This window comes from Atractosteus spatula (genome assembly GCF_055471065.1).
Source record: "Atractosteus spatula isolate fAtrSpa1 chromosome 17 unlocalized genomic scaffold, fAtrSpa1.hap1 SUPER_17_unloc_6, whole genome shotgun sequence".
NCBI lineage: Eukaryota > Metazoa > Chordata > Actinopteri > Semionotiformes > Lepisosteidae > Atractosteus > Atractosteus spatula.
This window is the reverse complement of record NW_028296638.1, coordinates 7,322-142,224: the sequence shown is the minus strand read 5'-3', so window position 1 is coordinate 142,224 and position 134,903 is coordinate 7,322. Positions and strand designations below refer to the sequence as shown.

Genomic DNA, 134,903 nt, shown 5'->3' with positions numbered 1-134,903 from the left:
ACTGTGGTCTGGCCCGGCGGGTTTGGGCTCCGGTCTGGCCCGGTGGGTGTGGGCTGTGGTCTGGCCCGGCGGGTGTGGGCTGTGGTCTGACCCGGCGGGTCTTGGCTTGGTCTGGCCCGACGGGTGTGGGCTCTGGTCTGGCGCTGTGCAGGGGGCTGGCACCTCTGTCTTTGCCTCAGTGCTGCAATGATGTGGTTGGATTCTCTCTTCCTGATCGATCGTGAAGAAATTCCTTTACCAGATTCTGAGCAGCGCCGGGGCCTACTGGGCTCCAGTTCCACAGCAGTCAAGCCCGGGCCGGGTCTTACCAGAATGGGGTGTGTGCGGATGGGGCTGTGGGGGTGTGTGGTGGGTGTGTGGGCGTTGGGCGGTGTGTGGGGGCTCTGGGGGCTGTGGGCGTTGGGCAGTGTGTGGGGGTTCTGGGGGATTGTGGGCATTGGGCGGTGTGTCAGGGTTTTGGGGGCTGTGGGGTTTGTGGGTGTTGGGCGTTGTGTGGGGGTTCTCGGGGGTGTGTGGGCGTTTGGGCGGTGTGTGGGGGTTCTGGGGGCTGTGGGCGTTGGGCGGTGTGTGGGGGTTCTGGGGGCTGTGGCCGTTGGGCGGTGTGTGGGGGTTCTGGGGGCTGTGGGGTGTGTGGGGGTTCTTGGGGGTGTGTGGGCGTTGGGCGGTGTGTGGGGGTTCTGGGGGGTGTGTGGGCGTTGGGCGGTGTGTGGGGGTTCTCGGGGTTGTGTGGGCGTCGGGCGGTGTGTGGGGGATCTCGGGGGTGTGTGGGCGTTGGGCGGTATGTGGGGGTTCTGGGGGTGTGTGGGCGTTGGGCGGTATGTGGGGGTTCTGGGGGTTTGTGGGCATTGGGGGGTGTGTGGGGGTTCTGGGGGGTGTGTGGGCATTGGGCGGTTTTGGGGACTGTGGGGTTTGTGGGCGTTGGGCGGTGTGTGGGGGTCTTGGGGACTGTGGGGTTTGTGGGCGTTGGGCGGTGTGTGGGGGTTCTCGGGGGTCTGTGGGCGCTTGGCGGTGTGTGGGGGTTCTGGGGGGTGTGTGGGCGTTGGGCGGTGTGTGGGGGTTTTGGGGGCTGTGGGGTTTGTGGGTGTTGGGCGTTGTGTGGGGGTTCTCGGGGATGTGTGGGATTTGGGCGGTGTGTGGGGGTTCTGGGGGCTGTGGGGTTTGTGGGCGTTGGGCGGTGTATGAGGGTTCTCGGGGGTGTGTGTGCGTTGGGCGGTGTGTGGGGGTTTTGGGGGCTGTGGGGTTTGTGGGCGTTGGGCGGTGTGTGGGGGTTCTCGGGGGTGTGTGGGCGCTGGGCGGTGTGTGGGGGTTCTGGGGGGTGTGTGGGCGTTGGGCGGTTTTGGGGACTGTGGGGTTTGTGGGCGTTGGGCGGTGTGTGGGGGTTCTCGGGGGTGTGTGGGCGTTGGGTGGTGTGTGGGGGTTCTGGGGGGTGTGTGGGCGTTGGGCGGTGTGTGGGGGTTTTGGGGGCTGTGGGGTTTGTGGGCGCTTGGCGGTGTGTGGGGGTTCTCGGGGGTGTGTGGGCGTTGGGCGGTGTGTGGGGGTTCTGGGGGGTGTGTGGGCGTTGGGCGGTGTGTGGGGGTTTTGAGGGCTGTTGGGTTTGTGGGCGTTGGGCGGTGTGTGGGGGTTCTCGGGGGTGTGTGGGCGTTGGGCGGTGTGTGGGGGTTTTGGGGGGTGTGTGGGCGTTGGGCGGTGTGTGGGGGTTTTGGGGGCTGTGGGGTTTGTGGGAGCTTGGCGGTGTGTGGGGGTTCTCGGGGATGTGTGGGGGTTGGGTGGTGTGTGGGGGTTTTGGGGGCTGTGGGGTTTGTGGGCGTTGGGTGGTTTGTGGGGGTTTTTGGGGCTGTGGGGTGTGTGGGCGTTGGGCGGTGTGTGGGGGTTCTTGGGGGTGTGTGGGCGTTGGGCGGTGTGTGGGTGTTTTGGGGGCAGTGGGGTGTGGGCGTTGGGCGGTGTGTGGGGGTTTTGTGGGGTGTGTGGGGGTTTTGGGGGCTGTGGGGTGTGTGGGCGTTGGGCGGTGTGTTGGGGTTTTGGGGGCTGTGGGGTTGTATGCGTTGGGCGGTGTGTGGGGGTTTTGGGGGCTGTGGGGTTTGTGGGTGTTGGGCGGTGTGTGGGGTTCTCGGGGTTGTGGGGGTTTTGGGGGGTGTGTGTGGGTTTTGGTTGCTGTGGGGTTTTTGGTCGTTGGGCGGTGTGTGGGGGTTCTGGGGGGTGTGTGGGCATTGGGCGGTGTGTGGGGGTTCTCGGGGGCTGTGGTGTTTGTGGGCGTTGGGCGGTGTGTGGGGGTTTTGGGGGCTGTGGGGTGTGGGCGTTGGGCGGTGTGTGGGGGTTTTGGGGGCTGTGGGGTTTGTGGGCGTTGGGCGGTGTGTGGGGGTTCTCGGGGGTGTGTGGGCGCCGAGCGGTGTGTGGGGGTTCTGGGGGGTGTGTGGGCGTTGGGCGGTATGTGGGGGTTCTGGGGGGTGTGTGGGCGCTGGGCGGTGTATGGGGGTTCTGGGGGTTGTGTGGGCGTTGGGCGGTGTGTGGGGGTTCTGGGGGGTGTGTGGGCGTTGGGCGATGTGTGGGGGTTTTGGGGGCTGTGGGGTTTGTGGGCGTTGGGCGGTGTGTGGGGGTTTTGGGGGCTGTGGGGTTTGTGGGCGTTGGGCGGTGTGTGGGGGTTCTCGGGGGTGTGTGGGCGTTGGGCGGTGTGTGCGGGTTTTGGGGGCTGTGGGGTTTGTGGGCGTTGGGCGGTGTGTGGGGGTTCTCGGGGGTGTGTGGGCGTTGGACGGTGTGTGGGGGTTCTCGGGGGTGTGTGGGCGTTGGGCGGTGTGTGGGGGTTCAGGGGGGTGTGTGGGCGTTGGGCGGTGTGTGGGGGTTCTTGGGGGTGTGTGGGCGTTGGGTGGTGTGTGGGGGTTCTGGGGGGTGTGTGGGCGTTGGGCGGTGTGTGTGGGTTCGGGGGGGTGTGTGGGCGTTGGGCGGTGTGTGGGGGTTTTGGGGGCTGTGGGGTTTGTGGGCGCTGGGCGGTGTGTGGGGGTTCTCGGGGGTGTGTGGGCGCCGGGCGGTGTGTGGGGGTTCTCGGGGGTGTGTGGGCGCCGGGCGGTGTGTGGGGGTTCTGGGGGGTGTGTGGGCGTTGGGCGGTGTGTGGGGGTTCTGGGGGGTGTGTGGGCGCTGGGCGGTGTATGGGGGTTCTGGGGGTTGTGTGGGTGTTTTGCGGTGTGTGGGGGTTCTGGGGGGTGTGTGGGCGTTGGGCAGTGTGTGGGGGTTTTGGGGGCTGTGGGGTTTGTGGGCGTTGGGCGGTGTGTGGGGGTTCTCGGGGGTGTGTGGGCGTTGGGCGGTGTGTGGGGGTTCAGGGGGGTGTGTGGGCGTTGGGCGGTGTGTGGGGGTTCTTGGGGGTGTGTGGGCGTTGGGTGGTGTGTGGGGGTTCTGGGGGGTGTGCGGGCGTTGGGCGGTGTGTGTGGGTTGGGGGGTTGTGTGGGCGTTGGGCGGTGTGTGGGGATTTTGGGGGCTGTGGGGTGTGGGCGTTGGGCGGTGTATTGGGGTTTTGGGGGGGGTGTGGGCGTTGGGTGGTGTGTGGGGGTTTTGGGGGTGTGGGGTTTGTATGCGTTGGGCGGTGTGTTGGGGTTTTGGGGGCTGTGGGGTTTGTGGGCGTTGGGCGGTGTGTGGGGGTTTAGGGGGCTGCTTAATGTGGGCGTTGGGCGGTGTGTGGGGGTTCGCGGGGGTGTGTGGAAGCTGGGCGGTGTGTGGGGGTTCTGGGGGGTGTGTGGGCGTTGGGCGGTGTGTGGGGGTTCTCGGGGGTGTGTGGGCGTTGGGCGGTGTGTGGGGGTTTAGGGGGCTGCGGGATGTGGGCGTTGGGCGGTGTGTGGGGGTTCGCGGGGGTGTGTGGAAGCTGGGCGGTGTGTGGGGGTTCTGGGGGGTGTGTGGGCGTTGGGCGGTGTGTGGGGGTTCTCGGGGGTGTGTGGGCGTTGGGCGGTGTGTGGGGGTTCTCGGGGGTGTGTGGGCTCTGGGCGGTGTGTGGGGGTTCTGGGGGGTGTGTGGGCGTTGGGCGGTGTGTGGGGGTTCTCGGGGGTGTGTGGGCGTTGGGCGGTGTGTGGGGGTTTTGGGGGCTGTGGGGTTTGTTGGCGCTGGGCGGTGTGTGGGGGTTCTCGGGGGTGTGTGGGCGCCGGGGGGTGTGTGGGGGTTCTCGGGGGTGTGTGGGCGCCGGGCGGTGTGTGGGGGTTCTGGGGGGTGTGTGGGCGTTGGGCGGTGTGTGGGGGTTCTCGGGGGTGTGTGGGCGTTGGGCGGTGTGTGGGGGTTTAGGGGGCTGTGGGGTGTGGGCATTGGGCGGTGTGTGGGGTTTCTCGGGGGTGTGTGGGCGCTGGGCGGTGTGTGGGGGTTCTGGGGGGTTTGTGGGCGTTGGGCGGTGTGTGGGGGTTCTCGGGGGTGTGTGGGCGTTGGGAGGTGTGTGGGGGTTCTCGGGGGCTGTGGGGTTTGTGGGCGTTGGGCGGTGTGTGGGGGTTCTGGGGGGTGTGTGGGCATTGGGCGGTCTGTGGGGGTTCTGGGGGCTGTGGGCGTTGGGCGGTGTATGGGGGTTTTGGGGGCTGTGGGGTGTGGGCGTTGGGCGGTGTGTGGGGGTTTTGGGGGCTGTGGGGTTTGTGGGCGTTGGGCGGTGTGTGGGGGTTCTCGGGGGTGTGTGGGCGTTGGGCGGTGTGTGGGGGTTCAGGGGGGTGTGTGGGCGTTGGGCGGTGTGTGGGGGTTCTTGGGGGTGTGTGGGCGTTGGGTGGTGTGTGGGGGTTCTGGGGGGTGTGCGGGCGTTGGGCGGTGTGTGTGGGTTGGGGGGTTGTGTGGGCGTTGGGCGGTGTGTGGGGATTTTGGGGGCTGTGGGGTGTGGGCGTTGGGCGGTGTATTGGGGTTTTGGGGGGGGTGTGGGCGTTGGGTGGTGTGTGGGGGTTTTGGGGGTGTGGGGTTTGTATGCGTTGGGCGGTGTGTTGGGGTTTTGGGGGCTGTGGGGTTTGTGGGCGTTGGGCGGTGTGTGGGGGTTTAGGGGGCTGCGGGATGTGGGCGTTGGGCGGTGTGTGGGGGTTCTCGGGGGTGTGTGGAATCTGGGCGGTGTGTGGGGGTTCTGGGGGGTGTGTGGGCGTTGGGCGGTGTGTGGGGGTTCTCGGGGGTGTGTGGGCGTTGGGCGGTGTGTGGGGGTTTTGGGGGCTGTGGGGTTTGTGGGCGTTGGGCGGTGTGTGGGGGTTCTCGGGGGTGTGTGGGCTCTGGGCGGTGTGTGGGGGTTCTGGGGGGTGTGTGGGCGTTGGGCGGTGTGTGGGGGTTCTCGGGGGTGTGTGGGCGTTGGGCGGTGTGTGGGGGTTTTGGGGGCTGTGGGGTTTGTTTGTGCTGGGCGGTGTGTGGGGGTTCTCGGGGGTGTGTGGGCGCCGGGGGGTGTGTGGGGGTTCTCGGGGGTGTGTGGGCGCCGGGCGGTGTGTGGGGGTTCTGGGGGGTGTGTGGGCGTTGGGCGGTGTGTGGGGGTTTAGGGGGCTGTGGGGTGTGGGCGCTGGGCGGTGTGTGGGGGTTCTGGGGGGTGTGTGGGCGCTGGGCGGTGTGTGGGGGTTCTCGGGGGTGTGTGGGCGCCGGGCGGTGTGTGGGGGTTCTCGGGGGTGTGTGGGCGTTGGGCGGTGTGTGGGGGTTTAGGGGGCTGTGGGGTGTGGGCATTGGGCGGTGTGTGGGGTTTCTCGGGGGTGTGTGGGCGCTGGGCGGTGTGTGGGGGTTCTGGGGGGTGTGTGGGCGCTGGGCGGTGTGTGGGGGTTCTTGGGGGTTTGTGGGCGTTGGGCGGTGTGTGGGGGTTCTCGGGGGTGTGTGGGCGTTGGGAGGTGTGTGGGGGTTCTCGGGGGTGTGTGGGCGTTGGGTGGTGTGTGGGGGTTTTGGGGGCTGTGGGGTTTGTTGGCGCTGGGCGGTGTGTGGGGGTTCTCGGGGGTGTGTGGGCGCCGGGGGGTGTGTGGGGGTTCTCGGGGGTGTGTGGGCGCCGGGCGGTGTGTGGGGGTTCTGGGGGGTGTGTGGGCGTTGGGCGGTGTGTGGGGGTTCTCGGGGGTGTGTGGGCGTTGGGCGGTGTGTGGGGGTTTAGGGGGCTGTGGGGTGTGGGCATTGGGCGGTGTGTGGGGTTTCTCGGGGGTGTGTGGGCGCTGGGCGGTGTGTGGGGGTTCTGGGGGGTTTGTGGGCGTTGGGCGGTGTGTGGGGGTTCTCGGGGGTGTGTGGGCGTTGGGAGGTGTGTGGGGGTTCTCGGGGGCTGTGGGGTTTGTGGGCGTTGGGTGGTGTGTGGGGGTTTTGGGGGCTGTGGGGTTTGTGGGCGTTGGGCGGTGTGTGGGGGTTCTGGGGGGTGTGTGGGCATTGGGCGGTCTGTGGGGGTTCTGGGGGCTGTGGGCGTTGGGCGGTGTGTGGGGGTTTTGGGGGCTGTGGGGTGTGGGCGTTGGGCGGTGTGTGGGGGTTTTGGGGGTTGTGGGGTTTGTGGGCGTTGGGCGGTGTGTGGGCGTTCTCGGGGGTGTGTGGGCGCCGGGCGGTGTGTGGGGGTTCTCGGGGGTGTGTGGGCGCCGGGCGGTGTGTGGGGGTTCTGGGGGGTGTGTGGGCGTTGGGCGGTGTGTGGGGGTTCTGGGGGGTGTGTGGGCGCTGGGCGGTGTATGGGGGTTCTGGGGGTTGTGTGGGCGTTGGGCGGTGTGTGGGGGTTCTGGGGGGTGTGTGGGCGTTGGGCGGTGTGTGGGGGTTTTGGGGGCTGTGGGGTTTGTGGGCGTTGGGCAGTGTGTGGGGGTTTTGGGGGCTGTGGGGTTTGTGGGCGTTGGGCGGTGTGTGGGGGTTCTCGGGGGTGTGTGGAAGCTGGGCGGTGTGTGGGGGTTCTGGGGGGTGTGTGGGCGTTGGGCGGTGTGTGGGGGTTCTCGGGGGTGTGTGGGCGTTGGGCGGTGTGTGGGGGTTTTGGGGGCTGTGGGGTTTGTGGGCGTTGGGCGGTGTGTGGGGGTTCTCGGGGGTGTGTGGGCTCTGGGCGGTGTGTGGGGGTTCTGGGGGGTGTGTGTGGGCGTTGGGCGGTGTGTGGGGGTTCTCGGGGGTGTGTGGGCGTTGGGCGGTGTGTGGGGGTTTTGGGGGCTGTGGGGTTTGTGGGCGCTGGGCGGTGTGTGGGGGTTCTCGGGGGTGTGTGGGCGCCGGGCGGTGTGTGGGGGTTCTCGGGGGTGTATGGGCGTTGGGCGGTGTGTGGGGGTTTAGGGGGCTGTGGGGTGTGGGCATTGGGCGGTGTGTGGGGTTTCTCGGGGGTGTGTGGGCGCTGGGCGGTGTGTGGGGGTTCTGGGGGGTGTGTGGGCGCTGGGCGGTGTGTGGGGGTTCTTGGGGGTTTGTGGGCGTTGGGCGGTGTGTGGGGGTTCTCGGGGGTGTGTGGGCGTTGGGAGGTGTGTGGGGGTTCTCGGGGGCTGTGGGGTTTGTGGGCGTTGGGCGGTGTGTGGGGGTTTTGGGGGTGTGGGGTTTGTATGCGTTGGGCGGTGTGTTGGGGTTTTGGGGGCTGTGTGGTTTGTGGGCGTTGGGAGGTGTGTGGGGGTTTTGGGGGCTGTGGGGTTTGTGGGCGTTGGGCGGTGTGTGGGGGTTTAGGGGGCTGCGGGGTGTGGACGTTGGGCGGTGTGTGGGGATTCTCGGGGGTGTGTGGGCGTTGGGCGGTGTGTGGGGGTTCTCGGGGGTGTGTGAGCGTTGGGCGGTGTGTGGGGGTGTAGGGGGCTGTGGGGTGTGGGCATTGGGCGGTGTGTGGGGTTTCTCGGGGGTGTGTGGTCGCTGGGCGGTGTGTGGGGGTTCTTGGGGGTTTGTGGGCGTTGGGCGGTGTGTGGGGGTTCTCGGGGGTGTGTGGGCGTTGGGAGGTGTGTGGGGGTTCTCGGGGGCTGTGGGGTTTGTGGGCGTTGGGCGGTGTGTGGGGGTTTTGGGGGCTGTGGGGTTTGTGGGCATTGGGCGGTGTGTGGGGGTTCTGGGGGGTGTGTGGGCATTGGGCGGTCTGTGGGGGTTCTGGGAGCTGTGGGCGTTGGGCGGTGTGTGGGGGTTTTGGGGGCTGTGGGGTGTGGGCGTTGGGCGGTGTGTGGGGGTTTTGGGGGCTGTGGGGTTTGTGGGCGTTGGGCGGTGTGTGGGGGTTCTCGGGGGTGTGTGGGCGCCGGGCGGTGTGTGGGGGTTCTCGGGGGTGTGTGGGCGCCGGGCGGTGTGTGGGGGTTCTGGGGGGTGTGTGGGCGTTGGGCGGTGTGTGGGGGTTCTGGGGGGTGTGTGGGCGCTGGGCGGTGTATGGGGGTTCTGGGGGTTGTGTGGGCGTTGGGCGGTGTGTGGGGGTTCTGGGGGGTGTGTGGGCGTTGGGCGGTGTGTGGGGGTTTTGGGGGCTGTGGGGTTTGTGGGCGTTGGGCGGTGTGTGGGGGTTCTCGGGGGTGTGTTGGCGTTGGGCGGTGTGTGGGGGTTCTCGGGGGTGTGTGGGCGTTGGGCGGTGTGTGGGGGTTCAGGGGGGTGTGTGGGCGTTGGGCGGTGTGTGGGGGTTCTTGGGGGTGTGTGGGCGTTGGGTGGTGTGTGGGGGTTCTGGGGGGTGTGTGGGCGTTGGGCGGTGTGTGTGGGTTCGGGGGGGTGTGTGGGCATTGGGCGGTGTGTGGGGATTTTGGGGGCTGTGGGGTGTGGGCGTTGGGCGGTGTATTGGGGTTTTGGGGGGGGTGTGGGCGTTGGGCGGTGTGTGGGGGTTTTGGGGGTGTGGGGTTTGTATGCGTTGGGCGGTGTGTTGGGGTTTTGGGGGCTGTGGGGTTTGTGGGCGTTGGGCGGTGTGTGGGGGTTTTGGGGGCTGTGGGGTTTGTGGGCGTTGGGCGGTGTGTGGGGGTTTAGGGGGCTGCGGGGTGTGGGCGTTGGGCGGTGTGTGGGGGTTCTCGGGGGTGTGTGGGCGCTGGGCGGTGTGTGGGGATTCTGGGGGGTGTGTGGGCGTTGGGCGGTGTGTGGGGGTTCTCGGGGGTGTGTGGGCGTTGGGCGGTGTGTGGGGGTTTTGGGGGGTGTGTGGGCGTTGGGGGGTGTGTGGGGGTTCTCGGGGGTGTGTGGGCGTTGGGCGGTGTGTGGGGGTTTTGGGGGCTGTGGGGATTGTGGGCGCTGGGCGGTGTGTGGGGGTTTTCGGGGGTGTGTGGGCGCCGGGGGGTGTGTGGGGGTTCTCGGGGGTGTGTGGGGGTTCTGGGGGGTGTGTGGGCGTTGGGCGGTGTGTGGGGTTTCTCGGGGGTGTGTGGGCGTTGGGCGGTGTGTGGGGGTTTAGGGGTCTGTGGGGTGTGGGCGTTGGGCGGTGTGTGGGGTTTCTCGGGGGTGTGTGGGCGCTGGGCGGTGTGTGGGGTTTCTGGGGGGTGTGTGGGCGCTGGGCGGTGTGTGGGGGTTCTTGGGGGTTTGTGGGCGGTGGGCGGTGTGTGGGGGTTCTCGGGGGTGTGTGGGCGTTGGGAGGTCTGTGGGGGTTCTCGGGGGCTGTGGGGTTTGTGGGCGTTGGGCGGTGTGTGGGGGTTTTGGGGGCTGTGGGGTTTCTGGGCGTTGGGCGGTGTGTGGGGGTTCTGGGGGGTGTGTGGGCATTGGGCGGTCTGTGGGGGTTCTGGGGGCTGTGGGCGTTGGGCGGTGTGTGGGGGTTTTGGGGGCTGTGGGGTGTGGGCGTTGGGCGGTGTGTGGGGGTTCTCGGGGGTGTGTGGGCGCTGGGCGGTGTGTGGGGGTTTTGGGGGCTGTGGGGTGTGGGCGTTGGGCGGTGTGTGGGGGTTTTGGGGGGTGTGTGGGCGCTGGGCGGTGTGTGGGGGTTCTTGGGGGTGTGTGGGTGTTGGGCGGTGTGTGGGGGTTCTCGGGGGTGTGTGGGCGTTGGGCGGTGTGTGGGGGTTCTTGGGGGTTTGTGGGCGTTGGGTGGTGTGTGGGGGTTCTGGGGGGTGTGTGGGCGTTGGGGGTGTGTGGGGGTTTTGGGGGTGTGGGGTTTGTATGCATTGGGCGGTGTGTTGGGGTTTTGGGGGCTGTGGGGTTTGTGGGCATTGGGCGGTGTGTGGGGGTTTTAGGGGCTGTGGGGTTTGTGGGCGTTGGGCGGTGTGTAGGGGTTCTCGGGGATGTGTGGGTGTTGGGTGGTGTGTGGGGGTTCTCGGGGGTTTGTGGGCGCTGGGCGGTGTGTGGGGATTCTGGGGGGTGTGTGGGCGTTGGGCGGTGTGTGGGGGTTTTGGGGGCTGTGGGGTTTGTGGGCGTTGGGCGGTGTGTGGGGGTTCTCGGGGGTGTGTGGGCGTTGGGTGGTGTGTGGGGGTTCAGGGGGGTGTGTGGGCGTTGGGCGGTGTGTGGGGGTTCTTGGGGGTGTGTGGGCGTTGGGTGGTGTGTGGGGGTTCTGGGGGGTGTGTGGGCGTTGGGCGGTGCTTGGGGGTTTTGGGGGCTGTGGGGTTTGTGGGTGTTGGGCGGTGTGTGGGGGTTTTGGGGGCTGTGGGGTTTGTGGGCGTTGGGCGGTGTGTGGGGGTTCTCGGGGTTGTGTGGGCGTTGGGTGGTGTGTGGGGGTTCTGGGGGGTGTATAGGCGTTGGGCGGTGTGTGGGGGTTCTTGGGGGTGTGTGGGCGTTGGGCGGTGTGTGGGGGTTTTGGGGGGTGTGTGGGGGTTTTTGGGGCTGTGGAGTTTGTGGGCGTTGGGCGGTGTGTGGGGGTTCTGGGGCGTGTGTGGGCGTTGGGCGGTGTGTGGGGTTTTTGGGGGCTGTGGGGTTTGTGGGCGTTGGGCGGTGTGTGGGGGTTTTGGGGGCTGTGGGGTTTGTGGACATTGGGCGGTGTGTGGGGGTTCTCGGGGGTGTGTTGGCGCTGGGCGGTGTGTGAGGTTTAGGGGGGGTGTATGGGCGTTGGGCGGTGTGTGGGGGTTCTGGGAGTGTGTGGGCGTTGGGCGGTGTGTGGGGGTTCTGGGTGCTGTGGGCGTTGGGCGGTGTGTGGGGGTGCTTTGGGGTGTGTGGGCGTTGGGCGGTGTGTGGTTGCTGTGGGGTGTGTGGTCGTTGGGAGGTGTTTGGGGGTTTTGGGGGGTGTGTGGGCGTTGGGCGGTGTGTGGGGGTTCTGCGGCGTTTGTGGGCGTTGGGCGGTGTGTGGGGGCTGTGGGGTTTGTGGGCGTTGGGCGGTGTGTGGGGGTTTTGGGGGCTCTGGGGTTTGTGGGCGTTGGGCGGTGTGTGGGGGTTCTCAGGGCGTGTGTGGGGGTTCTGGGGGGTGTGTGGGCGTTGGGCGGTGTGTGGGGGTTCTTGGGGGTGTGTGGGCGTTGGGCGGTGTGTGGGAGTTCTGGGGGGTGTGTGGGGGTTTTGGGGGCTGTGGGGTGTGGGCGTTGGGCGGTGTGTGGGGGTTCTCAGGGCGTGTGTGGGGGTTCTGGGGGGTGTGTGGGAGTTGGGCGGTGTGTGGGGGTTTTGGGGGGTGTGTGGGGATTTTGGGGGCTGTGGAGTTTGTGGGTGTTGGGCGGTGTGTGGGGGTTCTCGGGGGTGTTTGGGCGTTGGGCGGTGTGTGTTGTGTGGGGGCTGTGGGGTGTGGGCGTTGGGCGGTGTGTGGGGGTTCTCGGGGGTGTGTGGGCGTTGGGTGGTGTGTCAGGGTTCTGGGGGGTGTGTGGGCGTTTGAGCGGTGTGTGGGGGTTTTGGGGGGTGTGTGGGCGTTGGGCGGTGTGTGGGGGTTCTGGGGGGTGTGTGGGCGTTGGGCGGTGTGTGGGGGTTCTGGGTGCTGTGGGCGTTGGGCGGTGTGTGGGGGTTCTGGGGGCTGTGGTATGTGTGTGCATTGGGCGGTGTGTGGGGGTTCTGGGGGCTGTGGTATGTGTGGGCATTGGGCGGTGTGTGGGGGTTCTGGGGAGTGTGGGCGTTGGGCGGTGTGTGGGGGTTCTGGGGGCTGTGGGCGTTGGTTGTTGTGTGGGGGTTCTGGGGGCTGTGGGCGTTGGGCGGTGTGTGGTGGTTCTGGGGGCTGTGGGGGTGTTGGGCCTTGTTTGGGGGTTCTGTGGTGTGTGGGCTTTTGCGGTGTGTGGGGTATTCTGTGGGGTGTGTTAGCGTTGGCAGTGTCTGGGGGTTCTGGGGGCTGTGGGGTTATGACGCAGTGGTGGCCGGGCCTAGCGAGATGTGACGCAGTTGTGGCCGGGCACGGTGAGGTGCACCGGCAGCTGCAGGGTGTGACGCAGTGGTGGCTGGGCCTGGCGAGATGTGACGCAGTTGTGGCCGGGCACGGTGAGGTGCGCTGGCAGCTGCAGGGTGTGACGCAGTTGTGGCCGGGCACGGTGAGGTGCGCCGGCAGCTGCAGGGTGTGACGCAGTGGTGGCCGGGCTTGGCCAGGTGTGACGCAGTTGTGGCCGGGCACGGTGAGGTGCGCTGGCAGCTGCAGGGTGTGACGCAGTGGTGGCCGGGCGCAGTGTGGTGCGCCGGCAGCTGTAGGGTGTGACGCAGTGGTGGCCGGGCGCAGTGTGGTGCGCCGGCAGCTGTAGGGTGTGACGCAGTGGTGGCCGGGCCTGGTGAGGTGTGACGCAGTTGTGGCCGGGCACGGTGAGGTGCGCCGGCAGCTGCAGGGTGTGACGCAGTGGTGGCCGGGCCTAGCGAGATGTGACGCAGTTGTGGCCGGGCACGGTGAGGTGCGCCGGCAGCTGCAGGGTGTGACGCAGTGGTGGCCGGGCGCAGTGTGGTGCGCTGGCAGCTGCAGGGTGTGACACAGTGGTGGCCGGGCAGGGCGAGGTGTGCCGGCAGCTGTGTGACGCAGTGGTGGCTGGGCGTGGGAGGTGCGTTGGCTGTGTGGCAGTGAGGGTGTGTGCGGATGGGTTTGAGGGGGTTTGTGGGCTTTGGGGGTGTGTGATGGGTTTGTGGGGGCTGTGGGGTGCGCGGGAGTTCTGGCTGCTGTGGGCGTTGGGTAGTGTGTGGGGGTTCTGGGGGCTGTTGGGTGTGTGGGCATTGGGCGGTGTGTTGGGGCTGTGGGGTTTGTGGGGGTTCTGGGGGGTGTGTGGGCATTGGGCGGTGTTTGGGGGTTCTGGGGGGTGTGTGGGCGTTGGGCGGTACATGGGGGTTCTGAGGGGTGTGTGTGCGTTGGTCGGTGTGTCGGGGTTCTGGGGGGTGTGTGGGCGTTGGGCGGTACGTGGGGGTTCTGGGGCCTGTGGGCGTTGGGTGGTGTGTGGGGGTTCTGGGGGCTGTGGGCGTTGGGCGGTGTGTGGGGGTTCTGGGGGCTGTGGGCGTTGGGCGGTGTGTGGGGGTTCGGGGGTGTGTAGGCGTTGGGTGGTGTGTGGGGTTTCTGGGGGGTGTGTGGGCGTTTGGGCGGTGTGCGGGGGTTCTGGTGGGTGTGTGGGCGTTGGGCGATGTGTGTGGGTTCGGGGGGGTGTGTGGGCGTTGGGCGGTGTGTGGGGGCTGTGGGGTGTGTGGGCGTTGGGCGGTGTGTGGGGGTTCTGGGGGGTGTGTGGGCGTTGAGCGATGTGTGTGGGTTCGGGGGGGTGTGTCGGCGTTGGGCGGTGTGTGGTGTTGTGTGTGTGGGAGTTGGGGTGTGCGGATGGGGCTCTGGTCTGGCCCGGCCCGGCGGGTCCTGTCTGTGGTCTGGCCTGGTGGGACGGTTTCAGGCTGTGGTTTTTCACGGCTGGTTCAGACTGTGGTCTGGCCCGGCGGGTCTGGGCTCTGGTCTGCCCGGCGGGTCTGGGCTGTGGTCTGCCCCGGTGGGTTCGGACTGTGGTCTGGCCCGGCGGGTTTGGGCTCCGGTCTGGCCCGGCGGGTTTGGGCTCCGGTCTGGCCCGGCGGGTGTGGGCTGTGGTGTGACCCGGCGGGTCTTGGCTCGGTCTGGCCCGGCGGGTGTGGGCTCTGGTCTGGCGCTGTGCAGGGGGCTGGCACCTCTGTCTTTGCCTCAGTGCTGCAATGATGTGGTTGGATTCTCTCTTCCTGATCGATCGTGAAGAAATTCCTTCACCAGATTCTGAGCAGCGCCGAGGCCTACTGGGCTTCAGTTCCACAGCAGTCAAGTCCGGGCCGGGTCTTACCAGAATGGGGTGTGTGCGGATGGGGCTGTGGGGGTGTGTGGTGGGTGTGTGGGCGTTGGGCGGTGTGTGGGGGTTCTGGGGAGTGTGTGGGCGTTGGGCGGTTTGTGGGGTTTCAGGGGGGTGTGTGGGCGTTTGGGCGGTGTGTGGGGGTTCTGGGGGCTGTGGGCGTTGGGCGGTGTGTGGGGGTTCGGGGGGTGTGTGGGCGTTGGGCGGTGTGTGGGGGTTCTGGGGGCTGTGGGCGTTGGATGGTGTGTGTGGGTTCTGGGGGCTGTGGGCGTTGGGCGGTGTGTGGGGGTTCGGGGGGTGTGTGGGCGTTGGGCGGTGTGTGGGGTTTCAGGGGGGTGTGTGGGCATTTGGGCGGTGTGTGGGGGTTCTCGGGGGTGTGTGGGCGTTGGGCGGTGTGTGGGGGTTCTGGGGGCTGTGGGGTTTGTGGGCGTTGGGCGGCGTGTGGGGGTTTTGGGGGTTGTGGGGTTTCTGGGCGTTGGGCGGTGTGTGGGGGTTCTCGGGGGTGTGTGGGCGTTGGCGGTGTGTGGGGTTCCAGGGGGGTGTGTGGGCGTTTGGGCGGTGTGCGGGGGTTCTGGGGGCTGTGGGCGTTGGGCGGTGTGTGGGGGTTCTGGGGGCTGTGGGCGTTGGGCGGTGTGTGGGGTTTCTGGGGGGTGTGTGGGCGTTGGGCGGTGTGTGGGGGTTCTGGGGGCTGTGGGCGTTGGGCGGTGTGTGGGGGTTCGGGGGGTGTGTGGGCGTTGGGTGGTGTGTGGGGTTTCTGGGGGGTGTGTGGGCGTTGGGCGGTGTGCGGGGGTTCTGGTGGGTGTGTGGGCGTTGGGCGATGTGTGTGGGTTCGGGGGGGTGTGTGGGCGTTGGGCGGTGTGTGGGGGCTGTGGGGTGTGTGGGCGTTGGGCGGTGTGTGGGGGTTCTGGGGGGTGTGTGGGCGTTGAGCGATGTGTGTGGGTTCGGGGGGGTGTGTCGGCGTTGGGCGGTGTGTGGTGTTGTGTGTGTGGGAGTTGGGGTGTGCGGATGGGGCTCTGGTCTGGCCAGGGCCGGCGGGTCCTGTCTGTGGTCTGGCCTGGTGGGACGGTTTCAGGCTGTGGTTTTTCACGGCTGGTTCGGACTGTGGTCTGGCCCGGCGGGTCTGGGCTCTGGTCTGCCCGGCGGGTCTGGGCTGTGGTCTGCCCCGGTGGGTTCGGACTGTGGTCTGGCCCGGCGGGTTTGGGCTCCGGTCTGGCCCGGCGGGTTTGGGCTCCGGTCTGGCCCGGCGGGTGTGGGCTGTGGTCTGACCCGGCGGGTCTTGGCTCGGTCTGGCCCGGCGGGTGTGGGCTCTGGTCTGGCGCTGTGCAGGGGGCTGGCACCTCTGTCTTTGCCTCAGTGCTGCAATGATGTGGTTGGATTCTCTCTTCCTGATCGATCGTGAAGAAATTCCTTCACCAGATTCTGAGCAGCGCCGAGGCCTACTGGGCTTCAGTTCCACAGCAGTCAAGTCCGGGCCGGGTCTTACCAGAATGGGGTGTGTGCGGATGGGGCTGTGGGGGTGTGTGGTGGGTGTGTGGGCGTTGGGCGGTGTGTGGGGGTTCTTGGGGGTGTGTGGGCGTTGGGCGGTGTGTGGGGGTTCTGGGGAGTGTGTGGGCGTTGGGCGGTGTGTGGGGGCTCTGGGGACTGTGGGCGTTTGGCGGTGTGTGGGGGCTCTGGGGACTGTGGGCGTTGGGCGGTGTGTGGGGGTTCTAGGGGGTATGTGGGCGTTGGGCGGTGTGTCAGGGTTTTGGGGGCTGTGGGGTTTGTGGGCGTTGGGTGGTGTGTGGGGGTTCTGGGGAGTGTGTGGGGGTTTTGGGGGCTGTGGGGTGTGTGGGTGTTGGGCGGTGTGTGGGGGTTCTGCGGGGTGTGTGGGGGTTTTGGGGTCTGTGGGGTTTGTGGGCGTTGGGCGGTGTGTGGGGGTTCTCGGGGGGGTGTCGGCGTTGGGTGTTGTAAGACATTTCTTCAAACTACGCACAGAACCCTGGCAGGATGGAATTTTCTCACCAATGGTCACAGGAACGGACTAACAGACAGGTGACACTGTAAAAAACAAATGTGACTGAAGTTGAATTCCCAGGTGGATCAGCAGAATCTGTGGGATCTCTGGTTAAAGCTATTACACCTGTTCAAAAAAAGTCAAATTAAGCTCATTTATATACTTAAGATGGATAAATTCTGGAAGGTATTTAAGCCTGATGTATGGAGACACAAATCAAATACATTTGTGCTCTACTGAGTTCTATGCAGAGAGTAAGCAAATACAAGTTGTAGCTGCATACCCTCAGTGTGTCTCTCTGCTAGGACTGACAGGGACAACAGGTTGGAGCATGTCCCAAGATGAAAGACTGGGTGAGATATGTTAGTCTGTGTTTTCAGGTGTCCTTTCTAGGGGAGCTGTCCCCTCTGCTCGGTCTGCTGGGAGACGGGCCAGAGCAGAGCCACCTGTGAGCCGGTCGTTTTTTCACTTGGGTGGTGCTTTTGTGTCCCAGTAGGGGCGACAGCTGCGAGGGGACAGTGGCAGGTAACCCTCTCGCACACTCGCACCCCTCCCCAGCCTTCGTCCTGAGATCCTCAAAGGAACCTGTCTGACTCCCCCATGTGTGGCACACTAGACCACAGGCTGAGGAAGCCATATCAAAGGACGAGGTCACTGAGAGAACGCGGGAGCTGAAATTCACATCCCTCTACCAAATTCATTTGCAACTCTTCTTGTCTTAGAGCAGTGCTGGCATTGTGATTTGCTGTGACTAAATTCAATTCGATTTTAGGCTATAATTATAGGAATAAGAATGAATTGAAAGTCACAATGTTGTGGGATTTTGTGCTGTAGTCACATACATAGAGTTCCTTTGAAATGATCCAGATTTATTTCGACTTATTGTTCAGATAAGCTCTTATCCCATCAGGGGATCGGATAACACTGTATCACCAAATAACAGAAAGATTTACAGATTGGATCATGCTTCTTGCATTAAAAATTCCTCAAGAGTTACACGGTAATTGTAACAGCATTGCACACAGCACGTTCATATTTGCTATTAATAATTTAAGTTTCAAAAGACAAAGGTTACATTTCTTCACCCCCTTGTTGTTAGTATTCATCTGGCAGGAATTCTAGTGATGAGACCTCCTACAGTGAGCTCTGAGGTCCTGGCACTTCACAGGACCACCGTATGACCAGTCCTTCATGCAGACTTGCTCACACCCCTTCAGACCCTTTGGTTTCCCTCACTGAGCTGCCATCCTGAATCGGAATCACAGAGCTTCAGCTGGATTGAGCTCTGGGGATCGGGATGGGCAGGCGAGAGTGTCTGTTCTGTGTGTGATTAACCTTTCTTTTTCAATCTGGATGTGAGCTCTGGATCGCTGTCATGCTGGAATCTCCAGTTTTGGCCACACAAGAGTACTCCTGGCAGAAGAGCCAGGTGTCAGGCCAGTATGTCCAGGTCTGTGTTGGAGTCCATTTCCCCTGTCTTGTCTAGGGCTCCAGGACTCCCAGAACATAAGAGTGGTCAAGAGTGTTTTCTCTTACACCAGCTTCGTCTAGTTTTACACCAGACATAACGCAGATGAGCCAAAAAGCTCAAGTTTCATTTCATCTGACCACGAGACATTTGTTTCAATCGTCATTCAAATGGTCTTTTTGTCATTCACTTCTTTCTTCCAGCCCAGCTGTGAATACTACATTCATGCTGGCAGCTTCACACGGTAGTTTTCGACACTATGTATCCTGAAGAAGCCAGTGTGCATTGGGTATCCAGGTGTTACCTTTGTCCCAAACCTCTTCACAGCCCATGGTGGCAAGATACACTTGTGTCCTCTTCCACACAGGGTGACCACTATACCAGTAGCCTTAAATGTCTAATACTGGACACCACAGTGGAAAGGGGTTAATGCAGCTGTTTGTGGATTCTGTTATAGCCATCCCCCAACATCTGGAAGCCCATGATCATCTGTCTGCAGTGAAGAGCTCTCTGGCTTTAACCATCATGAGGCTGCAGCTGCTGAATGTTTTTGCGTCTTACCTCCTTTTGTACCCCAGGGAAGCAGGAAGCCTTCAGAGGCGTCTATACAGTCTCGTGGGCTTCCACTGCGGTTCCAAAGAACAGAGTGTTCCTGGAGATGTGTCTTTGCTGAATTTGATTTAAAGCAATACTTAGAGATGTGAATAAATGTGGCCATGCTGTTCTCTGGAATTCAGTTATTTAGGACAGACTTGACTTTGTGTTTTTTTATTACAGTACAACATCAATAAGTGAGGCACATTATCCAATCTATAACCCATTATGCTCTACATTATGCTCATCTCACTGTCTCTTTTAGTTATTCTTACAAGTTAACCGCATGCTAAACCAGCCCACCTCTCTGCTGATTCTTTAATTCATATAGGATTGGTAGGATTGGTCCAGGTACAGCTAACTTGAACCTGCAAAATGTCCATATATACATCTTGTTCCAGGGTCAACTTTCATGTTTATGGTTGATTTAAGAGCAGTATGAATTTTTTGCCCTTTTTTAAAACACAACACAGCCTAAAGTGTCACTGCTCAAAGTTAGCTTGCTTCTGTCACCACGTACTGTGGAAAAGTGACAGTAGTGTTTCATATATATCAACAGACAGAGAGATAGATAGACATAATCATAATGACATATGTGTTACATGGGATTAACAATGACACACATAAAACACCATCCGCCCATTTTCTGTTCCACTTCAATTCCAATTCAGGGTCACAGGGGAGCCGGAGTCGATCCCAGCAAGCAAAGGGTGCAGGACAGGGTACACCCTGGACAGGATAACAGTCCATTGTAGGACAGACACACACACATACGCACACCAGGGACAATTTTCCCAGAAGCCAGTTAACCTACCTGCTTGTTTTTGGACTGTAGGAGGACGAAAATATCTAAGTGTCTAAGAAACAGCCATTGATAGTCACACTTTATCTGAGTAAAGGAGATCAGGAGATCTATAGATGGCAAAAAAATAGTGTTCACTTGTATTCTGTCTTGTGCAGCTCCATGTAGAGATTGCCTAAAGCTCTGAATACGTCTCCAATGCCAAAACAAAAGCCCAAAAATGTTCCTAATTCTGACTGTCACTTTCTACAGTGAGGAGAGTATTGCAATAACATTTTATGGAGCCCAAGAAGAGTTAGATAAGGAAGGAAAAGACACATTTCTACACATCTTTCACTTTTGATCCTCACTTCAAAATGCAATAAAATTCAGATTTTTTCTGAATTAAGGTTAAAGACTGCAGGTTTCAAAATCAAACACTTCCAGTCTAGATTTATTTCTGTTAATAGGAGTGATCACAATATTTCTTATTTGAAGAAAATGTTTTAAATTCTGTTTTAGCTATAAGGAACCTCAGTAAAGGATTTAAATCTTACACCTTCATGAAACAAATTTCTATTTTTAAGCCCTTAGCTTCCTACAGGAATTCATGCCAAGATTATTATTAAAATTATTAAACTATGTAATACTTGACTACAAATAATTTAATAATTTGAATATGTGGATTAAAAGAAAGAGGTGAGCCACAAAAAGTTCATCTTGAACCCCACACCCCACACATCAGTGGACTTGAGTTTATCAGCCACCTCAACACTCAGCACAAACATTGGCCTGTTTTCAGAGCTGATTGGCAACAATTGTCAAAGGATTACAAATGAGACTGTGTCCAACTGAGCTCATTAAAGGAAAACCACGGACTGAATAATAGTTCATTATTCAGTGTTGAGTTTAGTTTCTTGAGGTTTTATTGAGCGTTCCTTTTCAATAAAACCTCACGGAAGGAAAAAACAGCAGTATGGAAGTGAAACAAGTTTTCAAAAAAACTGAATCGTCACTTACTGCTGCCAGACATTATTACTGGATTATCCAGACAGAATTAGGACAAAGCCAGAAGGAAGGTTAACACCAAATTGAAGAACGGATGCTCTTCAATTACACAGCATGAACAATTACACGGTAAGATTTTTACTACCAATTGATCAGCACTTTGCAGGAAGAAATTAAATGAATAGTTCAGGTGAAAATAGGGGGAAATAATTAAGATCTTCAGACCTGCTTGTGTTTTCAGCCACATGTCGCTAATATTTCTCCAAGGCCTAAATGCTTTTAATTCAGGTTGTAATTTTACTTGATTGCCTGACTCAATAAGCTGGCTGCCAGAGGAATCGATTCACAACTTCCTGAATCAACCATTTTTAAACATCTTATAAAGCACACATTCTGATAACCAAATAATCACCTGTGCAGTTCAACTGTTAGTAAGATGTTAGTCATCTTTCATCATCTGTATTCATCTGGTAATATTCTACAGGTCTTACAACAAGTGCTCACAGTCAAATGCCATACATAATGACGGCTGAGGGAAACACATACCTTAATCCTCTAGCAAGCTCAACAGATTGTTTTAGTGGTTACTTGGGAATGCAAATGACAAATCATCAGTTTTCTTGTCTCCGAACACTCTGGTTGGCCTGCAAGTTACTTCATTCATACAGAATGAAGGGGCTTAACTCAGCACTCGTTTTGTCCTGATGTCATGTAGAACGTGTTGTGGTTTGTATGTCCTGTGAGATTTCATGTGTGGTTTACCACTGGCTGACAGTTCTTAAATGTAATACAGTGGCCTTAAAGTTCAAAAGAAATTCACTGCACACCTGCTAGGACATGAATCTTGTAACTTAAGATCTGACAGCACTTGTCAGGCTTTTTTGTGTCTGTAAAGCCAGAATTTCTGGTGACTCCAAGGCAGCATATCCCTAACAATAGAGGTCGTTTCTATCATGTTCTTCAACTTAGACATGGTCCTTACTACTGCAGGTAAAAGCCCCATGGATTCTTCTGGAATGTAGCAATTAACACACTTAATTTAAGATTCTTTCTTGTATGCACATTCTGAAGTTTGCTATCGGATTGCTGACATGAAATTATGTTTGTCTTAGGAGAACACACCTCAATACATCACTCACTCAGGGTGCATTTTCAAATGTACAAACTTTTTTTTGTGGAACGCAAGCTTAATATTGTTAAAATACACAAGTGCATATAATCCTAATAGAACTGCAAGTCTTGTTAAGTATTAATAGTAATGGTCAGGATTAAAGACACATGAATGAAAGCTTACATACAGTACGTTGTAGTGGACTGCTTCATTTTTTTAAGGGCACCAAGTTACATAAAGTCAATGGAGCAGAGAGCTTTTGTACACAATTCTACAGTAACAACATTTCATATCACCCAGCATAATTATCATCCAGGTGGGGCTGCACACTGGTGGTGGTGAGGGGGAGTCCCCATTACCTGTAAAGCGCTTTGAGTGGAGTGTCCAGAAAAAAGCGCTATATAAATGTAAGCAATTATTAATTATTATTATTATTAATTACAGAAGTCTGTTGTATAATATATGATTGTTTAATTTGTGTTAAATTGTTGCAGTGTTTATGAACTAATATACTTTGTAAGGTTGGGATGAAAACTCTTATTGCATAGAAATGCTGTGAAAAGACTTTTTTACCTCTGACTGTAGTATGAATCAATTAACTCAATAGTAAGACCAGTCTTTCTCAGCGCTTGTGTAGTACATCATTTTCTGAATTTGTGCTTCCCTGTAGCATCCTAATAAGGCACAAGAATGATGTATTCATGCTATATGTGAATGGTGGTTAGTTCCTGGGAGTTTTCTTGTTTGAGTAGATGCACATGAAGTGATGTAATATCTATTAAAGGGTCCTATAACTTTCCACTCTAACAGTAATGTGAACTCTGCCCCATTTTTCCAGTATTAAGTGAACTATTTTACCTTAAGATTCAAGCCCACCTGTCACTTTATTCATATTCTGGCAAAAAACAACACAAAAAATACATCGTGTCTGGGGAATTATTGACATCTGCTTGACCACATTGCTGCAGGCAGATGTTTAAAAGTTAGAGACCAGACTCTGCTTCTTTTTCTAATTCCTTTATAGTGCATTTTCAACATGCCTGGCGGGCTTGCTGAGACACCCTTGCTTTAACTCAGCCAAGAAAAAGAATTTCCTGGAAAAGCTCAATATCCCAAAAGAACTGCAGTCATTATTTTCCCTGTGCTTTTTTTTAAAGCAGCAGGCTGCTCGGTTCCTCTCGTCTTCAAAAACTGAAACAACTGCACAAATGAGCAAGTGTGGGAAGAGACACAGCAGCACTAAAGGCAGGGTGACATTCACACGGCCAGCAGGGATTGAAGAAAGTTAAGAGGAATATTTTAAAAACACTTTTTATTTACAAATAGGAAATGCTAAAAAGCATCCAGATACAGTAGTTAGTTATAGGCAAAAACATACAATCCATAATACAAATCCTTAATTTCTGAGACATTCACAGCAAAAGCCACTTACAGATGATAAGTCACCCCAGCTCCAAAGTCATGTAACAACAGTGCATTCAAGTCAATTCGTAGCCATCATCTCCTAGACCTCTGCTCCCCCTCCCAGAAAAACATTTGGCAACAGCCATCTGCCTGCCCGACCACCTCTGTCGTCCGACATGTTAATTCAACTGCAACACCTTCCTTCTAATCACACTCACCAGCCCCTGGCCCCTTTCCTTCATTAGCACAGATTAGCAAAAGTGGAGACTGGGCTGCACAATCTTTCTTCTTTAAAACAAGTGCTAAGGAAACAGTACGACAGCAACAGAGCACAAAAAAACCTGGAAAACACTCGGTACATTTTTCTTTCCCAGTGTGACCAGGCTGAAACTTCACTGCCAACAACTTATGACCTCCCTCTCATCTCACTCCTCCTGTCCAGAATTCAGCCCTGGTTGAATTCTTTACGGCAATTTACAGCATGTACTCTTTTAAAAAAAAAGGCAAGCCAGAAAAAAATAAGTCTTTGAAACACATTTACCTCTTTCAAAAATGTGTACAACGCAAGCGGCTGGAGGCACAGCCAGCTGGCCCCAGCGTTGTTTGTTGGGGGAACCCCTCATAGCCCAGGTATAAGCGCGTGGGCTTACCCCAATAACAGAACAAGTCCACACATTGGGTTTTCCAAGTGTTACAGCCCAGCGAACAGACCGGGTTTTCAGTTTTTCAAAGTCCCTTTCTCCCACAATGGGGGGAAGGTGATCTCAGTCCGGGAACCGCGTGCTTTTTTCTGCGCGCCGGCTCCGTGCACACAGTCTGTCGCCCCCAGGAGCGGGGCTCCCTACACCTTGGTGGCCAGCGACTGCACCTCGGACTTCTGGGTCTGCGTGCTGAGGGTGGACGACAGCGAGCTCATCTGGCCGTGCATGGCCTTCTTCAGGTTGAGCAGGCACAGGCACTGCGAGCGGAAGCGCAGGTCGAAGAAGGCGTAGAGGAAGGGGTTGAGGCAGCTGTTGACGTAGGCCAGGCAGGTGGTGTACGGGTGGGCGTGCAGCAGGACGCTCAGCAGGGCGCAGGTCTGGGGAAGCACCTTCAGGTAGATGAAGGCATCCAGGCTCTTCAGCACGTGGAAGGGGGTCCAGCAGAGGGCAAAGACCGCCACCAGGGTGGTGATGATCTTGAGCAGCCGCTGCTTCTTCTGGTCCTCCTTGCGGAGGTTGTTGAAGTGGCGGGTGACGGTGCTGCCGATGAAGCAGTAGAACGGTGACCTCTGAGTTTTTGGACAATGTGAGTCATTCAGCACATTCAGTGATGTCTGTGGTTGGCGCTTTGAGGTCTTGCTCTCCTTAATTCCTTCTAAGAGCAGCGGGTGGCTGAATTCCTGTCCTAAAGCTGTCGGGGGTTGGTGCATACACTCACACGTTTTATGCGTTTTTGGCAAAACCTGAAATTTGCTGTGGATCCAGTCAGGCTGAATGGCTTCCTGTTTGGCTGACTTGGGACTGGAACACACTGCACTTCTCGACTCTAGTGTCTCGAGTTTGATTCTGTCTTGACGTGCTCTCCGTGTAGCATTTACAGTTTTTTTCTCTTGGCCATGTGGAAGCTCCAGGTGATAGATAGATACTTTATTGATCCCGTGAGGGAAATTGCAGTGGAACAGCAGCTTCATGCAGTCAACACAGCATAGTGTAACGAATGATACAATAATAATACAATACATACAATACAGTCAGTACAGTCAGTGAGTGAGGTGCTCCAGTTACCTTCCGTAGTGGAATGTAGGAATGTTGTCTGAGGCTACCGGGTAACTCTAAATGGTCCGTCCTCTGCCTGAGTGAATGTGTATCCCATCCATTATCTACACATTATCTATACCACTACAGGACCACACTGCATTGTGGTCCTGTATTGGTATAAACGGTCCCGAAAATGACCATGTGGTTGTCTGGACTATCAAGATGTCTCCTGCACAGCCCCCAGTGTCAGTGCAGTTACAGTGGACCTTGGCTGCCCCCTGTTCGGCTAATGCAGTTTGCTGTTCCACCAAGACTTGCCGTTCTTGCCGCCAAGTCTTGGTGGAACATTCATTCTTGCCGTCTGCCATAAGACTGTACAACGCATCCACCTTGCGTCTTGGCAGAGGCAACATCGACAGTGACCTGTTTCTGGACTAAACGCATCTACACATCTACTGCTACATCTGTTCTCTTTCTTTTTCTTTTTCTTTTTCCCGTTTACAACCACTTTTTGTGCAATATATGCCAGGGACCTGTGCAATACATTTATATTTATATCTATAGTTACATCTATATTTATATTCATATGTGTGATACGATTTTCTGTGTACTGTTCTGTTCTAGTTTGTTCTTGTGCGTCCGGACTGTGAGTAACTCTTGTACTGTATTGTATGTATTGTACTATTATTATATATTTCGTTACACTGTGGCTGTGTTGTGTGTGTTAAGCTGCTGTTGCACTGCAATTTCCCTCACGGGATCAATAAAGTATCTATCTATCTAAGACAAGTTATTATTTTAAAAAACTCAGTATCGTTGTCGCATAATTTGAGTCAGTCATTTCTTTTCACTCTTTCAGGACCACTCACGAGTTCCTGTTTGGAGCCCTAGCTGAGCTTGTGAACAACGCAAGGTACAAATCCTCTTTCTAGCCTGCTTTCTTCCTTTCATCCTGGCTCGCTGTTTGTGTAGATGTTCAGCTTAGCGCAAGGTTCTCAAAGGGAAGGTTGGTATGTTAAGCTTAGTTAAGTTTAGTTCCGTTCATAAATCAGTTGAGGTAGTGCAGAAACTGTCATTTGTAACCACAGAATATCTATCTGCTGCCTCTTCCACTTCCCACAGAGCATATCTAATGTTGTTTTGTCTTTGCAGGGATGCGGATGCTAAAAGAATAGACATCTACACAGGTAGTTTTCACATACTGCGCTCAACCATCTGTTTCTGGTACTGTGTCTTCAAACAGTATGGTCTGTTTGTCTGACAGCTGAGTATGGCGGTTACTCTGACTTGTGATCTGAACCGAGAGGAAGGTGTTTTGGTGTTTTTATGTTTCCTCAGGCGCTGGCTGTGCTGTAGTTATTATGAGGACCGCCGCTGCTTGCAGAAAGAGCAGAGTAATGTGATGTGTTCATGAAAGAGCTCTCAGCAAAGGGAACAGCTGCAGAAGTACAGGAGCCCTGAGAGCGAAAACCGTATTTGCAGATTTTTTGTCGAAAATATTTCGAAAAAAAGTTTCTTCTATGCCTCTTTTAAGTTTGTGGCCACTTATCTTAGCAAGCAGTAGGAAGGGTTCTGACTAATAAATGGAAAGTATGTTGTCAGGACATAAGCCTCCATCTGTTTGTAATGTGGAATCGCCTGTTGCTGTCACCATCTTCTTCATGCCTCATTTCATCAGGTTAATTTAGAAATATAAAGCTCAGCGGCTCACAGTCTTGAACCTTAGCAATTTGGTAGGTTTATGTTTTTGCTGTGCATACCTTAGCAAATTAAAACTCTCACTCTCACTCTCAATGGATTTTAAATCCAATTTTGCTCTTGCCAATCGTTTTATTGTTCTGGCCAGATTGTGGGGTGCTTCTATGTTTTATTTTAAACTGACTTTGAAGTCACCTGTTGACTTTTGTTCTGTATATATTGCTCCAGTTAATCACGTTTGGAGAGATTCATCCCCGTTTCCAAATGAGGCAGAGGGTTCATAGCTCTAATTTTATGAAAATATTTAATTTGCAAGTCTTAATGCATCTATCTTACGAGTTTTCGAAAGTGGGTAACGTATTTTAAATTGCTAGGTGCTCACCTTCTGAGTAGCTGAACTGGCTAAAACAAGCAAGTTCACATAAAAGGCCAGAATCGTAGGTCATTTTCGGTACGTGTATGTCAAAAGTGGGTAAGCCTCATCCGTAAGCTCCTCATGCTGTCAGGAGTAAGTGTCTGTCTCTGTAGAGCAGGGCGGTGTTATCTCTCTGGCCCACTTTCTGTCCTCTCCTCTCCAGAGAAGAAGCCGGAGCTGCGTGGTGGGTTCATGCTGTGTTTCCTTGACGATGGGACTGGAATGGACCCCAGTGAGTACAAGCCTTGCTGTGGATTTAATCCTCTGTTTGTGTGTAAAACAGTTACCTGTCAGCATTCATAATGGATGTTAATTGTATGAAAATCTGCACATATACAAATATGTTCAAGTAAGTAGCTGCGTCAGCAAATAAACCTTTACTTGTTCCATATTCAAATATGTCATGGATATCCCAGTGACGCAGTTTTTAGTATTGATGCCTCATAGCACGTGGGTTTCCTCTGGGTGCTCCATTTTCCTCCCACAGTCCAAAGACATGCTGGTGGATTCATTGGATTCTGGGAGAATTGTCGCTTGGCATGAGTGTGTGTGAGTGTCCTGTGATGGACTGGCGACCTGTCCAGGGTGTGCCTTGTCTTGCACCCGCTGCTTGCTGGGATAGACTCCGGCTCCTCTCTGACCCTGTACTGGATAGATCGGTTAGAAAAGGGGGGGATAGGTGGAAACATGCCACATGCTCATTTCTCTTGTGAGGTTTGCCGCATTCGTTTTCGGTTGCAATGTTGTGTTTTGTCAGTTCATTGAAAGACTGAGTTGTCTTTATACATGTGACCCAGCGGTGAGTTACCGTTAAAAGAACCCGAAATTACTAGGGAGTTGTAACGGTATATACGGTGTTGTTGCCCTATTTACACCCTAAATACCCGCTATATAAATGCAATTATTGCTACTATCCATGCAGTCCTTCTCTCTGTTTGTAAATGTACCCAATTTCCCCAGCCTTTGTGATGCACAGGGTTTATTTTAGTTCAAAGGAATCCTGGGTCGTGGTTGTTTGCCTGTTGGCCACAGGGGGGCGCGTGTCTGCGGAGCAAGGGGGTGTGAGCAGAGTCGGGGAAGAGCGCAGTACACTCCCTCCACCACCACGCTGCCCTCCGCTGTCTGCGCCCTGAGCTCCGTCACTCTCCCACTCTTCTGCTTCACCGCAGGCGCCGAGCCGGTCACCTTCGTCTTCTTGGGCTGCGGCTCCTCCTCCTCGCTGTTCTCTGCCTGGGGGGGGGGGCTCTCTTGCGCTGGCTCCCTGCGGGCGTTGCCTGCTTTGCTGTGCTCTGTGCGGCGGAGGGAGAAGAGGGGAGAAGGGCTCATACAAGGCTCATACCTCTTTGCTCGGGAGCCGACAGCAGCTGGCCGTCAGCGGGAACGCTCCCCCTCTGCATGAGCAGGCTCGTACTCAGCTTGTACGCCGCAGTGTGTCAGAGCCGTCACAATCACCTACAACACATACTTCTTACACACCCAAGGAGCACTCAGTAAATCTGATGTGCTTTTGCGGTTTCGATTATCCAGAGCTGTTTTTGACATATTCGGTATTTTGTGTGTGACCCAGGGTGAATAGCGGCCTGTTATGCCAAATCCACTAGATGGCGCTACCTCTTAGCTGGCGGCTCCTGTCAGGTGAGTTCAGCGTTCTGCGCATGGGCAGTAGGGACTCAGAAGCAGTGAGTTACCGTTAAAAGACCCCGAAATTACTAGGGAGTTGTAACGGTAAATACGGTGTTGTTGCCCTATTTACCCCCTAAATGAGTATAAAGGGGCACTTCATAGGATTGAGACAAGAGTAGCGAGATGGATATTAGATTTTAACGGAGTACACTGAGGCGGTAGCCAGTTTTTAGACAACTACTCGGGCTGGGGATATCTGTTTATTGATTTGTAAGTAATGGGTTTCACATGCTCCTTGTATTTTCTGTTCCTTCGTTCTTTACAGAGATTTATGTTTAGCACCGTTTGTTAAGTGTACGCAATTGTAAGTATGATACTAATTATGGTCGTAATGTAGTTCTCAGGGAGGGCTGAGAGGTGACCCGCGCAGCCTGGGAGCGGCTTATTTCTGCCCGCGCTGCGTGGTGAGTTGTTTGAACTTCAACTGTGATGTAATTTATTTATTTTTTTGTTGTTCAGTGTAGATGCGTTTCTGTAATGGTCAGATGGAATGTAAAAAACTGTAAAACTAAACATGTTTTCTTTGTTTTCCCCTCTGCGTGAAAGAACCACTGCCGTATTGTGTGTATATAAAAATATTGTTATATGTCATTTCTTTTGTTATTTTATTTTTGTTTTTTAAACTAAGAACAGATCAGACCACATACTCACCTAGAAATAAAGAACCCCAAAATTATATTGGTGTCCTGTGCTGATTATTCTTTGCCAGGCTACACAATTTTGGTACCAGGAGTGGGGTTTCTGATAGTCTGGGGGTTCTGACTCTCACAGTAAAGCGGTGGTGCATAAAATACGGTAGTGGTGAAGACAGCTGTCCAAGGAGGCTGATAACGGACGGAGAAGGCCAGGTCCAGAGGTCCAGTGGCCAGTGTGCTGGGAACCAGACGACACCAACGGCCAGTGGAGGACGTCTTCTTGTCTCTTCAGACTCATCTGCTGAACTGTGGTATTCCAAGATTGATGTTTGCACAGAGACTGTGTTTGTGAACAGTTCCCAAAATGTCAGGTGATGACAGGGATGATGGTGCAGCAGTTGATGGTCGTGTAGTTACGGAGAATGGTAATGGTGACAACCTCCATGACTTGAGGTCTCAAGTAGAAGACCTAGTTAGAAAATATGACCAAGCCATGGCCACTATTGCTGCACTGGGTCCTGAACCAAAACGTTCATATGTGTATGTACCTAGAGAACGTAATGTACAGCCTTTTAGTGGTGATATAACTAAAGATGGTTGCTCCGTTGACGAGTTTATCGAAGAAGTTGAACGAGTAATCAGAGCCAGGGAACAGACTCCTGCTGAGCAGTATGACCTTGTGTTATCATTGTTGAAGGGTCCGGCCCTAGAAGAAGTACGTTTACGTATGGGTGGTGAATCTAGACAGGTCAGTGATATATTCAGTTACCTCAGACATGCTTTCAGGGAGAAGCGCAGTGTTTCCCAACTGTTGCAAGCCTTTTATGGCTGTAAGCAAAGGGAGGGGGAAGATCTTTGCAATTACTCTCATTCTCTCTCTCGCATGCTCGGCGCTGTGTTAAAGGTATCGCCTGATGTAGTGTCGGATGAGAAGCGAGCTATCCGAGATCAGTTCATAGAGGGGGTTAGGGATTTATCTCTATCGCCCAGGACGCTGCAACACTGCTGCTGATGCCCTCTCTAGGCAGCCATTTGCAGGGGAGCCTGAACCTGACCCTGATGATGTCGAATATGATGATTGTGTGGCTATCTGTAATGTTGTCAGCAGAGGCACACCCCTGGAGCCAGATTTGGTGGCAGCCGGTATGAAATGCTGCAAAATAAGACAGATCCGTGTTTTGGAAGCGGGAGTGGATTGTGATAACTTGAACAAGTCACAGAGTAACACCCAAACTTTCCCAGGGTATACAAAGAAGGAGCTCCGTCGGTTTCAAGATGCTGATCCCTCTCTCAGTGCTTTCCGGATGTTCTGGAATAAGTAGAGAAAACCAGGGAATAAGGAGAGATCAAAGTTGCCTAAATCTACCTTGTCTTTGTTGAAACAGTGGCACCGGGTGCGAGAGCTTGATGGGCTATTGTACAGGGTGATCGAAGATCCTCATGTTGGTGAATGTTTCCAACTCCTCCTGCCTGATTGTATGAAAGATCAAATATTGGAAAGTGTACATGACCAGATGGGTCATCAAGGAATTGAACGCACTCAGAATCTGTTGAGACAGAGATGCTTTTGGGTGGGCATGTATAATGATGTGGAACAGTGGGTCAAGAAGTGTCAATGGTGTATCCTGACCAAAATGCCACAGCCAAAAATCCAGGCACCCATCAAACCATTTATAGCTACTAGGCCTTTAGAGGTTGTCGCTGTCGACTACACGGTCCTCGAGCCAGCCTCTGATGGGCGGGAGAACGTGTTGGTAGTTACTGACGTGTTTACCAAGTTTACACAGGCTTTCCCGACTCGTGATCAGAAGGCAGACACTACAGCAAAAGTCCTCCTGAAAGAATGGTTTATGAAATTTGTATGCCCTGAAAGGTTGCATCGTGACCAGGGAAAAACCTTTGAGAGTCAGGTAGTTGCAGAGCTGTGTAAACTTTACGGAGTGAAGAAAACACGCACCAGTCCTTTCCATCCTCAAGGAAACCCACACTGTGAACGGTTCAACAGGACCCTACATGACCTTTTACGCACGTTGCCTCCTGAGAAGAAGCGCCGTTGGCCAGAACATCTGCCGGAGTTAGTCTATGCCTACAATGTGACACCTCACGCTAGTACGGGATATTCGCCTTACTTCCTTCTGTACGGAGTGCATCCTCACTTACCTGTTGATGCGTTACTGGGCCAGGAGGAGGTGCTGGATAAAAGACATGATTGGCTGGTGGTCCACCAGGAACGGTTGAACGAAGCACATGCCCGAGCTAAAGAGTACGCAGAACAAAAAGCTGCGGAAAGAGTTGCACTGCAAGAAGACAAAGTGTTCTTTCCCCCAGTCAGTGTAGGTCAGCTGGTTTATCTGAGACACAGACCGTTGGGCAGAAATAAGATACAGGATGCTTGGGGACCTACTGTGTATAGGGTGGTAGAGGTGCAGGGTACGACACACGCAGTGGAACCATTGGAAGGTGGTCCTATAAAGCGGGTACACAGGGTTAATTTAAGGCCATGTGTGGGCCCTGTCCCAGCCCCCAGGTGTGTTAGAAACCAGTCCCCCACAGGAACGTCTGTTAGTACCCTTTCAGAGTCTCCGCCAGAGTTTGTAGTGTTGGAGGAGGTTTCGCTTCCAAGATTAACTCGGGAGGTGTTCCCTGAGTCATTAGATGTTGCTAGTGATGAGGATCTCTGTGGTAGTGAATCAGAAGTGTTCTCTGAGCCTCTTAGGTTTGAACCTGCTCCTGAATCTACAGGTGCTGTGCAGGTTAGGACTGAGGCTGACACCGAGCCTTCTAGGGCTGAGCCTACTACCAGCTTCTCTCCTTGTGACCGTGTAGTAAATGTACCTACTCCTGTTCCACGCAGAAGTCGTAGGGCCAATGCTGGGGTGCACACTAATCCTTTTCATGAACCCAAGTCTGTCTGTAATGCGATCTCCTTAACTCCAGAAGTCTTTTCCCAGATGATGGCAAACTTAAGTGCTGTCCTTTTTAGGGAGGCAGTCAAGGGGGTGAAGGGTTGATAGGCACCGGGACGTTGACTATGCAGCAGGGAAGCCTGGCAAAGAATAATCAGCACAGGACACCAATATAATTTTGGGGTTCTTTATTTCTAGGTGAGTATGTGGTCTGATCTGTGCTCCTTGGGTGTGTAAGAAGTATGTGTTGTAGGTGATTGTGACGGCTCTGACACACTGCGGCGTACAAGCTGAGTACGAGCCTGCTCATGCAGAGGGGGAGCGTTCCCGCTGACGGCCAGCTGCTGTCGGCTCCCGAGCAAAGAGGTATGAGCCTTGAATGAGCCCTTCTCCCCTCTTCTCCCTCCGCCGCACAGAGCACAGCAAAGCAGGCAACGCCCGCAGGGAGCCAGCGCAAGAGAGGCCCCCCCCAGGCAGAGAACAGCGAGGAGGAGGAGGAGCCGCAGCCCAAGAAGACGAAGGTGACCGGCTCGGCACCTGCGGTGAATCAGAAGAGTGGGAGAGTGACGGAGCTCAGGGCGCAGACAGCGGAGGGCAGCGTGGTGGTGGAGGGAGTGTACTGCGCTCTTCCCCGACTCTGCTCACACCCCCTTGCTCCGCAGACACGCGCCCCCCTGTGGCCAACAGGCAAACAACCACGACCCAGGATTCCTTTGAACTAAAATAAACCCTGTGCATCACAAAGGCTGGGGAAATTGGGTACATTTACAAACAGAGAGAAGGACTGCATGGATAGTAGCAATAATTGCATTTATATAGCGATTTACATGTTTCCAGGAAACCCACTTTATCACCCACTGAAGTGCTGCACCTTCTTGGGTGATGCCTCTCGCCCTTTTTCAACACTATGCGGCAGATCAGGTAGAGATATGAGAACTCCCTTCTGTGGCATTAAGGGGGTGTTTTAAGACTAAAGACTAAATTAAGAACACAAGATGACAGACTTTGGGCAAAGGAGCCCAGTCGTTGTTTGGTTTTAACTGGACTTTTGCTTAGTTTTCACCTGTGTCTTTTGAGGTGTGTTTCACTGTTCATTCTGATGGATTTATGGAAATGGTTGAAAGCCAGAGTGAAATTTAGCTAGGACATCACGGGTAGCATCCCTGCTTTTAAGCACAGTGCCTCTGCATCTTTAATGACCAGCTCGTCGGGATGTCTGCTTAATATCTCATCTGAACGATGGACTTTCCTGCAGCGCGGTGTGCTTAACCAATGGAAATGTTAAAGGCGTCGCAGTTGGACCTTGAATAATGATAATATTATATCAACGTGGGGAAGGTGAGGGCCTGAGGTTTCTGCACATCCCTAAGCTCCCCTGTCTGTTCTGGTGGCGGGTGTTGTACTGGACTGCCCCTTCTCCGGAGTCACGTGCGATGTGCTGTCCTTGAATCTGCAGAGCGCTGGGAAGCAGATGCCTGGCTCCAGACGGAGGACACTCCCTCCTGCTGAGAGCACGGAGGAGGAGGAGGAGGAGGAAGAAGAGAAAAGGCCAAGCTCTGGCAAAAACAGGCTGGCGGCTGCAATTGCGCCCCAGGTGTTCAGAGCAGCGGCCGAGCCAAGCGCTCGGAGAGCCCAGAGCAGTGTGGTGGTGGAGGTACGCTGATCCCCCGACGGGGCGCGGTTCCGAAAAGCCCTCTAGGCGGTAGCCTCCTTCCCCCAGCACAGACAGGCGGCGGTGTCTGGTCTCAGTCGCTGCAGCAGAGCCTGGCGTGTGGCTCGTCCTGCAGCCCTCTCTCTGGCAGGCAAGGCCCGCAATTCTGCAGTTCTGTGGGTCTCAAGCTGACGTCATGCGATACTGGAAACGTGGACGCGCTATCGCAGTTTTTTAGCCAAGATTGGCAATGATGTCGGTAGCTAAAACATTTCTGTTACAGCTTGGTGCACCTGACACTTTCCGTGTCTAGAGGTGATGACATTTTATAGCTTTGCTTCGCAAATTTTCCTTTGTGATGATGACTCCTTATGATGAACCACTGCCTTTTGCCAAAATGATGTACTATACAGCAGTAAAAAAAACATAAAGCCAGAAAGAAAAGATCTAGTTGGCTGTGGCAATTGTTTTGGGGAGCAAAACATCCCAAATACTACACATCCGGCACTACACATGCATCCGGCGCCCTGATAAATTATCTAGATATGATAAAGGTTCTTGGTATTCATACATCTGAGTATCCAGATTGTGGTGTATTTAGATAAAGAATTTGATGAATTCTTTGTGCTGGTGAGAGAACGCCAGCTTTCGCTTTCTCTAGCACGCGGTGTCCTATCCGAGCTCTGAGCTCTTGGTTATTTAATTGAACCTGAAGTTTAAACTAATTGAAGCTTTTGATGCATTTCTGTTCTTGAACGTCGGAAGATGGTAAGAACAAAAACAAAAGTAACTTGAAACCTGTACCCATTTGGAGTGCATTTAAAGGCATTTTTTAGCCCTCCTCTCCTCGTAGTCGACAGGATCTGATGAACCAAATTATTACCTTCACTTAGGGTTCAGTTAAGCAGCTGGAGAGCTCATCTGGAGTGGAAACCTGGAGGCTCTGGGGCTACGGTGGGGAAAGATTTGCTCTGGCGTTTGAGACATCAGCTAGTGGTTTCATTTCCAGAGCCAGACCCTGCTGTGCTTAATGCCAGGCTTGTCTCTTGTGTTGGCAGATCACGGACAGCAATGAAGAGGAAGAAGAAGCAGGAGTGGATCTCAAGGCAGCAAAGAAAGGTGAGCAGCTCTAGAGAGCTGTAGGAATCCACAGGAGGAATGTTAAGACACTGCAGCCCAGCCAGTGGGAGAGCCTGGCCAGAGTGACTCAGACCAGTAAACCTTTGCTTTAACTGAACATTAGATAGTGTAACATGTTCTTGTACAGCATACTTTTAAATAGATTTAAAAGCCATGAATGGCAATGGAGCAGGTAAAGGGTGGGCAAATTGCTCATGGTGGGTCTTGTTTGTGTTTCAGATGCTTTAACAATTTTTTTTAATACTCGTACGTTTTAAAAAGTAAATTCTAAAATAATGCTAACCATGTAAAAAAATAATCTGTAAGATGCATACATAATAAAACAAGGTAAAAATAAATACTACATAGATTTAAAATTCAGGAATACCAATGGAGCCCTAATGACAATAATAAACTTTATTTTATATCACTCCCTTACAATTGGCTTGTCAAAGCGCTTTACAGAAAAACAATGAGAGGAAAAGCAGAATTACACAAGCTACAATGAGGGATTAGAATACAGCAAAGGGGCACACAGAGCCTAGTTAAATAAAAGCCCTTCTACATCAGTTGCTTACACGGGTGTTAGTTGCGTGTTGTATATGTATTTTTTGTCATAGCATATTTTGAGAAAAAAATGAAAAAAAAACATTCATGATTAAGCAGACATTTGGCAATAACAGACACCTCTTCTCATTTATTAGCCCACTGAGCTGAGGGTGTACTGTAATATAAGAATTCTGCCTCCACTGCGGCATCCTCGTTTGGACCGTGCGTGATTGTGCTCGCAGAGGTGAAGGGCGCGAGTCATTGCAGGGTCGCTCTTTCAGGCCGCCTACAGTGTCCCCTTTGTCTGCTGATAGAGGCTTACTAGTGGAAGTGAAGGTGAACAAGGAGTGGTTCACCGGCCGCGTCTCGTCTGTGCAAGCTGGCAAGCAGGGCGTTCTCTGGAAAGTGAAGTTTGACTACGTGCCCACTGCCATCACCCCTCGTAGCAGGTGGTAAGTATCCTTTTCCCTTCGGGAAGGCTTTCCCGAGTTCCTTACAATATGGTTGGAGTAAACCAGCAGGTAGACGGATAACGGTGTCGGATTGCCATCTCCGATTTCAGGGATTTCTTCAAGGTTTTTCTGCAGAGCACTGGTTCACAGTAGGGGAAATGGTAAAAAATGACCTGTTCCGAGGTTAACCCTGAAATATTTGAACCCTGCTGCGGAACGTTTTGGAGGCCACGCACACAAAGCAATGCATTGTCACTTCACACAAATAGAAGCAGCAGGCAATGGTGTGGAGTTTATTCTCATGGCACACTTTCTTTGACCTTTTTGCACATTTGGGCAAGAGCTTCTTTGAATAATTGAATTCTTTCCATTTCTATAAAATAGTCATGCTGGTTACATTAATCAAGGTCTTTTTGACAAGGGTAATGTAAGCAACACAGTGCTTTCTGTAATATGTCCATAACAATTACTAATCCAGTTGGAAAGGTTTTAGAATAACCTGATATTCTAGTTTTCTGTGGTGTACAGATGAGCTGTACGTGAAAAGTGATTTAAACATGCTGCCATGTTGAGGCTAGATATGCAACCACGATCCTGAGGATAGGCAACGCTGATCTAGCTGATCCTGCTCGCCAGGCGTTGATCGGCAACCCTGAGCCTGCTCACTAGGAATTGTCTAAGGCAAGGTGCAATTGGTGGACAGACAATTTTCAATAAAACGGAACGTGTCTTGGCGGCAGCAACAGCACAACTGTCTTGAATGTACTTGAGCTGCCTGCCTTCCAAAGCGGGGTATGAAATAGCCAAAGAAAAGAAGTGGTTACCAGTCCTCCAGAGCCCAGGGATGTTGTCCGTGATGCTGCTGCCCTTCTCACGGTCTTGCTGGCAGGGTGCTGAAGGGCAGTGATGATGTGCGGCTGATGCGTCCTCCAACGCCCGAGTCCCAGAGTCCCAACACCTTGGAGGACATGGAGAAGGAGGAAGGAGCCCCCACCCGAATGGAGCCCGACACCACCCAGCCCACGGCCAGCCGGGAAGTCATCGAGAGCCTGGTTGTGATGATGAGGTAGGCCAGGGGCTGAGTAACGGGCTGCGGAGAGGGTATCCGACCGATCCCGGGGCTTCCGGACCTCTGTGGCATCCTCCCCTTTTCTAACCACTTTATCATCAGGGTCACAGGGCAGCTGGGGCCTATTTTGGCAGGCAGCAGGCAAAAGGTAGGGTACAGTCTGGACCCAGTCCATCGCAGGACACACACAGACACACACTCACACCAGGGCCAGTTGACCTACCAGTATGTCTCTGGACTGCGGGAGGAAAACCATGCAAACACTGGGAGAACATACAAACTCCACGCAGACAGCACTGTAGGAATTAAACCGGGGCAGCAATGCTAATGATAACCACGGAACAAGTAAAGGTTTATTCCATTCTTTACTTGTTCCATTGCAGCCTAAGCATGCTGTTGTAGCACCCTACTTGAAAGAATGATAACCATGCTGCCCCTTCAGCGGTTTTTTATTCCTTTTATCCCCATCCGATTTGGAAGTGCCAGTAGTAATTTCTGCACTGTGCAGGACCCATGAGGAAGGACACGCTTGTTCCTCTGACGCGCTCGTCCCTCGAGCGGGCCACCTTGTGGCACGAGGCACAGGGCCTTAAGGGAGAGGGCTAGTGCACATTGCCTCCCTGACTAACATCACCGCCGGCTTGCAGCTTCCCATCGCTGGAGGCGCTGATCCGCGGAGAGATTCTTCTCCGCCTCACCACGACGCCTGAATCGTCTGCACTCGGAGCATCTCTCTGTACCGGTTCAGCTGTGCAGGAGTGTCTGGCTCCCGTATATATAGAGATGTACAGGGCGATTGCAAAGTTAGTTCGCCTCTTCAAACACAGTTACCCTGCAGACTGTTCTGTGAAGCCTTGGTATTTCATACACCTACAAATGAGACCACTGGGGACTCGTGTTCTCAGGTAATCCACATTTTTTCAATGGACAAGTGAAAAGTGCTCTGATTATTCCAAGTTCGGAGAACCAAGTGTTTATGTACTTTTCCTTCAGTCTTCTCCATAGCATATTAATATCTTTCCTGTACTTTAAAGATTCTTATGGTTGCAGACACAATTCTGTAACATATTTCCCTTTGCCTTAATCCTTCCAGGATGTTGCTACGGTACTTTTTCCCTCCGGATTTCCAGATCCCTAAGGATGATGTCAACACCATGACTGCAGAGGAGCTGGTGGCTTTCCCAATGGTAGGGAGCACTCTGGGATTGAGCAGAGAGCCTGCTGACACGAGGCTGCCGTTAGATAACCATTCATCAACAGGGCATGGGGGGACGTCCAGGGTTCACCAGGGAACACTGGAAGACAGCATTGTTGGTTATATAATTGACTAGCGGTTATTACACCTTCTTACATATTCTAAATATGAAAACTCTAGAAAGTTGAATTTAACACATAAATATTTGTGTTTGTGAGGAAATTGTAAGCATAAGTTAGATATTATATCTTAATACGCGACGGTCTCGGGTGGGGCAGCTGGGCTGACGCCTGCGCCGTGCCCTGCCTCCACAGAAGGAGTATTTCCAGCAGTACGAGCTGGGGCTGCAGACGCTGTGCAATTCCTACCAGAGCCACGCAGACGCGCGGGCCCGGGCCGTGGTGGAGAAGAGCAACAGCGCCGAAGCCAGGCTCCGCGAGACGGAGGAGAAGCTGCAGAAACTGCGCACCAACATCGTGGCTCTGCTGCAGAAAGTGCAGGAGGTGAGAGCAGCGCTGCAGCCAGGGCTGGGCTCCCACGCGCTGTTCACTCGCTGCCTGGACACGGGACAGCTCGTAAGAATTATCAGGCCACTGCTGGGAAAGTGGCACCCACTGTATCCAAGGTTTAGACCTATTCAGTTGGCGTGAAGCACCTTGGATATATCTTTCAGGCTGTCCAGCTGAATTACCTTGCTGGGGCAAATGCTACTGCTTTTAAAGTAAATAATAGTTTTATTTTCTTTGTTCATCGAATGTTGTTAGCAAGCACACGTTTCTGAAATCCCTAAAGGGTATTTTCTCCCTTTACGAGACGCACCAGACTGTACTCTTGACTGTCAGATCCGATACTTTTGTTTGGAAGTGACTCTTTTCACTTCACATTACGAATTCAAATGTAGATTTTCAGCAGTTCCGCTATAATTTTTGGCTGCATTGTGCCGAATAGCAGGCACCACAGCTTTGGCTTAATTTAATCCTCTACCTTGCGGGACATCGATATCAACACGGATGATGAGCTGGACGCCTACATTGAAGATCTGCTTACTAAGGGAGATTAAGAGACGCCTACTTCTTACGTCAGCCAAAGGGACTGATCACAGACAGCATAGCTGGCTTGGGCCCGTTCACCCTGTTCCACTTCCTGGAGTCGTCTGTTCTTCTCTTACATTGTTCTGCATTCCTAGAGACCAAGGCGTTTGTGGGCAGTGGCACTGGAGGGTCCAGGAGAAGGGGGCATCGCAGTGGTGGGTCAGTGGCTGGTTGCAGCAGCACTTTGGAAGCAAAGGAGCAGAAAGACTGCTTTTTTTTTTGCAGAAGCTCTCTCCTGCAGGGAACAGGGCTGGCACCACCCTCCCTGTGTGGGCAGTGCTCACCAACCCACCCCGAGCCTGAAAGCGAATCTGCTTTCGCTAATCTGTGGCTAAGCGGGGATGGAGGAATAACGCTAAATGGCATTAATTGTACCAAGGTAACAAAAACTACACTGCATTCAACTTTTAAGGACAGCCAATTGAAAGGGCAGAGGAGGCTGGAGGATGCTGTTTGGTTGTGGACCAAAGTAGCCTACGGAGATTGAGCTGAGCTGGGAGAACCGTCTTCTGCTTCCAAAGAAACTAAGATACCTTGCCTGGATGGCTGTGGTGTTCTCCTGGACCCAGGGAAAATGTGACTTTTACAGCTGAGCTCCAGTCTGTTAACATATTTCTGTTGGACGACTGTTTATGAAAAGCGCATCACCTTCCCCACGGTTTTTAAATTCCTAATTTTTAGTTATCACAGTTCAAAATTTCTACATTTTACCTAAAATAACGTAAGCTTTCTTTGGACTGTTTGTTGTTGTCTGTGACAACTTCACGTCAGGTCTTGCTCAGACTAAAGCTAAACCAGTAATGACCATTGTCAGAAAGTCACTATCGCACTCCCATTGTTGCATCTGCTGTTAAAAAAACAGATTTTCAAAGTAAGGTAAGACTGCTTTGTATATACCACAGGGTTTTTAAATAGCCATACAAAAACAGAGCAGGTAATAACTGCGAACTAATCATTCTGGATTTTTTCCAACTGTAGCTGATTTCAAGGATGTTAGCCATCATAGTCTACTGTGATGATGTGCATAAGATAACAGGGTTTCTTTGAGGCTGTCGTCTTGTGAAATACCATCTGTACTCTGATTTTTATTCTTGATGCAGTCACCTGTTCTCCAAATTAAATCCAAACTTTTAACTAAATGCAGGGTGCAATTTCCCGCTGGTTTTTTGACTGCTGTTTTCCGTTTGTCAGAAGCTTTTACTCCTCACTGCGGAAAGCAGCCTTCGATCTAGATGGGGAAATGTCTGTGAACAGGTGGATTGAAGTCTGGGTTTAATACAGGAAACTTCTACACAGTTTTGTGCTATAAATCCACTTGCAGATGAAAGGATCATTGTTAGTTTCCCAGCTTTAAATTATAGTTTTTCTAGCTACGTTTGAGCCCAGCAGGATCAGATTTTGCTCTTTTGGGGTCTGTTAAAGGCACAAGAAATAGTGCCACAATTGTTCCCTTAACAAGATTAGAGCATGTATATGAATAGGTCAGGAAATAATACTATCTGTAAAGTGTAAACTGTATAACTAGTGTTAACAGTCCATCTTTGTTGTTGCCTGTTCTCAGTTTTGATTACAGCCTGTTAACCGTTGTAATCCAGCCTGATTGACCCATATACGTTTCTTGGGTTCTGTGATTTGCAGCCTGAACAGTCTGCCTGCTGGGATCTGTTAACTGTCCATGTTCATGTTGAGAGGACAGTTCAACACCTTCAAAAGAAATACAGTTTATCAACCAAAAGTGTGGGCTACCTCCACAGGGATGCCCTCAAGCCAAAGTGTTTACTGGATTATCAGTATAATGTTTTTATTTCAGTCCAATCTGATTAATACACCAAATTCCAACTCATGGTTGTGTTCAACACATTGAAGGAGGATCATTTCAATTTCAGATTACCCAGAAACAGGCTAATGTGCGTACAGTTCAGTATACAATTTTTTCTGATCCTCTGCCTTCTCTGAAACAACAGGTTTTGGTTTTTTTAGAATTATTTTAACAATGTTAAAGAAGAAATAAGTGGTTTATTAAAAATGGTGGATTGATTTTTTTGAGATACTGTGATGGACAGATTATTGGAAACACTGAGCTGTAAAAGTTAAAACCCTAAACCTAAAAACTCTAAGGAGGGAGAATCAGTTTCATGTGTGATTTCTTAGTGTTTCAGTATAACAGCTCACCTGGCTTCACTTTTAAAAATTAAATATGTTCATTGTTTTATGATTTTCCTTAAAAAGACAACTCTGTACATTCTGAGAAGACATTTTATTGGATAAAAATAGGCTTTAGTTTTTATGAGAAAGGAAAGGTGACTGCCAGAGCACCAGAGGTATTTTAGACAGCTTCAGGGTTGGCAGGAACCTGTTTCTGTTTTACAAGTGATTATGCATCTTACAAATCTTAATTACAGCTCTGAAAACAAAAGCAGAGGGCATGTGTCCTGCGCAAGGTAGTCTTTACATTTTCAGTAATTCTGTTTCTGGATATGAAATGCACATGGAAAACTACTGTAGAAGGAACAGAAAGGAGCTTCTATCCATGTGCAAACATGTTCCAGACATGGAATGTACTGAAGTTGAGAACATAACTCAATTTAGAATGATTATTAAAGGGATGACAACAAAAAAACATTTAACAACATAAAATAAATATGGTGAAACAGTTCAAATGTGCATGAAAAAAAGTTCAGAGGCACAGGTATTTCTATTATTTGATGCAAGCATTTTAAAGTATAGGGTGACAATTCCAAAAGACACGGCACGAGAGAATAAGAATTTATTGTTAATACACATTCATATCGGTTCTTCATGTGCTTTATTCAAAACTTCATGTCACCAGTAAACATCACAAGCACTACGCAGACTGCTTGTACACAACACAAGGACTTGTGCTAGTGGCTTTGTTTACTGAACACAATCATTGTGAACCCACTTCACCCACCCCCCACTCCCCCAGAAAGTTCCACGAGTATCTTCCGTATACCTCCTCATTTTTTAGCCCTGCTGAAACTGCACACAGCAGCCTGCGGCAGCTGGAGATTAATTCAGAAAGCACTAGTATGCTTACACTGTAACTTGTTCCAAAATACAAGTAGTTGGTTAATAGTTATTTGTTCTTGTACCACTATGGTTACAAGGGTTGTGATGCACTGCTTTCCTTTCTAGATTTCATAGTTGCTAGAGTCCCAGCTGCCTGAAGTTATGTTTTCAGGCAGTGCTGCCAAGCACTCTATCGTCATGAATTTGGGTTGAGATAGTGGCTGTTTTCACGAGAACATTACATTTATTCCAGAGGCTCTTGAGGCCCTGGAGACTGGGACCCATAGGTGGGGTAGGCGATTGTCCTCTGATCGCTTACCAAATTGTTATAAAATAATCATTTTCCCACCCACGGTCGGGCCTGTTAAGTTACATAACTTGAGTACATACGTGGGATAAAGTTAAGGAACACCAATAACACAGAGCTTACACTCAGAGACAGACTTTAACAGGACATCACAGTCTAATACCAATACCAGCTTCATAAGAAAAGGCACCGAGGTGGAAGGTCCCGACTTCATTATTTATACGCAAAGGCGCTTGAGGAAAGACAAAAAAAATCAGAAATGTCAAACTTTCTCTAGTCCACTACAAACAAAATAATTTAGACATGTTCTTCTATTGAGCACCCTGATTCATTTTAAAAAGTACAAGAAAGAGGCTGCTGAAATGAGACTAGCAGAATTGATGACCTGTTCCTTAAATTACAGACCTGTCTCTTAGTTTTACTTGAGTGCTGTAATACTTGCATTCCACCACAAGAGGGAAGCATTGGTTATTTTTGGTTACAATCAAATAACAGTTCTTGAATACTGCACTTCAAACTCAGGTTAAAGCTCTGCGTTGTATAAATATGGCACTTCACTACACGTATCAGACTGCTGTTGAAAGAGGGTTTTTTTCTACACCCACTCCCCTTGTCTCTATAACTCCAAAAGATCTAGAATCGTCGCACCAGTACAATTACCTGGGTTTACAAAGCAAACCCTTTTTTTCCCCAGAGCATGTTTTACTTCCCCTCTGCCCTGGGAATGAAGCAATTCTGATTATTTAAAGGCCGGTTTAGGTTAAGCAGCCAAAAGACTCCTGTGCTTCACAGTCGACAAACAAAAACAATAAATATGTGGCTAAGATCACGTAGGATTCAACTGACGATAATTCAGAGAAAAAGGAAAAAAGGTGCAAAGATGTAGGTACCTGAGTAGTAACCACTCTTAAGTATTGTTTAAGACTTCCAGCGCTTAAATATTCATAACTAAGTAGGAAACAAAATACTCATCTTTATTGGTGTGTCACAGAGAAAGCAAGCAGGCAGGTACAACTGTAGAATGAACTACTGGTACCTCACAGCTGACACTTTCCTAACTAAAACATGTTCAACGTGCAGTAAATGCAGCCTCTGAGAAAACAAATTTGTCAATGAGACCTCTCTGAGTTTACTGAACAGTGCTACCCTAGTGTAGCAGGACCCCTCAGGCCTGCTTCAGAGTGCCTGCCCGATCCAAAAAGCATCCCCCTGCGCTGGCCCTTCACGAGGAAAACCTATTGAGTTACCCTGCACCCTGGTATAGCTGTGTTCTTGGCAATGGACTGAAGATAAAACACTGGTGTTTGCAAAAGTCCCAGCTGAAGGGCTGGTCGCCAAAACCTAACACTTCGAGACAGAAGCCAGAAATCAAACCGTGTTACTTGGTTTCCTGTTTTCCACAGAACTGTTACAATAAGGTCTCAAACACCAAAGCCTTGAACTTCAGCCCAGTAATTTGTAAACCCATTTTACCAAAAGTAATACCTGGGGTTGAAGTTTCAGAAGCGAACATCCAGACGCCCAGGCAGGCCACGCCCCTGAAGCTAGCTCTGACTCGGGGGCTCTGTGCATGTGAAGTTCAGGGGGACCTTGGCCTGGATTTCCTCCACCTGCGTCTGCACTGCCTGCACCCACCGCGCCAGGTCTGCCTGCAGGGCCTGCGCCCCCTCCGCCAGCTGCTCCTGCCGGCTCGCCACCTCCGCCAGGAGCTGCCGGTTCTTCCTGGCCCTCCGAAGCCCCTCGCAATCCGTCTCCGCGTCCCGCGGGGCCGCGCGCTTGCCCTGCATGTACCCCTCGAACTCCTCGGCGCTCAGGTTCAGGGCCGGGCCGTCCAGCTTCTCGATGAAGGCCACAGCGCAGCACTGCCGGGAGAGCAGAGACCTGGCTTCAGTTTTAAACAGTTTCTGGGTGAACAGACAGGACGCGACATAGACATATGATACACAAGATGATAAAAGGAACGTCAAATGGTTAATTTTTACAGGACTTGCTTACAGTACACATGTGGTTCATTAATTTTTAGTTTCTTCTTGCATATACAGTCTCGTGAAAAGCATTCACCCCTTCCTGCATTTTCTTCCTATGGAATATTGACAGTGCTTCATGTGGGTCCTAATGATGTATACAGACAGTCTGAGTGAACAAATAACACCAACATTTGGTACTTGTTTCATTAATTTCAGGAACAGTCATCCAACTTCTAGTGTCCCTGTGTGTAAAAGTCCCCCCTAGTTCAATCAATTCAACTAAAAGGCATAACTAAGGCGGTCTGTGTGAATACTTGATTAAGTAACCGGGGCTTATTTGCATCAGCCCTGCTCGGTGTAAAAGAAACTCAGCTGTTCATCATCGTCATCGTCACCAGTGAAGCCCCACCCATACAGACCCTCAGAGCCACGCCACGCCCCGTTCAAAAGAGATTCCTGAAGGTCGTCGCGGGAGTGCGCCAGTCTGGGGACGCTCTGGGGAAGCTCTGGGCCGCAGAGGCCCGCGGTCCCGCAGCTGGACTCACCAGGTTGGTGAAATAGTAGCCGGACGCCCCGGCCATGAGGCTGTGCGGCAGGCCGAAGCGGGTGATGTACTGCGTGTTGGAGTGCAGCCGGGGCGGGCTGGCCTTCAGCACCACCAGGATCATGCCGGACAGAAGTCGTCGGCGCTCGCCGGCTCCGAGCTTCTGGAGGCCAGCACCCGGAAGACACTCTGGTTGCACTTGGAGACGCAGGCCAGCTTGTCCTGCGGCGCTCGCCGGGCGTCCATCTCGATTATCGCTGCCGAGAGCAGGGGGCGAAATGCCTTCATCGTACGGCCACTGGGGTTCGGGAAGTTTCAGAATCTCTCTTCATCCACTAATGTTCTAATCGCTGCTTCCAATTCCGAGTCACAGGAGGAGCTGGAGTCTATTCCAGCAAGGAACAGGCACAGGGCAAGATACAGCCTGGACCGGACACGCACATACTCACAACTGGGCCAGCATTCCCAGAAGCCCGTTAACCTGCCAGTATGTCTTTGGACTGTGGAAGGAAACTGGAGCACCCAGAGGAAACCTAAGAGAGCATGGGCAGGCACTCCACACAGACAGCACCCCAGGCCTGTAATTGAACCCAGGGCCCCAGCATTGTGACGCAGCAATGCTGACCATTGGTAGAGTATAAGAGTGGCTAACTAGCTACAGCCCCATGTAGGACAGTGACAGCTACTCAAAGTGTTGACAAGACAGGTGATCCTGGTGTTCAGGACTATTACACATTCAAGGCATAGATACATTTGAAGGCGTTCCAGGAAGTGAGTTTAATCAGAACTCTTGAGCACAGATCGCTTATGTGCTCAATGAAAAGTCATGCTCAGTGGCCTGGCCAGACATGATGCCCTGATCCTGTCTGACACTGGTAGAGAGCCACTGGGGTCACTGGGTTCCATGAATGTGCAGGCCTTCAAGTGGTCGTCTATCAAAGACTATTATACAAAGCTGTCTGGTTTTGTGTGCACTTTACCCTGTTGTTCTGTAAAAATAAATTCAAAATAGCACAATGGAACGTACCAGCTGAACAAAATAATTAAAAAAGCCTAAGATATCGAACGGAGATGGTGAGGACAGAACAGCATAAGGCATAGCATCTACATACATTTCAGTGCACAACAACAGAGCCATATTCTGTTATTAATCAGTGAGAAATTAAAAGTTACCTTCTTAAAAAAAAACTCACCTGTGATGGCAGGCAGGAGGGCGTCACTGTTGACCTCTAACCTCTCCTCTTTAATGGGAACATGAAGCATCTGAGGGGTCACCCAGCTGAGAGATCTGTGGAAATAGCAGTGGCAAAGATCAGCTTAGTAACTAGTTAGGCAGTGTAGATGTAATAGTAAAAGGCTGCTTCAGACATTCCTAAACCTAATACAGAAGGAAAGACCTCTGTCCAATTATAGTCCACTTCATTAGAAAAACTCATGTGGTGATTTTCTGGACTCTGGGCCTAACCTTCAGTGGTTTAGCAGGTATGCAATCTGAGATACAAATTTTGTTTTAACCCACATGGCTTAAGGAATGATATCTTGCCTTCCTACACCCTGTAAGCCTGAATGAGATTTTGACTTTAAGGAATAATTTCAGCCTATTTGTGTAAATTTCCTCCAGAGGATTAGCTGTCCGCTTGGTGATGTATTCTGGGATTTTCAGCATCTGTTATGAACAACAGCCTATAAAAGGATGACTGTTACTGAGCTGTACTCAGCGGGCTTCCAGGTCTGTGGTCCGAGTCTCACCGGATCCTCCTCTGCAGAGCCAGGTCTTTCTGCTCATCGTCAGAGCTGTCGTGGCAGAACACCCACTTGTGCAGACGCGTCATGATCAGCTTTTCAATGTGCTCCATCATCTGCACCGTCTGCTCCTCGGAGAGGCCTGCAGGACAGAGGGGGGGCAGCAGCTCGAGCCCGAGGGAATCCCACACCCTTCCTCCAGCTCACTGCATGTGCACAACCAAGCCACAGCCAAGCGCTCTTTCAGGCGTGCAACAGGCATTCCTCTCACACGTATCGGTTCTGTGCTCCACAGAACCTTTGGGTTCAATCGGTCAGTCTCTCTCTATGGGTACAGGCAACACGGCAGACTAGAACAGCACGAAAAAGACTTCTATCCCTTTCTTGACCAGAACAAATCCCAGATCTCAACTGTACCGAAAACTGTGTAACAAACTGTTTCAGCAAAGGTCTGGATCCAACACATCCAGCCCAATTTGCTGCAAAATCTGGCCCTTGTGTCACTACGCTACTGACAATCAACCAAACAAGACAGTTTATACATAAGGCCATTCAGTCCCGTCAGACACACAGCACATGAGACCATTCAGTTGTTCTTTAGTTAAATAATGGGGGCCAACCATAAGATACACAAGTTCATACAAAATTGTATTATACACCTCCAACTGCTTTTTACTCACTGCTGAAGTGTCCGGCGATACTCTGATAAAAATCCTGCACCAGATCCCACTGTTTCTGTACCAGCAGATCCTACAAAGAGACAGACGGGGGATCAGCCAATGCCAAGTTCTTCCAGGTTCTAAGCTCTTCATCTCAGTGACACTAGAAAGAGGTCTGCTGCCTCACCTTCTCAGAGAAGCAGTGTGAGAGGGCACTGGACAAAGCGTTAGCAGACCTGGGGCACAGTGGGCTAGAGGAGGAAGGAGAGAGTGGGGAGGGTGAGAGGTGGCAGGAGACAGGCTGTGAGTGACAGGCAGTCTGGGAGCAGAAATACAGATGGGAGACTGGCAGAGACGTGGACAGAGACAGGTAGTCGGTGAGAGGGGCTATTACATGGTAGGCCTCCATGGTGTTGACAAAGGCCGTGCAGCGCGACTACAGGCTCTGGGAGAACGGCTTGCACAGCAGCTTGAGGAAATTAGTAAAGTCTCCAGGCTGGAGGCTCTGAAACGCCTTTAGGGCAGCAGACTGGCTCTCTGTGGACTCTGGGGACAGAGAGGAGACAGATATTAGTAAAACCAAAAACCCTGCAAGGGGATGAAGGAGCTTGACTGGTAAAGCCCAGGCTCAGAGAGCCGCCCATTGATAAAAACAGAACAGCACAACTGACACTCACTTCAGAGCCAAACTAGATTTCACAGGAAATCTGTGAAACAAACACTGTCCTTAGTTTACTAGTCAGGTGATGGGTGAATTTAAAAGCCTGTGGCTCATTTTGAGAAAATGACGCCTTTGTGTTTTGAGCTATGTAGAGGACCATCTCACCGTTGGGTTTCTTCGGAGAGGAAGAAGGGCCCCAGAAAAGCCTCTTCATGGTGTTGACTCGTCGCCCCTTTTCTGTGCTCTTCTTCTCCTCGAACTTGGAGAAGGTGATGGCTGAGCCCCCTTCCACACCGGGGCTAGGGCTGTGGACACAAAACAGCAACCCCACACACGCTTAGCCATCGCAGAGCGAAGATCTACACACCCCAGGGCACACCGGCCACGGGAAGTCAGAAAGCAACGAGCGCATCCTGTAAAGTACTGGCAAGATCTAGGCAGGAAACTAATTCAGGGCAAACCAAACCAGCAAAATAAGTATCGGAGAACAAGAAGAAAGGGTGGAAGGTATTTGGAACAGAGAACCTAGCCATATACATGAAACAGATTCCCTGGGATCTTTTAAAAAAGGGTTGAATGAGATGATGTTCAATGCTGTACTAGCAACCAAACAAATGATGAGCCCAATGGTCTCTTTTCACTTGTCACCTTGTACCAAAAGCACATGCTTTCTTCAAATGTACACAGGCTGCGCACTGAAGCTCACATGTACACACAATCAATTAGTGCACACGTGAACCCCAATCTCTCTAATGCACAAGAGATAAATACACTCCTTATAAGAACACGGCACTGGAGGGATACAGAATTATGTCATCTTTCTCCAATACAGGGTTGAGGGGGAGCCGGAGCCTATCCTGTCAAGCAACAAATGCAAGTCAGGTCGCCAGTCCACCACACAGACACAAACACGCACTCACACCAGGGCCCGTTTTCCCAGAAGCCTAGCAGCTTGTCCTAGCAGCAGGTCTTTGGACTGTGGGAGGAAACCGGAGCAGCTGGAGGAAACCCACAAGAACGCAGGCAGGGCAAACTCCACAAAGAAACTCTCCTTGAATCGAACCCAGGGCCCCAGCTCTGCGAGGCAGCAACGCTGACCACTGCACCACCCTGCCGTCCAAACGTACATTCAAGATATATACAAGCTAACAGACGTGCTTGAAAAACACTTGAAAAGGTCAACACAAAAATCTTGTTCTGGGGATAAGTAGGGTCAACACAGGTGGAAAATTAGGAGAGGACAAGTAAGAACTGCTTACACATAAATGTAGCTTATCGCAAAAAAAATATCCCTGTGTTCTCTCCTGTGCCTTAGGTGTTTCCATATCATTTAGAAATGAAAATGTAAGCCAGTGTGGCAAAGTACATGATCACATTTAAACCCAGAGCTGCTGTACTGGTTTCATGGCTCCATGAAACTGATAAAAAATTGCAAAGGTAGCTGCATGCTCTCATCTGGAGGATTTCAGCGTACAAACGCGTACATTTCTTTACTAAAAACCTAGAGGGGAGCAGGGATAATATCAAATATCCAAGACCGTCCAGCTATATATGGGAGAGGCCGTAATAAATATATCTTAACGATGACCCACGTAATAGTTCACTGGACTGAATAATTCAACTATTCTCTATTTCTTCATGCTGTACTAAGAACGGGATCAGCTGGTCTCCAACCTTGTTCCACAGGTTTTTTTGCTGCACTTGAGTGTGCAGCTGGGGATGGTGCCGAGACTGTACCATACCAGTAATACTCAACTTAGTACGCAGCTCTGTAACAAATCTACAAGTTCACTGCGATTGACCTATTTTTCTTTTTTTTTTAAGTGAATGTGAGATGCAATTCCATAGGAAACACTTAAGCTCGGTATTTAACCAACATTTGTACATTCAAAACAATCGCCAAGCCCTGAAGAATGAACAGATCCCACCAAATACCATCTGCACAATTCAGTTAGTCCACATCGTGTGCACATATTGTGCCAAGAATTTGGGAGCAGCTGCAGGTGGTCAACAGCATCACAGCTGAAGAAAAGCAGCATTTTTTTTGATCACGAGCTTTAGAATGTTTTCACAAGAACACAGAAACATGCAAGAAGGACGGTGATACACCACTGAAAGCTTCCTGAAAACGACTCTTTTTGAGTCGTGCGACGCAGTTATTAAAGGCAGGGCTCGGGGACACGGCCCCGGGACGTGTACTCAGGCAGTGCGGTCCGCCGTGGGCCCTACCTGCTGTGCTGCCTGCAGGCCTGCGCCCTGCGAGACCTCTCTCGCCAGCACTTGGAGCAGCAGCCCTGCCACGCGGGGTTGCCATAGTAACCACAGCCATCTTTGCACAGCAGCTCCGACTGGTCCACGTGAATTCCCCTGGGTTCCGCCCACATTCCTCCTGGCCTGGAAACAGGGGTCACGGCTTGTTAATGTCACAGCGAACTGTAGTTTCACAAGTGGCAAGCTTTGTCCTCAGATAAATAAACTGAATTGAATCAAAACTAAAATCCAGAACAAAAACACCAGGTTATGGGTTAAGTAACACATGGGAAGCTTAAATGTTGAGCGTACAGTGTACTATAAGTAGGGCAATACCTAGAGCATTCCTGCGTCACGGGACAGCCTGAAGTCATGCCTTGCTCGCTAGATGCCTCAGATTTACAGGAAGAGAGGACAAGAAATGTAACAATACTCATATAAGGAATCTTTGTAAACCCCATCTTATCCCTTCTGGTTTATCTTTTTGGAATGCAATATTTCAAAATATAAACTGGAAGTTAGTTTGGACAACTCCTGATAGATATTGGGATATTTATTTGATAGGTATTACAAATAAAGTTAGAGATATCGTTTAAAATTGTTCATAAGTTTTATTCAGTTAAATTAGTGCTCTCTAAATTTAAACCTGAGCAGGATGATCTGTGTGTTTTTTGTCGGGCTGAAAGGGAATCTTTTGTGCACTTATTTGTAAGGTGTGTGTTTGTGAAGTTGTTTTGGACGGACTTCCAGAGTTTTGTTTGCAGGCAGTTAAAGGTGTTTTTTAGATTTAAGGATTTTGATATTTTATTGTACTGTTTAATAGAAAATTTGGAAAAAGAGCATTTATTTATAGTCAATTTATTAGTCATTTCACATCCATAAATCAAAATGGTCTAATAATCCCCTTTTTAGTACTTTTGAGGTGGAGCTGAAACACTATTTAAATTCTATACAAAATTTGAGAAATAATAAAGCAAGGAAAACATATGATATATGTAAAAAATACAATTTGATCACACAATTTACTTCATTACCTCTGGCGGTTGAATGTTTTTTTTTCTGTTTGGGTTTTTTTCTATTGTACCTGTTTTTGATCCTCTGGTTGTACTTGTATTTGTAAATTCTTTATAAGTTTAATAAAAAAAATTATGAAAAAATATTTATTACAGGAAAAGCGATGAGTTTTAGAAAAAAAAAACTAAAGCGACTCAAACTCCACCTTGGTGTAGGCCTACTTGCCAATAAATCCCGGATTCGTTTAATCACCAGATTCTAGCAGGTTAAAGATGAACGTCACTCTCTTACAAGTACTTTGAATTTCACAAATTAACCTGCTGCGTCATATTTTTCATAAATCAGTGAAGGAAAGCTGCCCGCACTGATCTCTGAACGCCTTTCCTCCGCACATCAGTGTTGATAAGGGTTTCATCTCTGGATAGTGGCAGCACTCTGGAAACGTGTCAGCAATGCAATTTTCTTAATGCAATAAAAGTCATCAACGAACAAAGACAGCAACGCGTATAATCGTTACTTCAACGAAAATTCCTAAAAGTTCGAAAATCGAAGATATAAAATACTCTTCAAAAAATATATTTTCGTTGTAAATTACCTGCACAAAGCTGAAGCTAAGATTACACCAATCGCCGCCCGTATGCGATCTCGTTGTAGGAGACGAGTTATATACTAGACTAGTTATCTTTATTTAAGTTTTCCATATTTAACTAGTTTTCAAATAGGCTTTATATCCGCCGCCCTAGGCACCGAAAGTGAGTGATGCCCTGTTGTTGTACAATCATTTTTAATAACTTAGAAAATAAAATCGATCAAACCCAGACATTTTCTCCCCCGGATCTCAAATGCAAATTAAAGAGAAAAACAGCCTGTTTTTTCTTGGAGTTTTTTTTTGCTAGATGCATGTCGTCTTTTTTTCCGGCGTTTTACTGCTATCAGCCCAGACAACTTTTGCTTGTTTCCCGGAGTTTCCGCAAATGCCGGTGCGTGATGTCTTGATGTTTACAGAGGCTGTCAGATCCGATTTCCCACCCCACTGTCCCAAACACAGCAAAAAGAGGGTTGAAGGGCAACTCATCGGGCTGGACGGCAGCAGTGCCTACACTTTACTGCAACACCGGTGTATGAACGAAGCTGACAGATAAATCAAGTTCGAGATAAAGTACGATTCACCCTCTTCTGTCTCTTGGTGCTTCGTCCGTAACCCGGAAATGCTACACTAAGCGTCACGAATGATCCGGAAGTGTATGCAAATAGCCGAATTTCAATCAAAGTAGAAGACTTTCAGCTGCCACAGTAGCATATGAGGAGTATAGCAACATTAAGCGAAGTGACAAGCAGCTGAAACACCTGCTTTGTTATTTCTTCATGGTTAACTGTAATTCCTTGAACATTCAGCTAAAATTTGAGAGGGTCCTTTTTTCATTTTAAATCGCCTCCACTAATCTCCACGTTTGACAAATCTAAGATGATTCATTTTTTATGAATTTTACAGCACCTTTCTTCCATTTATACTACTGTAAAAATTGTCATCGCTATATTTTTCCTAGAAATGTTTTTTTTTTCTGTTCAGTGAAAAGGGTTTTAAGATGCAAGCTTTTAAAGGAGCTGTATCTGAAATGTGTTATTAAATCAAATTATTATATTTAAATTCAATCGTTTTTTTAAACTATAACCAGGGACAAAAACTTTTTTTGCACCACCAAAAGTGGTGAGACATACAATGTTAAGACAGTCAGCCAATAGCAAATCACCCTTCTTCATTCCCTTTTAAGTCTTTATTAATATTTTTGGTCTGGGTGGATCACCTCTAGAAAAACTGCAGTGCAGAATTGGATGGGGAAAATTTGTGCCTCTCCACAGGTGGATGGAATCTATTGCACAGACCCTCAGCTAATAGTAAATCACCTTGTTTTTGGCAGCTAGGTGTCTCTGTCAAAACTGCTGGGGTTTATAGAGCACCTCCTATTCCCAGACTGGGACTGTGCAGCGATGGGCAGGGAGCAGTCTCACTCCCCTCCCAGCCAAACAAAAATGTGTGCCTCTTCAAAAATATTTCAGATCTACTCTACAGATCCTCAGCTAATTTAGTACATCACCATGGTTTTCTCAGATAAGTGTCTCTGCTAAAGCTGCTGGGGTTTATAAGACCACTTGCTGTTCCCAGACTGGGACCGTGCAGTGATGGGCAGGGAAAAGTGTCAACAACAACCGTGATCCCATCCAAAGTAATGCTGACACTGAAGATCATAGTATTGCGACCAAAACCATAGCTGTGACAGGGAGTAAGCGTACAATAAAAAAACAGTTCTTAGACACAGAGTGGATGACTGGCACTGTTTTGAAAAGGCAGAAACCGTTATGCATCTAAATCACCCAACAGCCAAAAAAAACAAAGGTGGAGTGCGATGCTTGCACTGAGCAGCTTAACTTTGTGTAGGTATGACACAGAATGACAGAGATACTGAATCTGTAGGGTTTCTGTGTTGCTCAGAAAATTGTGATGTTAAAGCCATGGCATTAAAAACTGGGTTCACTTTAATGAACAAATGTGAAGCACTCAGCAGTTTAATACATAATAAGTCAGATGTAACCAAAAAAAAAGTAAAATTGATGTGTCACATGTCAGCATTGGTGCTCAAACAGCGCTGGATTATCTCAGTTTTGGGGCTTATTGTGGTAAGGCAGACAAACAAATGGTAGTTCAGGTGGGTAGCTGCGTCAGCATGCGTAGGCTGCAAAGGAACAAGTAATTGTTTTCTTTCTTTTTTCCCCAGCATGGAATAAACCTACGTTTCGACCGTGGAGCCTTCTTCAGGTGTTAACAGATGGTGTCCAGCGGGGTCAGTGCTGGGGGTCACACTGCCCTGAGGTGTCCAGGGGGGTCAGTACACTGGACCACAGTCCCCTGCCGCAGGGAACACCTGGCCTGGATCGGACTGCTGCGCACTTGGAATCTACAAATCAACAACCTACATAGTGAAGTTTTAACGCAGTGAAACTAAAAAACAAGCGAGAATTACGCCACTTCCTCGGCACGTCCTACACTGCCACCCTGCGCCCTGAGGCAGCTTCGCTCTTGCAACAGTAAAGACAGAGATCCGTCTTGAACACAAACACCTGTACGCGTAACCACCTATCGCGTCCCGCCATGTGCGCCCCCCTCCCTCAGCCTTGCTCATGCATATTCATGAGCCGAGGCTGCGAGCCGGCCAATCAGGGGAGGCTGACGTAACCTCGCGAGAAGCCGGAATACAGAAAAGGAATCGGGAGAGCAAAGCTCAGGTTTGAATCAAGATGGCGACTTACTCTATGAGGTACGGTGTAGCGGCGCCGGCGGCTCGTTTACCTGCCTCCTGTGCTGGATTAGACGAGGCTGCGGCGGCTGGGGGTCTGTCCGACCACGGAGTGTGCAGGGAAGCTGGCGGTGCTGCTCTCTGTCCTCCAAGGTCTGCGGGTTCCCCGAGCCGGCGGTGCCGGGTGGAGGGGCTCCTGGGCGCCGGGTCTGGGGGGATGGAGGAGGCGGTTAGGCCGCAGATCAGGGGTTTAGTTTCGCTGGCCCGGCCAGTGTTATGCGACGCCAGCCGGCGAGGGGGAGGTCGGGTTGGGCCTGGTTGCATCACGCAGCCCGGGGTCTCGGCGGGCTTCCCGGCTCTGAAAATAATAATTGCTTACACTTCTATAGCGCTTTTCTGGACACTCCACTTAAAGCACTTTACAGGTAATAGGGACTCCCCTCCACCACCCCCAATGTGCAGCCCCACCTGGATGATACCGGACCATTCGGGCCCGGACTACCAGACTCGGAGACAGTTTTTACCCCCGCACTATCGAACTATTAAACTCCCAGCCTCTCTCACTCTCACCTATGATCTGAACCTCACAGTACCTTCTTTCTTACCAAAAACTTAAACACACATTGAAAATCTACCTCTACCATACATGTCAAAAGCTCACTCCCCATAATTTCATTCCGTTAATGCATGTTCTTGCACATAACCTGTTACCTTTGTTGTTTTGCACACTGCCTGTTGTCCCTGTCTTTCTTATGTTAAACAATTGAATTGTTTTTTTGTACTACTTATTGTCCGAGAGCTAGCTAAATAGCATTTTGTTATACCATATACAGTGGTGTGAAAAAGTGTTTGCCCCCTTCCTGATTTCTTATTTTTTTGCATGTTTGTCACACTGAAATGTTTCAGATCATCAAACAAATTGAAATATTAGACAAAGAGAACACAAGTAAACACAAAATGCAGTTTTTACATGAAGGTTTTTATTATTAAGGGAAAAAAAATCCAAACCTACATGGCCCTGTGTGAAAAAGTGATTGCCCCCCCTGTTAAAACATAAATCAACTGTGGTTTATCACCTCTTTGGAAAGCTGAGTTCAATTTCTCTAGCCACACCCAGGCCTGATTACTGCCACACCTGTTCTCAATCAAGAAATCACTTAAATAGGACCTGCCTGACAAAGTGAAGTAGACCAAAAGATCCTCAAAAGCTAGACATCATGCTGCGATCCAAACAAATTCAGGAACAAATGAGAAACAGTAATTGAGATTTATCAGTCTGGAAAAGGTTATAAAGCCATTTCTAAAGCTTTGGGACTCCAGTGAACCACAGTGAGAGCCATTATCCACAAATGGCGAAAACATGGAACAGTGGTGAACCTTCCCAGGAGTGGCCGGCCGACCAAAATTACCCCAAGAGCGCAGCGACGACTCATCCAAGAGGTCACAAAAAACCCCACAACAACATCCAAAGAACTGCAGGCTTCACTTGCCTCAGTTAAGGTCAGTGTTCACGACTCCACCATAAGAAAGAGACTGGGCAAAAATGGCCTGCATGGCAGAGTTCCAAGACGAAAACCACTGCTGAGCAAAAAGAACATAAAGGCTCGTCTCAGTTTTGCCAGAAAACATCTTGATGATCCCCAAGACTTTTGGGGAAAATACTCTGTGGACTGACGAGACAAAAGTTGAACTTTTTGGAAGGTGTGTGTCCCATTACATCTGGCGTAAAAGTAACACAGCATTTCAGAAAAGGAACATCATACCAACAGTAAAATATGGTGGTGGTAGTGTGATGGTCTGGGGCTGTTTTGCTGATTCAGGACCTGGAAGACTTGCTGTGGTAAATGGAACCATGAATTCTGCTGTCTACCAAAAAATCCTGAAGGAGAATGTCCGGCCATCTGTTCGTGACCTCAAGCTGAAGCGCACTTGGGTTCTGCAGCAGGACAATGATCCAAAACACACCAGCAAGTCCACCTCTGAATGGCTTAAGAAAAACAAAATGAAGACTTTGGAGTGCCCTAGTCAAAGTCCTGACCTGAATCCGATTGAGATGTTGTGGCATGACCTTAAAAAAGCGGTTAAGGCTCGAAAACCCTCCAATGTGGCTGAATTACAACAATTCTGCAAAGATGAGTGGGCCAAAATTCCTCCACAGCGCTGTAAAAGACTCATTGCCAGTTATCGCGAACGCTTGATTGCAGTTGTTGCTGTTAAGGGTGGCCCAACCAGTTATTAGGTTTAGGGGGCAATCACTTTTTCACACAGGGCCATGTAGGTTTGGATTTTTTTTTCCCTTAATAATAAAAACCTTCATTTAAAAACTGCATTTTGTGTTTACTTGTGTTCTCTTTGTCTAATATTTCAATTTGTTAGATGATCTGAAACATTTCAGTGTGACAAACATGCAAAAAAATAAGAAATCGGGAAGGGGGAAAACACTTTTTCACACCACTGTACCTGTATATGAGTATAATGACAAACTTGAACTTGACGATGCGACATCAGCCACCGTGCACCAGAACGCTCACCACACATCAGCTGTGGTGTCAGGACCAAGTCAGGACCTCGGTTTTACGTCTCAGCCGAAGAACGGTGCCTGTTTACAGTATAGTGTTCCCATCGCTAGTGGGGGATTAGGACCCACGTGGACCACAGGGTGAGCGCCCCCTGCTGGCCCCACTAACACCATTTCCAGCAGCAACCTTAGTTTTTCCCAGGAGGTCTCCCATCCTGGTACTGACCAGGCTCACACCTGCTGAGCTTCAGTGGGCTGCCAGCTGTGAATTGCAGGGTGATATGGCTGCTGAAAATAAGCGCACAGCACAGCACCCGTCTCCCGGGGACACGCAGGGCCGAGCCTCCAGCTGCGCTGTGCTTTAATCCCAGATGTGGTGCCTCCGGGGGAAAGGATTATATAATAGAGACAAAAGTACTCACACTACACTCTCTTCTTTAATTTTCGTGGAGTTTTTCTCCATTTCTCCAGTTCCTCCGTCTTCCAAGCCAGTCCACAATCCGTTCTCTCAATCCTTATTCAGTCCGAGTTCCAAAGTCCGTAAGGTTCCACAAATCCGCGCCATATCCAAATCACAAACCGTAAACTGTAATCCTTTATTTCTTCCATAAATCCATTATGCTTAAATCTGTACCAACACCAACCAAATTCACCTACTGGCTTCTGCACTGGTTCACTGTTTCCAGGGCATATATATTTTGTTTCCTGATGAGACACACCTGTGTCTTGTTGTTTTTCGGACTGAGCCCTTTCCATCTGCGGGTCAGCTGGTTTCTCTTAGCGGCCATCTTGGTCAGGTCTACGTCGAGTAGATACCTGTCCTGGATGACCCTTCCCCTGGTCATCTTACATAGATTAAAATATGGAGCAATCTCCTCTCTGTGTTTCTGCATTCGCCCGTCAGTTCAAGGTGCTTTATTAGCATGACCGATGGGTCCAATCAGTGTTGCCTCTGGGACTGTGGGGTCAGTCCCCTGTCTCTCTCTCTCTGTGTGGCTCTGGGACCGTGTGGTCAGTCCCCTGTCTCTCTCCCTTTATTGCAGGATACTGCGTTTCTGTCTGGCAGGACTGACTCTCTCAGCCCTCTGGCTCCAGCTGGTACAGGCTGTGCATCGCACTAACTTCAAGACCTGCAAGCAGAGCTCCTTCTGCAAGTGAGTGTGAACTCGTCCATTCTCCTGCCTCTGCTGAGATCCTCACACCAGTCTGAGCTGGTCAGCAGAAAGAGCCCCAGTGTCGTCTCTGCGACCACCCAGTGAGACTCTCTGGTGTGTGCATGTGCATGTACGTGCGCCTGTGCTCACGCTGTCCCTCTGTCCCAGGTGCCAGTGGGCTGTCCAGCCTGGCCAGTCCCTCTACAGAGCCCTACTGGACACCCAGCAGCTCAGCGATTCCAGACTCTCCCTGCAACTGCTCAACGAGAACAACAAGGTGAGGAGCAGGTCACCCCAGCCAGTGCCGGGGCTGAGCTGGTCAGTGTCAGTGCCGGGGGGGGCAGAGGTCACTGGGCGGGTGACCTGGTCAGTGTCGAGTGGGCAGAGGTCACTGAGGAGGAACTGACCGGTGAGGCAGGTGACCAGGTCAGTGTTGTGGACGGAGGTTGCTGCGGTTGACCCATGCTGTGTCTCCCAGGTGAAGCTGCTGCCGGAACTGTACAGGCTACAGGGCAACATGACCCGGATCAAGATCAACGAGCTGAAGCCACTGAGGCCCCAGATGGAGGTTCCTGATGTTCTGATCTGTGACCCACCTGCTTACCCGTGAGTAAGACCCGCGCAGGCAGGACCCCAGTTCGGATCCTCACGTCCCTTCTTGCATGTGGGACTCGCCAGCACCTCTGACCCGGGACGGCGAGAGGGTGGGGGGGTATCTGTTCTGTTTGGCTGCCCTGCTTTCCCTCCTGTGAAGCCTCTTGTCTGTTGCTGTGGAAACCACCTCCCTGTAGGAAACCACCCGCCCCGTAGGGGGCGCCCCCTTTGTACATAGCGCTCGTTCACACCACTCACCCCCCCCGAATCTCGTTGCTACAGTGACACGAAGAAGGAGGAGGAGGGAGCGGAGACCCAGGACGGCGGAGCACAGGTGGGAGAGAAGGCAAGTATCCCACAATGCACTGGAGCAGCACGTGCTCGATTGTTGTTTAACGAGGCAGTAAACAAAAGCAATATATTTTACGTTTGAGTTTAATTTCTGAGGGATACAGAAAAGCCGAATTAGAAAGCTAGAAGTGATAGAAACATGATCAGCATCCTTTAAACTCGATTGGTCCGGATCCTGCTGGATCCTGGGATTGTGCGTCCCAGGTTCCGGTGCTCTGGGGCTCCTCAGTCAGTGACGCCTCGATAACGCTTGCCCCCCTCCCCCCCCCACGAAGCAGCAGCAGGAGAAGGAGGAGGACCAGTCAGGAATGTGGGAGACCTTCAAGACCCACAGTGACAGTGCCCGCCGCACTCTCGGCCTGTTCTGGCTCAACGTGGCCCAGACCTGTGTGGACATCGTCTCCAACACCGCCGGCAGGAGCCCTGGGGTGGGGGGGTGTGCAGATGGGGCTGTGGGGCTGTGGGGGTGTGTGCGGATGGGGCTGTGGGGGTGTGTGCGGATGGGACTGTGGGGGTGTGTGCGGATGGGGCTGTGGGGGTGTGTGCGGATGGGACTGTGGGGCCCGGCGGGTTCAGGCTCTGGTCTGGATCGGCGAGTCTTAACTCTGGTCTGGCCCGGAGGACTCTGGTTGTGGTCTGGCCTAGTGGGTCTTGGCTGCGGTCCGGCCCGGTGGGTTCGGACTGCGGGCCGGCCCGGCGGGTTCGGACTGCGGTCCGGTCCGGCGGGTTCGGCTCCGGTCCGGCCCGGCGGATTCGGACTGCGGACCGGCCCGGCGGGTTCGGACTGCGGTCAGGCCCGGCGGGTTCGGACTGCGGTCCGGTTCGGCGGGTTCGGACTGCGGTCCGGCCCGGCGGGTTCAGACTGCGGTCTGGCCCGGCGGGTTCGGACTGCGGTCCGGTTCGGTGGGTTCGGTGGGTTCGGACTGCGGTCCGGCCCGGCGGGTTCAGACTGCGGTCTGGCCCGGCGGGTTCGGACTGCGGTCCGGTTCGGTGGGTTCGGACTGCGGTCTGGCCCGGCGGGTTCGGACTGCGGTCCGGCCCAGCGGGTTCAGGCTCCGGTCTGGCCCGGCGGATTCGGACTGCGGACCGGCCCGGCGGGTTCGGACTGCGGTCCGGCCCGGCGGGTTCAGGCTCCGGTCTGGCCCGGCGGGTTCGGACTGCGGTCCGGTTCGGTGGGTTCGGACTGCGGTCCGGCCCGGCGGGTTCAGACTGCGGTCTGGCCCGGCGGGTTCGGACTGCGGTCCGGTTCGGTGGGTTCGGACTGCGGTCCGGCCCGGCGAATTCGGACTGCGGACCGGCCCGGCGGGTTCGGACTGCGGTCCGGCCCGGCGGGTTCAGGCTCCGGTCTGGCCCGGCGAATTCAGACTGCGGACCGGCCCGGCGGGTTCAGACTGCGGTCTGGTCCGGCGGGTTCAGGCTCCGGTCTGGCCCGGCGAATTCGGACTGCGGACCGGCCCGGCGGGTTCAGACTGCGGTCTGGTCCGGCGGGTTCAGGCTCCGGTCTGGCCCGGTGAATTCGGACTGCGGACCGGCCCGGCGGGTTCGGACTGCGGTCCGGCCCGGCGGGTTCGGACTGCGGTCTTTGCCTCAGTGCTGCAATGATGTAGTTGGATTCTCTCTTCCTGATCGATCGTGAAGAAATTCCTTCTGAGCAGCGCCGGGGCCTACTGGGCTCTAGTTCCACAGCAGTCGAGTCCAGGCCGGGTCTTACCAGAATGGGGTGTGTGCGGATGGGGCTGTGGGGGTGTGTGGTGGGTGTGTGGGTGTTGGGCGGTGTGTGGGGCTCCTGGGTGCTGTGGGCGTTGGGCAGTGTGTGGGGGTTCTGGGGAGTGTGTGGGCGATGGGCGGTGTGTGGGGGTTCTGGGGGGTGTGTTGGCGTTGGGCGGTGTGTGGGGGTTCTGGGTGCTGTGAGCGTTGGGCGGTGTGTGGGGGTTCTGGGGGCTGTGGGGTGTGGGCGTTGGGCGGTGTGTGGGGGTTCTGGGGGGTGTGTTGGCGTTGGGCGGTGTGTGGGGATTCTGGGTGCTGTGAGCGTTGGGCGGTGTGTGGGGGTTCTGGGGGCTGTGGGGTGTGGGCGTTGGGTGGTGTGTGGGGGTTCTGGGGGCTGTGGTATGTGTGGGCATTGGGCGGTGTGTGGGGGTCCTGGGGAGTGTGGGCGTTGGGTGGTGTGTGGGGGTTCTGGGGGCTGTGGTATGTGTGGGCGTTGGGTGGTGTGTGAGGGTTCTCGGGGCTGTGGTGTGTGTGGGCATTGGGGCGGTGTGTGGGGGTTCTGGGGGCTGTGGGCGTTGGGCGATGTGTGGGGGTTCTGGGGGCTGTGGTATGTGTGGGCATTGGGCGGTGTGTGGGGGTTCTGGGGAGTGTGGGCGTTGGGTGGTGTGTGGGGGTTCTGGGGGCTGTGGTATGTGTGGGCGTTGGGCGGTGTGTGAGGGTTCTCGGGGCTGTGGTGTGTGTGGGCATTGGGGCGGTGTGTGGGGGTTCTGGGGGCTGTGGGCGTTGGGCGGTGTGTGGGGGTTCTGGGGGCTGTGGGCGTTGGGCGGTGTGTGGTGGTTCTGGGGGCTGTGGGGGTGTTGGGCCTTGTGTGGGGGTTCTGGGGTGTGTGGGCTTTTGCGGTGTGTGGGGGTTCTATGCGATGTGTTAGCGTTGGGCAGTGTGTGGGGGTTCTGGGGGCTGTGGGGTTATGACGCAGTGGTGGCCAGGCCTGGCGAGGTGTGACGCAGTTGTGGCCGGGCACGGTGAGGTGCGCTGGCAGCTGCAGGGAGTGACACAGTTGTGACCGGGCACGGTGAGGTGCGCCGGCAGCTGTGAGGTGTGACGCAGTGGTGGCCGGGCCTGGCGAGGTGTGACGCAGTTGTGGCCGGGCATGGTGAGGTGCGCTGGCAGCTGCAGGGTGTGACGCAGTTGTGGCCGGGCACGGTGAGGTGCGCCGGCAGCTGCAGGGTGTGACGCAGTGGTGGCCGGGCCTGGCGAGGTGTGACGCAGTTGTGGCCGGGCACGGTGAGGTGCGCCGGCAGCTGCAGGGTGTGACGCAGTGGTGGCCGGGCGCGGTGAGGTGCGCCGGCAGCTGCAGGGTGTGACGCAGTTGTGGCCGGGCACGGTGAGGTGCGCTGGCAGCTGCAGGGTGTGACGCAGTTGTGGCCGGGCACGGTGAGGTGCGCCGGCAGCTGCAGGGTGTGACGCAGTGGTGGCTGGGCCTGGCGAGGTGTGACGCAGTTGTGGCCGGGCACGGTGAGGTGCGCCGGCAGCTGCAGGGTGTGACGCAGTTGTGGCCGGGCACGGTGAGGTGCGCCAGCAGCTGCGAGGTGTGACGCTGTGGTGGCCGGGCCTGGCGAGGTGTGACGCAGTGGTGGCCGGGCGCGGTGAGGTGCGCTGGCAGCTGCAGGGTGTGACGCAGTTGTGACCGGGCACGGTGAGGTGCGCCGGCAGCTGCAGGGTGTGACGCAGTGGTGGCCGGGCGCAGTGAGGTGCGCCGGCAGCTGCAGGGTGTGACGCAGTGGTGGCCGGGCCTGGCGAGGTGTGATGCAGTTGTGGCCGGGCACGGTGAGGTGCGCTGGCAGCTGCGGGGTGTGACGCAGTGGTGGCCGGGCCTGGCGAGGTGTGACGCAGTTGTGGCCGGGCACGGTGAGGTGCGCTGGCAGCTGCGGGGTGTGACGCAGTGGTGGCCGGGCCTGGCGAGGTGTGACGCAGTTGTGGCCGGGCACAGTGAGGTGCGCTGGCAGCTGCGGGGTGTGACACAGTGGTGGCCGGGCAGGGCGAGGTGTGCCGGCAGCTGTGTGACGCAGTGGTGGCTGGGCGTGGGAGGTGCGTTGGCTGTGTGGCAGTGAGGGTGTGTGCGGATGGGTTTGAGGGGGCTTGTGGGCTTTGGGGGTGTGTGATGGGTTTGTGGGGGCTGTGGGGTGTGTGGGCATTGGCGGTGTGTGGGGGCTGTGGGGTGTGTGGGGGTTCAGGGGGGTGTGTGGGCATTGGGCGGTGTGTGGGGGTTCTGGGGGGTGTGTGGGCGTTGGGCGGTACGTGGGGGTTCTGGGGGCTGTGGGCGTTGGGCGGTTTGTGGGGGTTCTGGGGGTGTGTGGGCGTTGGGCGGTGTGTGGGGTTTCTGGGGGGTGTGTGGGCGTTGGGCGGTGTGTGGGGGTTCTGGTGGGTGTGTGGGCGTTGGGCGGTGTGTGGGGGTTCTTGGGGGTGTGTGGGCGTTTGGGCGGTGTGTGGGGGTTCTGGTGGGTGTGTGGGCGTTGGGCGGTGTGTGGGGGTTCTGGGGGGTGTGTGGGCGTTGAGCGATGTGTGTGGGTTCGGGGGGGTGTGTCGGAGTTGGGCGGTGTGTGGTGTTGTGTGTGTGGGAGTTGGGGTGTGCGGATGGGGCTCTGGTCTGGCCCGGCCCGGTGGGTCCTGTCTGTGGTCTGGCCTGGTGGGACGGTTTCAGGCTGTGGTTTTTCACGGCTGGTTCGGACTGTGGTCTGGCCCGGCGGGTCTGGGCTCTTGTCTGCCCGGCGGGTCTGGGCTGTGGTCTGCCCGGCGGGTCTGGGCTGTGGTCTGCCCCGGTGGGTTCGGACTGTGGTCTGGCCCGGCGGGTTTGGGCTCCGGTCTGGCCCGGTGGGTGTGGGCTGTGGTCTGGCCCGGCGGGTGTGGGCTGTGGTCTGACCCGGCGGGTCTTGGCTTGGTCTGGCCCGACGGGTGTGGGCTCTGGTCTGGCGCTGTGCAGGGGGCTGGCACCTCTGTCTTTGCCTCAGTGCTGCAATGAAGTGGTTGGATTCTCTCTTCCTGATCGATCGTGAAGAAATTCCTTTACCAGATTCTGAGCAGCGCCGGGGCCTACTGGGCTCCAGTTCCACAGCAGTCAAGCCCGGGCCGGGTCTTACCAGAATGGGGTGTGTGCGGATGGGGCTGTGGGGGTGTGTGGTGGGTGTGTGGGCGTTGGGCGGTGTGTGGGGGCTCTGGGGGCTGTGGGCGTTGGGCAGTGTGTGGGGGTTCTGGGGGATTGTGGGCATTGGGCGGTGTGTCAGGGTTTTGGGGGCTGTGGGGTTTGTGGGTGTTGGGCGTTGTGTGGGGGTTCTCGGGGGTGTGTGGGCGTTTGGGCGGTGTGTGGGGGTTCTGGGGGATGTGGGCGTTGGGCGGTGTGTGGGGGTTCTGGGGGCTGTGGCCGTTGGGCGGTGTGTGGGGGTTCTGGGGGCTGTGGGGTGTGTGGGGGTTCTTGGGGGTGTGTGGGCGTTGGGTGGTGTGTGGGGGTTCTGGGGGGTGTGTGGGGGTTCTCGGGGTTGTGTGGGCGTTGGGCGGTGTGTGGGGGATCTCGGGGGTGTGTGGGCGTTGGGCGGGTATGTGGGGGTTCTGGGTGTTTGTGGGCGTTGGGGGGTGTGTGGGGGTTCTCGGGGGTGTGTGGGCGCTGGGCGGTGTGTGGGGGTTCTGGGGGCTGTGGGGTGTGTGGGGGTTCTTGGGGGTGTGTGGGCGTTGGGTGGTGTGTGGGGGTTCTGGGGGGTGTGTGGGGGTTCTCGGGGTTGTGTGGGCGTTGGGCGGTGTGTGGGGGATCTCGGGGGTGTGTGGGCGTTGGGCGGGTATGTGGGGGTTCTGGGTGTTTGTGGGCGTTGGGGGGTGTGTGGGGGTTCTCGGGGGTGTGTGGGCGCTGGGCGGTGTGTGGGGGTTCTGGGGGGTGTGTGGGCGTTGGGCGGTTTTGTTGACTGTGGGGTTTGTGGGCGTTGGGCGGTGTGTGGGGGTCTTGGGGGCTGTGGGGTTTGTGGGCGTTGGGCGGTGTGTGGGGGTTCTCAGGGGTCTGTGGGCGCTTGGCGGTGTGTGGAGGTTCTCGGGGGTGTGTGGGCGTTGGGCGGTACGTGGGGGTTCTGGGGGCTGTGAGCGTTGGGCGGTTTGTGGGGGTTCTGGGGGTGTGTGGGCGTTGGGCGGTGTGTGGGGGTTCTGGTGGGTGTGTGGGCGTTGGGCGGTGTGTGGGGGTTCTGGGGGGTGTGTGGGCGTTTGGGCGGTATGTGGGGGTTCTGGGGGTGTGTGGGCGTTGGGCGGTATGTGGGGGTTCTGTGGGTTTGTGGGCATTGGGGGGTGTGTGTGGGTTCGGGGGGGTGTGTCGGAGTTGGGCGGTGTGTGGTGTTGTGTGTGTGGGAGTTGGGGTGTGCGGATGGGGCTCTGGTCTGGCCCGGCCCGGCGGGTCCTGTCTGTGGTCTGGCCTGGTGGGACGGTTTCAGGCTGTGGTTTTTCACGGCTGGTTTGGACTGTGGTCTGGCCCGGCGGGTCTGGGCTCTGGTCTGCCCGGCGGGTCTGGGCTGTGGTCTGCCCCGGTGGGTTCGGACTGTGGTCTGGCCCGGCGGGTTTGGGCTCCGGTCTGGCCCGGTGGGTGTGGGCTGTGGTCTGGCTCGGCGGGTGTGGGCTGTGGTCTGACCCGGCGGGTCTTGGCTTGGTCTGGCCCGACGGGTGTGGGCTCTGGTCTGGCGCTGTGCAGGGGGCTGGCACCTCTGTCTTTGCCTCAGTGCTGCAATGATGTGGTTGGATTCTCTCTTCCTGATCGATCGTGAAGAAATTCCTTTACCAGATTCTGAGCAGCGCCGGGGCCTACTGGGCTCCAGTTCCACAGCAGTCAAGCCCGGGCCGGGTCTTACCAGAATGGGGTGTGTGCGGATGGGGCTGTGGGGGTGTGTGGTGGGTGTGTGGGCGTTGGGCGGTGTGTGGGGGCTCTGGGGGCTGTGGGCGTTGGGCAGTGTGTGGGGGTTCTGGGGGATTGTGGGCATTGGGCGGTGTGTCAGGGTTTTGGGGGCTGTGGGGTTTGTGGGTGTTGGGCGTTGTGTGGGGGTTCTCGGGGGTGTGTGGGCGTTTGGGCGGTGTGTGGGGGTTCTGGGGGCTGTGGGCGTTGGGCGGTGTGTGGGGGTTCTGGGGGCTGTGGGGTGTGTGGGGGTTCTTGGGGGTGTGTGGGCGTTGGGCGGTGTGTGGGGGTTCTGGGGGGTGTGTGGGCGTTGGGCGGTGTGTGGGGGTTCTCGGGGTTGTGTGGGCGTTGGGCGGTGTGTGGGGGATCTCGGGGGTGTGTGGGCGTTGGGCGGTATGTGGGGGTTCTGGGGGTGTGTGGGCGTTGGGCGGTATGTGGGGGTTCTGGGGGTTTGTGGGCATTGGGGGGTGTGTGGGGGTTCTGGGGGGTGTGTGGGCATTGGGCGGTTTTGGGGACTGTGGGGTTTGTGGGCGTTGGGCGGTGTGTGGGGGTCTTGGGGGCTGTGGGGTTTGTGGGCGTTGGGCGTTGTGTGGGGGTTCTCGGGGGTCTGTGGGCGCTTGGCGGTGTGTGGGGGTTCTCGGGGGTGTGTGGGCGTTGGGCGGTGTGTGGGGGTTCTGGGGGGTGTGTGGGCGTTGGGCGGTGTGTGGGGGTTTTGGGGGCTGTGGGGTTTGTGGGTGTTGGGCGGTGTGTGGGGGTTCTCGGGGATGTGTGGGATTTGGGCGGTGTGTGGGGGTTCTGGGGGCTGTGGGGTTTGTGGGCGTTGGGCGGTGTATGAGGGTTCTCGGGGGTGTGTGTGCGTTGGGCGGTGTGTGGGGGTTTTGGGGGCTGTGGGGTTTGTGGGCGTTGGGCGGTGTGTGGGGGTTCTCGGGGGTGTGTGGGCGCTGGGCGGTGTGTGGGGGTTCTGGGGGGTGTGTGGGCGTTGGGCGGTTTTGGGGACTGTGGGGTTTGTGGGCGTTGGGCGGTGTGTGGGGGTCCTGGGGGGTGTGCGGGCGTTGGGTGGTGTGTGGGGGTTCTGGGGGGTGTGTGGGCGTTGGGCGGTGTGTGGGGGTTTTGGGGGCTGTGGGGTTTGTGGGCGCTTGGCGGTGTGTGGGGGTTCTCGGGGGTGTGTGGGCGTTGGGCGGTGTGTGGGGGTTCTGGGGGGTGTGTGGGCGTTGGGCGGTGTGTGGGGGTTTTGAGGGCTGTTGGGTTTGTGGGCGTTGGGCGGTGTGTGGGGGTTCTCGGGGGTGTGTGGGCGTTGGGCGGTGTGTGGGGGTTTTGGGGGCTGTGGGGTTTGTGGGCGTTGGGCGGTGTGTGGGGGTTCTCGGGGGTGTGTGGGCGTTGGGCGGTGTGTGGGGGTTCTGGGGGGTGTGTGGGCGTTGGGCGGTGTGTGGGGGTTTTGGGGGCTGTGGGGTTTGTGGGAGCTTGGCGGTGTGTGGGGGTTCTCGGGGATGTGTGGGGGTTGGGTGGTGTGTGGGGGTTTTGGGGGCTGTGGGGTTTGTGGGCGTTGGGTGGTTTGTGGGGGTTTTTGGGGCTGTGGGGTGTGTGGGCGTTGGGCGGTGTGTGGGGGTTCTTGGGGGTGTGTGGGCGTTGGGCGGTGTGTGGGGGTTTTGGGGGCAGTGGGGTGTGGGCGTTGGGCGGTGTGTGGGGGTTTTGTGGGGTGTGTGGGGGTTTTGGGGGCTGTGGGGTGTGTGGGCGTTGGGCGGTGTGTTGGGGTTTTGGGGGCTGTGGGGTTGTATGCGTTGGGCGGTGTGTGGGGGTTTTGGGGGCTGTGGGGTTTGTGGGTGTTGGGCGGTGTGTGGGGTTCTCGGGGTTGTGGGGGTTTTGGGGGGTGTGTGTGGGTTTTGGTTGCTGTGGGGTTTTTGGTCGTTGGGCGGTGTGTGGGGGTTCTGGGGGGTGTGTGGGCATTGGGCGGTGTGTGGGGGTTCTCGGGGGCTGTGGTGTTTGTGGGCGTTGGGCGGTGTGTGGGGGTTTTGGGGGCTGTGGGGTGTGGGCGTTGGGCGGTGTGTGGGGGTTTTGGGGGCTGTGGGGTTTGTGGGCGTTGGGCGGTGTGTGGGGGTTCTCGGGGGTGTGTGGGCGCCGGGCGGTGTGTGGGGGTTCTGGGGGGTGTGTGGGCGTTGGGCGGTGTGTGGGGGTTCTGGGGGGTGTGTGGGCGCTGGGCGGTGTATGGGGGTTCTGGGGGTTGTGTGGGCGTTGGGCGGTGTGTGGGGGTTCTGGGGGGTGTGTGGGCGTTGGGCGATGTGTGGGGGTTTTGGGGGCTGTGGGGTTTGTGGGCGTTGGGCGGTGTGTGGGGGTTCTCGGGGGTGTGTGGGCGTTGGGCGGTGTGTGGGGGTTCTCGGGGGTGTGTGGGCGTTGGGCGGTGTGTGGGGGTTCTTGGGGGTGTGTGGGCGTTGGGCGGTGTGTGGGGGTTCTGGGGGGTGTGTGGGCGTTGGGCGGTGTGTGTGGGTTCGGGGGGGTGTGTGGGCGTTGGGCGGTGTGTGGGGGTTTTGGGGGCTGTGGGGTTTGTGGGCGCTGGGCGGTGTGTGGGGGTTCTCGGGGGTGTGTGGGCGCCGGGCGGTGTGTGGGGGTTCTGGGGGGTGTGTGGGCGTTGGGCGGTGTGTGGGGGTTCTGGGGGGTGTGTGGGCGCTGGGCGGTGTATGGGGGTTCTGGGGGTTGTGTGGGCGTTTTGCGGTGTGTGGGGGTTCTGGGGGGTGTGTGGGCGTTGGGCAGTGTGTGGGGGTTTTGGGGGCTGTGGGGTTTGTGGGCGTTGGGCGGTGTGTGGGGGTTCTCGGGGGTGTGTGGGCGTTGGGCGGTGTGTGGGGGTTCAGGGGGGTGTGTGGGCGTTGGGCGGTGTGTGGGGGTTCTTGGGGGTGTGTGGGCGTTGGGTGGTGTGTGGGGGTTCTGGGGGGTGTGCGGGCGTTGGGCGGTGTGTGTGGGTTGGGGGGTTGTGTGGGCGTTGGGCGGTGTGTGGGGATTTTGGGGGCTGTGGGGTGTGGGCGTTGGGCGGTGTATTGGGGTTTTGGGGGGGGTGTGGGCGTTGGGTGGTGTGTGGGGGTTTTGGGGGTGTGGGGTTTGTATGCGTTGGGCGGTGTGTTGGGGTTTTGGGGGCTGTGGGGTTTGTGGGCGTTGGGCGGTGTGTGGGGGTTTAGGGGGCTGCGGGATGTGGGCGTTGGGCGGTGTGTGGGGGTTCGCGGGGGTGTGTGGAAGCTGGGCGGTGTGTGGGGGTTCTGGGGGGTGTGTGGGCGTTGGGCGGTGTGTGGGGGTTCTCGGGGGTGTGTGGGCGTTGGGCGGTGTGTGGGGGTTTAGGGGGCTGCGGGATGTGGGCGTTGGGCGGTGTGTGGGGGTTCGCGGGGGTGTGTGGAAGCTGGGCGGTGTGTGGGGGTTCTGGGGGGTGTGTGGGCGTTGGGCGGTGTGTGGGGGTTCTCGGGGGTTTGTGGGCGTTGGGCGGTGTGTGGGGGTTCTCGGGGGTGTGTGGGCTCTGGGCGGTGTGTGGGGGTTCTGGGGGGTGTGTGGGCGTTGGGCGGTGTGTGGGGGTTCTCGGGGGTGTGTGGGCGTTGGGCGGTGTGTGGGGGTTTTGGGGGCTGTGGGGTTTGTTGGCGCTGGGCGGTGTGTGGGGGATCTCGGGGGTGTGTGGGCGCCGGGGGGTGTGTGGGGGTTCTCGGGGGTGTGTGGGCGCCGGGCGGTGTGTGGGGGTTCTGGGGGGTGTGTGGGCGTTGGGCGGTGTGTGGGGGTTCTCGGGGGTGTGTGGGCGTTGGGCGGTGTGTGGGGGTTTAGGGGGCTGTGGGGTGTGGGCATTGGGCGGTGTGTGGGGGTTCTCGGGGGTGTGTGGGCGTTGGGCGGTGTGTGGGGGTTCAGGGGGGTGTGTGGGCGTTGGGCGGTGTGTGGGGGTTTTGGGGGCTGTGGGGTTTGTGGGCGTTGGGCGGTGTGTGGGGGTTCTCGGGGGTGTGTGGGCGTTGGGCGGTGTGTGGGGGTTCAGGGGGGTGTGTGGGCGTTGGGCGGTGTGTGGGGGTTCTTGGGGGTGTGTGGGCGTTGGGTGGTGTGTGGGGGTTCTGGGGGGTGTGCGGGCGTTGGGCGGTGTGTGTGGGTTGGGGGGTTGTGTGGGCGTTGGGCGGTGTGTGGGGATTTTGGGGGCTGTGGGGTGTGGGCGTTGGGCGGTGTATTGGGGTTTTGGGGGGGTGTGGGCGTTGGGTGGTGTGTGGGGGTTTTGGGGGTGTGGGGTTTGTATGCGTTGGGCGGTGTGTTGGGGTTTTGGGGGCTGTGGGGTTTGTGGGCGTTGGGCGGTGTGTGGGGGTTTAGGGGGCTGCGGGATGTGGGCGTTGGGCGGTGTGTGGGGGTTCTCGGGGGTGTGTGGAAGCTGGGCGGTGTGTGGGGGTTCTGGGGGGTGTGTGGGCGTTGGGCGGTGTGTGGGGGTTCTGGGGGGTGTGTGGGCGTTGGGCGGTGTGTGGGGGTTCTCGGGGGCTGTGGGGTTTGTGGGCGTTGGGCGGTGTGTGGGGGTTCTCGGGGGTGTGTGGGCTCTGGGCGGTGTGTGGGGGTTCTGGGGGGTGTGTGGGCGTTGGGCGGTGTGTGGGGGTTCTCGGGGGTGTGTGGGCGTTGGGCGGTGTGTGGGGGTTTTGGGGGCTGTGGGGTTTGTTGGCGCTGGGCGGTGTGTGGGGGTTCTCGGGGGTGTGTGGGCGCCGGGGGGTGTGTGCGGGTTCTCGGGGGTGTGTGGGCGCCGGGCGGTGTGTGGGGGTTCTGGGGGGTGTGTGGGCGTTGGGCGGTGTGTGGGGGTTCTCGGGGGTGTGTGGGCGTTGGGCGGTGTGTGGGGGTTTAGGGGGCTGTGGGGTGTGGGCATTGGGCGGTGTGTGGGGTTTCTCGGGGGTGTGTGGGCGCTGGGCGGTGTGTGGGGGTTCTGGGGGGTTTGTGGGCGTTGGGCGGTGTGTGGGGGTTTTCGGGGGTGTGTGGGCGTTGGGAGGTGTGTGGGGGTTCTCGGGGGCTGTGGGGTTTGTGGGCGTTGGGCGGTGTGTGGGGGTTTTGGGGGCTGTGGGGTTTGTGGGCGTTGGGCGGTGTGTGGGGGTTCTGGGGGGTGTGTGGGCATTGGGCGGTCTGTGGGGGTTCTGGGGGCTGTGGGCGTTGGGCGGTGTATGGGGGTTTTGGGGGCTGTGGGGTGTGGGCGTTGGGCGGTGTGTGGGGGTTTTGGGGGCTGTGGGGTTTGTGGGCGTTGGGCGGTGTGTGGGCGTTCTCGGGGGTGTGTGGGCGCCGGGCGGTGTGTGGGGGTTCTCGGGGGTGTGTGGGCGCCGGGCGGTGTGTGGGGGTTCTGGGGGGTGTGTGGGCGTTGGGCGGTGTGTGTGGGTTCTGGGGGGTGTGTGGGCGCTGGGCGGTGTATGGGGGTTCTGGGGGTTGTGTGGGCGTTGGGCGGTGTGTGGGGGTTCTGGGGGGTGTGTGGGCGTTGGGCGGTGTGTGGGGGTTTTGGGGGCTGTGGGGTTTGTGGGCGTTGGGCGGTGTGTGGGGGTTTTGGGGGCTGTGGGGTTTGTGGGCGTTGGGCGGTGTGTGGGGGTTCTCGGGGGTGTGTGGAAGCTGGGCGGTGTGTGGGGGTTCTGGGGGGTGTGTGGGCGTTGGGCGGTGTGTGGGGGTTCTCGGGGGTGTGTGGGCGTTGGGCGGTGTGTGGGGGTTTTGGGGGCTGTGGGGTTTGTGGGCGTTGGGCGGTGTGTGGGGGTTCTCGGGGGTGTGTGGGCTCTGGGCGGTGTGTGGGGGTTCTGGGGGGTGTGTGGGCGTTGGGCGGTGTGTGGGGGTTCTCGGGGGTGTGTGGGCGTTGGGCGGTGTGTGGGGGTTTTTGGGGCTGTGGGGTTTGTGGGCGCTGGGCGGTGTGTGGGGGTTCTCGGGGGTGTGTGGGCGCCGGGGGGTGTGTGGGGGTTCTCGGGGGTGTGTGGGCGCCGGGCGGTGTGTGGGGGTTCTCGGGGGTGTGTGGGCGTTGGGCGGTGTGTGGGGGTTTAGGGGGCTGTGGGGTGTGGGCGCTGGGCGGTGTGTGGGGGTTCTGGGGGGTGTGTGGGCGCTGGGCGGTGTGTGGGGGTTCTCGGGGGTGTGTGGGCGCCGGGCGGTGTGTGGGGGTTCTCGGGGGTGTGTGGGCGTTGGGCGGTGTGTGGGGGTTTAGGGGGCTGTGGGGTGTGGGCATTGGGCGGTGTGTGGGGTTTCTCGGGGGTGTGTGGGCGCTGGGCGGTGTGTGGGGGTTCTGGGGGGTGTGTGGGCGCTGGGCGGTGTGTGGGGGTTCTTGGGGGTTTGTGGGCGTTGGGCGGTGTGTGGGGGTTCTCGGGGGTGTGTGGGCGTTGGGAGGTGTGTGGGGGTTCTCGGGGGTGTGTGGGCGTTGGGCGGTGTGTGGGGGTTTTGGGGGCTGTGGGGTTTGTTGGCGCTGGGCGGTGTGTGGGGGTTCTCGGGGGTGTGTGGGCGCCGGGGGGTGTGTGGGGGTTCTCGGGGGTGTGTGGGCGCCGGGCGGTGTGTGGGGGTTCTGGGGGGTGTGTGGGCGTTGGGCGGTGTGTGGGGGTTCTCGGGGGTGTGTGGGCGTTGGGCGGTGTGTGGGGGTTTAGGGGGCTGTGGGGTGTGGGCATTGGGCGGTGTGTGGGGTTTCTCGGGGGTGTGTGGGCGCTGGGCGGTGTGTGGGGGTTCTGGGGGGTTTGTGGGCGTTGGGCGGTGTGTGGGGGTTCTCGGGGGTGTGTGGGCGTTGGGAGGTGTGTGGGGGTTCTCGGGGGCTGTGGGGTTTGTGGGCGTTGGGCGGTGTGTGGGGGTTTTGGGGGCTGTGGGGTTTGTGGGCGTTGGGCGGTGTGTGGGGGTTCTGGGGGGTGTGTGGGCATTGGGCGGTCTGTGGGGGTTCTGGGGGCTGTGGGCGTTGGGCGGTGTGTGGGGGTTTTGGGGGCTGTGGGGTGTGGGTGTTGGGCGGTGTGTGGGGGTTTTGGGGGTTGTGGGGTTTGTGGGCGTTGGGCGGTGTGTGGGCGTTCTCGGGGGTGTGTGGGCGCCGGGCGGTGTGTGGGGGTTCTCGGGGGTGTGTGGGCGCCGGGCGGTGTGTGGGGGTTCTGGGGGGTGTGTGGGCGTTGGGCGGTGTGTGGGGGTTCTGGGGGGTGTGTGGGCGCTGGGCGGTGTATGGGGGTTCTGGGGGTTGTGTGGTTGTTGGGCGGTGTGTGGGGGTTCTGGGGGGTGTGTGGGCGTTGGGCGGTGTGTGGGGGTTTTGGGGGCTGTGGGGTTTGTGGGCGTTGGGCGGTGTGTGGGGGTTCTCGGGGGTGTGTGGAAGCTGGGCGGTGTGTGGGGGTTCTGGGGGGTGTGTGGGCGTTGGGCGGTGTGTGGGGGTTCTCGGGGGTGTGTGGGCGTTGGGCGGTGTGTGGGGGTTTTGGGGGCTGTGGGGTTTGTGGGCGTTGGGTGGTGTGTGGGGGTTCTCGGGGGTGTGTGGGCTCTGGGCGGTGTGTGGGGGTTCTGGGGGGTGTGTGGGCGTTGGGCGGTGTGTGGGGGTTCTCGGGGGTGTGTGGGCGTTGGGCGGTGTGTGGGGGTTTTGGGGGCTGTGGGGTTTGTGGGCGCTGGGCGGTGTGTGGGGGTTCTCGGGGGTGTGTGGGCGCCGGGCGGTGTGTGGGGGTTCTCGGGGGTGTGTGGGCGTTGGGCGGTGTGTGGGGGTTTAGGGGGCTGTGGGGTTTGTGGGCGTTGGGCGGTGTGTGGGGGTTTTGGGGGCTGTGGGGTTTGTGGGCGTTGGGCGGTGTGTGGGGGTTCTCGGGGGTGTGTGGGCGTTGGGCGGTGTGTGGGGGTTCAGGGGGGTGTGTGGACGTTGGGCGGTGTGTGGGGGTTCTTGGGGGTGTGTGGGCGTTGGGTGGTGTGTGGGGGTTCTGGGGGGTGTGTGGGCGTTGGGCGGTGTGTGTGGGTTCGGGGGGGTGTGTGGGCGTTGGGCGGTGTGTGGGGATTTTGGGGGCTGTGGGGTGTGGGCGTTGGGCGGTGTATTGGGGTTTTGGGGGTGTGTGGGCGTTGGGCGGTGTGTGGGGGTTTTGGGGGTGTGGGGTTTGTATGCGTTGGGCGGTGTGTTGGGGTTTTGGGGGCTGTGTGGTTTGTGGGCGTTGGGAGGTGTGTGGGGGTTTTGGGGGCTGTGGGGTTTGTGGGCGTTGGGCGGTGTGTGGGGGTTTAGGGGGCTGCGGGGTGTGGGCGTTGGGCGGTGTGTGGGGGTTCTCGGGGGTGTGTGGGTGCTGGGCGGTGTGTGGGGATTCTGGGGGGTGTGTGGGCGTTGGGCGGTGTGTGGGGGTTCTCGGGGGTGTGTGAGCGTTGGGCGGTGTGTGGGGGTGTAGGGGGCTGTGGGGTGTGGGCATTGGGCGGTGTGTGGGGTTTCTCGGGGGTGTGTGGTCGCTGGGCGGTGTGTGGGGGTTCTTGGGGGTTTGTGGGCGTTGGGCGGTGTGTGGGGGTTCTCGGGGGTGTGTGGGCGTTGGGAGGTGTGTGGGGGTTCTCGGGGGCTGTGGGGTTTGTGGGCGTTGGGCGGTGTGTGGGGGTTTTGGGGGCTGTGGGGTTTGTGGGCATTGGGCGGTGTGTGGGGGTTCTGGGGGGTGCGTGGGCGCCGGGCGGTGTGTGGGGGTTCTCGGGGGTGTGTGGGCGCCGGGCGGTGTGTGGGGGTTCTGGGGGGTGTGTGGGCGTTGGGCGGTGTGTGGGGGTTCTGGGGGGTGTGTGGGCGCTGGGCGGTGTATGGGGGTTCTGGGGGTTGTGTGGGCGTTGGGCGGTGTGTGGGGGTTCTGGGGGGTGTGTGGGCGTTGGGCGGTGTGTGGGGGTTTTGGGGGCTGTGGGGTTTGTGGGCGTTGGGCGGTGTGTGGGGGTTCTCGGGGGTGTGTTGGCGTTGGGCGGTGTGTGGGGGTTCTCGGGGGTGTGTGGGCGTTGGGCGGTGTGTGGGGGTTCAGGGGGGTGTGTGGGCGTTGGGCGGTGTGTGGGGGTTCTTGGGGGTGTGTGGGCGTTGGGTGGTGTGTGGGGGTTCTGGGGGGTGTGTGGGCGTTGGGCGGTGTGTGTGGGTTCGGGGGGGTGTGTGGGCGTTGGGCGGTGTGTGGGGATTTTGGGGGCTGTGGGGTGTGGGCGTTGGGCGGTGTATTGGGGTTTTGGGGGGGGTGTGGGCGTTGGGCGGTGTGTGGGGGTTTTGGGGGTGTGGGGTTTGTATGCGTTGGGCGGTGTGTTGGGGTTTTGGGGGCTGTGGGGTTTGTGGGCGTTGGGCGGTGTGTGGGGGTTTTGGGGGCTGTGGGGTTTGTGGGCGTTGGGCGGTGTGTGGGGGTTTAGGGGGCTGCGGGGTGTGGGCGTTGGGCGGTGTGTGGGGGTTCTCGGGGGTGTGTGGGCTCTGGGCGGTGTGTGGGGGTGTGTGGGCGTTGGGCGGTGTGTGGGGGTTCTCGGGGGTATGTGGGCGTTGGGCGGTGTGTGGGGGTTTTGGGGGCTGTGGGGTTTGTGGGCGCTGGGCGGTGTGTGGGGGTTCTCGGGGGTGTGTGGGCGCCGGGCGGTGTGTGGGGGTTCTCGGGGGTGTGTGGGCGTTGGGCGGTGTGTGGGGGTTTAGGGGGCTGTGGGGTGTGGGCATTGGGCGGTGTGTGGGGTTTCTCGGGGGTGTGTGGGCGCTGGGCGGTGTGTGGGGATTCTGGGGGGTGTGTGGGCGTTGGGCGGTGTGTGGGGGTTCTCGGGGGTGTGTGAGCGTTGGGCGGTGTGTGGGGGTGTAGGGGGCTGTGGGGTGTGGGCATTGGGCGGTGTGTGGGGTTTCTCGGGGGTGTGTGGTCGCTGGGCGGTGTGTGGGGGTTCTTGGGGGTTTGTGGGCGTTGGGCGGTGTGTGGGGGTTCTCGGGGGTGTGTGGGCGTTGGGAGGTGTGTGGGGGTTCTCGGGGGCTGTGGGGTTTGTGGGCGTTGGGCGGTGTGTGGGGGTTTTGGGGGCTGTGGGGTTTGTGGGCATTGGGCGGTGTGTGGGGGTTCTGGGGGGTGTGTGGGCATTGGGCGGTCTGTGGGGGTTCTGGGAGCTGTGGGCGTTGGGCGGTGTGTGGGGGTTTTGGGGGCTGTGGGGTGTGGGCGTTGGGCGGTGTGTGGGGGTTTTGGGGGCTGTGGGGTTTGTGGGCGTTGGGCGGTGTGTGGGGGTTCTCGGGGGTGCGTGGGCGCCGGGCGGTGTGTGGGGGTTCTCGGGGGTGTGTGGGCGCCGGGCGGTGTGTGGGGGTTCTGGGGGGTGTGTGGGCGTTGGGCGGTGTGTGGGGGTTCTGGGGGGTGTGTGGGCGCTGGGCGGTGTATGGGGGTTCTGGGGGTTGTGTGGGCGTTGGGCGGTGTGTGGGGGTTCTGGGGGGTGTGTGGGCGTTGGGCGGTGTGTGGGGGTTTTGGGGGCTGTGGGGTTTGTGGGCGTTGGGCGGTGTGTGGGGGTTCTCGGGGGTGTGTTGGCGTTGGGCGGTGTGTGGGGGTTCTCGGGGGTGTGTGGGCGTTGGGCGGTGTGTGGGGGTTCAGGGGGGTGTGTGGGCGTTGGGCGGTGTGTGGGGGTTCTTGGGGGTGTGTGGGCGTTGGGTGGTGTGTGGGGGTTCTGGGGGGTGTGTGGGCGTTGGGTGGTGTGTGGGGGTTCTGGGGGGTGTGTGGGCGTTGGGCGGTGTGTGTGGGTTCGGGGGGGTTTGTGGGCGTTGGGCGGTGTGTGGGGATTTTGGGGGCTGTGGGGTGTGGGCGTTGGGCGGTGTATTGGGGTTTTGGGGGGGGTGTGGGCGTTGGGCGGTGTGTGGGGGTTTTGGGGGTGTGGGGTTTGTATGCGTTGGGCGGTGTGTTGGGGTTTTGGGGGCTGTGGGGTTTGTGGGCGTTGGGCGGTGTGTGGGGGTTTTGGGGGCTGTGGGGTTTGTGGGCGTTGGGCGGTGTGTGGGGGTTTAGGGGGCTGCGGGGTTTGGGCGTTGGGCGGTGTGTGGGGGTTCTCGGGGGTGTGTGGGCTCTGGGCGGTGTGTGGGGGTTCTGGGGGGTGTGTGGGCGTTGGGCGGTGTGTGGGGGTTCTCGGGGGTATGTGGGCGTTGGGCGGTGTGTGGGGGTTTTGGGGGCTGTGGGGTTTGTGGGCGCTGGGCGGTGTGTGGGGGTTCTCGGGGGTGTGTGGGCGCCGGGCGGTGTGTGGGGGTTCTCGGGGGTGTGTGGGCGTTGGGCGGTGTGTGGGGGTTTAGGGGGCTGTGGGGTGTGGGCATTGGGCGGTGTGTGGGGTTTCTCGGGGGTGTGTGGGCGCTGGGCGGTGTGTGGGGGTTCTGGGGGGTGTGTGGGCGCTGGGCGGTGTGTGGGGGTTCTTGGGGGTTTGTGGGCGTTGGGCGGTGTGTGGGGGTTCTCGGGGGTGTGTGGGCGTTGGGAGGTGTGTGGGGGTTCTCGGGGGCTGTGGGGTTTGTGGGCGTTGGGTGGTGTGTGGGGGTTTTGGGGGCTGTGGGGTTTGTGGGCGTTGGGCGGTGTGTGGGGGTTCTGGGGGGTGTGTGGGCGCCGGGCGGTGTGTGGGGGTTCTCGGGGGTGTGTGGGCGCCGGGCGGTGTGTGGGGGTTCTGGGGGGTGTGTGGGCGTTGGGCGGTGTGTGGGGGTTCTGGGGGGTGTGTGGGCGCTGGGCGGTGTATGGGGGTTCTGGGGGTTGTGTGGGCGTTGGGCGGTGTGTGGGGGTTCTGGGGGGTTTGTGGGCGTTGGGCGGTGTGTGGGGGTTTTGGGGGCTGTGGGGTTTGTGGGCGTTGGGCGGTGTGTGGGGGTTCTCGGGGGTGTGTGGGCGTTGGGCGGTGTGTGGGGGTTCAGGGGGGTGTGTGGACGTTGGGCGGTGTGTGGGGGTTCTTGGGGGTGTGTGGGCGTTGGGTGGTGTGTGGGGGTTCTGGGGGGTGTGTGGGCGTTGGGCGGTGTGTGTGGGTTCGGGGGGGTGTGTGGGCGTTGGGCGGTGTGTGGGGATTTTGGGGGCTGTGGGGTGTGGGCGTTGGGCGGTGTATTGGGGTTTTGGGGGTGTGTGGGCGTTGGGCGGTGTGTGGGGGTTTTGGGGGTGTGGGGTTTGTATGCGTTGGGCGGTGTGTTGGGGTTTTGGGGGCTGTGTGGTTTGTGGGCGTTGGGAGGTGTGTGGGGGTTTTGGGGGCTGTGGGGTTTGTGGGCGTTGGGCGGTGTGTGGGGGTTTAGGGGGCTGCGGGGTGTGGGCGTTGGGCGGTGTGTGGGGGTTCTCGGGGGTGTGTGGGTGCTGGGCGGTGTGTGGGGATTCTGGGGGGTGTGTGGGCGTTGGGCGGTGTGTGGGGGTTCTCGGGGGTGTGTGAGCGTTGGGCGGTGTGTGGGGGTGTAGGGGGCTGTGGGGTGTGGGCATTGGGCGGTGTGTGGGGTTTCTCGGGGGTGTGTGGTCGCTGGGCGGTGTGTGGGGGTTCTTGGGGGTTTGTGGGCGTTGGGCGGTGTGTGGGGGTTCTCGGGGGTGTGTGGGCGTTGGGAGGTGTGTGGGGGTTCTCGGGGGCTGTGGGGTTTGTGGGCGTTGGGCGGTGTGTGGGGGTTTTGGGGGCTGTGGGGTTTGTGGGCATTGGGCGGTGTGTGGGGGTTCTGGGGGGTGTGTGGGCATTGGGCGGTCTGTGGGGGTTCTGGGAGCTGTGGGCGTTGGGCGGTGTGTGGGGGTTTTGGGGGCTGTGGGGTGTGGGCGTTGGGCGGTGTGTGGGGGTTTTGGGGGCTGTGGGGTTTGTGGGCGTTGGGCGGTGTGTGGGGGTTCTCGGGGGTGCGTGGGCGCCGGGCGGTGTGTGGGGGTTCTCGGGGGTGTGTGGGCGCCGGGCGGTGTGTGGGGGTTCTGGGGGGTGTGTGGGCGTTGGGCGGTGTGTGGGGGTTCTGGGGGGTGTGTGGGCGCTGGGCGGTGTATGGGGGTTCTGGGGGTTGTGTGGGCGTTGGGCGGTGTGTGGGGGTTCTGGGGGGTGTGTGGGCGTTGGGCGGTGTGTGGGGGTTTTGGGGGCTGTGGGGTTTGTGGGCGTTGGGCGGTGTGTGGGGGTTCTCGGGGGTGTGTTGGCGTTGGGCGGTGTGTGGGGGTTCTCGGGGGTGTGTGGGCGTTGGGCGGTGTGTGGGGGTTCAGGGGGGTGTGTGGGCGTTGGGCGGTGTGTGGGGGTTCTTGGGGGTGTGTGGGCGTTGGGTGGTGTGTGGGGGTTCTGGGGGGTGTGTGGGCGTTGGGCGGTGTGTGTGGGTTCGGGGGGGTGTGTGGGCGTTGGGCGGTGTGTGGGGATTTTGGGGGCTGTGGGGTGTGGGCGTTGGGCGGTGTATTGGGGTTTTGGGGGGGGTGTGGGCGTTGGGCGGTGTGTGGGGGTTTTGGGGGTGTGGGGTTTGTATGCGTTGGGCGGTGTGTTGGGGTTTTGGGGGCTGTGGGGTTTGTGGGCGTTGGGCGGTGTGTGGGGGTTTTAGGGGCTGTGGGGTTTGTGGGCGTTGGGCGGTGTGTGGGGGTTTAGGGGGCTGCGGGGTGTGGGCGTTGGGCGGTGTGTGGGGGTTCTCGGGGGTGTGTGGGCGCTGGGCGGTGTGTGGGGGTTCTCGGGGGTGTGTGGGCGTTGGGCGGTGTGTGGGGGTTTTGGGGGGTGTGTGGGCGTTGGGGGGTGTGTGGGGGTTCTCGGGGGTGTGTGGGCGTTGGGCGGTGTGTGGGGGTTTTGGGGGCTGTGGGGATTGTGGGCGCTGGGCGGTGTGTGGGGGTTTTCGGGGGTGTGTGGGCGCCGGGGGGTGTGTGGGGGTTCTCGGGGGTGTGTGGGGGTTCTGGGGGGTGTGTGGGCGTTGGGCGGTGTGTGGGGGTTCTCGGGTGTGTGTGGGCGTTGGGCGGTGTGTGGGGGTTTAGGGGTCTGTGGGGTGTGGGCGTTGGGCGGTGTGTGGGGTTTCTCGGGGGTGTGTGGGCGCTGGGCATTGTGTGGGGTTTCTGGGGGGTGTGTGGGCGCTGGGCGGTGTGTGGGGGTTCTTGGGGGTTTGTGGGCGGTGGGCGGTGTGTGGGTGTTCTCGGGGGTGTGTGGGCGTTGGGAGGTGTGTGGGGGTTCTCGGGGGCTGTGGGGTTTGTGGGCGTTGGGCGGTGTGTGGGGGTTTTGGGGGCTGTGGGGTTTGTGGGCGTTGGGCGGTGTGTGGGGGTTTTGGGGGCTGTGGGGTTTGTGGGCGTTGGGCGGTGTGTGGGGGTTTAGGGGGCTGCGGGGTGTGGGCGTTGGGCGGTGTGTGGGGGTTCTCGGGGGTGTGTGGGCGCTGGGCGGTGTGTGGGGATTCTGGGGGGTGTGTGGGGGTTCTCGGGGGTGTGTGGGCGTTGGGCGGTGTGTGGGGGTTTTGGGGGGTGTGTGGGCGTTGGGGGGTGTGTGGGGGTTCTCGGGGGTGTGTGGGCGTTGGGCGGTGTGTGGGGGTTTTGGGGGCTGTGGGGATTGTGGGCGCTGGGCGGTGTGTGGGGGTTTTCGGGGGTGTGTGGGCGCCGGGGGGTGTGTGGGGGTTCTCGGGGGTGTGTGGGGGTTCTGGGGGGTGTGTGGGCGTTGGGCGGTGTGTGGGGGTTCTCGGGGGTGTGTGGGCGTTGGGCGGTGTGTGGGGGTTTAGGGGTCTGTGGGGTGTGGGCGTTGGGCGGTGTGTGGGGTTTCTCGGGGGTGTGTGGGCGCTGGGCGGTGTGTGGGGTTTCTGGGGGGTGTGTGGGCGCTGGGCGGTGTGTGGGGGTTCTTGGGGGTTTGTGGGCGGTGGGCGGTGTGTGGGGGTTCTCGGGGGTGTGTGGGCGTTGGGAGGTGTGTGGGGGTTCTCGGGGGCTGTGGGGTTTGTGGGCGTTGGGCGGTGTGTGGGGGTTTTGGGGGCTGTGGGGTTTCTGGGCGTTGGGCGGTGTGTGGGGGTTCTGGGGGGTGTGTGGGCATTGGGCGGTCTGTGGGGGTTCTGGGGGCTGTGGGCGTTGGGCGGTGTGTGGGGGTTTTGGGGGCTGTGGGGTGTGGGCGTTGGGCGGTGTGTGGGGGTTCTCGGGGGTGTGTGGGCGCTGGGCGGTGTGTGGGGGTTTTGGGGGCTGTGGGGTGTGGGCGTTGGGCGGTGTGTGGGGGTTTTGGGGGGTGTGTGGGCGCTGGGCGGTGTGTGGGGGTTCTTGGGGGTGTGTGGGTGTTGGGCGGTGTGTGGGGGTTCTCGGGGGTGTGTGGGCGTTGGGCGGTGTGTGGGGGTTCTTGGGGGTTTGTGGGCGTTGGGTGGTGTGTGGGGGTTCTGGGGGGTGTGTGGGCGTTGGGGGGTGTGTGGGGGTTTTGGGGGTGTGGGGTTTGTATGCATTGGGCGGTGTGTTGGGGTTTTGGGGGCTGTGGGGTTTGTGGGCGTTGGGCGGTGTGTGGGGGTTTTAGGGGCTGTGGGGTTTGTGGGCGTTGGGCGGTGTGTAGGGGTTCTCGGGGATGTGTGGGTGTTGGGTGGTGTGTGGGGGTTCTCGGGGGTTTGTGGGCGCTGGGCGGTGTGTGGGGATTCTGGGGGGTGTGTGGGCGTTGGGCGGTGTGTGGGGGTTTTGGGGGCTGTGGGGTTTGTGGGCGTTGGGCGGTGTGTGGGGGTTCTCGGGGGTGTGTGGGCGTTGGGCGGTGTGTGGGGGTTCAGGGGGGTGTGTGGGCGTTGGGCGGTGTGTGGGGGTTCTTGGGGGTGTGTGGGCGTTGGGTGGTGTGTGGGGGTTCTGGGGGGTGTGTGGGCGTTGGGCGGTGCTTGGGGGTTTTGGGGGCTGTGGGGTTTGTGGGTGTTGGGCGGTGTGTGGGGGTTTTGGGGGCTGTGGGGTTTGTGGGCGTTGGGCGGTGTGTGGGGGTTCTCGGGGTTGTGTGGGCGTTGGGTGGTGTGTGGGGGTTCTGGGGGGTGTATAGGCGTTGGGCGGTGTGTGGGGGTTCTTGGGGGTGTGTGGGCGTTGGGCGGTGTGTGGGGGTTTTGGGGGGTGTGTGGGGGTTTTTGGGGCTGTGGAGTTTGTGGGCGTTGGGCGGTGTGTGGGGGTTCTGGGGCGTGTGTGGGCGTTGGGCGGTGTGTGGGGGTTTTGGGGGCTGTGGGGTTTGTGGGCGTTGGGCGGTGTGTGGGGGTTTTGGGGGCTGTGGGGTTTGTGGGCATTGGGCGGTGTGTGGGGGTTCTCGGGGGTGTGTTGGCGCTGGGCGGTGTGTGAGGTTTAGGGGGGGTGTATGGGCGTTGGGCGGTGTGTGGGGGTTCTGGGGGTGTGTGGGCGTTGGGCGGTGTGTGGGGGTTCTGGGTGCTGTGGGCGTTGGGCGGTGTGTGGGGGTGCTTTGGGGTGTGTGGGCGTTGGGCGGTGTGTGGTTGCTGTGGGGTGTGTGGTCGTTGGGAGGTGTTTGGGGGTTTTGGGGGGTGTGTGGGCGTTGGGCGGTGTGTGGGGGTTCTGCGGCGTTTGTGGGCGTTGGGCGGTGTGTGGGGGCTGTGGGGTTTGTGGGCGTTGGGCGGTGTGTGGGGGTTTTGGGGGCTCTGGGGTTTGTGGGCGTTGGGCGGTGTGTGGGGGTTCTCAGGGCGTGTGTGGGGGTTCGGGGGGGTGTGTGGGCGTTGGGCGGTGTGTGGGAGTTCTGGGGGGTGTGTGGGGGTTTTGGGGGCTGTGGGGTGTGGGCGTTGGGCGGTGTGTGGGGGTTCTCAGGGCGTGTGTGGGGGTTCTGGGGGGTGTGTGGGAGTTGGGCGGTGTGTGGGGGTTCTGGGGGCTGTGGGCGTTGGGCGGTGTGTGGGGGTTTTGGGGGGTGTGGAGTTTGTGGGTGTTGGGCGGTGTGTGGGGGTTCTCGGGGGTGTTTGGGCGTTGGGCGGTGTGTGGTGTGTGGGGGCTGTGGGGTGTGGGCGGTGTGTGGGGGTTCTCGGGGGTGTGTGGGCGTTGGGTGGTGTGTCAGGGTTCTGGGGGGTGTGTGGGCGTTTGAGCGGTGTGTGGGGGTTTTGGGGGGTGTGTGGGCGTTGGGCGGTGTGTGGGGGTTCTGGGGGGTGTGTGGGCGTTGGGCGGTGTGTGGGGGTTCTGGGTGCTGTGGGCGTTGGGCGGTGTGTGGGGGTTCTGGGGGCTGTGGTATGTGTGTGCATTGGGCGGTGTGTGGGGGTTCTGGGGGCTGTGGTATGTGTGGGCATTGGGCGGTGTGTGGGGGTTCTGGGGAGTGTGGGCGTTGGGCGGTGTGTGGGGGTTCTGGGGGCTGTGGGCGTTGGTTGTTGTGTGGGGGTTCTGGGGGCTGTGGGCGTTGGGCGGTGTGTGGTGGTTCTGGGGGCTGTGGGGGTGTTGGGCCTTGTTTGGGGGTTCTGTGGTGTGTGGGCTTTTGCGGTGTGTGGGGTATTCTGTGGGGTGTGTTAGCGTTGGCAGTGTCTGGGGGTTCTGGGGGCTGTGGGGTTATGACGCAGTGGTGGCCGGGCCTAGCGAGATGTGACGCAGTTGTGGCCGGGCACGGTGAGGTGCACCGGCAGCTGCAGGGTGTGACGCAGTGGTGGCTGGGCCTGGCGAGATGTGACGCAGTTGTGGCCGGGCACGGTGAGGTGCGCTGGCAGCTGCAGGGTGTGACGCAGTTGTGGCCGGGCACGGTGAGGTGCGCCGGCAGCTGCAGGGTGTGACGCAGTGGTGGCCGGGCTTGGCCAGGTGTGACGCAGTTGTGGCCGGGCACGGTGAGGTGCGCTGGCAGCTGCAGGGTGTGACGCAGTGGTGGCCGGGCGCAGTGTGGTGCGCCGGCAGCTGTAGGGTGTGACGCAGTGGTGGCCGGGCGCAGTGTGGTGCGCCGGCAGCTGTAGGGTGTGACGCAGTGGTGGCCGGGCCTGGTGAGGTGTGACGCAGTTGTGGCCGGGCACGGTGAGGTGCGCCGGCAGCTGCAGGGTGTGACGCAGTGGTGGCCGGGCCTAGCGAGATGTGACGCAGTTGTGGCCGGGCACGGTGAGGTGCGCCGGCAGCTGCAGGGTGTGACGCAGTGGTGGCCGGGCGCAGTGTGGTGCGCCGGCAGCTGCAGGGTGTGACGCAGTGGTGGCCGGGCCTGGCGAGGTGTGACGCAGTTGTGGCCGGGCACAGTGAGGTGCGCTGGCAGCTGCAGGGTGTGACACAGTGGTGGCCGGGCAGGGCGAGGTGTGCCGGCAGCTGTGTGACGCAGTGGTGGCTGGGCGTGGGAGGTGCGTTGGCTGTGTGGCAGTGAGGGTGTGTGCGGATGGGTTTGAGGGGGTTTGTGGGCTTTGGGGGTGTGTGATGGGTTTGTGGGGGCTGTGGGGTGCGCGGGAGTTCTGGCTGCTGTTTGCGTTGGGTAGTGTGTGGGGGTTCTGGGGGCTGTTGGGTGTGTGGGCATTGGGCGGTGTGTTGGGGCTGTGGGGTTTGTGGGGGTTCTGGGGGGTGTGTGGGCATTGGGCGGTGTTTGGGGGTTCTGGGGGGTGTGTGGGCGTTGGGCGGTACATGGGGGTTCTGAGGGGTGTGTGGGCGTTGGTCGGTGTGTCGGGGTTCTGGGGGGTGTGTGGGCGTTGGGCGGTACGTGGGGGTTCTGGGGCCTGTGGGCGTTGGGTGGTGTGTGGGGGTTCTGGGGGCTGTGGGCGTTGGGCAGTGTGTGGGGGTTCTGGGGGCTGTGGGCGTTGGGCGGTGTGTGGGGGTTCGGGGGTGTGTAGGCGTTGGGTGGTGTGTGGGGTTTCTGGGGGGTGTGTGGGCGTTTGGGCGGTGTGCGGGGGTTCTTGGGGGTGTGTCGGCGTTGGGCGGTGTGTGGTGTTGTGTGTGTGGGAGTTGGGGTGTGCGGATGGGGCTCTGGTCTGGCCCGGCCCGGCGGGTCCTGTCTGTGGTCTGGCCTGGTGGGACGGTTTCAGGCTGTGGTTTTTCACGGCTGGTTCGGACTGTGGTCTGGCCCGGCGGGTCTGGGCTCTGGTCTGCCCGGCGGGTCTGGGCTGTGGTCTGCCCCGGTGGGTTCGGACTGTGGTCTGGCCCGGCGGGTTTGGGCTCCGGTCTGGCCCGGCGGGTTTGGGCTCCAGTCTGGCCCAGCGGGTGTGGGCTGTGGTCTGACCCGGCGGGTCTTGGCTCGGTCTGGCCCGGCGGGTGTGGGCTCTGGTCTGGCGCTGTGCAGGGGGCTGGCACCTCTGTCTTTGCCTCAGTGCTGCAATGATGTGGTTGGATTCTCTCTTCCTGATCGATCGTGAAGAAATTCCTTCACCAGATTCTGAGCAGCGCCGAGGCCTACTGGGCTTCAGTTCCACAGCAGTCAAGTCCGGGCCGGGTCTTACCAGAATGGGGTGTGTGCGGATGGGGCTGTGGGGGTGTGTGGTGGGTGTGTGGGCGTTGGGCGGTGTGTGGGGGTTCTGGGGAGTGTGTGGGCGTTGGGCGGTTTGTGGGGTTTCAGGGGGGTGTGTGGGCGTTTGGGCGGTGTGTGGGGGTTCTGGGGGCTGTGGGCGTTGGGCGGTGTGTGGGGGTTCGGGGGGTGTGTGGGCGTTGGGCGGTGTGTGGGGGTTCTGGGGGCTGTGGGCGTTGGGCGGTGTGTGGGGGTTCGGGGGGTGTGTGGGCGTTTGGGTGGTGTGTGGGGGTTCTGGGGCCTGTGGGCGTTGGATGGTGTGTGTGGGTTCTGGGGGCTGTGGGCGTTGGGCGGTGTGTGGGGGTTCGGGGGGTGTGTGGGCGTTGGGCGGTGTGTGGGGTTTCAGGGGGGTGTGTGGGCATTTGGGCGGTGTGTGGGGGTTCTCGGGGGTGTGTGGGCGTTGGGCGGTGTGTGGGGGTTCTGGGGGCTGTGGGGTTTGTGGGCGTTGGGCGGCGTGTGGGGGTTTTGGGGGTTGTGGGGTTTCTGGGCGTTGGGCGGTGTGTGGGGGTTCTCGGGGGTGTGTGGGCGTTGGCGGTGTGTGGGGTTTCAGGGGGGTGTGTGGGCGTTTGGGCGGTGTGCGGGGGTTCTGGGGGCTGTGGGCGTTGGGCGGTGTGTGGGGGTTCTGGGGGCTGTGGGCGTTGGGCGGTGTGTGGGGGTTCGGGGGGTGTGTGGGCGTTGGGTGGTGTGTGGGGTTTCTGGGGGGTGTGGGGGCGTTTGGGCGGTGTGCGGGGGTTCTGGTGGGTGTGTGGGCGTTGGGCGATGTGTGTGGGTTCGGGGGGGTGTGTGGGCGTTGGGCGGTGTGTGGGGGCTGTGGGGTGTGTGGGCGTTGGGCGGTGTGTGGGGGTTCTGGGGGGTGTGTGGGCGTTGAGCGATGTGTGTGGGTTCGGGGGGGTGTGTCGGCGTTGGGCGGTGTGTGGTGTTGTGTGTGTGGGAGTTGGGGTGTGCGGATGGGGCTCTGGTCTGGCCAGGGCCGGCGGGTCCTGTCTGTGGTCTGGCCTGGTGGGACGGTTTCAGGCTGTGGTTTTTCACGGCTGGTTCGGACTGTGGTCTGGCCCGGCGGGTCTGGGCTGTGGTCTGCCCGGCGGGTCTGGGCTGTGGTCTGCCCCGGTGGGTTCGGACTGTGGTCTGGCCCGGCGGGTTTGGGCTCCGGTCTGGCCCGGCGGGTGTGGGCTGTGGTCTGACCCGGCGGGTCTTGGCTCGGTCTGGCCCGGCGGGTGTGGGCTCTGGTCTGGCGCTGTGCAGGGGGCTGGCACCTCTGTCTTTGCCTCAGTGCTGCAATGATGTGGTTGGATTCTCTCTTCCTGATCGATCGTGAAGAAATTCCTTCACCAGATTCTGAGCAGCGCCGAGGCCTACTGGGCTTCAGTTCCACAGCAGTCAAGTCCGGGCCGGGTCTTACCAGAATGGGGTGTGTGCGGATGGGGCTGTGGGGGTGTGTGGTGGGTGTGTGGGCGTTGGGCGGTGTGTGGGGGTTCTTGGGGGTGTGTGGGCGTTGGGCGGTGTGTGGGGGTTCTGGGGAGTGTGTGGGCGTTGGGCGGTGTGTGGGGGCTCTGGGGACTGTGGGCGTTTGGCGGTGTGTGGGGGCTCTGGGGACTGTGGGCGTTGGGCGGTGTGTGGGGGTTCTAGGGGGTATGTGGGCGTTGGGCGGTGTGTCAGGGTTTTGGGGGCTGTGGGGTTTGTGGGCGTTGGGTGGTGTGTGGGGGTTCTGGGGAGTGTGTGGGGGTTTTGGGGGCTGTGGGGTGTGTGGGTGTTGGGCGGTGTGTGGGGGTTCTGCGGGGTGTGTGGGGGTTTTGGGGTCTGTGGGGTTTGTGGGCGTTGGGCGGTGTGTGGGGGTTCTCGGGGGGGTGTCGGCGTTGGGTGTTGTAAGACATTTCTTCAAACTACGCACAGAACCCTGGCAGGATGGAATTTTCTCACCAATGGTCACAGGAACGGACTAACAGACAGGTGACACTGTAAAAAACAAATGTGACTGAAGTTGAATTCCCAGGTGGATCAGCAGAATCTGTGGGATCTCTGGTTAAAGCTATTACACCTGTTCAAAAAAAGTCAAATTAAGCTCATTTATATACTTAAGATGGATAAATTCTGGAAGGTATTTAAGCCTGATGTATGGAGACACAAATCAAATACATTTGTGCTCTACGGAGTTCTATGCAGAGAGTAAGCAAATACAAGTTGTAGCTGCATACCCTCAGTGTGTCTCTCTGCTAGGACTGACAGGGACAACAGGTTGGAGCATGTCCCAAGATGAAAGACTGGGTGAGATATGTTAGTCTGTGTTTTCAGGTGTCCTTTCTAGGGGAGCTGTCCCCTCTGCTCGGTCTGCTGGGAGACGGGCCAGAGCAGAGCCACCTGTGAGCCGGTCGTTTTTTCACTTGGGTGGTGCTTTTGTGTCCCAGTAGGGGCGACAGCTGCGAGGGGACAGTGGCAGGTAACCCTCTCGCACACTCGCACCCCTCCCCAGCCTTCGTCCTGAGATCCTCAAAGGAACCTGTCTGACTCCCCCATGTGTGGCACACTAGACCACAGGCTGAGGAAGCCATATCAAAGGACGAGGTCACTGAGAGAACGCGGGAGCTGAAATTCACATCCCTCTACCAAATTCATTTGCAACTCTTCTTGTCTTAGAGCAGTGCTGGCATTGTGATTTGCTGTGACTAAATTCAATTCGATTTTAGGCTATAATTATAGGAATAAGAATGAATTGAAAGTCACAATGTTGTGGGATTTTGTGCTGTAGTCACATACATAGAGTTCCTTTGAAATGATCCAGATTTATTTCGACTTATTGTTCAGATAAGCTCTTATCCCATCAGGGGATCGGATAACACTGTATCACCAAATAACAGAAAGATTTACAGATTGGATCATGCTTCTTGCATTAAAAATTCCTCAAGAGTTACACGGTAATTGTAACAGCATTGCACACAGCACGTTCATATTTGCTATTAATAATTTAAGTTTCAAAAGACAAAGGTTACATTTCTTCACCCCCTTGTTGTTAGTATTCATCTGGCAGGAATTCTAGTGATGAGACCTCCTACAGTGAGCTCTGAGGTCCTGGCACTTCACAGGACCACCGTATGACCAGTCCTTCATGCAGACTTGCTCACACCCCTTCAGACCCTTTGGTTTCCCTCACTGAGCTGCCATCCTGAATCGGAATCACAGAGCTTCAGCTGGATTGAGCTCTGGGGATCGGGATGGGCAGGCGAGAGTGTCTGTTCTGTGTGTGATTAACCTTTCTTTTTCAATCTGGATGTGAGCTCTGGATCGCTGTCATGCTGGAATCTCCAGTTTTGGCCACACAAGAGTACTCCTGGCAGAAGAGCCAGGTGTCAGGCCAGTATGTCCAGGTCTGTGTTGGAGTCCATTTCCCCTGTCTTGTCTAGGGCTCCAGGACTCCCAGAACATAAGAGTGGTCAAGAGTGTTTTCTCTTACACCAGCTTCGTCTAGTTTTACACCAGACATAACGCAGATGAGCCAAAAAGCTCAAGTTTCATTTCATCTGACCACGAGACATTTGTTTCAATCGTCATTCAAATGGTCTTTTTGTCATTCACTTCTTTCTTCCAGCCCAGCTGTGAATACTACATTCATGCTGGCAGCTTCACACGGTAGTTTTCGACACTATGTATCCTGAAGAAGCCAGTGTGCATTGGGTATTCAGGTGTTACCTTTGTCCCAAACCTCTTCACAGCCCATGGTGGCAAGATACACTTGTGTCCTCTTCCACACAGGGTGACCACTATACCAGTAGCCTTAAATGTCTAATACTGGACACCACAGTGGAAAGGGGTTAATGCAGCTGTTTGTGGATTCTGTTATAGCCATCCCCCAACATCTGGAAGCCCATGATCATCTGTCTGCAGTGAAGAGCTCTCTGGCTTTAACCATCATGAGGCTGCAGCTGCTGAATGTTTTTGCGTCTTACCTCCTTTTGTACCCCAGGGAAGCAGGAAGCCTTCAGAGGCGTCTATACAGTCTCGTGGGCTTCCACTGCGGTTCCAAAGAACAGAGTGTTCCTGGAGATGTGTCTTTGCTGAATTTGATTTAAAGCAATACTTAGAGATGTGAATAAATGTGGCCATGCTGTTCTCTGGAATTCAGTTATTTAGGACAGACTTGACTTTGTGTTTTTTTATTACAGTACAACATCAATAAGTGAGGCACATTATCCAATCTATAACCCATTATGCTCTACATTATGCTCATCTCACTGTCTCTTTTAGTTATTCTTACAAGTTAACCGCATGCTAAACCAGCCCACCTCTCTGCTGATTCTTTAATTCATATAGGATTGGTAGGATTGGTCCAGGTACAGCTAACTTGAACCTGCAAAATGTCCATATATACATCTTGTTCCAGGGTCAACTTTCATGTTTATGGTTGATTTAAGAGCAGTATGAATTTTTTGCCCTTTTTTAAAACACAACACAGCCTAAAGTGTCACTGCTCAAAGTTAGCTTGCTTCTGTCACCACGTACTGTGGAAAAGTGACAGTAGTGTTTCATATATATCAACAGACAGAGAGATAGATAGACATAATCATAATGACATATGTGTTACATGGGATTAACAATGACACACATAAAACACCATCCGCCCATTTTCTGTTCCACTTCAATTCCAATTCAGGGTCACAGGGGAGCCGGAGTCGATCCCAGCAAGCAAAGGGTGCAGGACAGGGTACACCCTGGACAGGATAACAGTCCATTGTAGGACAGACACACACACATACGCACACCAGGGACAATTTTCCCAGAAGCCAGTTAACCTACCTGCTTGTTTTTGGACTGTAGGAGGACGAAAATATCTAAGTGTCTAAGAAACAGCCATTGATAGTCACACTTTATCTGAGTAAAGGAGATCAGGAGATCTATAGATGGCAAAAAAATAGTGTTCACTTGTATTCTGTCTTGTGCAGCTCCATGTAGAGATTGCCTAAAGCTCTGAATACGTCTCCAATGCCAAAACAAAAGCCAAAAAATGTTCCTAATTCTGACTGTCACTTTCTACAGTGAGGAGAGTATTGCAATAACATTTTATGGAGCCCAAGAAGAGTTAGATAAGGAAGGAAAAGACACATTTCTACACATCTTTCACTTTTGATCCTCACTTCAAAATGCAATAAAATTCAGATTTTTTCTGAATTAAGGTTAAAGACTGCAGGTTTCAAAATCAAACACTTCCAGTCTAGATTTATTTCTGTTAATAGGAGTGATCACAATATTTCTTATTTGAAGAAAATGTTTTAAATTCTGTTTTAGCTATAAGGAACCTCAGTAAAGGATTTAAATCTTACACCTTCATGAAACAAATTTCTATTTTTAAGCCCTTAGCTTCCTACAGGAATTCATGCCAAGATTATTATTAAAATTATTAAACTATGTAATACTTGACTACAAATAATTTAATAATTTGAATATGTGGATTAAAAGAAAGAGGTGAGCCACAAAAAGTTCATCTTGAACCCCACACCCCACACATCAGTGGACTTGAGTTTATCAGCCACCTCAACACTCAGCACAAACATTGGCCTGTTTTCAGAGCTGATTGGCAACAATTGTCAAAGGATTACAAATGAGACTGTGTCCAACTGAGCTCATTAAAGGAAAACCACGGACTGAATAATAGTTCATTATTCAGTGTTGAGTTTAGTTTCTTGAGGTTTTATTGAGCGTTCCTTTTCAATAAAACCTCACGGAAGGAAAAAACAGCAGTATGGAAGTGAAACAAGTTTTCAAAAAAACTGAATCGTCACTTACTGCTGCCAGACATTATTACTGGATTATCCAGACAGAATTAGGACAAAGCCAGAATGAAGGTTAACACCAAATTGAAGAACGGATGCTCTTCAATTACACAGCATGAACAATTACACGGTAAGATTTTTACTACCAATTGATCAGCACTTTGCAGGAAGAAATTAAATGAATAGTTCAGGTGAAAATAGGGGGAAATAATTAAGATCTTCAGACCTGCTTGTGTTTTCAGCCACATGTCGCTAATATTTCTCCAAGGCCTAAATGCTTTTAATTCAGGTTGTAATTTTACTTGATTGCCTGACTCAATAAGCTGGCTGCCAGAGGAATCGATTCACAACTTCCTGAATCAACCATTTTTAAACATCTTATAAAGCACACATTCTGATAACCAAATAATCACCTGTGCAGTTCAACTGTTAGTAAGATGTTAGTCATCTTTCATCATCTGTATTCATCTGGTAATATTCTACAGGTCTTACAACAAGTGCTCACAGTCAAATGCCATACATAATGACGGCTGAGGGAAACACATACCTTAATCCTCTAGCAAGCTCAACAGATTGTTTTAGTGGTTACTTGGGAATGCAAATGACAAATCATCAGTTTTCTTGTCTCCGAACACTCTGGTTGGCCTGCAAGTTACTTCATTCATACAGAATGAAGGGGCTTAACTCAGCACTCGTTTTGTCCTGATGTCATGTAGAACGTGTTGTGGTTTGTATGTCCTGTGAGATTTCATGTGTGGTTTACCACTGGCTGACAGTTCTTAAATGTAATACAGTGGCCTTAAAGTTCAAAAGAAATTCACTGCACACCTGCTAGGACATGAATCTTGTAACTTAAGATCTGACAGCACTTGTCAGGCTTTTTTGTGTCTGTAAAGCCAGAATTTCTGGTGACTCCAAGGCAGCATATCCCTAACAATAGAGGTCGTTTCTATCATGTTCTTCAACTTAGACATGGTCCTTACTACTGCAGGTAAAAGCCCCATGGATTCTTCTGGAATGTAGCAATTAACACACTTAATTTAAGATTCTTTCTTGTATGCACATTCTGAAGTTTGCTATCGGATTGCTGACATGAAATTATGTTTGTCTTAGGAGAACACACCTCAATACATCACTCACTCAGGGTGCATTTTCAAATGTACAAACTTTTTTTTGTGGAACGCAAGCTTAATATTGTTAAAATACACAAGTGCATATAATCCTAATAGAACTGCAAGTCTTGTTAAGTATTAATAGTAATGGTCAGGATTAAAGACACATGAATGAAAGCTTACATACAGTACGTTGTAGTGGACTGCTTCATTTTTTTAAGGGCACCAAGTTACATAAAGTCAATGGAGCAGAGAGCTTTTGTACACAATTCTACAGTAACAACATTTCATATCACCCAGCATAATTATCATCCAGGTGGGGCTGCACACTGGTGGTGGTGAGGGGGAGTCCCCATTACCTGTAAAGCGCTTTGAGTGGAGTGTCCAGAAAAAAGCGCTATATAAATGTAAGCAATTATTAATTATTATTATTATTAATTACAGAAGTCTGTTGTATAATATATGATTGTTTAATTTGTGTTAAATTGTTGCAGTGTTTATGAACTAATATACTTTGTAAGGTTGGGATGAAAACTCTTATTGCATAGAAATGCTGTGAAAAGACTTTTTTACCTCTGACTGTAGTATGAATCAATTAACTCAATAGTAAGACCAGTCTTTCTCAGCGCTTGTGTAGTACATCATTTTCTGAATTTGTGCTTCCCTGTAGCATCCTAATAAGGCACAAGAATGATGTATTCATGCTATATGTGAATGGTGGTTAGTTCCTGGGAGTTTTCTTGTTTGAGTAGATGCACATGAAGTGATGTAATATCTATTAAAGGGTCCTATAACTTTCCACTCTAACAGTAATGTGAACTCTGCCCCATTTTTCCAGTATTAAGTGAACTATTTTACCTTAAGATTCAAGCCCACCTGTCACTTTATTCATATTCTGGCAAAAAACAACACAAAAAATACATCGTGTCTGGGGAATTATTGACATCTGCTTGACCACATTGCTGCAGGCAGATGTTTAAAAGTTAGAGACCAGACTCTGCTTCTTTTTCTAATTCCTTTATAGTGCATTTTCAACATGCCTGGCGGGCTTGCTGAGACACCCTTGCTTTAACTCAGCCAAGAAAAAGAATTTCCTGGAAAAGCTCAATATCCCAAAAGAACTGCAGTCATTATTTTCCCTGTGCTTTTTTTTAAAGCAGCAGGCTGCTCGGTTCCTCTCGTCTTCAAAAACTGAAACAACTGCACAAATGAGCAAGTGTGGGAAGAGACACAGCAGCACTAAAGGCAGGGTGACATTCACACGGCCAGCGGGGATTGAAGAAAGTTAAGAGGAATATTTTAAAAACACTTTTTATTTACAAATAGGAAATGCTAAAAAGCATCCAGATACAGTAGTTAGTTATAGGCAAAAACATACAATCCATAATACAAATCCTTAATTTCTGAGACATTCACAGCAAAAGCCACTTACAGATGATAAGTCACCCCAGCTCCAAAGTCATGTAACAACAGTGCATTCAAGTCAATTCGTAGCCATCATCTCCTAGACCTCTGCTCCCCCTCCCAGAAAAACATTTGGCAACAGCCATCTGCCTGCCCGACCACCTCTGTCGTCCGACATGTTAATTCAACTGCAACACCTTCCTTCTAATCACACTCACCAGCCCCTGGCCCCTTTCCTTCATTAGCACAGATTAGCAAAAGTGGAGACTGGGCTGCACAATCTTTCTTTTTTAAAACAAGTGCTAAGGAAACAGTACGACAGCAACAGAGCACAAAAAAACCTGGAAAACACTCGGTACATTTTTCTTTCCCAGTGTGACCAGGCTGAAACTTCACTGCCAACAACTTATGACCTCCCTCTCATCTCACTCCTCCTGTCCAGAATTCAGCCCTGGTTGAATTCTTTACGGCAATTTACAGCATGTACTCTTTTTAAAAAAAAGGCAAGCCAGAAAAAAATAAGTCTTTGAAACACATTTACCTCTTTCAAAAATGTGTACAACGCAAGCGGCTGGAGGCACAGCCAGCTGGCCCCAGCGTTGTTTGTTGGGGGAACCCCTCATAGCCCAGGTATAAGCGCGTGGGCTTACCCCAATAACAGAACAAGTCCACACATTGGGTTTTCCAAGTGTTACAGCCCAGCGAACAGACCGGGTTTTCAGTTTTTCAAAGTCCCTTTCTCCCACAATGGGGGGAAGGTGATCTCAGTCCGGGAACCGCGTGCTTTTTTCTGCGCGCCGGCTCCGTGCACACAGTCTGTCGCCCCCAGGAGCGGGGCTCCCTACACCTTGGTGGCCAGCGACTGCACCTCGGACTTCTGGGTCTGCGTGCTGAGGGTGGACGACAGCGAGCTCATCTGGCCGTGCATGGCCTTCTTCAGGTTGAGCAGGCACAGGCACTGCGAGCGGAAGCGCAGGTCGAAGAAGGCGTAGAGGAAGGGGTTGAGGCAGCTGTTGACGTAGGCCAGGCAGGTGGTGTACGGGTGGGCGTGCAGCAGGACGCTCAGCAGGGCGCAGGTCTGGGGAAGCACCTTCAGGTAGATGAAGGCATCCAGGCTCTTCAGCACGTGGAAGGGGGTCCAGCAGAGGGCAAAGACCGCCACCAGGGTGGTGATGATCTTGAGCAGCCGCTGCTTCTTCTGGTCCTCCTTGCGGAGGTTGTTGAAGTGGCGGGTGACGGTGCTGCCGATGAAGCAGTAGAACGGTGACCTCTGAGTTTTTGGACAATGTGAGTCATTCAGCACATTCAGTGATGTCTGTGGTTGGCGCTTTGAGGTCTTGCTCTCCTTAATTCCTTCTAAGAGCAGCGGGTGGCTGAATTCCTGTCCTAAAGCTGTCGGGGGTTGGTGCATACACTCACACGTTTTATGCGTTTTTGGCAAAACCTGAAATTTGCTGTGGATCCAGTCAGGCTGAATGGCTTCCTGTTTGGCTGACTTGGGACTGGAACACACTGCACTTCTCGACTCTAGTGTCTCGAGTTTGATTCTGTCTTGACGTGCTCTCCGTGTAGCATTTACAGTTTTTTTCTCTTGGCCATGTGGAAGCTCCAGGTGATAGATAGATACTTTATTGATCCCGTGAGGGAAATTGCAGTGGAACAGCAGCTTCATGCAGTCAACACAGCATAGTGTAACGAATGATACAATAATAATACAATACATACAATACAGTCAGTACAGTCAGTGAGTGAGGTGCTCCAGTTACCTTCCGTAGTGGAATGTAGGAATGTTGTCTGAGGCTACCGGGTAACTCTAAATGGTCCGTCCTCTGCCTGAGTGAATGTGTATCCCATCCATTATCTACACATTATCTATACCACTACAGGACCACACTGCATTGTGGTCCTGTATTGGTATAAACGGTCCCGAAAATGACCATGTGGTTGTCTGGACTATCAAGATGTCTCCTGCACAGCCCCCAGTGTCAGTGCAGTTACAGTGGACCTTGGCTGCCCCCTGTTCGGCTAATGCAGTTTGCTGTTCCACCAAGACTTGCCGTTCTTGCCGCCAAGTCTTGGTGGAACATTCATTCTTGCCGTCTGCCATAAGACTGTACAACGCATCCACCTTGCGTCTTGGCAGAGGCAACATCGACAGTGACCTGTTTCTGGACTAAACGCATCTACACATCTACTGCTACATCTGTTCTCTTTCTTTTTCTTTTTCTTTTTCCCGTTTACAACCACTTTTTGTGCAATATATGCCAGGGACCTGTGCAATACATTTATATTTATATCTATAGTTACATCTATATTTATATTCATATGTGTGATACGATTTTCTGTGTACTGTTCTGTTCTAGTTTGTTCTTGTGCGTCCGGACTGTGAGTAACTCTTGTACTGTATTGTATGTATTGTACTATTATTATATATTTCGTTACACTGTGGCTGTGTTGTGTGTGTTAAGCTGCTGTTGCACTGCAATTTCCCTCACGGGATCAATAAAGTATCTATCTATCTAAGACAAGTTATTATTTTAAAAAACTCAGTATCGTTGTCGCATAATTTGAGTCAGTCATTTCTTTTCACTCTTTCAGGACCACTCACGAGTTCCTGTTTGGAGCCCTAGCTGAGCTTGTGAACAACGCAAGGTACAAATCCTCTTTCTAGCCTGCTTTCTTCCTTTCATCCTGGCTCGCTGTTTGTGTAGATGTTCAGCTTAGCGCAAGGTTCTCAAAGGGAAGGTTGGTATGTTAAGCTTAGTTAAGTTTAGTTCCGTTCATAAATCAGTTGAGGTAGTGCAGAAACTGTCATTTGTAACCACAGAATATCTATCTGCTGCCTCTTCCACTTCCCACAGAGCATATCTAATGTTGTTTTGTCTTTGCAGGGATGCGGATGCTAAAAGAATAGACATCTACACAGGTAGTTTTCACATACTGCGCTCAACCATCTGTTTCTGGTACTGTGTCTTCAAACAGTATGGTCTGTTTGTCTGACAGCTGAGTATGGCGGTTACTCTGACTTGTGATCTGAACCGAGAGGAAGGTGTTTTGGTGTTTTTATGTTTCCTCAGGCGCTGGCTGTGCTGTAGTTATTATGAGGACCGCCGCTGCTTGCAGAAAGAGCAGAGTAATGTGATGTGTTCATGAAAGAGCTCTCAGCAAAGGGAACAGCTGCAGAAGTACAGGAGCCCTGAGAGCGAAAACCGTATTTGCAGATTTTTTGTCGAAAATATTTCGAAAAAAAGTTTCTTCTATGCCTCTTTTAAGTTTGTGGCCACTTATCTTAGCAAGCAGTAGGAAGGGTTCTGACTAATAAATGGAAAGTATGTTGTCAGGACATAAGCCTCCATCTGTTTGTAATGTGGAATCGCCTGTTGCTGTCACCATCTTCTTCATGCCTCATTTCATCAGGTTAATTTAGAAATATAAAGCTCAGCGGCTCACAGTCTTGAACCTTAGCAATTTGGTAGGTTTATGTTTTTGCTGTGCATACCTTAGCAAATTAAAACTCTCACTCTCACTCTCAATGGATTTTAAATCCAATTTTGCTCTTGCCAATCGTTTTATTGTTCTGGCCAGATTGTGGGGTGCTTCTATGTTTTATTTTAAACTGACTTTGAAGTCACCTGTTGACTTTTGTTCTGTATATATTGCTCCAGTTAATCACGTTTGGAGAGATTCATCCCCGTTTCCAAATGAGGCAGAGGGTTCATAGCTCTAATTTTATGAAAATATTTAATTTGCAAGTCTTAATGCATCTATCTTACGAGTTTTCGAAAGTGGGTAACGTATTTTAAATTGCTAGGTGCTCACCTTCTGAGTAGCTGAACTGGCTAAAACAAGCAAGTTCACATAAAAGGCCAGAATCGTAGGTCATTTTCGGTACGTGTATGTCAAAAGTGGGTAAGCCTCATCCGTAAGCTCCTCATGCTGTCAGGAGTAAGTGTCTGTCTCTGTAGAGCAGGGCGGTGTTATCTCTCTGGCCCACTTTCTGTCCTCTCCTCTCCAGAGAAGAAGCCGGAGCTGCGTGGTGGGTTCATGCTGTGTTTCCTTGACGATGGGACTGGAATGGACCCCAGTGAGTACAAGCCTTGCTGTGGATTTAATCCTCTGTTTGTGTGTAAAACAGTTACCTGTCAGCATTCATAATGGATGTTAATTGTATGAAAATCTGCACATATACAAATATGTTCAAGTAAGTAGCTGCGTCAGCAAATAAACCTTTACTTGTTCCATATTCAAATATGTCATGGATATCCCAGTGACGCAGTTTTTAGTATTGATGCCTCATAGCACGTGGGTTTCCTCTGGGTGCTCCATTTTCCTCCCACAGTCCAAAGACATGCTGGTGGATTCATTGGATTCTGGGAGAATTGTCGCTTGGCATGAGTGTGTGTGAGTGTCCTGTGATGGACTGGCGACCTGTCCAGGGTGTGCCTTGTCTTGCACCCGCTGCTTGCTGGGATAGACTCCGGCTCCTCTCTGACCCTGTACTGGATAGATCGGTTAGAAAAGGGGGGGATAGGTGGAAACATGCCACATGCTCATTTCTCTTGTGAGGTTTGCCGCATTCGTTTTCGGTTGCAATGTTGTGTTTTGTCAGTTCATTGAAAGACTGAGTTGTCTTTATACATGTGACCCAGCGGTGAGTTACCGTTAAAAGAACCCGAAATTACTAGGGAGTTGTAACGGTATATACGGTGTTGTTGCCCTATTTACACCCTAAATACCCGCTATATAAATGCAATTATTGCTACTATCCATGCAGTCCTTCTCTCTGTTTGTAAATGTACCCAATTTCCCCAGCCTTTGTGATGCACAGGGTTTATTTTAGTTCAAAGGAATCCTGGGTCGTGGTTGTTTGCCTGTTGGCCACAGGGGGGCGCGTGTCTGCGGAGCAAGGGGGTGTGAGCAGAGTCGGGGAAGAGCGCAGTACACTCCCTCCACCACCACGCTGCCCTCCGCTGTCTGCGCCCTGAGCTCCGTCACTCTCCCACTCTTCTGCTTCACCGCAGGCGCCGAGCCGGTCACCTTCGTCTTCTTGGGCTGCGGCTCCTCCTCCTCGCTGTTCTCTGCCTGGGGGGGGGGGCTCTCTTGCGCTGGCTCCCTGCGGGCGTTGCCTGCTTTGCTGTGCTCTGTGCGGCGGAGGGAGAAGAGGGGAGAAGGGCTCATACAAGGCTCATACCTCTTTGCTCGGGAGCCGACAGCAGCTGGCCGTCAGCGGGAACGCTCCCCCTCTGCATGAGCAGGCTCGTACTCAGCTTGTACGCCGCAGTGTGTCAGAGCCGTCACAATCACCTACAACACATACTTCTTACACACCCAAGGAGCACTCAGTAAATCTGATGTGCTTTTGCGGTTTCGATTATCCAGAGCTGTTTTTGACATATTCGGTATTTTGTGTGTGACCCAGGGTGAATAGCGGCCTGTTATGCCAAATCCACTAGATGGCGCTACCTCTTAGCTGGCGGCTCCTGTCAGGTGAGTTCAGCGTTCTGCGCATGGGCAGTAGGGACTCAGAAGCAGTGAGTTACCGTTAAAAGACCCCGAAATTACTAGGGAGTTGTAACGGTAAATACGGTGTTGTTGCCCTATTTACCCCCTAAATGAGTATAAAGGGGCACTTCATAGGATTGAGACAAGAGTAGCGAGATGGATATTAGATTTTAACGGAGTACACTGAGGCGGTAGCCAGTTTTTAGACAACTACTCGGGCTGGGGATATCTGTTTATTGATTTGTAAGTAATGGGTTTCACATGCTCCTTGTATTTTCTGTTCCTTCGTTCTTTACAGAGATTTATGTTTAGCACCGTTTGTTAAGTGTACGCAATTGTAAGTATGATACTAATTATGGTCGTAATGTAGTTCTCAGGGAGGGCTGAGAGGTGACCCGCGCAGCCTGGGAGCGGCTTATTTCTGCCCGCGCTGCGTGGTGAGTTGTTTGAACTTCAACTGTGATGTAATTTATTTATTTTTTTGTTGTTCAGTGTAGATGCGTTTCTGTAATGGTCAGATGGAATGTAAAAAACTGTAAAACTAAACATGTTTTCTTTGTTTTCCCCTCTGCGTGAAAGAACCACTGCCGTATTGTGTGTATATAAAAATATTGTTATATGTCATTTCTTTTGTTATTTTATTTTTGTTTTTTAAACTAAGAACAGATCAGACCACATACTCACCTAGAAATAAAGAACCCCAAAATTATATTGGTGTCCTGTGCTGATTATTCTTTGCCAGGCTACACAATTTTGGTACCAGGAGTGGGGTTTCTGATAGTCTGGGGGTTCTGACTCTCACAGTAAAGCGGTGGTGCATAAAATACGGTAGTGGTGAAGACAGCTGTCCAAGGAGGCTGATAACGGACGGAGAAGGCCAGGTCCAGAGGTCCAGTGGCCAGTGTGCTGGGAACCAGACGACACCAACGGCCAGTGGAGGACGTCTTCTTGTCTCTTCAGACTCATCTGCTGAACTGTGGTATTCCAAGATTGATGTTTGCACAGAGACTGTGTTTGTGAACAGTTCCCAAAATGTCAGGTGATGACAGGGATGATGGTGCAGCAGTTGATGGTCGTGTAGTTACGGAGAATGGTAATGGTGACAACCTCCATGACTTGAGGTCTCAAGTAGAAGACCTAGTTAGAAAATATGACCAAGCCATGGCCACTATTGCTGCACTGGGTCCTGAACCAAAACGTTCATATGTGTATGTACCTAGAGAACGTAATGTACAGCCTTTTAGTGGTGATATAACTAAAGATGGTTGCTCCGTTGACGAGTTTATCGAAGAAGTTGAACGAGTAATCAGAGCCAGGGAACAGACTCCTGCTGAGCAGTATGACCTTGTGTTATCATTGTTGAAGGGTCCGGCCCTAGAAGAAGTACGTTTACGTATGGGTGGTGAATCTAGACAGGTCAGTGATATATTCAGTTACCTCAGACATGCTTTCAGGGAGAAGCGCAGTGTTTCCCAACTGTTGCAAGCCTTTTATGGCTGTAAGCAAAGGGAGGGGGAAGATCTTTGCAATTACTCTCATTCTCTCTCTCGCATGCTCGGCGCTGTGTTAAAGGTATCGCCTGATGTAGTGTCGGATGAGAAGCGAGCTATCCGAGATCAGTTCATAGAGGGGGTTAGGGATTTATCTCTATCGCCCAGGACGCTGCAACACTGCTGCTGATGCCCTCTCTAGGCAGCCATTTGCAGGGGAGCCTGAACCTGACCCTGATGATGTCGAATATGATGATTGTGTGGCTATCTGTAATGTTGTCAGCAGAGGCACACCCCTGGAGCCAGATTTGGTGGCAGCCGGTATGAAATGCTGCAAAATAAGACAGATCCGTGTTTTGGAAGCGGGAGTGGATTGTGATAACTTGAACAAGTCACAGAGTAACACCCAAACTTTCCCAGGGTATACAAAGAAGGAGCTCCGTCGGTTTCAAGATGCTGATCCCTCTCTCAGTGCTTTCCGGATGTTCTGGAATAAGTAGAGAAAACCAGGGAATAAGGAGAGATCAAAGTTGCCTAAATCTACCTTGTCTTTGTTGAAACAGTGGCACCGGGTGCGAGAGCTTGATGGGCTATTGTACAGGGTGATCGAAGATCCTCATGTTGGTGAATGTTTCCAACTCCTCCTGCCTGATTGTATGAAAGATCAAATATTGGAAAGTGTACATGACCAGATGGGTCATCAAGGAATTGAACGCACTCAGAATCTGTTGAGACAGAGATGCTTTTGGGTGGGCATGTATAATGATGTGGAACAGTGGGTCAAGAAGTGTCAATGGTGTATCCTGACCAAAATGCCACAGCCAAAAATCCAGGCACCCATCAAACCATTTATAGCTACTAGGCCTTTAGAGGTTGTCGCTGTCGACTACACGGTCCTCGAGCCAGCCTCTGATGGGCGGGAGAACGTGTTGGTAGTTACTGACGTGTTTACCAAGTTTACACAGGCTTTCCCGACTCGTGATCAGAAGGCAGACACTACAGCAAAAGTCCTCCTGAAAGAATGGTTTATGAAATTTGTATGCCCTGAAAGGTTGCATCGTGACCAGGGAAAAACCTTTGAGAGTCAGGTAGTTGCAGAGCTGTGTAAACTTTACGGAGTGAAGAAAACACGCACCAGTCCTTTCCATCCTCAAGGAAACCCACACTGTGAACGGTTCAACAGGACCCTACATGACCTTTTACGCACGTTGCCTCCTGAGAAGAAGCGCCGTTGGCCAGAACATCTGCCGGAGTTAGTCTATGCCTACAATGTGACACCTCACGCTAGTACGGGATATTCGCCTTACTTCCTTCTGTACGGAGTGCATCCTCACTTACCTGTTGATGCGTTACTGGGCCAGGAGGAGGTGCTGGATAAAAGACATGATTGGCTGGTGGTCCACCAGGAACGGTTGAACGAAGCACATGCCCGAGCTAAAGAGTACGCAGAACAAAAAGCTGCGGAAAGAGTTGCACTGCAAGAAGACAAAGTGTTCTTTCCCCCAGTCAGTGTAGGTCAGCTGGTTTATCTGAGACACAGACCGTTGGGCAGAAATAAGATACAGGATGCTTGGGGACCTACTGTGTATAGGGTGGTAGAGGTGCAGGGTACGACACACGCAGTGGAACCATTGGAAGGTGGTCCTATAAAGCGGGTACACAGGGTTAATTTAAGGCCATGTGTGGGCCCTGTCCCAGCCCCCAGGTGTGTTAGAAACCAGTCCCCCACAGGAACGTCTGTTAGTACCCTTTCAGAGTCTCCGCCAGAGTTTGTAGTGTTGGAGGAGGTTTCGCTTCCAAGATTAACTCGGGAGGTGTTCCCTGAGTCATTAGATGTTGCTAGTGATGAGGATCTCTGTGGTAGTGAATCAGAAGTGTTCTCTGAGCCTCTTAGGTTTGAACCTGCTCCTGAATCTACAGGTGCTGTGCAGGTTAGGACTGAGGCTGACACCGAGCCTTCTAGGGCTGAGCCTACTACCAGCTTCTCTCCTTGTGACCGTGTAGTAAATGTACCTACTCCTGTTCCACGCAGAAGTCGTAGGGCCAATGCTGGGGTGCACACTAATCCTTTTCATGAACCCAAGTCTGTCTGTAATGCGATCTCCTTAACTCCAGAAGTCTTTTCCCAGATGATGGCAAACTTAAGTGCTGTCCTTTTTAGGGAGGCAGTCAAGGGGGTGAAGGGTTGATAGTCACCGGGACGTTGACTATGCAGCAGGGAAGCCTGGCAAAGAATAATCAGCACAGGACACCAATATAATTTTGGGGTTCTTTATTTCTAGGTGAGTATGTGGTCTGATCTGTGCTCCTTGGGTGTGTAAGAAGTATGTGTTGTAGGTGATTGTGACGGCTCTGACACACTGCGGCGTACAAGCTGAGTACGAGCCTGCTCATGCAGAGGGGGAGCGTTCCCGCTGACGGCCAGCTGCTGTCGGCTCCCGAGCAAAGAGGTATGAGCCTTGAATGAGCCCTTCTCCCCTCTTCTCCCTCCGCCGCACAGAGCACAGCAAAGCAGGCAACGCCCGCAGGGAGCCAGCGCAAGAGAGGCCCCCCCCAGGCAGAGAACAGCGAGGAGGAGGAGGAGCCGCAGCCCAAGAAGACGAAGGTGACCGGCTCGGCACCTGCGGTGAATCAGAAGAGTGGGAGAGTGACGGAGCTCAGGGCGCAGACAGCGGAGGGCAGCGTGGTGGTGGAGGGAGTGTACTGCGCTCTTCCCCGACTCTGCTCACACCCCCTTGCTCCGCAGACACGCGCCCCCCTGTGGCCAACAGGCAAACAACCACGACCCAGGATTCCTTTGAACTAAAATAAACCCTGTGCATCACAAAGGCTGGGGAAATTGGGTACATTTACAAACAGAGAGAAGGACTGCATGGATAGTAGCAATAATTGCATTTATATAGCGATTTACATGTTTCCAGGAAACCCACTTTATCACCCACTGAAGTGCTGCACCTTCTTGGGTGATGCCTCTCGCCCTTTTTCAACACTATGCGGCAGATCAGGTAGAGATATGAGAACTCCCTTCTGTGGCATTAAGGGGGTGTTTTAAGACTAAAGACTAAATTAAGAACACAAGATGACAGACTTTGGGCAAAGGAGCCCAGTCGTTGTTTGGTTTTAACTGGACTTTTGCTTAGTTTTCACCTGTGTCTTTTGAGGTGTGTTTCACTGTTCATTCTGATGGATTTATGGAAATGGTTGAAAGCCAGAGTGAAATTTAGCTAGGACATCACGGGTAGCATCCCTGCTTTTAAGCACAGTGCCTCTGCATCTTTAATGACCAGCTCGTCGGGATGTCTGCTTAATATCTCATCTGAACGATGGACTTTCCTGCAGCGCGGTGTGCTTAACCAATGGAAATGTTAAAGGCGTCGCAGTTGGACCTTGAATAATGATAATATTATATCAACGTGGGGAAGGTGAGGGCCTGAGGTTTCTGCACATCCCTAAGCTCCCCTGTCTGTTCTGGTGGCGGGTGTTGTACTGGACTGCCCCTTCTCCGGAGTCACGTGCGATGTGCTGTCCTTGAATCTGCAGAGCGCTGGGAAGCAGATGCCTGGCTCCAGACGGAGGACACTCCCTCCTGCTGAGAGCACGGAGGAGGAGGAGGAGGAGGAAGAAGAGAAAAGGCCAAGCTCTGGCAAAAACAGGCTGGCGGCTGCAATTGCGCCCCAGGTGTTCAGAGCAGCGGCCGAGCCAAGCGCTCGGAGAGCCCAGAGCAGTGTGGTGGTGGAGGTACGCTGATCCCCCGACGGGGCGCGGTTCCGAAAAGCCCTCTAGGCGGTAGCCTCCTTCCCCCAGCACAGACAGGCGGCGGTGTCTGGTCTCAGTCGCTGCAGCAGAGCCTGGCGTGTGGCTCGTCCTGCAGCCCTCTCTCTGGCAGGCAAGGCCCGCAATTCTGCAGTTCTGTGGGTCTCAAGCTGACGTCATGCGATACTGGAAACGTGGACGCGCTATCGCAGTTTTTTAGCCAAGATTGGCAATGATGTCGGTAGCTAAAACATTTCTGTTACAGCTTGGTGCACCTGACACTTTCCGTGTCTAGAGGTGATGACATTTTATAGCTTTGCTTCGCAAATTTTCCTTTGTGATGATGACTCCTTATGATGAACCACTGCCTTTTGCCAAAATGATGTACTATACAGCAGTAAAAAAAACATAAAGCCAGAAATAAAAGATCTAGTTGGCTGTGGCAATTGTTTTGGGGAGCAAAACATCCCAAATACTACACATCCGGCACTACACATGCATCCGGCGCCCTGATAAATTATCTAGATATGATAAAGGTTCTTGGTATTCATACATCTGAGTATCCAGATTGTGGTGTATTTAGATAAAGAATTTGATGAATTCTTTGTGCTGGTGAGAGAACGCCAGCTTTCGCTTTCTCTAGCACGCGGTGTCCTATCCGAGCTCTGAGCTCTTGGTTATTTAATTGAACCTGAAGTTTAAACTAATTGAAGCTTTTGATGCATTTCTGTTCTTGAACGTCGGAAGATGGTAAGAACAAAAACAAAAGTAACTTGAAACCTGTACCCATTTGGAGTGCATTTAAAGGCATTTTTTAGCCCTCCTCTCCTCGTAGTCGACAGGATCTGATGAACCAAATTATTACCTTCACTTAGGGTTCAGTTAAGCAGCTGGAGAGCTCATCTGGAGTGGAAACCTGGAGGCTCTGGGGCTACGGTGGGGAAAGATTTGCTCTGGCGTTTGAGACATCAGCTAGTGGTTTCATTTCCAGAGCCAGACCCTGCTGTGCTTAATGCCAGGCTTGTCTCTTGTGTTGGCAGATCACGGACAGCAATGAAGAGGAAGAAGAAGCAGGAGTGGATCTCAAGGCAGCAAAGAAAGGTGAGCAGCTCTAGAGAGCTGTAGGAATCCACAGGAGGAATGTTAAGACACTGCAGCCCAGCCAGTGGGAGAGCCTGGCCAGAGTGACTCAGACCAGTAAACCTTTGCTTTAACTGAACATTAGATAGTGTAACATGTTCTTGTACAGCATACTTTTAAATAGATTTAAAAGCCATGAATGGCAATGGAGCAGGTAAAGGGTGGGCAAATTGCTCATGGTGGGTCTTGTTTGTGTTTCAGATGCTTTAACAATTTTTTTTAATACTCGTACGTTTTAAAAAGTAAATTCTAAAATAATGCTAACCATGTAAAAAAATAATCTGTAAGATGCATACATAATAAAACAAGGTAAAAATAAATACTACATAGATTTAAAATTCAGGAATACCAATGGAGCCCTAATGACAATAATAAACTTTATTTTATATCACTCCCTTACAATTGGCTTGTCAAAGCGCTTTACAGAAAAACAATGAGAGGAAAAGCAGAATTACACAAGCTACAATGAGGGATTAGAATACAGCAAAGGGGCACACAGAGCCTAGTTAAATAAAAGCCCTTCTACATCAGTTGCTTACACGGGTGTTAGTTGCGTGTTGTATATGTATTTTTTGTCATAGCATATTTTGAGAAAAAAATGAAAAAAAAACATTCATGATTAAGCAGACATTTGGCAATAACAGACACCTCTTCTCATTTATTAGCCCACTGAGCTGAGGGTGTACTGTAATATAAGAATTCTGCCTCCACTGCGGCATCCTCGTTTGGACCGTGCGTGATTGTGCTCGCAGAGGTGAAGGGCGCGAGTCATTGCAGGGTCGCTCTTTCAGGCCGCCTACAGTGTCCCCTTTGTCTGCTGATAGAGGCTTACTAGTGGAAGTGAAGGTGAACAAGGAGTGGTTCACCGGCCGCGTCTCGTCTGTGCAAGCTGGCAAGCAGGGCGTTCTCTGGAAAGTGAAGTTTGACTACGTGCCCACTGCCATCACCCCTCGTAGCAGGTGGTAAGTATCCTTTTCCCTTCGGGAAGGCTTTCCCGAGTTCCTTACAATATGGTTGGAGTAAACCAGCAGGTAGACGGATAACGGTGTCGGATTGCCATCTCCGATTTCAGGGATTTCTTCAAGGTTTTTCTGCAGAGCACTGGTTCACAGTAGAGGAAATGGTAAAAAATGACCTGTTCCGAGGTTAACCCTGAAATATTTGAACCCTGCTGCGGAACGTTTTGGAGGCCACGCACACAAAGCAATGCATTGTCACTTCACACAAATAGAAGCAGCAGGCAATGGTGTGGAGTTTATTCTCATGGCACACTTTCTTTGACCTTTTTGCACATTTGGGCAAGAGCTTCTTTGAATAATTGAATTCTTTCCATTTCTATAAAATAGTCATGCTGGTTACATTAATCAAGGTCTTTTTGACAAGGGTAATGTAAGCAACACAGTGCTTTCTGTAATATGTCCATAACAATTACTAATCCAGTTGGAAAGGTTTTAGAATAACCTGATATTCTAGTTTTCTGTGGTGTACAGATGAGCTGTACGTGAAAAGTGATTTAAACATGCTGCCATGTTGAGGCTAGATATGCAACCACGATCCTGAGGATAGGCAACGCTGATCTAGCTGATCCTGCTCGCCAGGCGTTGATCGGCAACCCTGAGCCTGCTCACTAGGAATTGTCTAAGGCAAGGTGCAATTGGTGGACAGACAATTTTCAATAAAACGGAACGTGTCTTTGCGGCAGCAACAGCACAACTGTCTTGAATGTACTTGAGCTGCCTGCCTTCCAAAGCGGGGTATGAAATAGCCAAAGAAAAGAAGTGGTTACCAGTCCTCCAGAGCCCAGGGATGTTGTCCGTGATGCTGCTGCCCTTCTCACGGTCTTGCTGGCAGGGTGCTGAAGGGCAGTGATGATGTGCGGCTGATGCGTCCTCCAACGCCCGAGTCCCAGAGTCCCAACACCTTGGAGGACATGGAGAAGGAGGAAGGAGCCCCCACCCGAATGGAGCCCGACACCACCCAGCCCACGGCCAGCCGGGAAGTCATCGAGAGCCTGGTTGTGAGGATGAGGTAGGCCAGGGGCTGAGTAACAGGCTGCGGAGAGGGTATCCGACCGATCCTGGGGCTTCCGGACCTCTGTGGCATCCTCCCCTTTTCTAACCACTTTATCATCAGGGTCACAGGGCAGCTGGGGCCTATTTTGGCAGGCAGCAGGCAAAAGGTAGGGTACAGTCTGGACCCAGTCCATCGCAGGACACACACAGACACACACTCACACCAGGGCCAGTTGACCTACCAGTATGTCTCTGGACTGCGGGAGGAAAACCATGCAAACACTGGGAGAACATACAAACTCCACGCAGACAGCACTATAGGAATTAAACCGGGGCAGCAATGCTAATGATAACCACGGAACAAGTAAAGGTTTATTCCATTCTTTACTTGATCCATTGCAGCCTAAGCATGCTGTTGTAGCACCCTACTTGAAAGAATGATAACCATGCTGCCCCTTCAGCGGTTTTTTATTACTTTTATCCCCATCCGATTTGGAAGTGCCAGTAGTAATTTCTGCACTGTGCAGGACCCATGAGGAAGGACACGCTTGTTCCTCTGACGCGCTCGTCCCTCGAGCGGGCCACCTTGTGGCACGAGGCACAGGGCCTTAAGGGAGAGGGCTAGTGCACATTGCCTCCCTGACTAACATCACCGCCGGCTTGCAGCTTCCCATCGCTGGAGGCGCTGATCCGCGGAGAGATTCTTCTCCGCCTCACCACGACGCCTGAATCGTCTGCACTCGGAGCATCTCTCTGTACCGGTTCAGCTGTGCAGGAGTGTCTGGCTCCCGTATATATAGAGATGTACAGGGCGATTGCAAAGTTAGTTCGCCTCTTCAAACACAGTTACCCTGCAGACTGTTCTGTGAAGCCTTGGTATTTCATACACCTACAAATGAGACCACTGGGGACTCGTGTTCTCAGGTAATCCACATTTTTTCAATGGACAAGTGAAAAGTGCTCTGATTATTCCAAGTTCGGAGAACCAAGTGTTTATGTACTTTTCCTTCAGTCTTCTCCATAGCATATTAATATCTTTCCTGTACTTTAAAGATTCTTATGGTTGCAGACACAATTCTGTAACATATTTCCCTTTGCCTTAATCCTTCCAGGATGTTGCTACGGTACTTTTTCCCTCCGGATTTCCAGATCCCTAAGGATGATGTCAACACCATGACTGCAGAGGAGCTGGTGGCTTTCCCAATGGTAGGGAGCACTCTGGGATTGAGCAGAGAGCCTGCTGACACGAGGCTGCCGTTAGATAACCATTCATCAACAGGGCATGGGGGGACGTCCAGGGTTCACCAGGGAACACTGGAAGACAGCATTGTTGGTTATATAATTGACTAGCGGTTATTACACCTTCTTACATATTCTAAATATGAAAACTCTAGAAAGTTGAATTTAACACATAAATATTTGTGTTTGTGAGGAAATTGTAAGCATAAGTTAGATATTATATCTTAATACGCGACGGTCTCGGGTGGGGCAGCTGGGCTGACGCCTGCGCCGTGCCCTGCCTCCACAGAAGGAGTATTTCCAGCAGTACGAGCTGGGGCTGCAGACGCTGTGCAATTCCTACCAGAGCCACGCAGACGCGCGGGCCCGGGCCGTGGTGGAGAAGAGCAACAGCGCCGAAGCCAGGCTCCGCGAGACGGAGGAGAAGCTGCAGAAACTGCGCACCAACATCGTGGCTCTGCTGCAGAAAGTGCAGGAGGTGAGAGCAGCGCTGCAGCCAGGGCTGGGCTCCCACGCGCTGTTCACTCGCTGCCTGGACACGGGACAGCTCGTAAGAATTATCAGGCCACTGCTGGGAAAGTGGCACCCACTGTATCCAAGGTTTAGACCTATTCAGTTGGCGTGAAGCACCTTGGATATATCTTTCAGGCTGTCCAGCTGAATTACCTTGCTGGGGCAAATGCTACTGCTTTTAAAGTAAATAATAGTTTTATTTTCTTTGTTCATCGAATGTTGTTAGCAAGCACACGTTTCTGAAATCCCTAAAGGGTATTTTCTCCCTTTACGAGACGCACCAGACTGTACTCTTGACTGTCAGATCCGATACTTTTGTTTGGAAGTGACTCTTTTCACTTCACATTACGAATTCAAATGTAGATTTTCAGCAGTTCCGCTATAATTTTTGGCTGCATTGTGCCGAATAGCAGGCACCACAGCTTTGGCTTAATTTAATCCTCTACCTTGCGGGACATCGATATCAACACGGATGATGAGCTGGACGCCTACATTGAAGATCTGCTTACTAAGGGAGATTAAGAGACGCCTACTTCTTACGTCAGCCAAAGGGACTGATCACAGACAGCATAGCTGGCTTGGGCCCGTTCACCCTGTTCCACTTCCTGGAGTCGTCTGTTCTTCTCTTACATTGTTCTGCATTCCTAGAGACCAAGGCGTTTGTGGGCAGTGGCACTGGAGGGTCCAGGAGAAGGGGGCATCGCAGTGGTGGGTCAGTGGCTGGTTGCAGCAGCACTTTGGAAGCAAAGGAGCAGAAAGACTGCTTTTTTTTTTGCAGAAGCTCTCTCCTGCAGGGAACAGGGCTGGCACCACCCTCCCTGTGTGGGCAGTGCTCACCAACCCACCCCGAGCCTGAAAGCGAATCTGCTTTCGCTAATCTGTGGCTAAGCGGGGATGGAGGAATAACGCTAAATGGCATTAATTGTACCAAGGTAACAAAAACTACACTGCATTCAACTTTTAAGGACAGCCAATTGAAAGGGCAGAGGAGGCTGGAGGATGCTGTTTGGTTGTGGACCAAAGTAGCCTACGGAGATTGAGCTGAGCTGGGAGAACCGTCTTCTGCTTCCAAAGAAACTAAGATACCTTGCCTGGATGGCTGTGGTGTTCTCCTGGACCCAGGGAAAATGTGACTTTTACAGCTGAGCTCCAGTCTGTTAACATATTTCTGTTGGACGACTGTTTATGAAAAGCGCATCACCTTCCCCACGGTTTTTAAATTCCTAATTTTTAGTTATCACAGTTCAAAATTTCTACATTTTACCTAAAATAACGTAAGCTTTCTTTGGACTGTTTGTTGTTGTCTGTGACAACTTCACGTCAGGTCTTGCTCAGACTAAAGCTAAACCAGTAATGACCATTGTCAGAAAGTCACTATCGCACTCCCATTGTTGCATCTGCTGTTAAAAAAACAGATTTTCAAAGTAAGGTAAGACTGCTTTGTATATACCACAGGGTTTTTAAATAGCCATACAAAAACAGAGCAGGTAATAACTGCGAACTAATCATTCTGGATTTTTTCCAACTGTAGCTGATTTCAAGGATGTTAGCCATCATAGTCTACTGTGATGATGTGCATAAGATAACAGGGTTTCTTTGAGGCTGTCGTCTTGTGAAATACCATCTGTACTCTGATTTTTATTCTTGATGCAGTCACCTGTTCTCCAAATTAAATCCAAACTTTTAACTAAATGCAGGGTGCAATTTCCCGCTGGTTTTTTGACTGCTGTTTTCCGTTTGTCAGAAGCTTTTACTCCTCACTGCGGAAAGCAGCCTTCGATCTAGATGGGGAAATGTCTGTGAACAGGTGGATTGAAGTCTGGGTTTAATACAGGAAACTTCTACACAGTTTTGTGCTATAAATCCACTTGCAGATGAAAGGATCATTGTTAGTTTCCCAGCTTTAAATTATAGTTTTTCTAGCTACGTTTGAGCCCAGCAGGATCAGATTTTGCTCTTTTGGGGTCTGTTAAAGGCACAAGAAATAGTGCCACAATTGTTCCCTTAACAAGATTAGAGCATGTATATGAATAGGTCAGGAAATAATACTATCTGTAAAGTGTAAACTGTATAACTAGTGTTAACAGTCCATCTTTGTTGTTGCCTGTTCTCAGTTTTGATTACAGCCTGTTAACCGTTGTAATCCAGCCTGATTGACCCATATACGTTTCTTGGGTTCTGTGATTTGCAGCCTGAACAGTCTGCCTGCTGGGATCTGTTAACTGTCCATGTTCATGTTGAGAGGACAGTTCAACACCTTCAAAAGAAATACAGTTTATCAACCAAAAGTGTGGGCTACCTCCACAGGGATGCCCTCAAGCCAAAGTGTTTACTGGATTATCAGTATAATGTTTTTATTTCAGTCCAATCTGATTAATACACCAAATTCCAACTCATGGTTGTGTTCAACACATTGAAGGAGGATCATTTCAATTTCAGATTACCCAGAAACAGGCTAATGTGCGTACAGCTCAGTATACAATTTTTTCTGATCCTCTGCCTTCTCTGAAACAACAGGTTTTGGTTTTTTTAGAATTATTTTAACAATGTTAAAGAAGAAATAAGTGGTTTATTAAAAATGGTGGATTGATTTTTTTGAGATACTGTGATGGACAGATTATTGGAAACACTGAGCTGTAAAAGTTAAAACCCTAAACCTAAAAACTCTAAGGAGGGAGAATCAGTTTCATGTGTGATTTCTTAGTGTTTCAGTATAACAGCTCACCTGGCTTCACTTTTAAAAATTAAATATGTTCATTGTTTTATGATTTTCCTTAAAAAGACAACTCTGTACATTCTGAGAAGACATTTTATTGGATAAAAATAGGCTTTAGTTTTTATGAGAAAGGAAAGGTGACTGCCAGAGCACCAGAGGTATTTTAGACAGCTTCAGGGTTGGCAGGAACCTGTTTCTGTTTTACAAGTGATTATGCATCTTACAAATCTTAATTACAGCTCTGAAAACAAAAGCAGAGGGCATGTGTCCTGCGCAAGGTAGTCTTTACATTTTCAGTAATTCTGTTTCTGGATATGAAATGCACATGGAAAACTACTGTAGAAGGAACAGAAAGGAGCTTCTATCCATGTGCAAACATGTTCCAGACATGGAATGTACTGAAGTTGAGAACATAACTCAATTTAGAATGATTATTAAAGGGATGACAACAAAAAAACATTTAACAACATAAAATAAATATGGTGAAACAGTTCAAATGTGCATGAAAAAAAGTTCAGAGGCACAGGTATTTCTATTATTTGATGCAAGCATTTTAAAGTATAGGGTGACAATTCCAAAAGACACGGCACGAGAGAATAAGAATTTATTGTTAATACACATTCATATCGGTTCTTCATGTGCTTTATTCAAAACTTCATGTCACCAGTAAACATCACAAGCACTACGCAGACTGCTTGTACACAACACAAGGACTTGTGCTAGTGGCTTTGTTTACTGAACACAATCATTGTGAACCCACTTCACCCACCCCCCACTCCCCCAGAAAGTTCCACGAGTATCTTCCGTATACCTCCTCATTTTTTAGCCCTGCTGAAACTGCACACAGCAGCCTGCGGCAGCTGGAGATTAATTCAGAAAGCACTAGTATGCTTACACTGTAACTTGTTCCAAAATACAAGTAGTTGGTTAATAGTTATTTGTTCTTGTACCACTATGGTTACAAGGGTTGTGATGCACTGCTTTCCTTTCTAGATTTCATAGTTGCTAGAGTCCCAGCTGCCTGAAGTTATGTTTTCAGGCAGTGCTGCCAAGCACTCTATCGTCATGAATTTGGGTTGAGATAGTGGCTGTTTTCACGAGAACATTACATTTATTCCAGAGGCTCTTGAGGCCCTGGAGACTGGGACCCATAGGTGGGGTAGGCGATTGTCCTCTGATCGCTTACCAAATTGTTATAAAATAATCATTTTCCCACCCACGGTCGGGCCTGTTAAGTTACATAACTTGAGTACATACGTGGGATAAAGTTAAGGAACACCAATAACACAGAGCTTACACTCAGAGACAGACTTTAACAGGACATCACAGTCTAATACCAATACCAGCTTCATAAGAAAAGGCACCGAGGTGGAAGGTCCCGACTTCATTATTTATACGCAAAGGCGCTTGAGGAAAGACAAAAAAAATCAGAAATGTTAAACTTTCTCTAGTCCACTACAAACAAAATAATTTAGACATGTTCTTCTATTGAGCACCCTGATTCATTTTAAAAAGTACAAGAAAGAGGCTGCTGAAATGAGACTAGCAGAATTGATGACCTGTTCCTTAAATTACAGACCTGTCTCTTAGTTTTACTTGAGTGCTGTAATACTTGCATTCCACCACAAGAGGGAAGCATTGGTTATTTTTGGTTACAATCAAATAACAGTTCTTGAATACTGCACTTCAAACTCAGGTTAAAGCTCTGCGTTGTATAAATATGGCACTTCACTACACGTATCAGACTGCTGTTGAAAGAGGGTTTTTTTCTACACCCACTCCCCTTGTCTCTATAACTCCAAAAGATCTAGAATCGTCGCACCAGTACAATTACCTGGGTTTACAAAGCAAACCCTTTTTTTCCCCAGAGCATGTTTTACTTCCCCTCTGCCCTGGGAATGAAGCAATTCTGATTATTTAAAGGCCGGTTTAGGTTAAGCAGCCAAAAGACTCCTGTGCTTCACAGTCGACAAACAAAAACAATAAATATGTGGCTAAGATCACGTAGGATTCAACTGACGATAATTCAGAGAAAAAGGAAAAAAGGTGCAAAGATGTAGGTACCTGAGTAGTAACCACTCTTAAGTATTGTTTAAGACTTCCAGCGCTTAAATATTCATAACTAAGTAGGAAACAAAATACTCATCTTTATTGGTGTGTCACAGAGAAAGCAAGCAGGCAGGTACAACTGTAGAATGAACTACTGGTACCTCACAGCTGACACTTTCCTAACTAAAACATGTTCAACGTGCAGTAAATGCAGCCTCTGAGAAAACAAATTTGTCAATGAGACCTCTCTGAGTTTACTGAACAGTGCTACCCTAGTGTAGCAGGACCCCTCAGGCCTGCTTCAGAGTGCCTGCCCGATCCAAGAAGCATCCCCCTGCGCTGGCCCTTCACGAGGAAAACCTATTGAGTTACCCTGCACCCTGGTATAGCTGTGTTCTTGGCAATGGACTGAAGATAAAACACTGGTGTTTGCAAAAGTCCCAGCTGAAGGGCTGGTCGCCAAAACCTAACACTTCGAGACAGAAGCCAGAAATCAAACCGTGTTACTTGGTTTCCTGTTTTCCACAGAACTGTTACAATAAGGTCTCAAACACCAAAGCCTTGAACTTCAGCCCAGTAATTTGTAAACCCATTTTACCAAAAGTAATACCTGGGGTTGAAGTTTCAGAAGCGAACATCCAGACGCCCAGGCAGGCCACGCCCCTGAAGCTAGCTCTGACTCGGGGGCTCTGTGCATGTGAAGTTCAGGGGGACCTTGGCCTGGATTTCCTCCACCTGCGTCTGCACTGCCTGCACCCACCGCGCCAGGTCTGCCTGCAGGGCCTGCGCCCCCTCCGCCGGCTGCTCCTGCCGGCTCGCCACCTCCGCCAGGAGCTGCCGGTTCTTCCTGGCCCTCCGAAGCCCCTCGCAATCCGTCTCCGCGTCCCGCGGGGCCGCGCGCTTGCCCTGCATGTACCCCTCGAACTCCTCAGCGCTCAGGTTCAGGGCCGGGCCGTCCAGCTTCTCGATGAAGGCCACAGCGCAGCACTGCCGGGAGAGCAGAGACCTGGCTTCAGTTTTAAACAGTTTCTGGGTGAACAGACAGGACGCGACATAGACATATGATACACAAGATGATAAAAGGAACGTCAAATGGTTAATTTTTACAGGACTTGCTTACAGTACACATGTGGTTCATTAATTTTTAGTTTCTTCTTGCATATACAGTCTCGTGAAAAGCATTCACCCCTTCCTGCATTTTCTTCCTATGGAATATTGACAGTGCTTCATGTGGGTCCTAATGATGTATACAGACAGTCTGAGTGAACAAATAACACCAACATTTGGTACTTGTTTCATTAATTTCAGGAACAGTCATCCAACTTCTAGTGTCCCTGTGTGTAAAAGTCCCCCCTAGTTCAATCAATTCAACTAAAAGGCATAACTAAGGCGGTCTGTGTGAATACTTGATTAAGTAACCGGGGCTTATTTGCATCAGCCCTGCTCGGTGTAAAAGAAACTCAGCTGTTCATCATCGTCATCGTCACCAGTGAAGCCCCACCCATACAGACCCTCAGAGCCACGCCACGCCCCGTTCAAAAGAGATTCCTGAAGGTCGTCGCGGGAGTGCGCCAGTCTGGGGACGCTCTGGGGAAGCTCTGGGCCGCAGAGGCCCGCGGTCCCGCAGCTGGACTCACCAGGTTGGTGAAATAGTAGCCGGACGCCCCGGCCATGAGGCTGTGCGGCAGGCCGAAGCGGGTGATGTACTGCGTGTTGGAGTGCAGCCGGGGCGGGCTGGCCTTCAGCACCACCAGGATCATGCCGGACAGAAGTCGTCGGCGCTCGCCGGCTCCGAGCTTCTGGAGGCCAGCACCCGGAAGACACTCTGGTTGCACTTGGAGACGCAGGCCAGCTTGTCCTGCGGCGCTCGCCGGGCGTCCATCTCGATTATCGCTGCCGAGAGCAGGGGGCGAAATGCCTTCATCGTACGGCCACTGGGGTTCGGGAAGTTTCAGAATCTCTCTTCATCCACTAATGTTCTAATCGCTGCTTCCAATTCCGAGTCACAGGAGGAGCTGGAGTCTATTCCAGCAAGGAACAGGCACAGGGCAAGATACAGCCTGGACCGGACACGCACATACTCACAACTGGGCCAGCATTCCCAGAAGCCCGTTAACCTGCCAGTATGTCTTTGGACTGTGGAAGGAAACTGGAGCACCCAGAGGAAACCTAAGAGAGCATGGGCAGGCACTCCACACAGACAGCACCCCAGGCCTGTAATTGAACCCAGGGCCCCAGCATTGTGATGCAGCAATGCTGACCATTGGTAGAGTATAAGAGTGGCTAACTAGCTACAGCCCCATGTAGGACAGTGACAGCTACTCAAAGTGTTGACAAGACAGGTGATCCTGGTGTTCAGGACTATTACACATTCAAGGCATAGATACATTTGAAGGCGTTCCAGGAAGTGAGTTTAATCAGAACTCTTGAGCACAGATCGCTTATGTGCTCAATGAAAAGTCATGCTCAGTGGCCTGGCCAGACATGATGCCCTGATCCTGTCTGACACTGGTAGAGAGCCACTGGGGTCACTGGGTTCCATGAATGTGCAGGCCTTCAAGTGGTCGTCTATCAAAGACTATTATACAAAGCTGTCTGGTTTTGTGTGCACTTTACCCTGTTGTTCTGTAAAAATAAATTCAAAATAGCACAATGGAACGTACCAGCTGAACAAAATAATTAAAAAAGCCTAAGATATCGAACGGAGATGGTGAGGACAGAACAGCATAAGGCATAGCATCTACATACATTTCAGTGCACAACAACAGAGCCATATTCTGTTATTAATCAGTGAGAAATTAAAAGTTACCTTCTTAAAAAAAAACTCACCTGTGATGGCAGGCAGGAGGGCGTCACTGTTGACCTCTAACCTCTCCTCTTTAATGGGAACATGAAGCATCTGAGGGGTCACCCAGCTGAGAGATCTGTGGAAATAGCAGTGGCAAAGATCAGCTTAGTAACTAGTTAGGCAGTGTAGATGTAATAGTAAAAGGCTGCTTCAGACATTCCTAAACCTAATACAGAAGGAAAGACCTCTGTCCAATTATAGTCCACTTCATTAGAAAAACTCATGTGGTGATTTTCTGGACTCTGGGCCTAACCTTCAGTGGTTTAGCAGGTATGCAATCTGAGATACAAATTTTGTTTTAACCCACATGGCTTAAGGAATGATATCTTGCCTTCCTACACCCTGTAAGCCTGAATGAGATTTTGACTTTAAGGAATAATTTCAGCCTATTTGTGTAAATTTCCTCCAGAGGATTAGCTGTCCGCTTGGTGATGTATTCTGGGATTTTCAGCATCTGTTATGAACAACAGCCTATAAAAGGATGACTGTTACTGAGCTGTACTCAGCGGGCTTCCAGGTCTGTGGTCCGAGTCTCACCGGATCCTCCTCTGCAGGGCCAGGTCTTTCTGCTCATCGTCAGAGCTGTCGTGGCAGAACACCCACTTGTGCAGACGCGTCATGATCAGCTTTTCAATGTGCTCCATCATCTGCACCGTCTGCTCCTCGGAGAGGCCTGCAGGACAGAGGGGGGGCAGCAGCTCGAGCCCGAGGGAATCCCACACCCTTCCTCCAGCTCACTGCATGTGCACAACCAAGCCACAGCCAAGCGCTCTTTCAGGCGTGCAACAGGCATTCCTCTCACACGTATCGGTTCTGTGCTCCACAGAACCTTTGGGTTCAATCGGTCAGTCTCTCTCTATGGGTACAGGCAACACGGCAGACTAGAACAGCACGAAAAAGACTTCTATCCCTTTCTTGACCAGAACAAATCCCAGATCTCAACTGTACCGAAAACTGTGTAACAAACTGTTTCAGCAAAGGTCTGGATCCAACACATCCAGCCCAATTTGCTGCAAAATCTGGCCCTTGTGTCACTACGCTACTGACAATCAACCAAACAAGACAGTTTATACATAAGGCCATTCAGTCCCGTCAGACACACAGCACATGAGACCATTCAGTTGTTCTTTAGTTAAATAATGGGGGCCAACCATAAGATACACAAGTTCATACAAAATTGTATTATACACCTCCAACTGCTTTTTACTCACTGCTGAAGTGTCCGGCGATACTCTGATAAAAATCCTGCACCAGATCCCACTGTTTCTGTACCAGCAGATCCTACAAAGAGACAGACGGGGGATCAGCCAATGCCAAGTTCTTCCAGGTTCTAAGCTCTTCATCTCAGTGACACTAGAAAGAGGTCTGCTGCCTCACCTTCTCAGAGAAGCAGTGTGAGAGGGCACTGGACAAAGCGTTAGCAGACCTGGGGCACAGTGGGCTAGAGGAGGAAGGAGAGAGTGGGGAGGGTGAGAGGTGGCAGGAGACAGGCTGTGAGTGACAGGCAGTCTGGGAGCAGAAATACAGATGGGAGACTGGCAGAGACGTGGACAGAGACAGGTAGTCGGTGAGAGGGGCTATTACATGGTAGGCCTCCATGGTGTTGACAAAGGCCGTGCAGCGCGACTACAGGCTCTGGGAGAACGGCTTGCACAGCAGCTTGAGGAAATTAGTAAAGTCTCCAGGCTGGAGGCTCTGAAACGCCTTTAGGGCAGCAGACTGGCTCTCTGTGGGCTCTGGGGACAGAGAGGAGACAGATATTAGTAAAACCAAAAACCCTGCAAGGGGATGAAGGAGCTTGACTGGTAAAGCCCAGGCTCAGAGAGCCGCCCATTGATAAAAACAGAACAGCACAACTGACACTCACTTCAGAGCCAAACTAGATTTCACAGGAAATCTGTGAAACAAACACTGTCCTTAGTTTACTAGTCAGGTGATGGGTGAATTTAAAAGCCTGTGGCTCATTTTGAGAAAATGACGCCTTTGTGTTTTGAGCTATGTAGAGGACCATCTCACCGTTGGGTTTCTTCGGAGAGGAAGAAGGGCCCCAGAAAAGCCTCTTCATGGTGTTGACTCGTCGCCCCTTTTCTGTGCTCTTCTTCTCCTCGAACTTGGAGAAGGTGATGGCTGAGCCCCCTTCCACACCGGGGCTAGGGCTGTGGACACAAAACAGCAACCCCACACACGCTTAGCCATCGCAGAGCGAAGATCTACACACCCCAGGGCACACCGGCCACGGGAAGTCAGAAAGCAACGAGCGCATCCTGTAAAGTACTGGCAAGATCTAGGCAGGAAACTAATTCAGGGCAAACCAAACCAGCAAAATAAGTATCGGAGAACAAGAAAAAAGGGTGGAAGGTATTTGGAACAGAGAACCTAGCCATATACATGAAACAGATTCCCTGGGATCTTTTAAAAAAGGGTTGAATGAGATGATGTTCAATGCTGTACTAGCAACCAAACAAATGATGAGCCCAATGGTCTCTTTTCACTTGTCACCTTGTACCAAAAGCACATGCTTTCTTCAAATGTACACAGGCTGCGCACTGAAGCTCACATGTACACACAATCAATTAGTGCACACGTGAACCCCAATCTCTCTAATGCACAAGAGATAAATACACTCCTTATAAGAACACGGCACTGGAGGGATACAGAATTATGTCATCTTTCTCCAATACAGGGTTGAGGGGGAGCCGGAGCCTATCCTGTCAAGCAACAAATGCAAGTCAGGTCGCCAGTCCACCACACAGACACAAACACGCACTCACACCAGGGCCCGTTTTCCCAGAAGCCTAGCAGCTTGTCCTAGCAGCAGGTCTTTGGACTGTGGGAGGAAACCGGAGCAGCTGGAGGAAACCCACAAGAACGCAGGCAGGGCAAACTCCACAAAGAAACTCTCCTTGAATCGAACCCAGGGCCCCAGCTCTGCGAGGCAGCAACGCTGACCACTGCACCACCCTGCCGTCCAAACGTACATTCAAGATATATACAAGCTAACAGACGTGCTTGAAAAACACTTGAAAAGGTCAACACAAAAATCTTGTTCTGGGGATAAGTAGGGTCAACACAGGTGGAAAATTAGGAGAGGACAAGTAAGAACTGCTTACACATAAATGTAGCTTATCGCAAAAAAAATATCCCTGTGTTCTCTCCTGTGCCTTAGGTGTTTCCATATCATTTAGAAATGAAAATGTAAGCCAGTGTGGCAAAGTACATGATCACATTTAAACCCAGAGCTGCTGTACTGGTTTCATGGCTCCATGAAACTGATAAAAAATTGCAAAGGTAGCTGCATGCTCTCATCTGGAGGATTTCAGCGTACAAACGCGTACATTTCTTTACTAAAAACCTAGAGGGGAGCAGGGATAATATCAAATATCCAAGACCGTCCAGCTATATATGGGAGAGGCCGTAATAAATATATCTTAACGATGACCCACGTAATAGTTCACTGGACTGAATAATTCAACTATTCTCTATTTCTTCATGCTGTACTAAGAACGGGATCAGCTGGTCTCCAACCTTGTTCCACAGGTTTTTTTGCTGCACTTGAGTGTGCAGCTGGGGATGGTGCCGAGACTGTACCATACCAGTAATACTCAACTTAGTACGCAGCTCTGTAACAAATCTACAAGTTCACTGCGATTGACCTATTATTCTTTTTTTTTTAAGTGAATGTGAGATGCAATTCCATAGGAAACACTTAAGCTCGGTATTTAACCAACATTTGTACATTCAAAACAATCGCCAAGCCCTGAAGAATGAACAGATCCCACCAAATACCATCTGCACAATTCAGTTAGTCCACATCGTGTGCACATATTGTGCCAAGAATTTGGGAGCAGCTGCAGGTGGTCAACAGCATCACAGCTGAAGAAAAGCAGCATTTTTTTTGATCACGAGCTTTAGAATGTTTTCACAAGAACACAGAAACATGCAAGAAGGACGGTGATACACCACTGAAAGCTTCCTGAAAACGACTCTTTTTGAGTCGTGCGACGCAGTTATTAAAGGCAGGGCTCGGGGACACGGCCCCGGGACGTGTACTCAGGCAGTGCGGTCCGCCGTGGGCCCTACCTGCTGTGCTGCCTGCAGGCCTGCGCCCTGCGAGACCTCTCTCGCCAGCACTTGGAGCAGCAGCCCTGCCACGCGGGGTTGCCATAGTAACCACAGCCATCTTTGCACAGCAGCTCCGACTGGTCCACGTGAATTCCCCTGGGTTCCGCCCACATTCCTCCTGGCCTGGAAACAGGGGTCACGGCTTGTTAATGTCACAGCGAACTGTAGTTTCACAAGTGGCAAGCTTTGTCCTCAGATAAATAAACTGAATTGAATCAAAACTAAAATCCAGAACAAAAACACCAGGTTATGGGTTAAGTAACACATGGGAAGCTTAAATGTTGAGCGTACAGTGTACTATAAGTAGGGCAATACCTAGAGCATTCCTGCGTCACGGGACAGCCTGAAGTCATGCCTTGCTCGCTAGATGCCTCAGATTTACAGGAAGAGAGGACAAGAAATGTAACAATACTCATATAAGGAATCTTTGTAAACCCCATCTTATCCCTTCTGGTTTATCTTTTTGGAATGCAATATTTCAAAATATAAACTGGAAGTTAGTTTGGACAACTCCTGATAGATATTGGGATATTTATTTGATAGGTATTACAAATAAAGTTAGAGATATCGTTTAAAATTGTTCATAAGTTTTATTCAGTTAAATTAGTGCTCTCTAAATTTAAACCTGAGCAGGATGATCTGTGTGTTTTTTGTCGGGCTGAAAGGGAATCTTTTGTGCACTTATTTGTAAGGTGTGTGTTTGTGAAGTTGTTTTGGACGGACTTCCAGAGTTTTGTTTGCAGGCAGTTAAAGGTGTTTTTTAGATTTAAGGATTTTGATATTTTATTGTACTGTTTAATAGAAAATTTGGAAAAAGAGCATTTATTTATAGTCAATTTATTAGTCATTTCACATCCATAAATCAAAATGGTCTAATAATCCCCTTTTTAGTACTTTTGAGGTGGAGCTGAAACACTATTTAAATTCTATACAAAATTTGAGAAATAATAAAGCAAGGAAAACATATGATATATGTAAAAAATACAATTTGATCACACAATTTACTTCATTACCTCTGGCGGTTGAATGTTTTTTTTTCTGTTTGGGTTTTTTTCTATTGTACCTGTTTTTGATCCTCTGGTTGTACTTGTATTTGTAAATTCTTTATAAGTTTAATAAAAAAAATTATGAAAAAATATTTATTACAGGAAAAGCGATGAGTTTTAGAAAAAAAAAACTAAAGCGACTCAAACTCCACCTTGGTGTAGGCCTACTTGCCAATAAATCCCGGATTCGTTTAATCACCAGATTCTAGCAGGTTAAAGATGAACGTCACTCTCTTACAAGTACTTTGAATTTCACAAATTAACCTGCTGCGTCATATTTTTCATAAATCAGTGAAGGAAAGCTGCCCGCACTGATCTCTGAACGCCTTTCCTCCGCACATCAGTGTTGATAAGGGTTTCATCTCTGGATAGTGGCAGCACTCTGGAAACGTGTCAGCAATGCAATTTTCTTAATGCAATAAAAGTCATCAACGAACAAAGACAGCAACGCGTATAATCGTTACTTCAACGAAAATTCCTAAAAGTTCGAAAATCGAAGATATAAAATACTCTTCAAAAAATATATTTTCGTTGTAAATTACCTGCACAAAGCTGAAGCTAAGATTACACCAATCGCCGCCCGTATGCGATCTCGTTGTAGGAGACGAGTTATATACTAGACTAGTTATCTTTATTTAAGTTTTCCATATTTAACTAGTTTTCAAATAGGCTTTATATCCGCCGCCCTAGGCACCGAAAGTGAGTGATGCCCTGTTGTTGTACAATCATTTTTAATAACTTAGAAAATAAAATCGATCAAACCCAGACATTTTCTCCCCCGGATCTCAAATGCAAATTAAAGAGAAAAACAGCCTGTTTTTTCTTGGAGTTTTTTTTTGCTAGATGCATGTCGTCTTTTTTTCCGGCGTTTTACTGCTATCAGCCCAGACAACTTTTGCTTGTTTCCCGGAGTTTCCGCAAATGCCGGTGCGTGATGTCTTGATGTTTACAGAGGCTGTCAGATCCGATTTCCCACCCCACTGTCCCAAACACAGCAAAAAGAGGGTTGAAGGGCAACTCATCGGGCTGGACGGCAGCAGTGCCTACACTTTACTGCAACACCGGTGTATGAACGAAGCTGACAGATAAATCAAGTTCGAGATAAAGTACGATTCACCCTCTTCTGTCTCTTGGTGCTTCGTCCGTAACCCGGAAATGCTACACTAAGCGTCACGAATGATCCGGAAGTGTATGCAAATAGCCGAATTTCAATCAAAGTAGAAGACTTTCAGCTGCCACAGTAGCATATGAGGAGTATAGCAACATTAAGCGAAGTGACAAGCAGCTGAAACACCTGCTTTGTTATTTCTTCATGGTTAACTGTAATTCCTTGAACATTCAGCTAAAATTTGAGAGGGTCCTTTTTTCATTTTAAATCGCCTCCACTAATCTCCACGTTTGACAAATCTAAGATGATTCATTTTTTATGAATTTTACAGCACCTTTCTTCCATTTATACTACTGTAAAAATTGTCATCGCTATATTTTTCCTAGAAATGTTTTTTTTTTCTGTTCAGTGAAAAGGGTTTTAAGATGCAAGCTTTTAAAGGAGCTGTATCTGAAATGTGTTATTAAATCAAATTATTATATTTAAATTCAATCGTTTTTTTAAACTATAACCAGGGACAAAAACTTTTTTTGCACCACCAAAAGTGGTGAGACATACAATGTTAAGACAGTCAGCCAATAGCAAATCACCCTTCTTCATTCCCTTTTAAGTCTTTATTAATATTTTTGGTCTGGGTGGATCACCTCTAGAAAAACTGCAGTGCAGAATTGGATGGGGAAAATTTGTGCCTCTCCACAGGTGGATGGAATCTATTGCACAGACCCTCAGCTAATAGTAAATCACCTTGTTTTTGGCAGCTAGGTGTCTCTGTCAAAACTGCTGGGGTTTATAGAGCACCTCCTATTCCCAGACTGGGACTGTGCAGCGATGGGCAGGGAGCAGTCTCACTCCCCTCCCAGCCAAACAAAAATGTGTGCCTCTTCAAAAATATTTCAGATCTACTCTACAGATCCTCAGCTAATTTAGTACATCACCATGGTTTTCTCAGATAAGTGCCTCTGCTAAAGCTGCTGGGGTTTATAAGACCACTTGCTGTTCCCAGACTGGGACCGTGCAGTGATGGGCAGGGAAAAGTGTCAACAACAACCGTGATCCCATCCAAAGTAATGCTGACACTGAAGATCATAGTATTGCGACCAAAACCATAGCTGTGACAGGGAGTAAGCGTACAATAAAAAAACAGTTCTTAGACACAGAGTGGATGACTGGCACTGTTTTGAAAAGGCAGAAACCGTTATGCATCTAAATCACCCAACAGCCAAAAAAAACAAAGGTGGAGTGCGATGCTTGCACTGAGCAGCTTAACTTTGTGTAGGTATGACACAGAATGACAGAGATACTGAATCTGTAGGGTTTCTGTGTTGCTCAGAAAATTGTGATGTTAAAGCCATGGCATTAAAAACTGGGTTCACTTTAATGAACAAATGTGAAGCACTCAGCAGTTTAATACATAATAAGTCAGATGTAACCAAAAAAAAAGTAAAATTGATGTGTCACATGTCAGCATTGGTGCTCAAACAGCGCTGGATTATCTCAGTTTTGGGGCTTATTGTGGTAAGGCAGACAAACAAATGGTAGTTCAGGTGGGTAGCTGCGTCAGCATGCGTAGGCTGCAAAGGAACAAGTAATTGTTTTCTTTCTTTTTTCCCCAGCATGGAATAAACCTACGTTTCGACCGTGGAGCCTTCTTCAGGTGTTAACAGATGGTGTCCAGCGGGGTCAGTGCTGGGGGTCACACTGCCCTGAGGTGTCCAGGGGGGTCAGTACACTGGACCACAGTCCCCTGCCGCAGGGAACACCTGGCCTGGATCGGACTGCTGCGCACTTGGAATCTACAAATCAACAACCTACATAGTGAAGTTTTAACGCAGTGAAACTAAAAAACAAGCGAGAATTACGCCACTTCCTCGGCACGTCCTACACTGCCACCCTGCGCCCTGAGGCAGCTTCGCTCTTGCAACAGTAAAGACAGAGATCCGTCTTGAACACAAACACCTGTACGCGTAACCACCTATCGCGTCCCGCCATGTGCGCCCCCCTCCCTCAGCCTTGCTCATGCATATTCATGAGCCGAGGCTGCGAGCCGGCCAATCAGGGGAGGCTGACGTAACCTCGCGAGAAGCCGGAATACAGAAAAGGAATCGGGAGAGCAAAGCTCAGGTTTGAATCAAGATGGCGACTTACTCTATGAGGTACGGTGTAGCGGCGCCGGCGGCTCGTTTACCTGCCTCCTGTGCTGGATTAGACGAGGCTGCGGCGGCTGGGGGTCTGTCCGACCACGGAGTGTGCAGGGAAGCTGGCGGTGCTGCTCTCTGTCCTCCAAGGTCTGCGGGTTCCCCGAGCCGGCGGTGCCGGGTGGAGGGGCTCCTGGGCGCCGGGTCTGGGGGGATGGAGGAGGCGGTTAGGCCGCAGATCAGGGGTTTAGTTTCGCTGGCCCGGCCAGTGTTATGCGACGCCAGCCGGCGAGGGGGAGGTCGGGTTGGGCCTGGTTGCATCACGCAGCCCGGGGTCTCGGCGGGCTTCCCGGCTCTGAAAATAATAATTGCTTACACTTCTATAGCGCTTTTCTGGACACTCCACTTAAAGCACTTTACAGGTAATAGGGACTCCCCTCCACCACCCCCAATGTGCAGCCCCACCTGGATGATACCGGACCATTCGGGCCCGGACTACCAGACTCGGAGACAGTTTTTACCCCCGCACTATCGAACTATTAAACTCCCAGCCTCTCTCACTCTCACCTATGATCTGAACCTCACAGTACCTTCTTTCTTACCAAAAACTTAAACACACATTGAAAATCTACCTCTACCATACATGTCAAAAGCTCACTCCCCATAATTTCATTCCGTTAATGCATGTTCTTGCACATAACCTGTTACCTTTGTTGTTTTGCACACTGCCTGTTGTCCCTGTCTTTCTTATGTTAAACAATTGAATTGTTTTTTTGTACTACTTATTGTCCGAGAGCTAGCTAAATAGCATTTTGTTATACCATATACAGTGGTGTGAAAAAGTGTTTGCCCCCTTCCTGATTTCTTATTTTTTTGCATGTTTGTCACACTGAAATGTTTCAGATCATCAAACAAATTGAAATATTAGACAAAGAGAACACAAGTAAACACAAAATGCAGTTTTTACATGAAGGTTTTTATTATTAAGGGAAAAAAAATCCAAACCTACATGGCCCTGTGTGAAAAAGTGATTGCCCCCCCTGTTAAAACATAAATCAACTGTGGTTTATCACCTCTTTGGAAAGCTGAGTTCAATTTCTCTAGCCACACCCAGGCCTGATTACTGCCACACCTGTTCTCAATCAAGAAATCACTTAAATAGGACCTGCCTGACAAAGTGAAGTAGACCAAAAGATCCTCAAAAGCTAGACATCATGCTGCGATCCAAACAAATTCAGGAACAAATGAGAAACAGTAATTGAGATTTATCAGTCTGGAAAAGGTTATAAAGCCATTTCTAAAGCTTTGGGACTCCAGTGAACCACAGTGAGAGCCATTATCCACAAATGGCGAAAACATGGAACAGTGGTGAACCTTCCCAGGAGTGGCCGGCCGACCAAAATTACCCCAAGAGCGCAGCGACGACTCATCCAAGAGGTCACAAAAAACCCCACAACAACATCCAAAGAACTGCAGGCTTCACTTGCCTCAGTTAAGGTCAGTGTTCACGACTCCACCATAAGAAAGAGACTGGGCAAAAATGGCCTGCATGGCAGAGTTCCAAGACGAAAACCACTGCTGAGCAAAAAGAACATAAAGGCTCGTCTCAGTTTTGCCAGAAAACATCTTGATGATCCCCAAGACTTTTGGGGAAAATACTCTGTGGACTGACGAGACAAAAGTTGAACTTTTTGGAAGGTGTGTGTCCCATTACATCTGGCGTAAAAGTAACACAGCATTTCAGAAAAGGAACATCATACCAACAGTAAAATATGGTGGTGGTAGTGTGATGGTCTGGGGCTGTTTTGCTGATTCAGGACCTGGAAGACTTGCTGTGGTAAATGGAACCATGAATTCTGCTGTCTACCAAAAAATCCTGAAGGAGAATGTCCGGCCATCTGTTCGTGACCTCAAGCTGAAGCGCACTTGGGTTCTGCAGCAGGACAATGATCCAAAACACACCAGCAAGTCCACCTCTGAATGGCTTAAGAAAAACAAAATGAAGACTTTGGAGTGCCCTAGTCAAAGTCCTGACCTGAATCCGATTGAGATGTTGTGGCATGACCTTAAAAAAGCGGTTAAGGCTCGAAAACCCTCCAATGTGGCTGAATTACAACAATTCTGCAAAGATGAGTGGGCCAAAATTCCTCCACAGCGCTGTAAAAGACTCATTGCCAGTTATCGCGAACGCTTGATTGCAGTTGTTGCTGTTAAGGGTGGCCCAACCAGTTATTAGGTTTAGGGGGCAATCACTTTTTCACACAGGGCCATGTAGGTTTGGATTTTTTTTTCCCTTAATAATAAAAACCTTCATTTAAAAACTGCATTTTGTGTTTACTTGTGTTCTCTTTGTCTAATATTTCAATTTGTTAGATGATCTGAAACATTTCAGTGTGACAAACATGCAAAAAAATAAGAAATCGGGAAGGGGGAAAACACTTTTTCACACCACTGTACCTGTATATGAGTATAATGACAAACTTGAACTTGACGATGCGACATCAGCCACCGTGCACCAGAACGCTCACCACACATCAGCTGTGGTGTCAGGACCAAGTCAGGACCTCGGTTTTACGTCTCAGCCGAAGAACGGTGCCTGTTTACAGTATAGTGTTCCCATCGCTAGTGGGGGATTAGGACCCACGTGGACCACAGGGTGAGCGCCCCCTGCTGGCCCCACTAACACCATTTCCAGCAGCAACCTTAGTTTTTCCCAGGAGGTCTCCCATCCTGGTACTGACCAGGCTCACACCTGCTGAGCTTCAGTGGGCTGCCAGCTGTGAATTGCAGGGTGATATGGCTGCTGAAAATAAGCGCACAGCACAGCACCCGTCTCCCGGGGACACGCAGGGCCGAGCCTCCAGCTGCGCTGTGCTTTAATCCCAGATGTGGTGCCTCCGGGGGAAAGGATTATATAATAGAGACAAAAGTACTCACACTACACTCTCTTCTTTAATTTTCGTGGAGTTTTTCTCCATTTCTCCAGTTCCTCCGTCTTCCAAGCCAGTCCACAATCCGTTCTCTCAATCCTTATTCAGTCCGAGTTCCAAAGTCCGTAAGGTTCCACAAATCCGCGCCATATCCAAATCACAAACCGTAAACTGTAATCCTTTATTTCTTCCATAAATCCATTATGCTTAAATCTGTACCAACACTAACCAAATTCACCTACTGGCTTCTGCACTGGTTCACTGTTTCCAGGGCATATATATTTTGTTTCCTGATGAGACACACCTGTGTCTTGTTGTTTTTCGGACTGAGCCCTTTCCATCTGCGGGTCAGCTGGTTTCTCTTAGCGGCCATCTTGGTCAGGTCTACGTCGAGTAGATACCTGTCCTGGATGACCCTTCCCCTGGTCATCTTACATAGATTAAAATATGGAGCAATCTCCTCTCTGTGTTTCTGCATTCGCCCGTCAGTTCAAGGTGCTTTATTAGCATGACCGATGGGTCCAATCAGTGTTGCCTCTGGGACTGTGGGGTCAGTCCCCTGTCTCTCTCTCTCTGTGTGGCTCTGGGACCGTGTGGTCAGTCCCCTGTCTCTCTCCCTTTATTGCAGGATACTGCGTTTCTGTCTGGCAGGACTGACTCTCTCAGCCCTCTGGCTCCAGCTGGTACAGGCTGTGCATCGCACTAACTTCAAGACCTGCAAGCAGAGCTCCTTCTGCAAGTGAGTGTGAACTCGTCCATTCTCCTGCCTCTGCTGAGATCCTCACACCAGTCTGAGCTGGTCAGCAGAAAGAGCCCCAGTGTCGTCTCTGCGACCACCCAGTGAGACTCTCTGGTGTGTGCATGTGCATGTACGTGCGCCTGTGCTCACGCTGTCCCTCTGTCCCAGGTGCCAGTGGGCTGTCCAGCCTGGCCAGTCCCTCTACAGAGCCCTACTGGACACCCAGCAGCTCAGCGATTCCAGACTCTCCCTGCAACTGCTCAACGAGAACAACAAGGTGAGGAGCAGGTCACCCCAGCCAGTGCCGGGGCTGAGCTGGTCAGTGTCAGTGCCGGGGGGGGCAGAGGTCACTGGGCGGGTGACCTGGTCAGTGTCGAGTGGGCAGAGGTCACTGAGGAGGAACTGACCGGTGAGGCAGGTGACCAGGTCAGTGTTGTGGACGGAGGTTGCTGCGGTTGACCCATGCTGTGTCTCCCAGGTGAAGCTGCTGCCGGAACTGTACAGGCTACAGGGCAACATGACCCGGATCAAGATCAACGAGCTGAAGCCACTGAGGCCCCAGATGGAGGTTCCTGATGTTCTGATCTGTGACCCACCTGCTTACCCGTGAGTAAGACCCGCGCAGGCAGGACCCCAGTTCGGATCCTCACGTCCCTTCTTGCATGTGGGACTCGCCAGCACCTCTGACCCGGGACGGCGAGAGGGTGGGGGGGTATCTGTTCTGTTTGGCTGCCCTGCTTTCCCTCCTGTGAAGCCTCTTGTCTGTTGCTGTGGAAACCACCTCCCTGTAGGAAACCACCCGCCCCGTAGGGGGCGCCCCCTTTGTACATAGCGCTCGTTCACACCACTCACCCCCCCCGAATCTCGTTGCTACAGTGACACGAAGAAGGAGGAGGAGGGAGCGGAGACCCAGGACGGCGGAGCACAGGTGGGAGAGAAGGCAAGTATCCCACAATGCACTGGAGCAGCACGTGCTCGATTGTTGTTTAACGAGGCAGTAAACAAAAGCAATATATTTTACGTTTGAGTTTAATTTCTGAGGGATACAGAAAAGCCGAATTAGAAAGCTAGAAGTGATAGAAACATGATCAGCATCCTTTAAACTCGATTGGTCCGGATCCTGCTGGATCCTGGGATTGTGCGTCCCAGGTTCCGGTGCTCTGGGGCTCCTCAGTCAGTGACGCCTCGATAACGCTTGCCCCCCTCCCCCCCCCACGAAGCAGCAGCAGGAGAAGGAGGAGGACCAGTCAGGAATGTGGGAGACCTTCAAGACCCACAGTGACAGTGCCCGCCGCACTCTCGGCCTGTTCTGGCTCAACGTGGCCCAGACCTGTGTGGACATCGTCTCCAACACCGCCGGCAGGAGCCCTGGGGTGGGGGGGTGTGCAGATGGGGCTGTGGGGCTGTGGGGGTGTGTGCGGATGGGGCTGTGGGGGTGTGTGCGGATGGGACTGTGGGGGTGTGTGCGGATGGGGCTGTGGGGGTGTGTGCGGATGGGACTGTGGGGCCCGGCGGGTTCAGGCTCTGGTCTGGATCGGCGAGTCTTAACTCTGGTCTGGCCCGGAGGACTCTGGTTGTGGTCTGGCCTAGTGGGTCTTGGCTGCGGTCCGGCCCGGTGGGTTCGGACTGCGGGCCGGCCCGGCGGGTTCGGACTGCGGTCCGGTCCGGCGGGTTCGGCTCCGGTCCGGCCCGGCGGATTCGGACTGCGGACCGGCCCGGCGGGTTCAGACTGCGGTCTGGCCCGGCGGGTTCGGACTGCGGTCCGGTTCGGCGGGTTCGGACTGCGGTCCGGCCCGGCGGGTTCAGACTGCGGTCTGGCCCGGCGGGTTCGGACTGCGGTCCGGTTCGGTGGGTTCGGTGGGTTCGGACTGCGGTCCGGCCCGGCGGGTTCAGACTGCGGTCTGGCCCGGCGGGTTCGGACTGCGGTCCGGTTCGGTGGGTTCGGACTGCGGTCCGGCCCGGCGGGTTCGGACTGCGGTCTGGCCCGGCGGGTTCGGACTGCGGTCCGGCCCAGCGGGTTCAGGCTCCGGTCTGGCCCGGCGGATTCGGACTGCGGACCGGCCCGGCGGGTTCAGACTGCGGTCTGGCCCGGCGGGTTCGGACTGCGGTCCGGTCCGGCGGGTTCGGACTGCGGTCCGGCCCGGCGGGTTCAGGCTCCGGTCTGGCCCGGCGGGTTCGGACTGCGGTCCGGTTCGGTGGGTTCGGACTGCGGTCCGGCCCGGCGGGTTCAGACTGCGGTCTGGCCCGGCGGGTTCGGACTGCGGTCCGGTTCGGTGGGTTCGGACTGCGGTCCGGCCCGGCGGGTTCAGACTGCGGTCTGGCCCGGCGGGTTCGGACTGCGGTCCGGTTCGGTGGGTTCGGACTGCGGTCCGGCCCGGCGGGTTCAGGCTCCGGTCTGGCCCGGCGGGTTCGGACTGCGGTCCGGTTCGGTGGGTTCGGACTGCGGTCCGGCCCGGCGGGTTCAGGCTCCGGTCTGGCCCGGCGGGTTCGGACTGCGGTCCGGTTCGGTGGGTTCGGACTGCGGTCCGGCCCGGCGGGTTCAGACTGCGGTCTGGCCCGGCGGGTTCGGACTGCGGTCCGGTTCGGTGGGTTCGGACTGCGGTCCGGCCCGGCGGGTTCAGACTGCGGTCTGGCCCGGCGGGTTCGGACTGCGGTCCGGTTCGGTGGGTTCGGACTGCGGTCTGGCCCGGCGGGTTCGGACTGCGGTCCGGCCCAGCGGGTTCAGGCTCCGGTCTGGCCCGGCGGATTCGGATTGCGGACCGGCCCGGCGGGTTCAGACTGCGGTCTGGCCCGGCAGGTTCGGACTGCGGTCCGGTCCGGCGGGTTCGGACTGCGGTCCGGCCCGGCGGGTTCGGACTTCGGTCCGGCCCGGCGGGTTCAGGCTCCGGTCCGGCCCGGCGGATTCGGACTGCGGACCGGCCCGGCGGGTTCGGACTACGGTCCGGCCTGGCGGGTTTGGACTGCGGTCCGGTCCGGCGGGTTCAGGCTCCGGTCTGGCCCGGCGAATTCAGACTGCGGACCGGCCCGGCGGGTTCAGACTGCGGTCCGGTCCGGCGGGTTCAGGCTCCGGTCTGGCCCGGCGAATTCGGACTGCGGACCGGCCCGGCGGGTTCGGACTGCGGTCCGGCCCGGCGGGTTCAGGCTCCGGTCCGGCCCGGCGAATTCAGACTGCGGACCGGCCCGGCGGGTTCAGACTGCGGTCTGGCCCGGCGGGTTCAGGCTCCGGTCTGGCCCGGCGAATTCAGACTGCGGACCGGCCCGGCGGGTTCAGACTGCGGTCCGGTCCGGCGGGTTCAGGCTCCGGTCTGGCCCGGCGAATTCGGACTGCGGACCGGCCCGGCGGGTTTGGACTGCGGTCCGGCCCGGCGGGTTCAGGCTCCGGTCTGGCCCGGCGAATTCAGACTGCGGACCGGCCCGGCGGGTTCGGACTGCGGTCTGGTCCGGCGGGTTCAGGCTCCGGTCTGGCCCGGCGAATTCGGACTGCGGACCGGCCCGGCGGGTTCGGACTGCGGTCCGGCCCGGCGGGTTCAGGCTCCGGTCTGGCCCGGCGAATTCAGACTGCGGACCGGCCCGGCGGGTTCAGACTGCGGTCTGGTCCGGCGGGTTCAGGCTCCGGTCTGGCCCGGTGAATTCGGACTGCGGACCGGCCCGGCGGGTTCGGACTGCGGTCCGGCCCGGCGGGTTCGGACTGCGGTCTTTGCCTCAGTGCTGCAATGATGTAGTTGGATTCTCTCTTCCTGATCGATCGTGAAGAAATTCCTTCTGAGCAGCGCCGGGGCCTACTGGGCTCTAGTTCCACAGCAGTCGAGTCCAGGCCGGGTCTTACCAGAATGGGGTGTGTGCGGATGGGGCTGTGGGGGTGTGTGGTGGGTGTGTGGGTGTTGGGCGGTGTGTGGGGCTCCTGGGTGCTGTGGGCGTTGGGCAGTGTGTGGGGGTTCTGGGGAGTGTGTGGGCGATGGGCGGTGTGTGGGGGTTCTGGGGGGTGTGTTGGCGTTGGGCGGTGTGTGGGGGTTCTGGGTGCTGTGAGCGTTGGGCGGTGTGTGGGGGTTCTGGGGGCTGTGGGGTGTGGGCGTTGGGCGGTGTGTGGGGGTTCTGGGGGGTGTGTTGGCGTTGGGCGGTGTGTGGGGATTCTGGGTGCTGTGAGCGTTGGGCGGTGTGTGGGGGTTCTGGGGGCTGTGGGGTGTGGGCGTTGGGCGGTGTGTGGGGGTTCTGGGGGCTGTGGTATGTGTGGGCATTGGGCGGTGTGTGGGGGTCCTGGGGAGTGTGGGCGTTGGGTGGTGTGTGGGGGTTCTGGGGGCTGTGGTATGTGTGGGCGTTGGGTGGTGTGTGAGGGTTCTCGGGGCTGTGGTGTGTGTGGGCATTGGGGCGGTGTGTGGGGGTTCTGGGGGCTGTGGGCGTTGGGCGATGTGTGGGGGTTCTGGGGGCTGTGGTATGTGTGGGCATTGGGCGGTGTGTGGGGGTTCTGGGGAGTGTGGGCATTGGGTGGTGTGTGGGGGTTCTGGGGGCTGTGGTATGTGTGGGCGTTGGGCGGTGTGTGAGGGTTCTCGGGGCTGTGGTGTGTGTGGGCATTGGGGCGGTGTGTGGGGGTTCTGGGGGCTGTGGGCGTTGGGCGGTGTGTGGGGGTTCTGGGGGCTGTGGGCGTTGGGCGGTGTGTGGTGGTTCTGGGGGCTGTGGGGGTGTTGGGCCTTGTGTGGGGGTTCTGGGGTGTGTGGGCTTTTGCGGTGTGTGGGGGTTCTATGCGATGTGTTAGCGTTGGGCAGTGTGTGGGGGTTCTGGGGGCTGTGGGGTTATGACGCAGTGGTGGCCAGGCCTGGCGAGGTGTGACGCAGTTGTGGCCGGGCACGGTGAGGTGCGCTGGCAGCTGCAGGGAGTGACACAGTTGTGACCGGGCACGGTGAGGTGCGCCGGCAGCTGTGAGGTGTGACGCAGTGGTGGCCGGGCCTGGCGAGGTGTGACGCAGTTGTGGCCGGGCATGGTGAGGTGCGCTGGCAGCTGCAGGGTGTGACGCAGTTGTGGCCGGGCACGGTGAGGTGCGCCGGCAGCTGCAGGGTGTGACGCAGTGGTGGCCGGGCCTGGCGAGGTGTGACGCAGTTGTGGCCGGGCACGGTGAGGTGCGCCGGCAGCTGCAGGGTGTGACGCAGTGGTGGCCGGGCGCGGTGAGGTGCGCCGGCAGCTGCAGGGTGTGACGCAGTTGTGGCCGGGCACGGTGAGGTGCGCTGGCAGCTGCAGGGTGTGACGCAGTTGTGGCCGGGCACGGTGAGGTGCGCCGGCAGCTGCAGGGTGTGACGCAGTGGTGGCTGGGCCTGGCGAGGTGTGACGCAGTTGTGGCCGGGCACGGTGAGGTGCGCCGGCAGCTGCAGGGTGTGACGCAGTTGTGGCCGGGCACGGTGAGGTGCGCCAGCAGCTGCGAGGTGTGACGCTGTGGTGGCCGGGCCTGGCGAGGTGTGACGCAGTGGTGGCCGGGCGCGGTGAGGTGCGCTGGCAGCTGCAGGGTGTGACGCAGTTGTGACCGGGCACGGTGAGGTGCGCCGGCAGCTGCAGGGTGTGACGCAGTGGTGGCCGGGCGCAGTGAGGTGCGCCGGCAGCTGCAGGGTGTGACGCAGTGGTGGCCGGGCCTGGCGAGGTGTGACGCAGTTGTGGCCGGGCACGGTGAGGTGCGCTGGCAGCTGCGGGGTGTGACGCAGTGGTGGCCGGGCCTGGCGAGGTGTGACGCAGTTGTGGCCGGGCACAGTGAGGTGCGCTGGCAGCTGCGGGGTGTGACACAGTGGTGGCCGGGCAGGGCGAGGTGTGCCGGCAGCTGTGTGACGCAGTGGTGGCTGGGCGTGGGAGGTGCGTTGGCTGTGTGGCAGTGAGGGTGTGTGCGGATGGGTTTGAGGGGGCTTGTGGGCTTTGGGGGTGTGTGATGGGTTTGTGGGGGCTGTGGGGTGTGTGGGCATTGGCGGTGTGTGGGGGCTGTGGGGTGTGTGGGGGTTCAGGGGGGTGTGTGGGCATTGGGCGGTGTGTGGGGGTTCTGGGGGGTGTGTGGGCGTTGGGCGGTACGTGGGGGTTCTGGGGGCTGTGGGCGTTGGGCGGTTTGTGGGGGTTCTGGGGGTGTGTGGGCGTTGGGCGGTGTGTGGGGTTTCTGGGGGGTGTGTGGGCGTTGGGCGGTGTGTGGGGGTTCTGGTGGGTGTGTGGGCGTTGGGCGGTGTGTGGGGGTTCTGGGGGGTGTGTGGGCGTTGAGCGATGTGTGTGGGTTCGGGGGGGTGTGTCGGCGTTGGGCGGTGTGTGGTGTTGTGTGTGTGGGAGTTGGGGTGTGCGGATGGGGCTCTGGTCTGGCCCGGCCCGGTGGGTCCTGTCTGTGGTCTGGCCTGGTGGGACGGTTTCAGGCTGTGGTTTTTCACGGCTGGTTCGGACTGTGGTCTGGCCCGGCGGGTCTGGGCTCTTGTCTGCCCGGCGGGTCTGGGCTGTGGTCTGCCCGGCGGGTCTGGGCTGTGGTCTGCCCCGGTGGGTTCGGACTGTGGTCTGGCCCGGCGGGTTTGGGCTCCGGTCTGGCCCGGTGGGTGTGGGCTGTGGTCTGGCCCGGCGGGTGTGGGCTGTGGTGTGACCCGGCGGGTCTTGGCTTGGTCTGGCCCGACGGGTGTGGGCTCTGGTCTGGCGCTGTGCAGGGGGCTGGCACCTCTGTCTTTGCCTCAGTGCTGCAATGAAGTGGTTGGATTCTCTCTTCCTGATCGATCGTGAAGAAATTCCTTTACCAGATTCTGAGCAGCGCCGGGGCCTACTGGGCTCCAGTTCCACAGCAGTCAAGCCCGGGCCGGGTCTTACCAGAATGGGGTGTGTGCGGATGGGGCTGTGGGGGTGTGTGGTGGGTGTGTGGGCGTTGGGCGGTGTGTGGGGGCTCTGGGGGCTGTGGGCGTTGGGCAGTGTGTGGGGGTTCTGGGGGATTGTGGGCATTGGGCGGTGTGTCAGGGTTTTGGGGGCTGTGGGGTTTGTGGGTGTTGGGCGTTGTGTGGGGGTTCTCGGGGGTGTGT

The 134,903-nt window shown here is 54.0% G+C and overlaps 6 protein-coding genes, 2 long non-coding RNA genes and 2 pseudogenes across 25 annotated transcripts; 6 read left to right on the top strand and 4 right to left on the bottom strand.

The window, feature by feature from the left end:
• Positions 1 to 23,086: 23,086 nt before the first annotated feature.
• LOC148810790 (apelin receptor A-like) lies at positions 23,087 to 24,336 on the bottom strand. Its single transcript, XM_088908929.1, has 2 exons — positions 24,303 to 24,336; positions 23,087 to 23,637 (listed from the first exon to the last, which is right to left on the bottom strand). The coding sequence occupies exons 1-2, from the start codon at positions 24,334 to 24,336 to the stop codon at positions 23,087 to 23,089; spliced, it is 585 nt and encodes a 194-aa protein (XP_088765055.1).
• Positions 24,337 to 24,850: 514 nt separating this feature from the next.
• LOC148810789 (uncharacterized) lies at positions 24,851 to 26,281 on the top strand. Its single transcript, XR_016086597.1, has 3 exons — positions 24,851 to 24,897; positions 25,137 to 25,171; positions 26,261 to 26,281. It is a non-coding gene; the product is annotated as an uncharacterized LOC148810789 (long non-coding RNA).
• Positions 26,282 to 27,743: 1,462 nt separating this feature from the next.
• LOC148810788 (ATPase MORC2A-like) lies at positions 27,744 to 39,586 on the top strand. 9 transcript variants are annotated; one of them, XM_088908923.1, is made up of 7 exons: positions 27,744 to 27,990; positions 28,118 to 28,184; positions 31,738 to 32,659; positions 34,031 to 34,091; positions 34,955 to 36,158; positions 37,255 to 37,348; positions 37,671 to 39,586. In XM_088908923.1, exons 5-7 carry the CDS (start codon positions 36,013 to 36,015, stop codon positions 38,004 to 38,006), a joined length of 576 nt encoding a protein of 191 aa, XP_088765049.1. In that variant the 5' UTR covers positions 27,744 to 27,990; positions 28,118 to 28,184; positions 31,738 to 32,659; positions 34,031 to 34,091; positions 34,955 to 36,012; the 3' UTR covers positions 38,007 to 39,586. The 9 variants fall into 9 exon arrangements, with proteins under 9 accessions (XP_088765049.1, XP_088765051.1, XP_088765050.1 ...); XM_088908925.1 differs by lacking the exon at positions 28,118 to 28,184 and having other exon boundaries at positions 31,738 to 31,842; XM_088908924.1 differs by lacking the exon at positions 28,118 to 28,184.
• Positions 39,587 to 40,689: 1,103 nt separating this feature from the next.
• On the bottom strand, positions 40,690 to 51,847 carry LOC148810787 (rab5 GDP/GTP exchange factor-like; annotated as a pseudogene). The gene is made up of 9 exons (XR_016086595.1): positions 51,218 to 51,847; positions 49,588 to 49,752; positions 47,524 to 47,663; positions 47,092 to 47,243; positions 46,719 to 46,788; positions 46,045 to 46,180; positions 45,489 to 45,583; positions 44,297 to 44,552; positions 40,690 to 43,646 (listed from the first exon to the last, which is right to left on the bottom strand). The product of XR_016086595.1 is annotated as a rab5 GDP/GTP exchange factor-like (transcript).
• A 1,986-nt stretch (positions 51,848 to 53,833) lies between these two features.
• Positions 53,834 to 59,148, top strand: LOC148810786 (neutral alpha-glucosidase AB-like). Its single transcript, XM_088908926.1, has 5 exons — positions 53,834 to 53,936; positions 57,477 to 57,587; positions 57,756 to 57,864; positions 58,066 to 58,193; positions 58,464 to 59,148. The coding sequence occupies exons 1-5, from the start codon at positions 53,917 to 53,919 to the stop codon at positions 58,612 to 58,614; spliced, it is 519 nt and encodes a 172-aa protein (XP_088765052.1). The 5' UTR covers positions 53,834 to 53,916; the 3' UTR covers positions 58,615 to 59,148.
• A 34,247-nt stretch (positions 59,149 to 93,395) lies between these two features.
• Positions 93,396 to 94,645, bottom strand: LOC148810785 (apelin receptor A-like). The gene is made up of 2 exons (XM_088908928.1): positions 94,612 to 94,645; positions 93,396 to 93,946 (listed from the first exon to the last, which is right to left on the bottom strand). The coding sequence occupies exons 1-2, from the start codon at positions 94,643 to 94,645 to the stop codon at positions 93,396 to 93,398; spliced, it is 585 nt and encodes a 194-aa protein (XP_088765054.1).
• Positions 94,646 to 95,159: 514 nt separating this feature from the next.
• LOC148810784 (uncharacterized) lies at positions 95,160 to 96,590 on the top strand. The gene is made up of 3 exons (XR_016086596.1): positions 95,160 to 95,206; positions 95,446 to 95,480; positions 96,570 to 96,590. It is a non-coding gene; the product is annotated as an uncharacterized LOC148810784 (long non-coding RNA).
• A 1,462-nt stretch (positions 96,591 to 98,052) lies between these two features.
• Positions 98,053 to 109,895, top strand: LOC148810783 (ATPase MORC2A-like). 8 transcript variants are annotated; one of them, XM_088908915.1, is made up of 7 exons: positions 98,053 to 98,299; positions 102,047 to 102,151; positions 104,340 to 104,400; positions 105,264 to 105,401; positions 106,291 to 106,467; positions 107,564 to 107,657; positions 107,980 to 109,895. In XM_088908915.1, the coding sequence occupies exons 5-7, from the start codon at positions 106,322 to 106,324 to the stop codon at positions 108,313 to 108,315; spliced, it is 576 nt and encodes a 191-aa protein (XP_088765041.1). In that variant the 5' UTR covers positions 98,053 to 98,299; positions 102,047 to 102,151; positions 104,340 to 104,400; positions 105,264 to 105,401; positions 106,291 to 106,321; the 3' UTR covers positions 108,316 to 109,895. The 8 variants fall into 8 exon arrangements, with proteins under 8 accessions (XP_088765041.1, XP_088765040.1, XP_088765039.1 ...); XM_088908914.1 differs by having other exon boundaries at positions 102,047 to 102,968; XM_088908913.1 differs by having other exon boundaries at positions 98,053 to 98,493; positions 102,047 to 102,968.
• Positions 109,896 to 110,994: 1,099 nt separating this feature from the next.
• On the bottom strand, positions 110,995 to 122,150 carry LOC148810782 (rab5 GDP/GTP exchange factor-like; annotated as a pseudogene). The gene is made up of 9 exons (XR_016086594.1): positions 121,527 to 122,150; positions 119,897 to 120,061; positions 117,833 to 117,972; positions 117,401 to 117,552; positions 117,028 to 117,097; positions 116,354 to 116,489; positions 115,798 to 115,892; positions 114,606 to 114,861; positions 110,995 to 113,955 (listed from the first exon to the last, which is right to left on the bottom strand). The product of XR_016086594.1 is annotated as a rab5 GDP/GTP exchange factor-like (transcript).
• A 1,992-nt stretch (positions 122,151 to 124,142) lies between these two features.
• On the top strand, positions 124,143 to 129,457 carry LOC148810781 (neutral alpha-glucosidase AB-like). Its single transcript, XM_088908933.1, has 5 exons — positions 124,143 to 124,245; positions 127,786 to 127,896; positions 128,065 to 128,173; positions 128,375 to 128,502; positions 128,773 to 129,457. Exons 1-5 carry the CDS (start codon positions 124,226 to 124,228, stop codon positions 128,921 to 128,923), a joined length of 519 nt encoding a protein of 172 aa, XP_088765059.1. The 5' UTR covers positions 124,143 to 124,225; the 3' UTR covers positions 128,924 to 129,457.
• The last annotated feature ends 5,446 nt before the right edge of the window (positions 129,458 to 134,903 follow it).

Excerpts from the sequence above, each read along its gene's own strand:
- LOC148810790 (XM_088908929.1), bottom strand. The coding sequence starts at position 24,336 with ATGAATGTTCCACCAAGACTTGGCGGCAAGAACG. Across the intron at positions 23,638-24,302 it reads AAGACTTGGCGGCAAGAACG|CTTTAGGACAGGAATTCAGC; the intron begins GCAAGTCTTGGT and ends AACCCCCGACAG.
- LOC148810788 (XM_088908925.1), top strand. The coding sequence starts at position 36,013 with ATGCGTCCTCCAACGCCCGAGTCCCAGAGTCCCAACACCTTGGAGGAC. Across the intron at positions 36,159-37,254 it reads AGCCTGGTTGTGATGATGAG|GATGTTGCTACGGTACTTTT; the intron begins GTAGGCCAGGGG and ends TAATCCTTCCAG. Across the intron at positions 37,349-37,670 it reads AGCTGGTGGCTTTCCCAATG|AAGGAGTATTTCCAGCAGTA; the intron begins GTAGGGAGCACT and ends CTGCCTCCACAG.
- LOC148810786 (XM_088908926.1), top strand. The coding sequence starts at position 53,917 with ATGGCGACTTACTCTATGAG. Across the intron at positions 53,937-57,476 it reads ATGGCGACTTACTCTATGAG|GATACTGCGTTTCTGTCTGG; the intron begins GTACGGTGTAGC and ends CCTTTATTGCAG. Across the intron at positions 58,194-58,463 it reads TGTGACCCACCTGCTTACCC|TGACACGAAGAAGGAGGAGG; the intron begins GTGAGTAAGACC and ends TCGTTGCTACAG.
- LOC148810785 (XM_088908928.1), bottom strand. The coding sequence starts at position 94,645 with ATGAATGTTCCACCAAGACTTGGCGGCAAGAACG. Across the intron at positions 93,947-94,611 it reads AAGACTTGGCGGCAAGAACG|CTTTAGGACAGGAATTCAGC; the intron begins GCAAGTCTTGGT and ends AACCCCCGACAG.
- LOC148810783 (XM_088908915.1), top strand. The coding sequence starts at position 106,322 with ATGCGTCCTCCAACGCCCGAGTCCCAGAGTCCCAACACCTTGGAGGAC. Across the intron at positions 106,468-107,563 it reads AGCCTGGTTGTGAGGATGAG|GATGTTGCTACGGTACTTTT; the intron begins GTAGGCCAGGGG and ends TAATCCTTCCAG. Across the intron at positions 107,658-107,979 it reads AGCTGGTGGCTTTCCCAATG|AAGGAGTATTTCCAGCAGTA; the intron begins GTAGGGAGCACT and ends CTGCCTCCACAG.
- LOC148810781 (XM_088908933.1), top strand. The coding sequence starts at position 124,226 with ATGGCGACTTACTCTATGAG. Across the intron at positions 124,246-127,785 it reads ATGGCGACTTACTCTATGAG|GATACTGCGTTTCTGTCTGG; the intron begins GTACGGTGTAGC and ends CCTTTATTGCAG. Across the intron at positions 128,174-128,374 it reads TGCTCAACGAGAACAACAAG|GTGAAGCTGCTGCCGGAACT; the intron begins GTGAGGAGCAGG and ends TGTGTCTCCCAG.